The 144,179-nt window shown below is 35.0% G+C and overlaps 3 protein-coding genes and 1 long non-coding RNA gene across 4 annotated transcripts; 3 read left to right on the top strand and 1 right to left on the bottom strand.

Annotated features, from left to right (window-relative positions):
* Nucleotides 1-57,349: 57,349 nt before the first annotated feature.
* On the top strand, nt 57,350-60,316 carry LOC141693598 (BTB/POZ domain and ankyrin repeat-containing protein BOP-like). The gene is made up of 2 exons (XM_074498740.1): nt 57,350-58,111; nt 59,135-60,316. The coding sequence occupies exons 1-2, from the start codon at nt 57,611-57,613 to the stop codon at nt 60,128-60,130; spliced, it is 1,497 nt and encodes a 498-aa protein (XP_074354841.1). The 5' UTR covers nt 57,350-57,610; the 3' UTR covers nt 60,131-60,316.
* A 7,232-nt stretch (nt 60,317-67,548) lies between these two features.
* On the top strand, nt 67,549-69,163 carry LOC141691888 (homeobox-leucine zipper protein HAT4-like). Its single transcript, XM_074496639.1, has 4 exons — nt 67,549-67,710; nt 68,435-68,623; nt 68,725-68,832; nt 69,024-69,163. The coding sequence occupies exons 1-3, from the start codon at nt 67,549-67,551 to the stop codon at nt 68,806-68,808; spliced, it is 435 nt and encodes a 144-aa protein (XP_074352740.1). The 3' UTR covers nt 68,809-68,832; nt 69,024-69,163.
* Nucleotides 69,164-89,367: 20,204 nt separating this feature from the next.
* LOC141688955 (uncharacterized) lies at nt 89,368-89,949 on the top strand. The gene is made up of 3 exons (XR_012562198.1): nt 89,368-89,441; nt 89,564-89,648; nt 89,746-89,949. It is a non-coding gene; the product is annotated as an uncharacterized LOC141688955 (long non-coding RNA).
* A 270-nt stretch (nt 89,950-90,219) lies between these two features.
* Nucleotides 90,220-96,506, bottom strand: LOC141688954 (L-galactono-1,4-lactone dehydrogenase, mitochondrial). Its single transcript, XM_074493105.1, has 6 exons — nt 95,662-96,506; nt 94,156-94,406; nt 93,264-93,449; nt 92,243-92,663; nt 91,663-91,803; nt 90,220-90,559 (listed from the first exon to the last, which is right to left on the bottom strand). Exons 1-6 carry the CDS (start codon nt 96,340-96,342, stop codon nt 90,401-90,403), a joined length of 1,839 nt encoding a protein of 612 aa, XP_074349206.1. The 5' UTR covers nt 96,343-96,506; the 3' UTR covers nt 90,220-90,400.
* Between the last annotated feature and the right edge of the window lie 47,673 nt (nt 96,507-144,179).

Here is a 144,179-nt window from a genome sequence, read left to right as displayed (position 1 = left end):
GAAATAAGGCCCTGCTATCAGACTTTGTGGAGAAAGCTGGCCCAAGTGTTTCTTATGGAGATGGCAACATTGGAAAAACTTTGGGATATGGCAATATCAATCTTGGGAATGTCATCATTAAAGATGTAGCTCTGGTCTCAGGACTTAAACACAACTTACTGAGTATAAGTCAAATCTGTGACAGAGGTTATCATGTTGATTTCTTTGCAGAACATTGTGAAATAGTTAGTAAATCTAAAGGAAAAGTTGTTCTGAAGGGATTCAGGCGTGGTAACATTTATGAAGCTAAGATTTCAACAAGTTCTGATGGTTCTGCAATCTGTTTAGTGAGTAGAGCCTCAATTGAAGAAAGCTGGAATTGGCACAAGAAACTCTCTCATTTAAACTTCAACAAGATAAATGAACTGATCAAGAAAGATCTTGTGAGAGGACTGCCAAAATCAGTGTTTGCTCCTGATGGTCTTTGTGACTCATGTCAGAAGGCCAAACAAAGAAAATCTTCATTCAAGAGCAAGACTGAATCATCAATTCTTGAGCCTTATTATCTACTTCATGTTGATCTATTTGGTCCAGTGAATGTCATGTCTATTGCAAAGAAGAAATATGCGTTGGTCATAGTAGATGAGTTCACCAGATACACATGGGTGTATTTCTTGCACACAAAAAGTGAAACTGCATCTATCCTGATTGATCATGTCAAACATCTGGATAAATTGATCAAAGATTCTGTGAAAATTTTGAGGAGTGATAATGGCACTGAATTCAAGAATCTGATAATGGAAGAGTTCTGCAAAAATCATGGAATAAAGCAGGAATTTTCTGCTCCTGGAACTCCACAGTAAAATGGAGTTGTTGAAAGGATGAATAGAACTCTCATTGAAGCTGCACGAATAATGCTTGAAGAAGCAAAGCTTCCAACCTATTTCTGGGCTGAAGCTGTGCAGACTGCTTGTTTTACTCAAAATGCAACACTCATTAACAAGCATCGAAAAACACCATATGAGATGGTGAAGAACAAGAAGCCAAATCTGAAATACTTTCATGTATTTGGATGTAAGTGTTTTGTTCTCAAGACTCATCCTGAACAACTATCCAAGTTTGATCTAAAAGCTGATGAGGGAATCTTTGTTGGATATCCACTTTCCACAAAAGCCTTCAGAGTCTATAATTTGAGAACAAAAGTGGTCATGGAATCTATCAATGTCTCTTTTGATGACAAGAAGATCACTGGACTTGAAGATTGCATTGATCATGATCAGCTGAGATTTGAAAATGAAGATTCATATTCTGATACCTTAAGTCCTGACAGTCTAAGTCCTGATACTGTAAACTCTGATGGATTAAACTCTGATGTTATTGAAACTGTGGTGACTACGTCAAAGGAAGATGCACCAATGCAGGGGGAGCATACTCAAGATATTATCACATCTCAAGAAGCATCAGAACATACATCTGGCTCTTCAAGTTCTGATTCGTCAAGTTCTGATAAGCCAAGTACTGACAGTGCTGAAAATCTAAATGATGAAGGATCCAACTCAGAGAGCATAGTTTCAGGGGGAGCATCAGAAAATGAAAACGAAGACAGCATGAATCATGGGGGAGCATCCAGTTCTAGAGAAAACCTTCCATCTTCAAGGAAGTGGACAAAATCACATACACCTGATTTGATAATTGGAAATCCTGATGCAGGTGTTAGAACTAGAACAGGTACTTCGAATGAATGTCTTTACAATTCTTTTCTCTCTCAGTCTGAGCCAAAGAAAGTGGAAGAAGCTCTTCAAGATGCTGATTGGGTGCAAGCAATGCAGGAAGAGTTGAATGAATTTGAAAGAAACAAAGTCTGGACCTTAGTGCCAAGACCTAAGAATAGATCTGTTGTTGGTACAAAATGGGTATTCAGAAACAAAACTGACAGTGATGGCATAATTGTAAGGAACAAGGCAAGGCTGGTTGCAAAAGGATATTCTCAACAGGAGGGAATTGACTATGATGAAACATTTGCGCCAGTTGCTAGGTTAGAAGCCATAAGGATATTCATGGCTTATGTTGCTCACAAAAAGTTTACTGTCTTTCAAATGGATGTGAAAAGTGCTTTTCTCAATGGAGAATTGGAGGAGGAAGTATATGTTGAACAACCTCCAGGCTTTGTAGATTCCAAACATCCAGATTATGTCTACAGGCTTGATAAAGCACTTTATGGACTTAAGCAAGCTCCTAGAGCATGGTATGAGACTTTAGCTCAGTTTCTTCTGGAAAGTGAATTCAACAGAGGAACTATTGACAAAACACTGTTCTATCTCAACCATGGCAAGGACTTACTTTTGGTCCAGATTTATGTTGATGATATCATTTTTGGGTCTCCAAATGACAAACTTTGCAAAAAGTTTGCCAAACTAATGCAGTCAAGATATCAGATGAGTATGATGGGAGAACTTAGTTATTTTCTGGGCCTTCAAGTCAAGCAGAGTGAAGAAGGCACTTTTATTTGTCAATCTAAGTACACCAGAAACTTGCTAAAGAAATTTGGAATGCAAGACTGTTCAAGTGCATCCACTCCCATGGCCACTGCAACAAAACTGGATAAGGATACTGGTAATTCAGTAGATATTACTGATTACAGAGGTATGATTGGCTCACTTCTCTATCTAACTGCTAGTAGACCAGATATCATGTTTGCTACCTGTCTTTGTGCAAGATTTCAAGCAGATCCAAGAGAACCTCACTTAACAGCTGTAAAAAGAATCTTTAAGTATCTTAAAGGAACAGCTGATCTAGGATTATGGTATCCTAGAGAATCAGATTTTAAATTAATAGGTTACTCAGATGCAGATTTTGCAGGTTGCAAAATTGACAGGAAAAGCACAAGTGGAAGCTGCCAATTTCTTGGAGGCAGATTGGTTTCTTGGTATAGCAAGAAACAAAAGTCAATTTCCACATCAACTGCAGAAGCAGAGTATATTGCTGCAGGAAGCTGCTGTGCACATATTCTTTGGATGAAGAATCAGTTACTGGATTATGGGTTAACATATTTCAAAATCCCTATTTACTGTGATAATCAAAGTGCTATTGCTATGATAGGTAATCCAGTTCAACACTCTATGACAAAGCACATCAGCATCAGGTACCATTTCATCAGGGAACATGTGGATGAAGGTACAGTGGAATTGCATTTTGTTCCCACAGATCAACAAGTAGCAGATATCTTCACAAAACCACTGTGTGAAGCTACCTTTACAAGATTGGTAAATGAACTTGGAATGATTTCAGGTTCTTTCTCTAAATCTGCTTAAACTTGTTCTATGTTATCAGACTTTATGATCAGTATTTACAGAATTAATCTCTTTGTGTATTCTGTGCTTAATTGATAAATGTTTTTAAGTACTGACTATTGTCTGATATATATCTCTTAACTCTAATAAGTGATATATCTGTTTAAGTAATCATTCAATCCTATGAGGATAATTGTGCTAGATACTGACCTACTAGTCTTCAATAAACAAATGATCCCATGAAAGAAGTAATTATTTCTGTGGAAATCTTATGACACAAGCAAATTCTGATACTTGAGCTTAGTTTAGTTTACTTTATTCATCTTATTACTAAGTCCCAAATTAGAATAATGCTACTCATCTGTTTAAGTTCTGATTCTAGTAAAACTGCTGAATGTACTAAGTGCTGATAAACCTCACTTATCAAAAGAAGAAGAAAAAGAATCAAAGAATAATATCAGGTACTCCTTTGAGATCTAGAGTAAAAATGTGAATGGGACGACCCATGTGCATAGCTGGTATTAAGTAAATATGCATTAGAAAAGCAAAATATTTTCTTGGTGACTTTTCACACTCTATGATTACTGGAGAAATACTCTGATAATAGCATAAATTCTGATAAGCAGACGTAACTCACTTACACTGAGAAGCCACTGTAAAATAGAATTTAAAAAGATGCATAAAATTAGCACAAAAACAGTTGAGGTGGACTCATGCATGAACTCATTTATCAGTAGGTTTCAAGATAATGACAGCTCTTTAGCAAAATTTTAATTATGACTTATTTCTAAGATGTACTGAAGTAAATCAGACTTTACTCTTTATTAGTTATTTAGCTTAATGCACACACAAATCACTCCATATGAATGATGAAATTTTTGTGGTGGTCTATGTTCTTTTAGACAAACAGTCACTGTGTCACCTTGCACAAATTCTGAGGACACGTTCTAGTTATATGTTCTGATGATTAAGTTCTGAAGACTATAACTCAGAACTTGTATGAAAACTTACTAAGATAGATATTCCTTGTTCGAGTTAAGACATTATGTTCTGATGACTGTTAAGTTCTGGTATAGGTCTAAGTTCTGATTTTTCAGTCTAACCCTTTACTTGACTTATCTGTGAGTAAAATTTGGTAACAGTCTCAGATTAATTTAGAATATGTTGAAGTGGAAGATTAATAGTCTATGGGTAGGACAAATGGCACTCGTCCTTGAACAGTTCACTCTTGTTACATGTGCACATTTCTTTTCAAATGACTGTTATTCTTTTTCAAGTCTAGGGAGACGAGGTAGACTTAACTCTATCTGTCAGCATTAAATATCTTCGCGTCTCCTGGCATTCTCTTGCCTATATAAACAGCCACTTCACATTAGCCTTTCCATCAATTTTTCTCACAATCTTAACTTCATATTCTTTTTCAAAAACATCATGGTCCGATTCAACATGTTTTTGAATTACCAAAATTTTCATATGGAGCTAAGCTGCGCCGACTGGCAGCAGGAGTGGCATGTAACTGCCATTCCTGAAGAGATATGGGGCTCTGTCCCACAGGCGGTGCTGAACTGACTTCTGTTCTTCGAGATGGACTACCAGCTTCATCTTGATCGATCGGAGGAGGAAAGGCGGGAAGCTATCCGTCAGCAAGAGCGAATCATTCGACTCGCTATCTTGTTTGTCGAAGATAGGAAGAGGAAGATGACTTAATCTCGTCTTCTTCCTGTTCTTCTTCATCCTCAGCTTTGTCAGGCTTCTTAGCTAGGACTAAGGCTGTTGATGTTAGATTTAGAAGCTTAGGACAAGATTGTAAAAGTTCTGATGTAATTTCAATTTCATCAATGTATTATTTTGATATATTAATGGAATTTGTTTTTGTCTTATGATCTTGTCTCTGAGAAATTTTGATACGCATTGATAAATCCTGATAAATATTCTGATGATCGTATAAATTGTGTCTGACTTTAAGTTCTGATAATGTTTTATCAGTACTTACTTAACTGATTGATTTTACTCATTCTCACTCACAGTTTTTTTTCAGAATATTGATATTGCAGAGTAAAATATTTGAATTAGTGGGAACAGATTTCAATTTTAAATTAAAACTGATTCACCTTGATTAATGGAATCTAGGTAAGTGGAACGGTTTTTCCTTGAAAAACTGCAAGTGGGTGGTAATTATTCCTTATTTACCGTGCCCATTACTTTTTGCCTTCTCTATGTATAACAGGTGTCAAGGTATTTACCACTACTTTTAAATGCATGTCTGCCATGTGTCCTCAACGGTTACTTTTTGTGTATAAGTAAAAGAGAGCAAAGATTGTCAAATCTTTTATTTACCTTTATATTTTATCTCTCTCTTTACTTTTCAACTCTCTCATCTACTGACGATTTTCTTTTAAGAGGCATTTTCTCAAACACATTACAGGTTACCGATTTCTTTCCAAACATAATGGCACCCAAGGACATTCTCTTTGATGGAGCAAAGTTTGTTCCTAATAACTTCTCTGCGATACTAAACACTACAGAGGCACCCTCTGAACTTCATTTCATTCAGGACTTTCTCACTAGTTCTGATATTGGGTTTGCTCTAACTGAGCCTACATCCATTTCTGGAGTTCAAGTACTGGAGTTTTGGAGGAGTGGAGTATATGACAATGGTGGTGCTCAAGGGTCCCCAAGTATAATATTTTCATCAGGGGAAGATGAGTATGTTGTGACTTTGTCTACAGTTAGACAGACATTACAGCTACCTGAGGACTGTGTTTATTCTACTGTTGATGACTCAGTTCTTCAAAACATGATGGTTAGTCTGGGATATGAAGGAACATTGACCAAGCTTGGACAGTTGAAGAGATCTTTCATAAGGAGGGAATGGAGTTTCTTCTTTGATTGCATTACCAAAGCTTTCGCCAACAAATGTTCAAATTTTGATGCAATTCCCATATTCAGCCAACAAATCGGGTATGCACTTCTAAATCACACTGATTTTGATTATGCACGAGCAGTCTTAGGTTTTATTGGGGATAGGATGACAGAAGATCGCAATACTGTATATTTTGCAAGATTTTGTCAGCTTATTTATAGTTTTTGTTGTAATCCGCCCCAAAATTTTGGTGATCTAATTCCATCTTTCAGAATAGCTAAGAGAGCTTTTACTGACTTATTATCTTCTGATACTAAAAAGGCTGTGTTAAGACCCCTCTTAATACCTTTATCTGTCAAACAAGCCTTAATCACCTATGATCCTGTTAAGTACACTGCACTTTATCCTGATGTTCAAACATCAGAACCTGGTTTATCAGCACCTACCACCTCTACTCAGCCACCTCAAACCTCTCAACCATCTCTCAGAACATATCTCAAGTCCTATGTGAAGCCTACATCTTCTAAGTCAAAGAGAACAAAGACTGTTTCTCAAACACCTCAGAAGAAGAGGAGGATTACTTTGAGAGATGAATCAGATTCTGAGGAACAGATTCTTTCTTTAGAACCTGTGGTAACTGCAGCTGAGAAAAAAGATTTCTCGGAAGGATTCTGAACTTGGAGGATCTAAGCTTCTCAAGAGGCTTAGAAAAATGACAATTCCTAAAACTTCCAAGGACTCTAAATTACCAAGGAAATACAAGAAACAAAGGGCAAAAAGGCCAGTTTCAGATGATGAGGAGGAAGCAGCTAAGGAAGGGGATCAGGAATCTCTGATCTCACAAGAAAAAGAATTTGATCCAGTTACTTCTTCTCTATCTACTCCATCTCAGGAAACTGTATCTGACAAGGCTAATTTCCCATCTGTGTCTCCTGGTAATCAAGGCACAAGTGCTGATAATGTTGATCAACACTTAGTTGTGCCTGGAGTAATTTTCTTAGAAGCTCCAACAGCAACAAATCTTTTGCCAACACCTGTTTCTGATGCTATTCAAACTCCGGAATTATCTAAGTCACCTTCTCTGCATCTAGACACTGATGATCAGACTTTAGGTGAGCATCAGGATATGGCTGTTGATCAGAACTTAGCATCAGATCAGCAATTAGAGGATGCTGACACTTCCATTGCTACTCACACTGCTATTATATCAGATGATACTGATTCTATAAGTTCTGATGCTGCACATGCTGGAGATACTGGTGATGCTGCTCCAACTGCAAATACTGATGCAGCAGGTCCTTCAGGACACATTCCTCTTTCTAAGTCTGAACTAGTAAAGAAGTTTGTTACAGAGGAACCACCAGTGCCTTGGAGTGAAACTCCTGCAGGACAGGAGTGGACTAAGGAATGGAACTCAGTCTCATGTATTCCATCTGCGTTACATCTTACTGAGCACTTGACTAAAGCTGATAAAATGTTAAATTCTGATGATTTCAAAACTCAGCTTCGTGTCACTGCATTGAGTACTAAACATCTACAAGGTCTTCATTCAACTACTCATGCAGAAATACACAAGATTCAGGAGAACTTTATCAAACAATAACAAGTTTGGAAACTTGATAAGAAAAAGTTCTTTCAACCATCTATGGACAGGATTGCTTATATTGAGAAGACTCAAGATCGTCAACAAGCACAGATTGATAAAATTCTGCAAAATCAAGCTTCTCACCAATCACAACTGACTGAAATCCAATCTTCAGTGGAATTGCTTATCTCTCTTCTACTTCCTGCTGATGCCAAAAAGGGGGAGAAAGTGATTAAGTCCAAATGCAAGGATGACAAGACACTGCAAGGAAAGGATGATGAAAAAGATGACCAAGGAAACTCTGGAATGGGTGGAGGTCATAGTCAAGGTAAAAGATTCTCATCAAGAAATGCTGAAATTGCAAGTCACAGGATAAGTTCTGATACTGGGAAGAGAATAAGTTCTGATACTGGTAAAAGAATAAATTCTGATGAACTTCTAGATCTTGATGAAGAAATGTCAAGACAGTTATTTCTTCAAGAAAATCCAGGAATGGACTTGGAAAGTTTAAAGGAAGAAGAAGCTAGACTTAAATCAAAGAAAGCCACATCTAAATCTGAAGCTTCTGGTAAAAAGTCACTTCCAAAACTGAAAGGTATTGTGATTAAAGAAAAGGCACAAACTGAAGCAACATTTGCTAAATCACAACCAAAGATAGATCCAAGATCCAAGGGTAAAGAAAAGGTTGGTGAACCTGTTAAAGTTTATGTACCTCCTGAAGATGAAGAAATTACTGATGACAAAAATAATCTTGCTCTGACTTCAAGAAAAGTTCTTAAAACAACCTCTGACATGGCTCAAGTTGTTCAGAGTCAAGAAATTAAAAGTTCTGATATTCAAAAGAAGCAAGTAACCTCTGACACAGCTCAAGTTAACTCGATATCAGAAGGAAGATCAAAAACACTCCTACCAGGATTCACTAAGGCAAAACAAACTCAATCTTTGAAGACTACTGCAAGTCGTTTTGAAGCTAGAGTAGTTACTGGAAAGGAAGCAAGAGATAAAACTGGATTGGGAAGTGCTGATGAAAGAAGAGTACACAACACTACCAATGATCCAACTTCCTTGAGTGAACCAGGTATTGGAGCAACTCCTGAAAGATTGAATCAATTGGAATCTGTACAAATGGTTTACCATACCTACTTGAAGGAACACATCTTGTTGTATTTCATGACAGATGGTAGGGTTTATCATATAAGACAAAATGCCATTCCATTGAAGTATTTTGAAGAATTGGAGCATGTATTATTCTTACTTCAAGTGGATGACAGATTGACAGGGACTGCTGCAAACTATTTGAAAGAACAGATTCAGAGACAGAAAAGACTTTATTCTGTTAATTCTGACAGCATATATGTTCCAAAGTACAGAAATCACAATGGTGATATTGTTGATATGAAGCCTAATACTGCACAGATCAGAACATATCTTGGTATTAAGGGGCTTGAATTCAATCTAGAGTCTGACAAAGCTTATGTCATAAGACTAGATCAGGAGTTGAGAAAAGCAAAGATTAATGATCTCAGAGCTGCAATATTTCAAACTGGTGAAGATACTGCAGAGCTTAAAGATGTCAAACGGAGAATGATTGATGAACTCAGATATGCTGAGAAATGTTTGTTGAAGAATTATCTCAGAATAACTCCTGACATCAGAGAGATCAGAAAATGATGAAGCCAAGTCGAAGATCTACAACTGCTTAAATTCTGATGTGTATACAGACTAAAGTTGTTATCAGAAGTTGAATTGGTAAAAGCTTTAAGGACTGTAAGTTGTAGTTATCTTGTCTAATTCTCATGCATTTGTACTTAATGTTTTTGACATCATCAAATATCTGTTAAACTTGTATATTTTGCTAATTTACAAGTTGGGGGAGATTGTTAGATATATTTGATAATGGCATGGCTAATATGTTTTATGTTTAGATTTCAGATCTTATTTGAACAGGACAAATCAGTACTTAACTGGAGATCAGTACTTATACTGGACGTCAGGACTTAAGGGATATCAGTACTTATGTTATCAGGAGATAAGCATCAGGAGATAGATATCAGAACTTAAGTGCTGAAGGACGATCAGATAAGGACAGTAGCTGATTAAAGTTAAGAAGATCAAGATAAATATAAGAAGAGATATGCATGAAGAAGGAATTCCGTAAAGAATGGAATACTTGGAAGAAAAGATATCTGATTGATATATATTAGGAAGCAGAATTATATTCCATATCAATTAGCGATTATCTTGTAACTGTGTAATATATAAACACAGACATAGGGTTTACACTAGAAGTGTTATCATTATCGAGAATATTATTTACTGTAACCCTAGCAGCTCTCGTGATATTTTGTTCATCACTGAGAGATAACAGTTCCAGATTGTAACAGAGTTTATTGTTTCAATAAAGTTTGTTTTCTGTTACATAAGTTCTTGAAGTTTGATTTGATTGTAATAAACACTGTATTCACCCCCTCTACAGTGAAAGTGTGACCTAACATAGCAAGATATGCAAAATAGGTGGGCTAATTGTATATAGAAAATACCTTATAATTTGTATAAGTGAAAGAGTATCAACTGCTATGAAACAACTTCAACTGCTAATCTACAAAGCTTCAACGGATAACCCTACAAAGCTCAATGGATAATTCAGCATACTTTCAATGGATGAGCTAGTCAAATTTCAACGGATGATAAATGAAGCTTAACTGAAAACACCTATGAAGCCTCAACGGATAATCAATTCAAATAGCAGTTGAAAGGGACTTGAAAGTGACTTGACAGTCATATGGGTTGATTGTATATAAAAGAAATGTGGCAGCCTGAAGTCAGGATTTAGAAAAAAATGAAGCATTTCCATTTTCATGCAAAACAGGGACGTTTAAAGATACTGTGTCTAACTGGATTGCATTGGATAGAGTAATGAAGAAACATGTGATTGGACCTAGTTGATAGGTTTTAAATTTTGTCTTATTTTCACAAATGACTTGGTAATATATAAAGAGAGAGTAGCCAGTAACAAAAATACTAAGAAAAATGGACGGTATTCAAGCACATCAACTAGAGAGTCTTTGTAAGTTGTATTCTTAGCACTTTCAAGTTCTTAGTTGTGTTACTTGTAAGCAGTTACGAACAACTTTGTATCACAGAGATTTATTCACATATATATCTTTGGTGGAAAGATTAATCCAGCAGAAAGTTTTTGAACATATTTTTATTTACTTTGTGCTCTTGAATACTATTATTGTTAATCCGCACTCAAGCATATTCAAGCACAGTTATAACTTTTATAAGAAGTTTTCAGAATTTCAAATAGTAACTAGAATTCAATTCAACCCCCCTTCTGTAATTTGGTTGATAGATTGTTAGGGAATAAAAGATTATTTATAGACATAAATATGTTCAACTTTTTCACATCATGTGTAAAGAACTATTAATAATCAAACTGTATAGTCAATGTTTAACTAACTAGTATTGTTGAGGTTATGATCTGTACGATAAATTGTATTGCTACTAGATAAATCTTAGTTTTTTTAGCCTGAAATTGTCTTTATGGAGACTACTAATGAACCTCCTTTTGTTGAAATCTTCAGCTTTTTAGTCAAGTTTCCGGCTATGAAAAATTAAACTACAATTTATAAATTCATAGCCTGAGCCAAGTCAATTAACTAATGTGATATATTTACAACTCATGACATTAGCTATTAGCGTATTGCTGTAGATAGAAAAAGAATGATGAATCAATGAGATTCGTGATTCACTACTCAATATCTTACAATCACAGGCCGAGCACAAACTTTTAGCAGCCAGTCTGTTGTTCTACTTAGAAATGTTGGTAAACACAATTAATTCATGCTTGTTACACTCAGTAACAGATATAACACCCACCTTTATTCTTTCACATAACTAATTACAAGGTACATTATCTTTCTTGTAATTTATTCTAGCAAAAAATTTGAAACTCTAATGCAAGTTAGGTGATAATAATTTACAGGAAGATTCATCTAGCACAAGTAAATATAGCAAAGAGGATGGAAATCACTATTATCAATTTATTGAGCACGATCCATCTATTATTAGATGCTTCATTTATCAAGGATCTCTTGAATACAGTGAACCTAAATCCGTTGTTTTGATTAGCCAAAGGCTTACCAAGTTAATGTTTGCAATACTTGAATCTTACGCATTTGATGATCGACAACATCTATTAATATGTGTTTAGTAAAATTTGTCTAGTTTGAATTATATGTTATTATTGCTTTGTTAATATGTGTTTACGACTTAATAACATTTGCTGCAGTTTTTTGTTGGCGTTTTGGATTCTAGCGTGTCTGAGGAATATCTCACAGAAATGTTCATCACATGTTGGTGGTTTGAAGTGTTGTGTAGATAAGTCTTAGTAGTACTTATTGTATAGTTAAATTAGCTATTTAGTTTTTGTAGTAGATTCTTGGTGGATGTTGTATTAGACGGCTTGGACCTTGTATATCTAGATAGCTTGAACCTTGGATTTATGTTTATGTAATGACTTATAAGATTTTTAATGGGAAATATTACTTTTAAAAGTCATTCGTTAATTTATTATATAAAATATTGGTGGATATGCATGCAAATTATAGCTATTAATTTTAAAAATATATATATAATTCAGAAATATATTCATTGATTAAAAAAATAGTGGTAACACCAATTTTGATGTAACAAAAACTATAGTGGTGTGACTATAGGTCTATGGTTATACTATTACTGGTGTTACCAAAAATGGGAAAATGTAGTCATAGACCGTCTATGGTCACAATTTTTTCAGTGTAACCTAAAAATTAAAAGTGTAACCATAAACCCCTAAGATGACGCCTACATTGGTGACAGACTGATTTTTTGAAAAAGTGTGACCATAACCCTTTTTTTACTTACAACCACACTTTTTGGCCTTCAACAACACTTTTTTTACCGTTACAACTGGCCATATATGGCGTAGTGTAACAATATCCCCTTCACACATCGGACTCGACACCTGTCAAATCTACCACCTGGTTGTGTCATCTGGCTCCCCCTTGACCCATACTGGAATCCTTCTGGCTTTCCGGTTTCCCCTATGCCCATACTAGAAGGTCCACTTGCCTCCCCCTTAAGCCCATCATGGGGCATTCCCATCTAACTCTTTCTAGGTCCATTCTGGCATCTCATCTGAGATTGTTATCGACCGTTACAACCTAAATATCTGATACCACTTGTTGGGCCGCGAGCAAGTAGTAACTCCACATTAGTATAATATTATCCTCTTTGCGCTGATCCCGCACAAATTTATCTTTGGCATATCCAAAAATTTCTCATACTAATGGAGTTATCTGGATGCATATATACTACCAATCTGCCCTGTTAGGTCACACACACACTGTAGAGGGGGTGAATACAGTGTATAGTACACTCAAATCGAACTTAAAGAACTTAAGTAACAGAAAACAAACTTTATTGAAACAATAAACTCTGTTACAATATGGAACTGTTACCTCTCAGTGATGAACAAATATCACGAGAGCTGCTAGGGTTATATAGAATAATAACTTCGATAATGATAACACTTATAGTGTAAACCCTATGCCTGTGTTTATATACTACACAGTTACAAGATAATCGCTAATTGATATGGAATATAATTTTGCTTCCTAAAATATATCAATCAGATATCTTCTATTCCAAGTATTCCATTCTTCACGGAATTCCTTCTTCATGCATATCTCTTCTTATGTTTATCTCGATCTTCTTTCCTTTAATCAACTACTGTCCTTATCTAATTGTCCTTCAGCACTTAAGTTCTGATATCTATCTTCTGATGATTATCTCCTTATAATACAAGTACTGATATCCTTAAGTCCCGACTTCCAGTATAAGTACTGATCAATAATTAAGTACTGATCTATCCTGTTCACACAAGATCTGAAAGCTAAACATAAAACATATTAGCCATGACATTATCAAATATATCTAACAAACTCCCCCAACTTGTAAATTAACAAAATATACAAGTTAAACAGATATTTGATGATGTCAAAAACATTAAGTACAAATGCATGAGAAATAGACTAGATAACTACAACTTACAGTCCTTAAAGTTTTTCCAATTTCAACTTCTGATAACAACTTCAATCTGTATAAATATCAGAATTTAAGCAGTTGTAGATCTTCGACTTGGCTTCATCATCTTCTGATCTCTCTGATGTCAGGAGTTGTTCTGAGATAGTTCTTCAACAAACATTTCTCAGCATATCTTAGTTCATCAATCATTCTCCTTTTAACACCTTTAAGCTCTGCAGTATCTTCACCAGTTTGAAAGATTGCAGCTCTGAGATCATTAATCTTTGCTTTCCTTAACTCCTGATCTAGTCTTATAACATAAGCTTTGTCAGATTCAAGATTGAATTCAAGTCCCTTAATACCACGATACGTTCTGATCTGTGCAGTATTAGGCTTCATATCAACAATATCACCATTGTGATCTCTGTACTTTGGAACATATCTGCTGTCAGACTTAACAGAATAAAGCCTTTTCTGTCTCTGAATCTGTTCTTTTAAGTAGTTTGCAGCAGTCTCTGTTATTCTGTCATCCACTTGAAGTAAGAAAAGTACATGCTCCAATTCTTCAAAATACTTCAAAGGAATGGCATTTTGTCTTATATGATAAACCCTACCATCTGTCATGAAATACAACATGATGTATTCTTTCAAGTAGGTATGGTAAACCATCTGTACAGATTCCAGTTGATTCAATCTCTCAGGAGTTGCTCCAATACCTGGTTCACTCAAGGAAGTTGGATCATCGGTAGTGTTGTGTACTCTTCTTTCATCAGCACTTCCCAATCCAGTTTTATCTCTAGCTTCCTTTCCAGTAACTACTCTTGCTTCAAAACCACTTGGAGTAGTCTTCAAAGATTGAGTCTGTTTTGCTTTAGTGAATCTTGGTAGGAGTGTTTTAGATCTATTTTCTGATATCAAGTTAACTTGAGCACTGTCAGAGGTTACTTGCTTCTTCTGAATATCAGAACTTACAATTTCTTGACTCTGAACAACTTGAGCCATGTCAGAGGTTGTTTTAAGAACTTTTCTTGAAGTCAGAGCAAGATCATCTTTTCCATCAGTAATTTCTTCTTCCTCAGGAGGTACATAAGGCTTGATAGGTTCACCAACCTTTTCTTTACCCTTGGATCTTGGATCTATCTGTGGTTGTGATCTAGCCAAAGTTTCTTCAGTATGTATCCTTTCTTTGATCACAATGCCTTTAGGTTTTGGAAGTAACTTTTTACCAGAAGCTTCAGATTTAGATGTGACTTTCTCTGATTTAAGTCTGGCTTCTTCTTCCTTTAAACTTTCCAAGTCCATCCCTGGATTTTCTTGAAGGAATAACTGTCTTGACATTTCCTCATCAAGATCTAGAAGTTCATCAGAACTTATCCTTTTACCAGCAGCAGAACTTATTCTTTTCCCAGTATCAGAACTTGTTCTGTGACTAGCTTGTCTTGATGTAAACCTTCTACCTTGACTATGACCTCTACCCATTCCAGAGTTTCCTTGGTCATCTTTTCCATCATCCTTTCCTTGCAGTGTCTTGTTGGTTTTGCATTTGGACTTAATTACCTTCTCCCCCTTTTTGGCATCAGCAGGTAATAAAAGAGAGATAAGTAGTTCCACTGAGGTCTGGATTTCAGTAAGTTGCGATTGCTGAGAAGCTTGATTTGTCAGAATTTGATCAATCTGAGCTTGTTGCTTCTCTTGACTTACCCATTTGCCGAGTTTCAAGGAAAAACTGTTCCATTTATCAAGGGAAACAATTCAAATTTTAACCCGTTATCACTGATTGAATTATTTGTCACTGCAACATTAATATTCTGAAAATAAATCATGTTAAAAATGACCGAGATAATGTCGATGAATAAGTGCTGACAGAGAATCAGAACTTAACTAAAAGTACAATTTAAATGGTCATCAGAATATCAATCAGGATTTATCAACTCAAGATAAAATAACTCAGAGACACAATCTTGAAGTAAAAACAGTTTTCATTAATATATCAAATCAATACATTTATGAAATGGAAATTATATCAATACTTATACAAGATTTTCCCTAAGCTTCTAATCCTAACATCAACAGCTTTAGTCCTGGCTAAGAAGCCTGACAAAGCTGAGGATGAAGAAGAACAGGAAGAAGACAAGATTAAGTCATCTTCCTCTTCCTATCTTCGACGAACAAGATGGCGAGTCGTATGATTCGCTCTTGCTGACGGATAGCTTCCCGCCTTTCCTCCTCCAGGCGCTCCAGATGGCGATGGTAATCCATCTCGAAGAATAGAAGGTGAGCCAGCACCTCCTGTGGGACAGAGTCCCAGATCTCCTCAGGAATGGCTGTTATATGCCACTCCTGCTGCCACTCGGCACAACTGAGCTCCATTGTGAAGGTTTGTGTGTTCAAAAACATGTTGTATCGAACTATTGTGTTTTTGACAGAAGAAGGAGGATAAGTATGTGAGAAGAATGTGATGGAAAGACTGATGTGAAGTGGTTGCTTATATAGGCAAGAGAATGCCAAGAGACGCAAAGATATTTAATGCTGACAGGTAGAATTAATTCTACCTCGTCTCCCTAGACTTTAAAAAAGAATAACAGTCATTGGAAAGAGGAATCATGGTCTAGACCGCACAAGACACAAGAAACAGTGGACTGTTCAAGTATAAAACCATTAATCCTAATCATAGTGACTATTAATCTTCCACTTCAACATATTTGAGTACAAACTGAGACTGTTATCAAATTTTATTCAAAGATAAGCCAAGTAAAGGATTAGACTGAGAAATCAGAACTTAGACCTATACCAGAACTTAATAGTCATCAGAACATAATTTCTTAACTCGAAAAAGGAATGCCCATCTTAGTAAATCCTCATACAAGTTCTGAGTTATGGATGTCAGAACTTAATCATCAAAACGTGTAACTTAGAACTTGTCCTCAGAATTTGTGCAATAAGGGCACACTGACTGTTTATCGAAAATAACATAGACCACCACAGAAATTTTCATCATTCAGATGGAGTGATTAGTGTGTGCATTAAGCTAAAAACAGACAAAGAGTAAAGTCTGATTCACTGCAGTACATCTTAGAAATAAGGCATAACTAAAATTTTGCTAAAGATCTGTCATTGTCCTGAAACCGACTAAAGAATGAGTTTATGCTTGAGTCCACCTCAACTATTTTGTGCTAATTTTATGCATCTTTTGAAATTCTATTTTACAGTGGCTTCTCAGTGTAAGTGAGTCATGATTGTTTATCAGAATTTATGCTATTTTCAGAGTATTTCTCCAGTAATCATAGAGTGTGAAAAGTCACCAAGAAAATATTTTGCTTTTCTGATGCATATTTACTTAATACCAGCAATGCACTTGGGTCGTCCCTTCCACATTTTTACTCTAGATCTCAAAGGAGTACCTGATTTTATTCTTTGATCTTTTTGCTTTTTCTTTTGATAAGGGAGGTTTATCAGCACTTAGTACATTCAGCTGTTTTACTAGTATCAGAACTTAACAGATGAGTAGCATTATTCTAATTTGTGACTTAGTAATAAGATATACAAAGTGAACTTAACTAAGCTCAATTATCAGAATTTGCTAGTGTCATAAGATTTCCACTGAAATAATTACTTCTTCCATGGAATCATTTGTTTATTGAAGACTACTAGGTCAGTATCTAGCACAGTTATCCTCATAGGATTGAATAATTACTGAAACAGACATATCACTTATCAGAGTTGAGAAATATATATCAGACAACAGTCAGTACTTAAAAATATTTAGCAATTAAGCATAGAATACACAATGAGATTAATTCTGTAAATACTGAGCATAAAGTCTGATAACACAGAACAAGTCTAAGCAGATTTAGAGAAGGAACCTGAAACCATTCCAAGTTCATTTACCAATCTTGTAAAAGTAGCTTCACATAATGGTTTTGTGAAGATATCTGCCAAATGTTGATCTGTGGGAACAAAATGCAATTCCACTGTACCTTCATCCACATGTTCCCTGATGAAGTGGTACCTGATGCTGATGTGCTTTGTCATAGAGTGTTGAACTGGATTACCTGTCATAGCAATAGCACTTTGATTATCACAGTAAATAGGGATTTTGAAATATGTTAACCCATAATCCAGTAACTGATTCTTCATCCAAAGAATCTGTGCACAACAGCTTCCTGCAGCAATATACTTTGCTTCTGTAGTTGATGTGGAAATTGACTTTTGTTTCTTGCTGTACCAAGAAACCAATCTACCTCCAAGAAATTGGCAGCTTCCACTTGTGCTTTTCCTGTCAATTTTGCAACCTGCAAAATCTGCATCTGAGTAACCTATTAGTTTAAAATCTGATTCTCTAGGATACCATAATCCCAGAGCAGCTGTTCCTTTAAGATACTTAAAGATTCTTTTTACAGCTGTTAAGTGAGGTTCTCTTGGATCTGCTTGAAATCTTGCACAAAGACAGGTAGCATACATGATATCAGGTCTACTAGCAGTTAGATAGAGTAGAGAGCCAATCATACCTCTGTAGTCAGTAATATCTACTGATTTACCGGTATCCTTATCCAGTTTTGTTGCAGTGGCCATTGGAGTGGATGCACTTGAACAATCTTGCATTCCAAATTTCTTTAGCAAGTTTCTGGTGTACTTGGTTTGACAAATAAAAGTGCCTTCCTCATTCTGCTTGACTTGAAGGCCCAGAAAATAGCTAAGTTCCCCCATCATACTCATCTGATATCTTGACTGAATTAGTTTGGCAAACTTCTTGCAAAGTTTGTCATTTGTAGAGCCAAAAATGATATCATCAACATAAATCTGGACCAGAAGTAAGTCCTTTCCATGGTTGAGGTAGAACAGTGTTTTGTCTATTGTCCCTCTGTTGAATTCACTTTCCAGAAGAAACTGAGCTAAAGTCTCATACCATGCTCTAGGAGCTTGCTTAAGTCCATAAAGTGCTTTATCAAGCCTGTAGACATAATCTGGATGTTTGGTATCTATAAAACCTGGAGGTTGTTCAACATATACCTCTTCCTCCAATTCTCCATTGAGAAAAGCACTTTTCACATCCATTTGAAAGACAGTAAACTTTTTGTGAGCAGCATAAGCCAAAAATATCCTTATGGCTTCTAACCTAGCAAGTGGTGCAAATGTTTCATCATAATCAATTCCCTCCTGTTGAGAATATCCTTTTGCAATCAGCCTAGCCTTATTCCTTGTAATTATGCCATCACTGTCAGTTTTGTTTCTGAATACCAACTTTGTACCAACAACAGATCTATTCTTTGGTCTTGGCACTAGGGTCCAGACTTTGTTTCTTTCAAATTCATTCAACTCTTCCTGCATTGCTTGCACCCAATCAGCATCTTGAAGAGCTTCTTCTACTTTCTTTGGCTCAGTCTGAGAGAGAAAAGAATTGTATAGACACTCATTTGAAGTACCTGTTCTAGTTCTGACACCTGCATCAGGATTTCTAATTATCAAATCAGGTGTATGTGATTTTGTCCACTTCCTTGCAGATGGAATGTTTTCTCTAGAACTGGATGCTCCCCCATGATCCATGCTATCTTCATTTTCATTTTCTGATGCTCCCCCTGAAACTATGCTCTCTGAGTTGGATTCTTCAGAATTAAGATTTTCAGCATTATCAGAACTTGGCTTATCAGAACTTGACGAATCAGAACTTGAAGAGCCAGATGCATGTTCTGATGTTTCTTGAGATGTGGTAGGATCTTGAGTATGCTCCCCCTGCATAGGTGCATCTTCCTTTAACGTAGTCACCACAGTTTCAATAACATCAGAGTTTAATCCGTCAGAGTTTGTAGTATCAGGACTTAGACTGTCAGGATTTTCAGTATCAGAATATGAGTCTTCATTTTCAAATCTCAGCTGATCATGGTCAACGAAATCTTTAAGACCAGTGATCTTCTTGTCATCAAAAGAGACATTGGTAGATTCCATGACCACTTTTGTTCTCAAATTATAGACTCTGAAGGCTTTTGTGGAAAGTGGATATACAACAAAGATTCCTTCATCAGCTTTTAGATCAAACTTTGATAGTTGTTCACGATGAGTCTTGAGAACAAAACACTTGCATCCAAATACATGAAAATATTTCAGATTTGGCTTCTTTTTCTTCACCATCTCATATGGTGTTTTTCCATGCTTGTTAATGAGTGTTGCATTTTGAGTAAAATAAGCAGTCTGCAAAGCTTCAGCCCAGAAATAGGTTGGAAGCTTTGCTTCTTCAAGCATTGTACGTGCAGCTTCAATGAGAGTTCTATTCTTCCTTTCAACAACTCCATTTTGCTGTGGAGTTCCAGGAGCAGAAAATTCCTGCTTTATTCCATGGCTTTTGCAGAACTCTTCCATTATCAAATTCTTGAACTCAGTGCCATTATCACTCCTTAAAATTTTCACAGAATCTTTGACCATTTTATCCAGCTGTTTGACATGATCAATCAAGATAGATGCAGTTTCACTTTTTGTGTGCAAGAAATACACCCATGTGTATCTGGTGAACTCATCCACTATGACCAACGCATACTTCTTCTTTGCAATAGTCATGACATTTACTGGACCAAATAGATCAACATGTATAAGATGATAAGGCTCAAGAATTGATGATTCAGTCTTGCTCTTGAATGAAGATTTTCTTTGTTTGGCTTTCTGACATGAATCACAAAGACCATCAGGAGCAAATACTGTGTTTGGCAATCCTCTCACAAGATCTTTCTTGACCAGTTCATTTATATTGTTAAAATTTAAATGAGAGAGTTTCTTATGCCAATTCCAGCTTTCTTCAATTGATGCTCTACTTAACAGACAGATTGCAGAGCCATCAGTACTTGTTGAAAGCTTAGCTTCATAAATGTTACCACGTCTATATCCTTTCAGAACAACTTTGCCTTTAGATTTACTCACAATTTCACAGTGTTCTTCAAAGAAATCAACATGATAACCTCTGTCACAGATTTGACTTATACTCAGAAGGTTGTGTTTAAGTCCTGAGACCAGAGCTACTTCTTTAATGATGACATTCCCAAGATTGATATTGCCATATCCCAATGTTTTTCCAATGTTGCCATCTCCATAAGAAACACTTGGGCCAGCTTTCTCCACAAAGTCTGATAGCAGGGCCTTATTTCCAGTCATATGACCTGAACATCCACTGTCCAGAACTAGAATATTTTTCCTGTTGCCCTGCAATCATAAAGACCACTAATTATTAGTTTTAAGGACCCAGTCTTGCTTGGATCCTTTGGCCTTATTAAGTTTGTTAACATTTGCAGCGGATTTAGCATCAGAGTTTATGTTAACATTTTTCTTATCAGAATTTACATTATCAGACTTTGAATCAGAATTTATACTAGAAGGAACAATGGAAACTTTCTTCAAAGAAGGTTTTATTTGATAATAATCATAGTACAAACTATGATATTCCTTACAAGTATAAATGGAATGCCATAAACTACCATAATGAAAACAAGGATTTTGTGGTTTGTATCTAACTGACTGACTCTTAACTCCTGATTTTGAAGGTAAGGAGTTAAAATTCTTATTTTTCCTGCAAAAAGAAGCCAGATGGTTAGAACTTCCACAGTTATGACATGTTTTCCTAGGAGCATCAGGAACAGGTTTATAATCATTGCTTTTATTCACACCTTCCTTTCCATTCCTATTTTTCCTAGGTGATTTTACCTTGTTTGCATTCTTGACATCTTTCAGCTTATGCTTAAGCTGCTTCTTTGTCATTAAGCCTATGTTTACTTCAGCTGTCTTCACCTGTTTTAGTTTGTCAGAAGTTAATTCCTCTTTAACTTCTGATTTCTCATTATCAGACTTTACAGTTACAAACTTAACAGGTTTTAACTTTGGCTTTTACTTAACAACAGGCTTAATTTCTTCAGTTCCTTTATCATTCTTATTTTCTCCATAACCTAAGCCCTCTTTCCAATTTTCACTACTTAGCAAATTTTGAGTTGTTCTGCCAGAGTTAGTCCAAGTCCTGATTATCTCTCTTTCCTTTTCTAACTCAGTTTTTAGAGATTCATTCATTTTTAGCACTTCATCCCTAACATAAAAAGCATCATCTCTATCCTTCTGAGTTTGATGGAATATAACTAACTCTTTTTCTAAGAAATCATTTCTTTTCTTAAAAACAAGATTTTCAGAAGTTAATCTTTCACATGTTAAGGTTTGATCTCTATAACTAACAAACATGATTTTAAGATATCTTCTCAACTCATTAATATCATCAGTATGAAAAGCATAAGTAGTCTGAGGTACCTTTGTTTCAACAGCTTCAGAACTGCTCTCAGCACTTTCTTTATCAGCATTTGCCATCAATGCATAGTTCTCCTCACTTTCAGAGTCTGAAGTGTCTGTCCAGCTTTTCTGCTTTGTGACAAGAGCCTTGCCTCTGTCACCCTTTACCTTCTTGCAGTCAGGAGATATGTGGCCTTTCTCACCACAGTTATAGCATTTAACATTGGTGTAATCTCCTCTGTCAGACTTTCCTCCTCTGTCTTCAGATCTTCTGAAATTCTTCTTATCAGAACTTATGCTTTTCCTGGAAAACTTCTTTCCCTTCCTGAACTTTCTCTATGCAATCTTTGTGATTTCTTTCACCATAAGAGCACACAGTTTCATCATCTCCTCATCAGCATCAGTCTCAGGCAAGCTTTCAGAATCTGAGTCATCATCACTCTCAGAACTTGATGACTCAGTATCAGACTTTATGAAAAGAGCTTTACCCTTGTCTTTCTTTGAGGAAGCTGCTTTGGGGAATTCTTCTTCAGTCTTAAGAGCAACTGTCCTTGACTTTCCTCCTTTCCTCTTGCTTCTTTGTTCCATCTCCAGCTCGTGTGTCTTGAGCATTCCATAGATTTCGTCAAGAGTTGTTTCATCAAGATTGTAGTTGTCTCTTATTGTCGTTGCCTTCAAATCCCAGCATTCAGGAAGAGCTAACAGGAACTTAAGGTTTGAATCTTCAAGATCATACTCTTTATCAACCAATGACAAATCATTCAAAAGTTTGACAAATCTATCATATAAATCATTCAATGACTCATTAGTCTTTGAGTCAAAGTGTTCATACTCTTGAGTGAGTATTGTCTTCCTGTTCTTCTTAATTGTGTCAGTTCCCTGACATCTTGTTTCCAGAGCATCCCATATCTCCTTAGCAGTCTTGCAGTTGATTACCCTGTTTGACATTACATTATCAATGGCACTATGCAGTAAGTGTCGTACCTTAGCATCCTTAGCAATTGATGCTATGTCCTCAGCAGTATAATCACTCTTCTCCTTTGGTACGGTCATTGCTGCTTCACCTGCAACTGCAACTGCGAGTTTGGTTGGTTTGTGAGGACCTTCCTTGATTCTATCAAGGTATTCTGGATCTGTTGCTTCCAGGAACATGGTCATCCTTACCTTCCATATGGGATATTCAGATGGTCTCGGTATGGGGACTCTGATGGTCTTATACCGACTCTGAATTTGTGTCTTCGGTGGTTCCTCAGTTTTAGTAGGCTTAGTTGGAGTTTCTGTGTCCGACATGATTGTGTTTGGATCTTTAACTGTATGTATGTTAACAGATAGGCTCTGATACCAATTGTTAGGTCACACACACACTGTAGAGGGGGTGAATACAGTGTATAGTACACTCAAATCGAACTTAAAGAACTTAAGTAACAGAAAACAAACTTTATTGAAACAATAAACTCTGTTACAATATGGAACTGTTACCTCTCAGTGATGAACAAATATCACGAAAGTTGCTAGGGTTATATAGAATAATAACTTCGATAATGATAACACTTATAGTGTAAACCCTATGCATGTGTTTATATACTACACAGTTACAAGATAATCACTAATTGATATGGAATATAATTCTGCTTCCTAAAATATATCAATCAGATATCTTCTATTCCAAGTATTCCATTCTTCACGGAATTCCTTCTTCATGCATATCTCTTCTTATGTTTATCTCGATCTTCTTTCCTTTAATCAGCTACTGTCCTAATCTGATTGTCCTTCAGCACTTAAGTTCTGATATCTATCTTCTGATGATTATCTCCTGATAATACAAGTACTGATATCCTTAAGTCCTGACTTCCAGTATAAGTACTGATCAACAATTAAGTACTGATCTATCCTGTTCACACAAGATCTGAAAGCTAAACATAAAACATATTAGCCATGACATTATCAAATATATCTAACATGCCCCTCCCACAAATGATGTGGGACAACTCCTGAAAACTCCCCCTTCATACATCGGACTAGCAATATGCCTTTACCACAAATTATGTGGGATAACTTCTAATAATTTCCCATTTCACACATCGGGTTCGACAACTTCCGAATATGCCTCATGTTCGTGTGATCTGCCCCCCGACCCATACTAAAATTCCATCTGGCTATCTACCCCTAGGCTCATACTAGAAGGTCACGTGCCTTTTTCTAGGCCCATATGGAACTCCTAACATTTTTTTTTCAATTGCAAATTAACACATCAGCCTTCTTTAAAGTGGATATGACTTCGTCTATTGGAGTAGGAAAGTTAAGAGGTGTCTCATTTTTATGCGCAATCCCAGCTCTTAATAAGACATCATATAACAAATCTTTTTTCATGTCATGTCGATATTTGAAATCTGGTTATTTCTAAAAATAAAATGATGTGCTCTCAACATGAATCAATTTGACTCGTGCTCAAGGGACATTGTGCTCAATTTGAAAATAAGGGAATCATAAGCATATACCACAAAAGCATCTAATACTCCTTTGGTATAGCATACTATCATCATCCCTCTATGGGAGTTATCGATAAGAAGTCCTAAATATGCGTGAAGTACGAGAAACTGTTATTTTTTTCCCTGAAAAATTAAATTTATTAGGTAGTTTCTCACAAATACCCACTAAAGTAAAAGACTGCCAAGTAGTATATTATTTATGGGACAAACCCTTTAGTGGATAATTTTTCCAAATCACACATGAGATCGAGTACAACTTGCAACAATTTATGTCCTGAAATAAAGTGATATCCAATAGGAACCACATCACATCCTCGTAAAATATGATCCTGCAAGTTAATAGATTAGATTGAAGAAGTCACAAATACTAATATTCTAACGTTACCTCTGAAATACCTATTTCATCAAATCTGGGCCATAACATAAAAATATTATTGTCTAGTATCTTACTAAGTACAAATCAAAATGGGTAGAAACATGTCTAAAAGACTACGGTGGGCATTTGCATAAAGTATAAAATATTTTGTTAAATCGTATGTAAACCTTTATTTTAATAATCAATTACACACGCACACAATAGTAGTCAATCTATTGAACTCCCATGAGGGAAGACAAGTGCCCAACCATTCCATCAACCCCTTAATGAATAGTCTTATACAAACCTTAACCAACACAAAGTCATATCGAGGATCATTAAATTACTCTAATGCACTCAAAATTCTACATACTTTACCACTTGACTTTTAAAAAAAATCTTAAACAAAGTCTGCATCCATGGTTATAAAACTACCAAGAAGTTTGACCTACTTGAGACTTACTTTTATCAAGGAGAAAAGTCTATCTCGAGAAAGATGCGAGTCATTTTCAAAAAAATCTCAACTTATGTATTTCTATTTTCAGGACTACTCTAATTGACTAGCAATCAATACCTCAGGGCATCTCTAATAAAGTCTTGCCAAAAAAGTTGTCAATCTTAACAAATTATCATATATATATATATATATTATTTTTTATTTTCGCTCAATTTCATATTAATTTGGCAACATTTTACTCCGATAATTAGCACATTTAAAAGTTGCTTATTTGGTTCCTGAATTGAATTATAAATGACACATAAATTAAAAAAAGTATTGTTAATTTACATCCTTTACACTTATATATATATATATATATATATATATATTAACCAATTAGGGAAATTGCAAAATTTTCACAACCTTAAATCTCCATTGAGGATGCAAAGATGTTGCATGACGTGATTTGATATTCTTGTTAACACTCCCAATGAAGTTGTGAGATACAAGTGGGGTGCCAAGTGAGTTGACATGGGGTGTCAAAAGCTGGCATCACACAAAGTACAATCTCAATTAATGTTACATAAAATATTATATTTTCTATTATACTTATATTTTTCATTTCTTTTAATTATTGAAGTTAACATCTTGGGAAGTCAACTAGTGGAGTGTTTTTTGAAAGGCCGATGCTAAAAATGACGTGTAAGGGAGAGAAGATTGAAAATAATATTTTTAATTAACCGGAAAAATTAAAACACCTTAAGAATGTCAATCATTCAAAATGCTCTTAGGACAACTCCAGACCATCATACAATTTTAATAAATCTGACAATTAGAATTTTCATTCCACCGAAGTTTTGACAATTCCTCACAACAACTATTGAAGATGTACAAACTTCAAAATTTTCAATCATAGATCCAGATCCAAATATCAAGCTGCGAGGCAACTTCCTGCTCATTTACGTTGTGCACACACTTATTCAAACTTTTACGATGAAAGATTTTGAATAAATAAGCACCGAAATTTTTCTTGAAAAAAACAATAATAAAAATATATATATCATACACTAATTTCTCCTTAGTTATATTATTAGCCGGCAAAAGTAATGCAAGTTACTTAGCACCATGAGGGGACAAAATGGAGTTTAGTTGTACTGCAATGACAATGAACAATTGAAAGTGTCCTCTCCATTTCATTTAATAACTAATTATAAATTTGTATACTTTGCACTTTATAAATCTGGCGTCCATATTCTTTTTAGAATTGATTATATATATATATATATTCAAATTTTATCTTGTCACATAGACTATAAGTACTCTTTTTTCCCCAAAAGTAGTTAATGAGTACATCATAACATTAGTTTTTATCTTAAATAATATATATAGAAAGAGAGTTAAGTTTCATGGGAAAATCTTTGAAATCACTTATGTTCCGTAAGTAAAATATTTCATAAAAATATTGTAAAATTTATTATTTTACGAATCATATTCTGCAAAAATCATTATTTTTTTCAAAATCTTGAATAGTACTGCATATAGAATATAACAAAGTATTTGATTCTACAAAATATGTTTAGTTTGAGCACATTATTTCAACTTACAAAATATACACATTCTACTTATTAAACTTAAAAGATCTTTAACAATTTTAATGAATTAGGCATATTCGTATAACATACTTTACAAAATAATATATTATATAGTATTTTGAATACAGAATATAGGTAGTTTCCGAAATCCCCACAAAATAGTGATCTGCATAAAATTATATATATTGTAATTATTTGAGTGAAAATGGTGGAACATCAACCAAAATAGCACTAAAAAATTTCCTCTAAAGAAATGAATATAAGGCATTACAATGAATGGGGCAATTGGTTTCTCCAATATTTCACCAAATGACCACAAATAAATGGAAACCCTGATGGAAGCAAAATTTGACTACAACATATCCACAAAATATAACTATCATTCCCTCCGGCACTTAATTTCCATGCATGGGATTCTCATCCTTCCCCAATAACTCACAAAAACTTGCTCAGTTCATTAAGGTCTAGTCCGAGTTGACGTGGTGAAGGCTAACCAAAATTCACAAGTCAACGTCCCAACCATGTGCCAGTTTAAGAATTTTTAAATTAAATAATTTATAACTTAAAATAAATATGTGATTTAAAAGTGATAACTACATAAATATTTATAAGTTATATAAGTGTTTGGATATTTTTATTTATAAATTAATTTTTTTTTACATAAATGAACTAAAATAAATAATTTTTAAATTAATTCTTATATTTTAAGTTAGATTAACATTTAAAAATATATATCTTAAAATTAAAACTAGTAAAAAATTAAAAATTTAAAATAAGTTGAGAAAAAGTACGTCATTACTAACATTCAACTTATCGGCTTATATAATTATAAACTCAACTTATAAATTGGGTCAAAAAACACTCATCGATAAACTGTTGCTGACTTATAAGTCATTAAGCTGACTTATAAGTCATTAAGTTAACTTATAAGATTTGTCAAATAAGGTACTCTCTCTGTCCCTTTTTAGTTGTCACGTTTCTTTTTATAGAAGTCAAATTGACCAATTGTTGCCCAAATATTAAATATTACTCTCATATTATTTGAAAAAAGGGTCAATTATCAAGTGACTCACTTAGTACGCACTAATGTATCAAGTGGGTCGCCAGGTTTCGTTTGGTATCATTTAAACCACTCAACGGGCAACACGTGACACTCCGTTAACTCTGAAAAACTCAAACGTTAAATTAAATAATTTCTGTTAGTTTGATATACGTGGACTTGCTTTGACCCCATATTGGATGATGCGTGGACTGCTGACATGTTATCAGACAAATTAAAAAGAAATAAAAATAAAAACGAAATGACTATGAGCTAAAATGACTACGGGACATCTAAAAGTTAACTCAATCGACACAAATAAACCCTAAGCCCCCATTTTTGGCGATCAATAACAGCAATCGAAGATCATCGGCAGGAAAGGTACGATCGAAGAACCCTAAACCCCATTTTTACTGTTCATATTGTTATATTTAGGTGACTACATGTATATTTAAGGGTTTGTGTTCATATATGTATATTTAAGTGTTTGTGTTTGTATATGTATATTTAATTGTTTGTGTTCATATATGTTTAAATTTCTGAATTTTTGTATGTTATGTACATTATGGTTCGGATTGATGTTTATGTTCATCATCGGGGGTATTTCGCAAATCCACCTAAAGGAAATATATAGTATGCAGGAGGAGTGGTGGATTTGGTATATGAGGATATTGATAATATGCGTTTAATGATTTGGAAGATTATTTAGTTGCTTTTGATTACGACAGACAAAACTCGTTAGTATATTTTCAGTGTGATGGTCATAGTTTTGAAAAAAAAATATTAGGGTGTTTTATAATGATGATTTCATGAAAGGGATGATTGAGATATGTAAGCCTTTCGGTAGCATTCACCTATTTGCAGTGTTATGAAAAGCGCATTAAGCGGCCGTTTAAATGGAATCGGAACATTAAGCGCTTCGATTTTATACTAATCGGAGAATTAAGCGTTTTTAAAGATTAAGCGGCCTTATAAACGGATTAAGCGGTAATTAAGCGGATTAAACGGTCATTAAGCGGTCAAACCGATTTTAACTTGTCAAATTTTTAATTTTTAATATTAGTTTTTATTTTAATAAAACAATGATCTTGATTAAAAAATAACATTTTATAAGTTTTTAAGAAAAAATTATATTTATATTCTTGATAATTTATTTATTTTCATTATTTTAGTATTACACATATTATTATTATATATAAATTTTTAGATAAATATTATTTATCCGCTTATAGACCCGCTTAAAATTCCGCTTAAGTGCTAGAAGGTTTTCTCGCCACTTAGGACCGATTTGCGCTTTTCAGAACACTGCCAAATATTTAAGAAAACGTCGTCCGGGATTTTTTTGTGTCCAGCTTGTTCGCAACCGTACTCGTTCTCCACAGAAACAATGATGATGTAACTCCGAGAGAAAATTCACGCTGCTACTCATATTGGAGAACAAAGAACCCTAAAACCCAACTTGAATATGTACATATAGGTGGGTGTATCTGTACATATAGGTGGGTCGAGGCTTATGTGGATAGCTACGTTGCAGAACTAGTCGTTAGCATTCCACGTTAGTTTTTTCCGTCTGCAGTTTTTAAACAAATTAACGGAGTGTCACGTGTTGCTAGTTGAGTGGTTTAAATGATACCAAACGAAACCTGGTGACCCGCTTGATACATTAGTGTGTACTAAGTGAGTCACTTGATAATTAACCCTTTTAAAAAACTAAAAATTATATATTAAAGTAGATTAAATATATTTTTTAGTGATGTAATTTTTTTATTTTGTTCAATTATAAAATATTAATAAACTTCGGTCAAATTTTAGTTAATTTGACTGGATCAAAGTCAAACGTGACAACTAAAAAGGGACGGAGTGAGTATTAGTTTAGCTTCACAATAGTCAATTAATGATATAATAAAAGTATTCAACAATTATCTAATTAGCAGTAAATATTTGAAATTTTTCAGCATCAAGTAGTCATATCTATATATATTATAATGTGAGAAGAATGTCGGATTCAGTTAACATGTTGTGGGTTCTTCGAGCTCTGTTTCAAATTTATTTTATTAATTCAATTTTAATATTTTATATTAATTATTACACATTAAATTTGTATTTAAAACAATTTTAATACACATTTAATTTTAAATACTTTTAATAACATTAATTGTATTCATTTGAATCACTTTTAATACATATTAATTATGTATTTTTTTAAAAAAATCACATTCAATAATAAATACAGTTTAATTTCGATTAAGTAATAATTGATAATCTCGATAAGATAATATTATTCTCCGGTTCCAACATAATAGATACAGTGTATTTTCACTTCTGATAAAGTAATAAACTCGTTAAAGTAATATTATTTTTATAAACCCGACCATATTACTTTAAAGATGTGTAACAATATCAACCACATAAAAATATTTAAATTAATTTTTTAAAATATTAATTTATATTCTAAAATCAGACGACAAGTGACTTGACAGTGTATATTATGTCCTAAGTTTATATTATGTCATAATTATGAATTTTTTGTATCATTGATAAACCAAACCGATTTTAATGCAGTTTCAGACACACGAGGTCGATCAAATTAAAATCCCCGAAACTTTATTGCACACAAATAAAAAAAGTTGTTTTTATATTATTATATCTCTTACATTTCATGTTATATTATAAAAATGTTGTTTTCTATATATTAATTAATTATTATGATTTAGTCTTACATATGCACTTACGAACAAATTACACACTAGTGTGATTTAATCAATCAAATTGAATCAACCAACCATTTTCTAAGTTGATTAAATTGATAAAATAAAATTTTAAATTTGTTATTCCTGTAATATAGAAAAATTAATTAATATTTTAATTAAACAATTCCTACAATATTTTTGAACGTACAATATTAGTAGAGTGTCGACTTTTAAAAACGATATGTGATTACAATTAATATTTCTTTAATATTATAATTCGCACTTTTTGTGTTTTTATTTTTTTGACATTATTAAAAAATATATATAATAAGAGTATTCTCCAACAAATAATTATGAATCAATATTTTTCAAGATAATTTACAAAATATTATTTATGAATATTATATGTCAATTTTCTTGAAAAATAATAATAATAGATCACAAAATAAAATTATGATGATGACTCTGTTAGGTCACACACACTGTAGAAGGGGGTTGAATACAGTGTTTATCACAATCAATTCGAATATAAGAACACAAGTAACAGAAAACAGATTTTATTCAACACAATAAACTCTGTTACAATATGGAACTGTCCTCTCTCAGTGATGAACAACTTATCACGAGAGCTGCTAGGGTTACAATAAATAATAACTTCGATTATGATAACACATATAGTGTAAACCCTATGTCTGTGTTTATATACTACACAGTTACAAGATAATCTCTAATTGATATTGAATATGATTCTATATCCTAAAATATATCAATTAGATATCTTCTTTTCCAAGTCTTCTATTTTTCATAGAAATCTTCTCCATGCATATCTCTTCTTTATTTAGTCTTGATCTTCTTTCCTTTCAATCAGCCTTTCCTTAACTGTTTGTCCTCCCGCACTTAAGTTCTGATATCTATCTTCTGATAATTATCTCCTGGTAATTTAAATACTGATATCCTTAAGTTCTGACTTCCAGTAAGTGCTGATTTAAGTAAGTACTGATATTTCCTGTTTGTTAAGATCTGAAAACTAAACATAAAACACATTAGACATGACATCTCAAATATATCTAACAATCTCCTCCAACTTGTAAATTAGCATAATATACAAGTTTAATATATATTTGATGATGTCAAAAACATTAAGTACAAATGCACATGAGAATTTGACTAAGAAACTACAACTTATAGTACTTGTAGCTTTTACCATCCTTAAAGTCTGATATCAGCTTTAGCCTGTATGTTCTTCAGAATTTAGCAGTTGCAGTCCCTGACTTGGCTTCATTATGTGATCTCTTTAATATCAGGAGTTTTCCTGAGATAATTCTTTAAAAGACATTTCTCAGAATATGTAAGTTCATTCAACATCCTCCTTTTGGCTTCTTTTAGATCAGTTGTATCTTCACTTATCTGAAAGATAGCAGCTCTGAGATCATTGATCTTCACCTTTTTTATATCCTCATTAAGTCTGATATAATAGGTTTTGTCTGATTCTATGTTGAATTCAACAGCCCTATAACCCAGAAAGGTAGTAACAATCTTTGCAGTGTTAGGCTTCATTTCAACAATTTTTCCATCACGAGCTCTGTACTTAGGATAGTATGAGCTGTCAGACTTTAACCTGTAAAGTTTCTTCTGTCTCTCAATATTAGACCTTAAGAATTTTGCAGCATCATCTGTAGACTTGTTCTTTACTTGAAGCAAATATAGCACATGTTCCAATTCTTCATAGTACTTCAAGTTAATAGCATCCTGCCTAATCTGGAATACCCTCCCATCTGTCATGAAATATAAAAAAAATCTGTTCTTTCAGTGCAGAGTAGTAAACCATCTGTACAGACTCCAATTGGTCCAATCTTTCAGGAGTTGTGCCTATTCCTGGTTCAGACAGAGATGTAGGATCTAGAGTTGTGTTGCTTACTCTTCTTTCATCAGCATTTCCCAAACCAATTTTATCTCTTGCCTCCTTTCCTAGAAGCAATCTACTCTGAAAACCTCTTGATGTACTCTTCAGAGTTTGAGCAGATTGTTTAGCTTGGGTGAATCCTGGTAGAGTAGTTAAAGGTTTAACATGAGCAATGTCGGAGGTTATTCCCTTATCTCCTGATGTCAAGCTAACTTGAGCTGTGTCAGAGGTTGCTTGCTTCCTTGTAGCATCTGAATTTACTAACTCATGACTTTGAACAACTTGAGCTCTGTCAGAGGTTGTTTGAGAATCTTTCTTGTTCTTCAAAATCAGATCAGTATCTTCATCAGTATCTATTTGTTCATCCATAGTTGGCATGTAAACCCTTACAGGTTCATCAACTTTACCTTTGCCCTTAAACTTTGGATCATACTCTACTTGTGATTTGGCTTTAGATGCCTCAACACTTGTTCTTTCTTTAATCATAATGCCTTTAGCCTATGGGGGTTTCTTTGCTGAGTGTTGACCTTGAAGGTGCCTTGTACTCAGTGTTGTAACTCTAAGATGTGTCTTGAAATCATCATTGGCAAACATCTCACCAGCCTTTGTCAGATGTTCAGAAAGAACAGCTGCATTAGGGACAAATTCAACATTATTCCAGTCTTTGATCCACTCTTGCCCTCTTTGAGTCTCACTCCAAGGAACTGGAGGAGCCCTTTCTACAAACTTCTCGATAAAAGCAACCTTAGAAGCTGGTGGTAGAGGAGCATGTCCAGATGGACCAGCTGCATCAGCATCTACATTAACATAAGCTTCATCAGAGTTTGCAGCAGGCAGTACAACAGAAGTGGCAGAATCTTCACTATCATCATCTTCTGATAAAATGACTGTATGAGAAGCAATTGGAGATCCATCTCCAAGATCATCAGAATTTAGCACTGGAGTGGCTGGAGGAGTGTGCTGAGAAAGTTGTGTAGTTGGTGGAGCTTCCAGATGCAAAACCTGAGGCACTTCCAAGTTATGGATGTCAATTTCATCACTTGGCCCCTGGTTATCAGCATGTACTGGAGATACTGGAGGTGTGGGAATATGAGTTGTTTCTGGCTCATGAAGTGGAGAGTGATGAGTTGCACGAAAGTCTGGATCAGCACTTGGAGAATTGTGAGCTTCAACAGGGTCTTGTGAGATCAGAGATTCCTGACCCTCTTCCTTAGTTGTTGCTTCCATTCCTTTACCAGAATCTGCAGGCCTTTTGGCTAATGTTTTAAATCTTTTTGCTTTTGAAGACTCTGTAGGAGCTGCATCATCAGAATGAATTGTTCTAGGCCTTTTCAGGGACCTAGAACTCCCAGTCTCTGTATCTTTCTGAGAAGAGACTTTCGCAGCTGCAGGAACAACAGGTTCTGTAGGTTGAACTTGTGCCTCACCATCTGATTCATCTCTCAAGATGATCCTCCTTTTTTTCTGCTGTGAAACTTTCTTAGATCTTGATGTTGTTGCTCTAGCAGAAGAAGGCTGCACTGTAGTATGTGCTGATGGGTAATGATCATATTCTGATGTTTGTGTTTGAGGAGGGATAGAAGTAGGTTCTGATGGTTGTGGTTGATGTTGTGGTTGTGGCACATCAGGATAAATTACAGAGTATTTGGCAGCATCAGCATTTACCAGGGCTTGTTTGACAACTAAGGGAATTCTAAGAGGTCTCAAAATTGCCTTTTTGTTATCAGCATTTAGTAAATCAGTAAAAGCCCTTTTGGCTATCTTAAAGGATTCTAACAGGTCACTGGCTAAGATAGGTTCATCTTCTGTACAGTGACTATAAATTAATTGACAGAATCTAGCAAAATAGAAAATATTCCAATCCTCTTTCATTCTGTCACCAATAAAGCATAGCACAGTTCTAGCAAAATCAAAATGAGACTGATGGAGAAGAGCATACCCAATTTGTTGAGACAAGATTGGAATGGCATCAAAATTTGTACATTTGTTACCAAATGTCTTTGTGATGCAGTCAAAGAAAAAGCTCCATTCTCGGCGCATGTGTGCACATTTGAGTTGACCCATTTTTGCTAAACTTTCTTCATAGCCCAAATCAGCCATCATTTCCTGAAGCAGTGGTTCCTCAACAGCAGCACTAAATTGAACATTTTTTGGTAAATGTAGAGCCCTGCGAACCACTGTCGGAGTAACAACATAATCCTCCTCATTTGTTGTAAACACAATACTAGGAGATCCATGCTTACCACCATCATCATAAACCCCTGTTCTCCAGAATGTCAGCACTTGTGATCCAGAAAAACTTGATGGTTGAGTCAAAGCGTATCCGATTTCACTATTAGCTAAGAAGTCCTGAACAAAGTGAAGTTCTGACGAAGCTTCTTGCGTGGTAAGAATGGAAGCATAGTTATTAGGAACAAACTTTTCTCCATTGAAGATAATATCTTTAGGTGCCATTGAGAAATCAGTGAAAAATTTTACAATAGTGTCTGAAAGGTGTTCGAGAAAATGCCTGTGTGATAAATCGTCAGAAAATAGTGAGAGTATAAGTGTAAAAAGAGAGAGATAGAGTATAAAAGTGAATAAAATATTTTACAATCTTTTCTCTCTTTTACTTATACATGGTAAAAGATAACCGTTGAGACGAATATGAAAGGTCTTTGGACACCTGTCAGGCATGCAGCAGTAAAAAATAATTAATGGGCACGGGTATTCAGTAATCATTACTTATCGCATGCAGTTTTTCAAGGAGAAAAACCGTCCCACTAACCAAGTAATCCCATTAATCAAGTAATCCCATTTAAACATTTATTCTGATAAAATAATCCCATTTAAGAATAACCAAAAATAAACCAAGCAAATAAACACTATCACGTGAGCAGCACAACTTGATTATTATCAGAATATAAAGGGTCATCAGAATAAGAAATGACTCAGAGATAAAATCTTGTAATAAAGTAAAATTTCATTAATATATCAAACGAATACATTTCATGAAATTTAAATTACATGCAGAAAATTACAAGATTGCCCTAGTCTAGTATCTCTAACATCAACAGCCTAAGTCCTAGTCTAAAAGACTGACAAAGCTGACAGTGAAGAGAAACAGGAGGATAGCAATTAATTCTTCTTCCTATCTTCAATAAAAAGAATAGCAAGACGAATGATTCTCTCCTGCTGACGAAGAGAACGGAGATGAAGATCTCTTTGAACAGTCAACAAATCATTTTTAATGATTTCTGGAAATTGAATCCAGAGATTAGAAGGAATGTTGTTGATAGGATAATGAGTTGAAACTCCATTATTCCAAATAGTCACCTTGTCTGAGTCATAGCAGTAAAACCAACCAAACTGAGTCATTGTTTGAGAGAAGAAAGAATTGGTTTTTACTGAAGGATTATCGGTCAGTTATATAGACAATGGAAGACCAAGGAATGCAGGGAATGTGAAATGAAAAGAAGTAAAGCCTCGTCGCCCTAGACCGATGAGTAATTATGACAGTCATTAGAAGCTTAAAACAGGAGTTAATGAGCACACGAAACAAGTAAAAATTAATGTGCATATACGAGTACCACTAACCCAAATTATTTTGACTGTTTATATCTCACCCAAACATATTCTGATTTTAAATATGACTGTTTCAAATTAAACCACAAATAAGTCAAGTAAAGAATCAGGATTTAATATCAGAACTTAACAGTCATCAGAACATGGCTCCTTAACTCGGAAAGTGAATGTCTATTTCTCACACAAATACTGATTTCGTTTCATCATAACTTAATCATCAGAACTTGTCCTCAGAATTTATGCAACTGACACTTAAACTGTTCATCTAAAATAACATGTATCACCACAATAATTGTCATCATTTATATGGAGTGTATGTGTGTACAGTAAGCTAAATATCAGATAAGATTAAAGTCTGATTCACTTCAGTACATCTTAGAAATAAGGCATAACTAAGAACTTTGCTCAAAATCTGTCATTATTCTGAAGTCTACTATAGAATGAGTTCATGCATGAGTCCACCTCAACTGTTTTGTGCTCATTTTATGCATCTTTTGAAATTCCATTTTACAGTGGCTTCTCAGTGTAAGTGAGTCATGACTGCTTATCAGAATTTATGCTATTATCAGTGTATTTCTCCAGTAATCAGAGAATGTGAAAAGTCACCAAGAAAATTTTATTTTGCTTTTCTAATACATATAACTTAATTCCAGCAATGCACTTGGGTCTTCCCTTCCACATTTTTACTCTAGATCTCAAAGGAGTACCTGATTTTTATTTCTTTTCTTTTCTTTTTCTTTTGATAAGTGAGGCTTATCAGCACTTAGTACATCCATCAGATTTACCAACATCAGAATTTAACAGATAAGAAGCACTATTCTAGTTTTTGACTTAGTAACAAGATACACAAAGTAAACTTTAACTAAGCTCAATATCAGAATTTGCTTGTGTTAAAAGATTTCCATATAAACAATTACTTCAAACATGGGATCTTTAGTATATTAAAGACTACTAGGTCAGCATCTAGCACAGTTATCCTCATTGGATTGAATAGTCACAGAAACAGTCATATCACTATCAGAGTTAAGAAATTCACATCAGACAACAATCAGTACTTAGGAAATTTCTAATTAAGCACAGAATATACAAAGATAGTAATATCTGTAAATATTGATCATAAAGTCTGATGTATCAGAACATAAACTAAGCAGATTTAGAGAAAGAACCTGAAATCATTCCAAGTTCATTTACCAATCTTGTAAAAGTAGCTTCACACAGTGGTTTTGTGAAGATATCTTCTAGTTGTTGATCTGTTGGAACAAAATGCAATTCCACTGTACCTTCATCCACATGTTCCTTTATGAAGTGGTACCTAATGCTGATGTGCTTTGTCATTGAGTGTTGAACTGGATTACCTATCATAACAATAGCACTTTGATTATTACAGTAAATAGGAATTTTGGAAAATTCTAACCCATAATCCAGTAACTGATTCTTCATCCAAAGAATATGTGCACAACAGCTTCCTGCAGCAATATATTCTGCTTCTGCAGTTGATGTGGAAATTGACTTATATTTCTTGCTAAACCAAGAAACTAATCTGCCACCAAGAAATTGGCAGCTTCCACTTGTGCTTTTTCTGTCAATTTTGCATCCTGCAAAATCTGCATCTGAGTAACCTATTAGCTTAAATTCTGATTCTCTAGGATACCACAATCCCAGGTCAGCTGTACCCTTAAGGTACTTAAAAATTCTTTTCACAACTGTTAAGTGAGGTTCTCTTGGATCTGCTTGAAATCTTGTACAAAGACAGGTAGCATACATGATATCAGGTCTACTTGCAGTTAGATAGAGTAATGAGCCAATCATACCTCTGTAATCAGTAATATCTACTGATGTACCAGTATCCTTGTCCAATTTTATTGCAGTGGCCATAGAAATGGATGCACTTGAACAATCTTGCATTCCAAATTTCTTCAACAAATTTCTGGTGTACTTAGATTGAAAAATAAAAGTTCCTTCTTCATTCTGCTTGACTTGAAGGCCCAGAAAGTAGCTAAGTTCTCCCATTATACTCATTTGATATCTTGACTGCATCAACTTGGCAATCTTTTTACAAAGTCTGTCATTTGTAGAACCAAAAATGATATCATCAACATATATCTACACCAAAAGTAAGTCCTTTCCATGGTTGAGATAAAACAATGTTTTGTCAATAGTCCCTCTGTTAAATCCACTTTCCAGAAGAAACTGTGCTAGCGTCTCATACCATGCTCTTGGAGCTTGCTTAAGGCCATAAAGTGTTTTGTCAAGTTTGTAGGCATGATTAAGAAATTTTGAATCTACAAAACCTGGAGGTTGTTCAACATATACTTCCTCTTCCAGTTCTCCATTGAGAAAAGCACTTTTCACATCCATTTGAAAGACTGTAAACTTTTAGTGAGCAGCATAAGCCAAAAATATCCTTATGGCTTCCAATCTAGCAACTGGTGCAAATGTTTTATCATAATCAATTCCCTCATGTTGAGAATATCATTTTGCAACCAGCCTTGCTTTGTTCCTTATAATTATGCCATCAGTATCAGTTTTGTTTCTGAACACCCACTTTGTACCAACAACAGATATGTTCTTTGGTCTTGGCACTAGGGTCCAGATTTTATTTCTTTCAAATTTATTTAACTCTTCCTGCATTGCTTGCATCCAATCAACATCTTGAAGAGCTTCTTCCACTTTCTTTGATTCAGTCTGAGAGAAAAGAGTGATAAAGATATTCATTTGATGTAGCTGTTCTAGTTCTGACACCGCATCAGGATTTCCAATAATTAAGTCAGGTGTATGTGCTTTAGTCCACTTCCTTGCAGATGGAAGATTTTCTCTAGAACTGGATGCTCCCCCATGATCCATGGTGTCTTCATCAACATTTTCTAATGCTCCCCCTGAAATTATGCTCTCTGAGTTGGATCCTTCAGAATTTGAGTTTCCAGAATTATCAACACTTGAGTTTCCAGAATTATCAGAACTTGGCCCATCAAAACTTGAAGAATCAGAACTTGAAGAGCCTGTTGTAGGTTCTGATGCTTCTTGAGATATGGTTGTATCTTCAGTATGCTCCCTCTGTACAGGTGCATCTTCCTTTGGCGTAGTCACCACAGTTTCAATAACATCAGAGTTTAATCCATCAGAGTTTGCAGTATCAGGATTTAGACTATCAGGATTTAGACTGTCAGGATTTACAGTATCAGAATTTAAAACTTCATTATCAAATCTCAACTGATCATGATCATTGAAATCTTCAAGTTCTGTAATCTTCTTATCATCAAATGAGACATTGATAGAATCCATGACAGCCCTTGTTCTTAAATTGTAGACTCTGAAGGCTTTTGTGGAAAGTGGATATCCAACAAAAATTCCTTCATCAGCTTTTAGATCAAATTTGGATAGCTGTTCAGGATGAGTCTTAAGAACAAAACACTTGCATCCAAATACATGAAAATACTTCATATTTGGCTTCTTTTTCTTCACCATCTCATATGGTGTTTTTCCATGCTTGTTAATGAGTGATGCATTCTGAGTAAAACAAGCAGTCTGCACAGCTTCAGCTCAAAAGTAGGTTGACAACTTTGCTTCATCAAGCATAGTTCGTGCAACTTCAATAAGAGTTCTATTCTTTCTTTGAACGACTTCATTTTGTTGTGGAGTTCCAAGAGCAGAAAATTCCTGCTTTATTCCATGGTCTTTGCAGAACTCTTCCATGATCAAATTCTTGAACTCAGTGCCATTATCATTTCTTATAATCTTCACAGAATCTTTGACCAATTTATCCAGTTGCCTGACATGATCAATCAAGATAGATGCAGTTTCACTTTTTGTGTGCAAGAAATACACCCATGTGTATCTGGTGAACTCATCCACTATGACCGTAGCATATTTCTTCTTTGCAATAGACATGACATTTACTGGACCAAATAGATCAACATGTAGTAGGTGATAAGGCTCAAGAATTGAAGATTCAGTCTTACTCTTGAATGAAGATTTTCTTTGTTTTACCTTTTGACAGGAATCACAAAGGCCATCAGGAGCAAATACTGATTTTGGCAAACCTCTCACAAGATCTTTCTTGACTAGTTCATTTATATTGTTGAAATTTAAATGAGAGAGTTTCTTGTGCCAATTCCAGCTTTCTTCAATTGATGCTCTACTTAACAGACAGATTGCAGAACCATCAGTACTTGTTGAAAGCTTGGCTTCATAAATGTTACCATGCCTGTATCCTTTCAGAACAACTTTGCCTATAGATTTGCTTATAACTTCACAGTGTTCTTCAAAGAAATCCACATGATAACCTCTGTCACAGATTTGACTAACACTAAGCAGATTGTGTTTAAGTCCTGAGACCAGAGCTACTTTTTCAATGATGACATTCCCCAGATTGATATTGCCATATCCCAAAGTTTTTCCCATGTTGTCATCTCCATAAGAAAAACTTGGGCCAGCTTTCTCCACAAAGTCTGATAGCAGGGCTTTATTTCTAGTCATATATCCTGAACATCCACAGTCCAGAACTAGGATATTTTTCCTGTTGCCCTGCAATCACAAAGACCACTAATGATTAGTTTTAAGGACCCAGGCTTGCTTGGATCTTTTGGCCTTATTAAGTTTGTTAACATTTGCAGCGGATTTAACATCAGAGTTTATGTTAACATTTTTCTTATCAGCATTTACACTATCAGACTTTACATCAGAACTTACACTAGAAGGAACAATGCTAACTTTCTTTAAAGAAGGTTTTATTTGATAATAATCATAGTACAAACTATGATATTCCTTACAAGTATAAATGGAATGCCATAAACTACCACAATGAAAACAAGGATTTTGTGGCCTATATCTAACAGACTGACTCTTAACTCCTGACTTTGATGGTAAGGAGTTTATGTTCTTATTTTTCCTGCAAAAAGAAGCCAGATGGTTAGAATTTCCACAGTTATGATATGTTTTTCTAGGAGCATTAGGAACAGACTTATAATTGTTACTTTTGTTCACACCTTCCTTTCCATTCCTATTTTTCCTAGGTGGCTTTACCTTGTTTACATTCTTAACATCTTTCAGCTTATGCTTAAGCTACTTCTCTGTCATTAAGCCTATGTTTACTTCAGTTGGCTTACCCTATTTTGGTTTGTCAGAAGTTAATTTCTCTTTAACTTCTGATTTATCAATATCAGACTTTACAGCTATAAACTTAACAGGATTTACCTTTGGCTTTTGTTTAACAACTATAGGCTCAATCTCTACACTTCCCTTATCATTCTTATCATCTCCATAACCTAAGCCCTCTTTCCAGTTTCCACTACTAAGAATATCCTGAGTTGCTTTACCAGAGTTAGTCCAAGTCCTGATAATCTCTCTTTCCTTTTCTAACTCAGTTTTTAGAGATTCATTCATTTTAAGTACTTCATCCCTAACAGAGAAAGCATCATCTCTTTCTTTCTGAGTTTGATGGAACATGACTAACTCTTTTTCTAAATAATCATTCCTCTTTTTATAAGCAAGATTTTCAGAAGTTAATCTTTCACATGTTAAAGTTTGATCTCTATAACTAATGAGCATGGTTTTAAGATATCTTCTCAACTCATTAATATCATCAGTATGAAAGGCATAAGTAGTTTGAGGTACCTTTAACTCAGCAGCATCAAAACTGCTATCAGCATTTGCCATCAAGGCATAGTTCACCTCACTTTCAGAATCTGAAGTGTCTGTCCAGCTTTTCTTATTTGTGACAAGAGCCTTGCATTTGTCACTCCTCACTTTCTTGCAATCAGTAGATATGTGGCCTTTCTCACCACAATTATAGCATTTGACATTTGTGTAATCTCCTCTGTCAGACTTTCCTCCTTTGCCTTCAGATTTTTTGAAACTCTTCTTATTAGAACTTGCACCTTTCCTGAAAAACTTCTTTCCCTTTCTGAATTTCCTGTATGCAATCATTGTGATTCCTTTCACCATAAGAGCACTCAGCTTCATCATCTCTTCATCGAGATCCATCTCAGGTAAGCTTTCAGTTTCTGAGTCATCATCAGTATCAGAACTTGATGATTCAGTATCATACTTTGTGATGAGAGCTTTTCCCTTGCCTTTCCTTGATGCAGCTGCTTTGGGGGATTCCTCCTCAGCCTTAAGAGCAACAGTCCTTGACTTTCTTCCATTCCTATTGCTTCTTTATTACATCTCAAGTTCATGAGTCTTGAGCATCCCATAAATTTCATCAAGAGTTGTTTCTTCAAGAGCATAGTTGTCTCTTATAGTGGTGGCCTTCAAATCCCAACATTCAGGAAGAGCTAATAGGAATTTAAGATTTGAATCTTCCAGATCATATTCCTTGTCAAATAGTGATAAATCATTCAAGAGTTTGATAAATCTGTCATACAAACCAGTTAATGACTCATCAGGCTTTGAGTCAAAGTGTTCATACTCTTGAGTAAGTATAGTCTTCATGTTCTTCTTAATTGAATCAGTTCCCTGGCATCTTGTCTCTAAGGCATTCCATATCTCTTTTGCAGTCTTGCAGTTAATTACCCCGTTTGACATTACATTATCAATGACACTATTCAGCAAGTGTCGTACCTTAGCATCCTTAGCAATTGATGAGATATCTTCAGCAGTGTAATCACTCTTCTCCTTTGGTACAGACTTTGATGGTTCACCTGCAACTAAAACAGAGAGTTTGGTTGGCTTGTGTGGTTCTTCATTGATTCTGTCAAGGTATTCTGGATCAGTAGCTTCCAGAAACATAGACATCCTCACCTTCCATATGGGATATCCAGATGGTTTCAGTATGGGAACTCTAATAGTCTCATATCGACTATGGATTTGAGTCTTTGGAGGTTCTTCAGTTTTGGTGGGCTTGGTTGGAGTTTGTTCTTCTTCAGACATGATTGTTTTTGGATCTTAAACTGTTTGTGTGTTAACAGATTGCTCTGATACCACTTGTTAGGTCACACACACTGTAGAAGGGGGTTGAATACAGTGTTTATCACAAATAAATCGAATATAAGAACACAAGTAACAGAAAACAGATTTTATTCAACACAATAAACTCTGTTATAATATGGAACTGTCCTCTCTCAGTGATGAACAACTTATCACGAGAGCTGCTAGGGTTACAATAAATAATAACTTCGATTATGATAACACATATAGTGTAAACCTTATGTCTATGTTTATATACTACACAGTTACAAGATAATCTCTAATTGATATTGAATATGATTATGTATCCTAAAATATATCAATTAGATATCTTCTTTTCCAAGTCTTCTATTTTCCATAGAAATCTTCTCCATGCATATCTCTTCTTTATTTAGTCTTGATCTTCTTTCCTTTCAATCAGCCTTTTCTTAACTGTTCGTCCTCCCGCACTTAAGTTCTGATATCCATCTTCTGATAATTATCTCGTGGTAATTTAAATACTGATATCCTTAAGTTCTGACTTCCTGTAAGTGTTGATTTCAGTAAGTACTGATATTTCCTGTTTGTTAAGATCTGAAAACTAAACATAAAACACATTAGACATGACATCTCAAATATATCTAACAGACCCAGTACAATATTTTTTTAATTAATTTATTTTCAACATATAATCAACTTTACCAACAACTTCAGCAAAATAATTAATAGATTTTACGACTCTCATTCTAACACCTCAAAAACATCAACAAATGTTAGATACTGAATACAACACAGAATGGGGTTAATGTATTTTAGATATTTATAAAGCTTTTTACAACTATTTGGAATGGTGAACAAAGTTGTCTAATATTTAGAGATAATGTATTTAACATAATAAACAAAGCATGCACAATAAATACAGTATTTTCAAAACTCACTTAACTTTGTATTAAAATTAAATATGTCTTGCTACGATCCTGGGTTCTTTGTAAGTAAAGAACTCAGCTTTTTCTTGAAAGAGTTACAAGAAAAATTAGATATATTTGTTACATCTAAAAATAAAGGACCAGTATTTACTTTATATATTAGTAAATACAGGGTTACACGGCATGCAATAAGACGTATTAAACCCTACTTTAAGTTATCTCTAAAGCTTTCCATTTCTAGCTTAGTGGATCTTTGCAAATCGTGTAGGTCTGTGACTTTCCTTTGTCAGTTAATCTTGACTTTTGATCTTGCACTCTTCAAGCTGCTTTTGTAGATTTTCAATCTAAGTGATTAGATCATTTTTTGATTGATAATCTTGAATATTTAACTTGTCTGCATTCTGTACTTGAGGTTCATATCAATATCTCAAGTTTTTTGTATAGAGAACTGACATCTCGATAAGTATAATGACTTATCGAGATCTCTTAGTTCTCTACAAATGTCTTTGACTTGTCGAGGTCTCTAAATTCTCTATAAGTGAATTTGGCTTGTCGAGGTCTCCAGAATTCTGCATATAAATATGACTTGTCGATATCTCTGAGATCTCTAATGAGAAAATTGACTTATCGATATCTCCAATCTTCATATCTTCATTTTGACTTGTCGATATCTATGAGTTCTCTATATGCAAAATGATTTGTCGATATCTCAGAGATCTCTATATACATTTTGACTTATAGATATCTCTGAGATCTCTAATGTGAAATTGACTTGTCGATATCTCCAATCTTCATATCTTCATTTGACTTTTCGATATCTCTAGGACTTCTCTATAAACCAATTTGGATTTCTCGATAAATCATTCTAGAGTTCTCGAATGACTTCTCTATATGACTTGATCTGTGACTTGTAGATATCTTGACTTAGAATATTTTTCCTAAAACAGATTTATTCAACTCTAGATTTCTTCACCTTTTCTATGAGGCATGATCTTGTTGATCTTCTTCCAGAATTTATTCTTAGGCTCGAGACTGTTTACAGAAAAATACTCCAGTCTGATCTTTAACATTTTTACAGACTCAAGTAATACAATACAAAATACAGATTTAGACTATCACACAACTAAATCTTAGGGTTGTCAATATGACTTAGTCTTGTTATTGTACATACATGTGTTGCACAACAATAGACATAGAAATTTGTTGTACTATAAAAACTTCTATCAAACAAAAAGCACAAATTATAATTTATGTAACATATAATGCGCAATTTTCAATTTACCATATCAATTATTATATTATTAATCTTGACGGACAATGATACCAAATACATAATTTTTGAAATGATTATGTGCCCCGCGTATCGCTGCTTTATATCCTAGTTTCTATAAAATAAAGAGACGAGAGATAAAAATGAGGTTTTATTATAATTATTTTCTCGATTATACTAGAAAACAATATTAAAAGATTTATTACAACAAAAAAATTTACAATAATTAATTCAGGTTGTTCCGACAAAAAGAAATATTATATAAGGTACCAATTTTATCTTAAGGTAATTCATAGGAAAAACAACAAGATTACCATAAATTGACAAAAAATATGTCCAATTTTTCATCAAAAGGGCGTCCCTTTTGAAGGAATGGTGCAAAAAAAGTTAAATAAAAGAAGGTTGCACGTCATTTATACGGAATCCGATTAATATAATGATCATACATGTTAAAATATGTAATACAAGAAAATAAGATAAAAAAAAATATTAGCAAAACACTCGGGGATGTAAGAAAATAAGCAGTTAAACACAACAAACTCCTAACAAATTGTGAATTGAATCGAAATTTATGAAATTAAGATCCGATCCGAGGTTCGAATTATATGATCGGATAATTATTTAAAAATTAAATTAAATTGATCCAAAAATTATCTGGACCAAAAATGATCCGAAATATTAGATCCGATCAAAATTTTAAACCGATCTAAACCGAATAATATATATTCTGAACCAAATATGACCCAAAATAAGCAAAATTTATACTTAAAATAATTTTATGATTATGATAACATAACTTTTCAATCATATTTTTTGTAAAGGTATATTATATTAAATTAAAATTATTAAATTTAAGAAAAATATATCGTTTAAGTTTCACAAATTAATAAAATAAATAAGTTATCATCCGAAAATATTTGAACCGAATTTAATCTGAACTGTCAACCGGTTTTAATTCGAATTTCATCTGATTTTAATCCAAATTTTTATCCGATTTTAATCCAAATTTGATCTGAATCGAATTACGTGTGGCCTGAATTATCTCCAAATATATTATAATTCGAAAGTTAAATCCAAAATTAATCCGATTCGAAATTAATCGGGTTATCCGGATTATCACGTCTTAATGATAATAATAAGCTAGCAGAAGATTATAAAGGATGCACATCAAGAATAAATGTATGGTAGGGTTTGGGTGAGAGGGAATGGAAATGACAAGTCAAACGTCAAATCGACTTCAAATCATGAGACAGGGAGTGACGTATTGTCAATCCGTCGGATTTTCTTTTTATTTTAGTGCATGTCCAAAGGGAGGAAACCAACTGCAGCAGCGAGAGAGAGAGCGAGGAACACAACTACCCTTTGCACTCTCCTTATCATGCAGTATGTATTTAATCAACGACACTATTTGTAGTTTCATACTCACCCCTTAATCTAATGGTCTCTGTTAGTTTAATCTTGTTAGCACGTGTTCTGTCTCCTCCAACTCACGTGCTTTCCCCACTTAACCTCAATCATTAAACATGATTAGTCTTCTTAAGCTTGACATGCATAATTACGTAGCTAATTACACTATTAAGAACCAAAGAACCAAGTACCGGTCCTCGCCCTTTGCCCCGGCCGACACCTTCTCCTATCCTCCAATTTTATGTTAGCTCATGTGGGTGCGACAAATTTGGACTTATAATTGCTTGATTATTTGAGCCTTAAGGGGTTAAATATTTGGGAATTTTTGTCCTTTTAAGTTGGAAGAAAATGATCGGACAAAAAAAATTGAAAGAAAATGAGTTGATTTTAAACATGAAAAGGAGCTCCGCCTAGCCATGATTTTGGTTAGTTCAGTTGGACTCGACTCGTTTAACTTGAAATCGGCTTGCACTTACGTTAAAACTGGCTAACTTTAATCAGATCACATAAGGTTTATGTATATTATAAATAATAAATTATTACTAATCAATTAAATATTTTTATTATTACATTTTTCTCGATATTTTTATTATAATTTAATTATTGTAGATTTTTTATTTACATTTTTAAATTGAACACTTTTTCGTAAGAAAATTATTGAAAAAAAATTGTTATCACGAGTTATTTGTCTCTAAGTCTTCAAAAATTTATAAAACCATTAAATAACTTGTAAAAACCAAATTTAAGTAAATTATCAAAACATAACGACATCGAAATAAAAATTATTATATGATTTCTAAAGTTGTGAATGTATCAATAACTTAAAATAAAATTTGACACGTTCTTAAATCTGTCACTGAAAAATAAATAATATAGATTTAAAAACAAGTATAGAGTGTGAACATGTATATCATGATAAGATAAACACTAGATTTTGCTCTCAATGTAATTTGTAAAATTATAAATTATACTCTAATATTACTTGAATAAATATCATATGCGAACTATTAGCGTACAACTTGATTGTGTTCGAACATAGCCTGATCGTTCATGAGCAAACTTCTATTCGCCTCGGGTTCGACTCGTTTATTAACGAGCTGATCTTAAACATTACTTTATATTTAGTTATAACGCAGCTCGACTTCTTTTAAAAATAATTATGTTCGGCTCGATTTTATTTATTTGCAGCTCTATTTAGCAATATCGTAACCTCAAATTAATAACATAAATACTACACTTTTTCTAAGAAATTTAAATTATAAAGTAAATATATTAATTTTAAAAATAATTTGAGAGGTATAAAATGGTGGAATGGGGATTGAATTTTAGTTTCTATGCCTCGTTAATTTTATATTATGGTGTCCTCCTATGCCTCGTTAATTAAATAACAAACTAATCCAAAATCTTAGTATTTCAAAATATAAAATTTTCAGTAAGAAAAGAAAATCTGATAATAAGATTTCCAATTTTTCATTATTACTTATATCTATTATTATCCATATTTTTATATACATGTCATAATTATCATATAAACTGATATCCAGTATATCATATAAACTGACAAACTGCAATTTACTGTGACAATATTATCACTATAAATATTTCTAAAATTCAGTCAATTAATCAAGGATAAAGCATATTGGTGTTATACATCATTAGACATAATATTACAAAAGGTCATACCAAGGTGATATTTGAAGCTTTGATGATTAGCTACAAGACCTTTAGCCGAAGAGCCTTTCGTGCATACACTATACAGCAAACTGACAAGCTCCAAACTTGTATTAATTGTCATCTTATTGTTAATTTTTATAAATATTTTATCATTTTTGCATGCAGGTGTATTTGTGTGATTTATTTAAGTTTTACAGTCTTAATTATTTATTTGTCGCCTGATTTGTTTGCTTTAATATTTTTGGACAATATGCAGTCTATGTGCAGAGTTTCTAGATATATTGATGATCAATGATAAATTTTAAATTTAAATTTTTTATGATAAGTAATTAGTGATAGATACTGAGCAAGATTGAAACTACTAGCTGTAGAACGTCATATGGAATGAGTACTTGCAAATAATCTATGTTTTATTTGAATCAGTACAGAAAGAAAATTAGGTATATGCACATATGATTCTGAGAATTGCTGTAAAGAAGTCGTCACGAAAAAATCAGGTGAAATTCACTAATATGTTCATGCAACGCAGTAATAAGGTTAATTTCGAAACAGTTCTTACGGTTAGTGTAAATACCTGAAGGATTGAAGTGAAATTGATTGAAGACAGTAAAAGACTTAACAACGAAATATAATGATTATAGTACGAAGGTCTGAGAGTGGAACTGTGACGCCCTCAAAATCTGGGGTCAAGATTTGGGAGTCACTAACTGCTAATCAATATAATAATATACACAGCGGAATAAAATACTATATATGACCCCTGCATGCATAAGGATCGAGGAAATATTATAATATGAAACAGACACTATAACAAAATATGAGTTATTACAAACTACAAAACTGATTAGGATAACCTCTACAGGAAGTTGTACTAATTCTTAAAAGTCTAGTTAAGTTTTAAACAATAGTTCCCTTTTGTTAATACATTACAAACTAATATATAAACTAGATGGTCCTATGCTTCCTACCCTAGCTGGAAGGTGGAATCTAGAGATCTGGGGATTCTCAATGGGCACCCTCTTCCTTGCCGTGTGCAAAATACGGGGCATCGCTAGCCGCACTGAATGATCAGCATAATAAAATAAGTATAAGCTATGAAACGCTCAACAAAAAGTGTATTATATGTGTTTGAAATGATAACAATAGTATTATGCGGATAACTGAAGAAAAAGAGATAAATAATAATATTTGATCAATAATAAATGCTAACATGAACTATAAACAGTAAACGATAAGTTGTTAGATTGGAATCCTTAACTGACGGACGTACTATCACAGCTAATCAGTTCGTGTGATAACACTAGATCATGATTTGTAGAAACATGCCCCACAACACGGGTACTCAAATAACAACGCAGCTTATCGGCCCGTGGAAAAAGTTGTATCATAATTATAAATAATACATAGCTCTTCACTGGACCGCCGTCATGACCTCTTATGCTTTCATCTAATCATTAAAATAATTTTCATAAAGGAATCGAACCAATCGATTTTCTTAAATAATTAACTCCTCATTTCACATGGTCTGGAGTAACTGCAACAATTGATGGCGAGATAACTAGAATGATTAGTTATTCGCTAAATATAAAAATCAAGTTCCACTGTATAGAGTATATCTGTATAGAATAGTTATTCGCAATCTATCATAAATAGGAAACAATATCTTAGTAGAACAATTAATAGAATAGCCTGAACTCAATAAATTCATGAGTATCCATAAATAGTGTATCACAAGAATATGCATAATAGTAATATCAATTCTAAGTATACAAATATTCATTTATCCTGAAATTAGAATAGGAAAGGGGTACTTACCTGAAAGTAAAACTGAGACTGACTCTGTCTACTACCTGACTGCCCTCATGTCCTTCATCCTATAAATCAAACGCACTTATTTAATTAACCAGACAAAACTCAAATGACTTCTATACGTCTCAACGTCTACCCGATCAATCTAAACATGGCATTTAAAGCGGTAAATAGAAAACATGCATATTACATAGCACGTAATCATGTTATTCATATAACACGTAATTCTGATCGTCAAAAGATAGGTCTCGGTATTTTTAATACTCAAATCGGGTCAAAAATATGAAGTTTCAATGATTATCCGACTCAGAACGACTTGCAAAACAAACGATCTCTTGATACAAAAGAATTTATATCTCGAAAGTATTTTTAATGGAAGCGGAATATTTTTATGAGTCTAGACGCGTTCGTTTTGTACTAAACGGATGAACGGTCTATTTATTATGAATAAAATAAGAATAAGTCAATTAATAATAATATTAATTAATTATTGAGTACCTTTATATATTTTCAAAAGCTCAAAATATTTTTTTAAAAATAATTTAGCTTAATCGTAAATAATTATATTCCATTTAACTATTTATAAATACAATTAATTGATTAAACGAATTAATCAATTGATTAAAAAATAAATAATTAATCAAAATAAATTATAAATATTTAAATCAAATTATGATTTTTGAAAATAATAAAAATATATTTTTCTATAATTAAATTAATTCTAGTTAATTATTTAATTAAATTAATTATGGTTAATTATTTAAAAATAATTAACTAAATTATTTTTAAATTAAAATCAATTTTAGATTTAAATTTAGAAATTTTAAATTATTTTTAAAATAAAATTTTGCAATAACATATTAAAATTGGGGTTAGAGGTTTTTTTAAGGATTAAAACCGGGTTAGAACAAAATAAAACTGGTCGAGTAAGAACAGGACAGGTCTGTTTTGATGGTGGCCGGAATTTCCACTGGTTTCTGGGAATTCCCAGATTTTGGTCGACGTGGCAAAATACGGCGACTGCAATTCTCAGTCAAAAACAAACGGTTGAATCGGGTTTTTTAGTTTAACTCGTCCAAAATCAACTTAGCAACACTACCAGACCAACAACCACAACCAACAATTAACGAATAACATTTTCCGATCAAAATTCAGCATTAAAATTGGTGAAACTCAAAGAATTCCGTCAAAAACCCTATTTTAGCAATTCCTCAACCAAAATCAAAGATTTATATATCAAAATCATGCTGATAATCTCCAGAATCAACTCATGCCTTTATAATTATCAATCCATCATCATAAAATCCAAAAGTTCGAAGTTTAAAAAACAAAAAATAATTAAAACTCGAATTAATAGTTCACGTAATCGGTTTGTACAACTAAATACATGAAATTACTCAAACTCATCTCATGAATCATAATCAATCATCAAAACAATACAATAATCATAGAATAAGGAATTCACAAATTTGTCCATTCTCACGAACAAGGTTCGAACAGAATACTCGACCTTAGGTCGCGTTCTTGATGCCAAAATGATCGGGGAATCACCAGCTTTGATATGGTATCAAGATCAAAATAAAGGATGGCGGGATCACTCGAAAATTGGAATTCTTTGAAACGAGTTTTGCAAGGTGTTTATCGAATAACCGAGAAGAAAATTGTATTATCTGTTTAGATTTTGATTTTTTTAAAACAAACAAATAATAACGAGGCTTATTTATACCTACATACACGACCCCGATAAATAACAAAGCGGTACTTTTTGTTCATATAATTTGAATCGAAACTCGAAAATAATAATTTACGGGGAAATACTATTCAAATATTATTGATAAATAAATATAATATCTATATCAAAATTTCCCGAAAATTATGTACATTTCAAAAATACAAAAAAACATGAAATATTTTAGGGATCTTTGATTTTATAAAAATATAAACATAAATGTTGTGGGCTTTTACGTCCTGGTCAGGTCCCGGTCCGATAATTTTTACGAAACCAAAATACTTTTTAAATTTAGAATAAATCCTGAAAATGAATGTAATATATACAATTGCACACAAAACAAGATTTAACACGTAACACTGAATAAATGTAATGAGGCACGCGTCCAAATTGCGTATCATTTCATACGATTGCATTTTAAACGCATAACATATATTCGAAAAATAATTTGGTCCTTGTGGGACCGCACATAGTAGTTAACACTTGTTAAATCATGGCAATAAACATTTTAATTTAATTAAAGATATTATATATTTTTTATATCTCACAAAATATTTACAGAATTTTCCCGGATATTACATTTTTCCCCATCTAACAAGATTCCGTCCTCGGAATCAACTTAAGAAAATAACTGAGGATATTTGTCTAGCATTTTGCTTTCCAATTCCCAGGTCGACTCTTCAATCTTAGGATTCCTCCACAAAACTCGCACTAAGGACACAGACTTATTCCTAAGCACTTTTTTCTGCTAGTCTAAAATTTGCACCGGTCGCTCTACAAAAGACAAATCTGGGTGGATCTCAATTGGCTCATACTCTATCACATGATTGGAATCAGACAAATAACGCTTTAACATTGACACATGGAACACATTATGGATATGCTGCATGTGTGGTTGTAAGGCTAACTCGTAAGCGACCTTTCCCACACGCCTCAAAATCTCAAAAGGGCCAACATAATGTGGACTCAGCTTTCCTTTCTTTTCAAATCTAGACCCCGGATTTGGAGGCGTCAGTGGAACTAGTCGCTAGTAAACCAAATCATTGCGCTAGGTGTCCGTGGTCCGTGCAAGAAAACTGAGTATTATCTCTCGAAATATTGTTAATTAAGGATTCATATCGAAGCAGAATGTCATATGATTTTGTACGAAGACTTGAAGATAACAAAGAAGCTTAGAAGATTACACAGATCAAGGTTAAAGATTCAAATACAAGAAGGCATGGGCATATCTTTATTGCAAGAACATTTCTAATGTTTCTTGTTGGCTCCAAGACTTAAAATGCCAAGTAAACTCTAGTTTATAGATTTTTATACCTCAGTCGCTATCAAGAACTTTGGGATTGCTAAAGTTTTTAAGGGATAATGCCATGTCTCCATGGTTCTCGCTTCATGTCATCTCCCAGCATCAACATGTGATGCATGTTGCCTTCTACAAGGAATAAAACATAAAAAATGGTTAAGGCAATGTTGTGTCGCCTTCTCGAGCTTCACCATGTCACCTTGTAGCCTCCTAGAGTGGTCCCGACCATATGCTCATTTTGTAGTTTGAAAACAAGTGGATGTAACAAGGCAAAGAGGCACTAGTCGACACCAACCATGGCTTTGGTCGAATTCTGACATTCCAGCAAGATTACTGTCGACTTATTCCATGTGTCTAGTCGACTTCTGATCTTGACAAGAGTTTGAAGTCGACTTGTGGCTTGATCAAGGTCGATTAGTGGGCTTGGTCGCGCTCTAGATTATACCATGGTCCAAGTCACCTTCTAAGGCCTCCAAGTTTGATGCCGACATTTATAAAAGCAAATAAAATACTACTAAGGAAAAAAATAAAGCATGTCGCCTTCTAGGGTGAAGAAGAAAGCATGATTGACTTCTAATACACCTTGTGGTCGACTTCTTCCCTTGAATGTCCCAGTTGAATTCAAAACAATTCACTAATACGTAGCCACATATGTTTTCTCTTCCTTAAGTCACCTAGCAGCCTATCAATCAAATTAACATAGACTAAAATAATCATTCATATGTATGGGGTCATGTTCCTCATAAAACCCGTACATAAAGAACTCATAGAACCTGTACATCTTAGGAAAGGGTTCAAATGTAGAATTTTGCCTTATTTGTTAGGTTCTGCAACAGAATTACGCATTTATATTGTGAAAATATTTTGAAAATATTTTTTAAGCATACACAACGATGCAAAAACATGTATATAGGTTTAGATCATGACAGTATATTTAAAGTTTAGGGTTCTGCACAAGAATTTGCCTTATATTCTAATGGTTCTAAGGTTCCATTTTAATGACTGATTCTCTCTTGAGCGCAACCCAATATATATATAGGGGAATGATCAAATACAAACTAAAATTAAAATAGAATTTAGGAACCAATCTAAACCATTAGATCTACCTAATCTAATTAATGCCCCCCCTAAATCACCCCACCCAACTACTATGCACCCTCCCACACCCAATTTCAGCTTTTCCCCTCCATTTTTAATTTGATTTTTCCCGTCAAACCGTAAGTTTTTTTTAAAATCCGATTTCACTATATTTTTACATCTCTCAACGATCGATTTGCATACCATATGTGTTATATTTTGAATTAATTTTAAAAAAAAATTATTTGGTTTCTAGTTTCTATTCTAAATTACTTTCTATTGGAGTAGCCCTATATATATATATATAAAGTTAAGTTCTATGGAGACCGCCTTTTTGTTAGAGACCTTGGAGACCATTTATGTTAAGCAAGTAAAATCTTGCATAAAAACATTGTAAACGTATTATTTTACGGATCTTGTTCTGCAAAAATCATTATTTTATTCAAAATCTTTAATATCATATACATATTGCATGTAGAACATTACAAAATATTTTAATCTCCGAAACATGTTTAGTTTGCAGATCATTTCTTGATCAACTTGCAGAACATACACATTCTACTTATTAAACCTAAAGGATCTTCATTAATTTTAATGAATTAGAGATATTCATACAACATACTTCACAAAATAATATTTTTTAAAGTGTTTCGATTGCAGAACATAGGCGGTCTCCAAGGTCTCCGCTGAAATAGCGGTCTCCATGGAATTTTGCTTATATATATATATATATATATATATATATATATATTTAAGTTCTATGGAATCTCATATTTTTGAGTACTGGAGTCCATTTATGTTCTGAAACTAAAAATACTACTTCGAATATTGCAAAACATATTAATTATATGAATCATATTTTATAAACATCGATATTTTAATAAAAATCTTCCAAATTCCGTATATTTTAAAAGTAGGATTTCGCAAAATAAAATTGTTTAGCAAAACATTCTTAGTTTGTAGAACATACAAATTAACATTGTAGAAGATACATTATCTACTTGTTAAATATAAGATTTTAAAGATTTTTATCAAAATAGCTATACTTATATAACATGATTCGCAAAATAATTTGTTCTAAAATATTTTACGTAAAATTTTAATTGCAAAACGTATATAAATTTTGGGACTCCATAAAAAATAAGAACTTCGTAGAATTTTCTTAGATAGATAGATATAAACTAGAATTAAGCACTATCAAAAATAAAAAAAAATAAAGTTTAAACTAGTGAGTATAATGACAATAAATTGAACCTTGAAAGGTAACATGATTAGTTAAATTACAAACAAGAGGTGCTAATTGAAATATTCTTCCAACTTGGGAACTTGTTTTTATTTGAAATTTTAAATTTAAACAAATGTTCGAATAAATTAAATGATTTGTAGTATTAATCTATATTATATTATAATAAACGAAACATTAAAAGTTTGTTAGTCGGTCGGTCGGTACTTGCTGAAATTACTTAATTATCCTTAAATAATTATTATATTTTTAATTATTGAGTCGATCAATTCTAATGCTAATTAATATTGAAGTCAACTTCCTCTTTTACTTTATCAATTTCATTTCTATTTTATATTGAACTCTATATCATTATAATTTACATTAAATTCAACTTCTTATATAAATTTAAATTTTAATTCATATCAAGTTCTATATTACTTTAATTTGTTACTTCGGGCTATATTAAATTTAATCAAACTAAATATAATTATTTAGATTTAGTTGATATAATGTGACTCGGGTTAAGATAAAATAATAATACTATCAGTTCTTTTGAAAAAATTACACTAATGAACTTGGATAAACAAAATAATATATTTTATTTATCCAGAAAAAAAATATTATACAATTGATTTAGACTAAAACAAAACTAAAATAAAAATACAATTCGACCAACAAAAACAAATTCATATATATTAATTATTCAGTCTAAAACAAAACTATCTTATTGATCTAGACTTTAAAAAAAATAAAATTAAACTAAAAATAATTAGTTTGATTTGATCGGTGCAGTCGGCATCGGGTTAAAATAAAATTATGTAAACCATTTATATGATATTAATCAAATTAATATTAGACTAGGTATAATTCGTATCCTATTGATGTGAACTAAAAAGTCAAATTTTGATTAAAACATAAATATTTTTTTTAAATACACATATACTACCTCCGTCCTTCTCATTTCTTTACAGTTTTTTTCACATGTTTGACACGCATTTTAATGCAACTATAAAATATATTTATGTAATTTATTTTTAAAATTTTCTTTTTTTGTATTAAAATTTGAATAGCAAATTTTTATTTAGAAGAAAAAAATTAAAAAAAAAATAAAAAAAATTATGCAACTACGTTTAATAAGAGCATTAAAATGCGTGTCGAGCCCCGTCCCCAAATGTAAAGAATTGAGAGAGACGGAGGGAGTAATTATCAATAAAACTATATCGTTCAATTAGTAATATTGTCTTTTTCAAAAATCTTTTACAGAGTTATAGTTAATCGATTAAGTAATTACCATGCTAAAATAATACTTCTTAAGGTGCCAATATAACAGAGACGTTATATTTTTACCTTAAATAAAATAATAATCGTGGACCACATGGGTTGGCTCAGTTGGTTAAAGAGGTGATAACTATCCTCTTTGTCACAAGTTCGAATCCAATGGGAGGAGAATTTATGATTATGCTTTCTGGATGTGAACCTGTAGTTTAAGTGCGGTTTACGTGAGCCCATGGGGTTTATCTCGGGCGCACCCGAATGTAGCGGTTGCGGGTTTTCAATGATAAAAAAAATGATAATAATAATTTTGTTTTAATAATATTTCCCCCTTACCAATGCTACAACTTTAAATAAGTTTAAATATTCTAAAAAGTTATGAACATATACGTCTACTAATATAATTATCATGAAGGCATATCATTTAAAGTTTTTAAATAAATAAAATTAAGAATTGAATTCATTTTTTTTTAATATATAATATTAAAAAAAATTGTGCGATCCGTGCATGACACGGGTTTTAAGCTAGTTTTATTTAAAATTCAAAATATTAAAACATTAGTATATTAATATAAAATTCCAAATAATAATTGAAATATTATAAGTACAATAAAAAAAATATAAAGGACGTAGTGGTGCTTTTTAAATAGTTGAGCCGCCCAGAACAGCCACCCATATTACACATAATATCTTGTACCACACACCCCATCATAGAATAGAGAAACTACTATCACAATATTATTGGAGTACCAGAAGAAAGAAAGATGGAGACACAAATCTTTTCTCCACGTATATCTCCATCTTAATCTTTCTTTCTTTCCCCCACAAACACACACCAAAACCCTAGTTATTGTATCCCCTCTCTGTCTTTTGAGCCATCGATCATATTATAGTATAAGTAACAGTCTCTCTCTCTCTCTGGATATAGGATGTCTTCCCTTGAGGACTATTTAAGATCTCTATCTCTAGATTATCTTTACCTTTTGATTAACGGACAAGCCTTCAGTGATGTAACCTTCAGTGTTGAGGGTCGTCTGGTCCACGCACACAGGTGCATCTTGGCAGCAAGGAGCCTTTTCTTCAGGAAATTCTTTTGTGGGCCAGAGACCCCGGCAGGTCTCGACGCGTCCTCCGTGGGGAGTGGGTCGAGGTCTGGCGGGGGTGGTGGCGCGTTGGCATCATCGCCTAGAGGTGGCCCAAATTCGCAAGTCATACCAGTGAATTCAGTAGGTTATGAAGTGTTTTTGTTGATGTTGCAATTCTTGTACAGTGGTCAAGTCTCAATTGTGCCTCAAAAGCATGAGCCTAGGCCTAATTGTGGGGAGAGGGGTTGTTGGCATACACATTGCACTGCAGCCGTTGATCTTGCTCTTGAAACCCTTGCAGCCGCTAGATCTTTTGGTATTGAACAGCTCGCATTGCTCACTCAGGTAATTTTAGTCACACTTATAATATTTAATATACTCCTTGTGCGTGTGCAAATATTATGTCTAAAATAATAAAATATTATTACACCTCTTTGGGATCTCGTCTCTTTCTCCCGCCTAGATTTGTTATAGGATTTTGAGTATGAACAGATTGTTTTTATTACATTTAATCAAATGGGTTAATTTCTGAACAAATGTAAAATTTGTTGAACGTAAACTATTTCTTGAATGAAACTAATCTAGTACTAAATCTACTTTTCTCTGCTACATCTTTAGAATTTCTCCTTATGATTACCACTTTTTCTAGCTTTTGCAGCGTTTGATTCAACTATTTTCCAGTTTTGTTAGCCAGCTATATCTATAAATTTCAGCAGCTTTAACAGCTATACGTATATATGGTAGAGTGTGACACAAATTAAAAAATTATTCTTATGATTATTAGGGATGTATATGTCTTCTAAATAAACAAAACAATTGGATGAGAAATTGTCATAAGTTGTGACATTTATTATGAATATACATATATATGTCAATCTTGACTAGAGTGTAGATATATAGACAGAAGGGAGTTATGATAATAATGATTACCTTCATTTCATGTAAATGTAAACAAGGGGTGTGGGTATACAGAATCTATAGTTGTATATTGATATTTCTGGAATTGGGTTCCTCACATTTATAAGTTCTACTCCCAATAGTTTCTAAATATAGTTCTTGATTTATCCATGTCTTGATGTCTTGTCTTTCCACAGTGATATCCCCCTTCAAATAAGATCTACTACCATTAGCTTTGCTTTCCCAACCAAACCCCACTTTCCTCATTTGGTTTACAGTTTTCTCAATAAAACCAAACTACTAATTGCCAAAACACTACATGACCTTCCTCTTCCCTCTCTCACTATATTTGTGTCACACACGTGCATTGGTGTATTCACATGATGATTATGTATTATTAGTGGAAAGTCTTATAAATAGTACTACTACCTAAATGTGCATGATGTGTTTTTGATATTGTTGCACTTGCAGAAGCAATTGGAAACCATAGTAGACAAAGCATCAATTGAAGATGTAATGAAGGTTTTAATAGCATCAAGAAAACAAGACATGCATCAACTATGGACCACTTGTTCCCATTTGGTTGCCAAATCGGGCCTTCCACCTGAAATCTTAGCCAAGCATCTCCCAATAGATGTTGTAGCCAAAATCGAAGAGCTTCGTTTTAAATCCACCCTTGCTCGTCGATCTCTCATGTCAGACCAACATCACCACCATCATCAACACGACCTCGCTTTAGACCTGGAAGATCAGAAAATTCGAAGAATGAGACGAGCATTAGACTCTTCTGACGTGGAACTTGTCAAGCTCATGGTTATGGGAGAAGGTCTAAACTTGGACGAGGCACTAGCCCTACACTATGCGGTGGAGAATTGTAGCCGAGAGGTTGTCAAGGCATTGCTAGAACTTGGTGCAGCTGAAGTGAACTACCCGGCTGGACCCGCAGGTAAAACGCCACTCCACATAGCAGCTGAGATGGTGTCGCCAGATATGGTGGCAGTTCTTCTTGACCACCATGCAGACCCTAATGTCCGTACAATGGAAGGCATTACTCCCCTGGATGTGTTACGAACCCTAACTTCTGATTTTCTATTCAAAGGGGCTATTCCAGGCCTAACTCACATTGAACCAAACAAGCTTAGGTTATGCCTGGAGCTTGTTCAGTCGGCAGCATTGGTTATTTCAAGGGAGGAAGTTGGTGGAGGCGATGGCAGTGGCAGCGGGGGAGCTAACACATCAACAACCATATATCCACCGCCAATGGGAAACGAAGATCATCATCATAGTAGCGGAGGAGGGCGTGGAGGTAATGTAGGTAACTTGAACCTTGATTCAAGATTGGTGTATCTCAACCTGGGAGCTACAACGCATATTAATGAAGGAGATACCCAAAGCAGCGACGCTATGAATCGAGGTGGTGGTTGTGACCCTTCATCCATGTATCATCATCCGCATCATAATTATTAGTGGTGCTATATTAAGAGCCCAACTTTTTAAATATCCTATATAACTAGACACTATATATAGTACTCTCCTAATCGTCCATTCAAACTTGATTTTTCAAGTTGGAAATCGGCTGGATGATGATGAAGACAAGAAAACGGATATTAATTACCTATTATGAATTTATTTATGATAATTTATTAATCTACACTTCATGCTGTGAATGTTCCTAAATTTTGATCTTGCCACAGCAGAAACGCTCAAAATCGATTATTTATGTATCTTTCTTCTTTCTTATTAATTATGCCACATGCCCATGAATACATAATAAAAAAAACCTTAAATTATAAAGCATGAGAATATCCATTTTACGAAATGTTTAGCCGGCGAGTAGAATTGGTCTTTTCTCAAGTAGAACATAGCAATTTGGTTGGCCTTCAATGTACATTATCAACGACAAAAACTGGCGATTTTCAGCTTGACATGAATCGTGAATTTTAGTCTAAAACACAATCAAAATATATAAATGCATAAAATCCTGAAACTGATTAGTGGAGCTGTGCGTGAACTAAACACCTAATTAATTATAAAGAAAATGAAATCCTGAAGGTTGAAGGTGGTTCTCTACCTCTTGAAATTAGCAAAAAAATGAAGGTGTACCTCTGCAAAATTTTGGACTAAATTTAGAATGTTTGTCCAAACTATAATAAGCTCGAGTAGATATATGGTTGGTCTTTAAAAATTTTAGTTTTGACCGAGGGGTCTTATTTAACCTCTTCACAATCCAATTTTTGCATCTAGTCTACATGTTCAGTTCACGTCTCTTGATATGCAATCTGGTAAATTTGCAAAACAAATGTTTAGAAGACATGTGAAAAAGAAGTCATAAAAAGTGCTTTTAGAATTACTTGTTATCTTCAAGTTCGTGTTAGTTAGTTAATTAGTTTCGGTCAAAAAAAATATTTAATTAGTTTGTTAATTTGAAGTTATATGTGTGTGTGTTTAGCCGGGACCAATAGTGTGTTTCGGCTGCTCGAAAAAAGACCCACATACACGAGATATTTTCAAAAATTAAATATTGAAAAACAGTCATACACACATGGGTCCTTTTTAGCAATCTTTTGTGATAAATAAGAAGTGTAAAAAGAGCATAGTTGTCTCATAGCACTAATAACATCTCTAATGAAGTGTCAGTGGCAGGAAGTTAATTGACATTATAGAGCATCTTTAACCCTATTCTTTAAAATTATTCTCTAAAATATTATATATAATAATTATTTGTATTTAACCTTATTTTTTATAGTGCATTTTCTAAATACACACAGAATTAAAAAGGTATTAATATTACATTTTAATGCTATTCTCTATATCGATTATATATAATTAAAAATTAATAATTAGTCTAGGTGGAGAACCAGTACATAATGATATAACATAAATTACAAATGCAAAAAAAGTGGCACTATTGTGAGTAAAAAATCCTGGTGTAGAATTATATAGAAAGCTTCTCACTAGGAAACATGGAGAAGCCATATGCAATTTTCTAAAATTATAGATAATGGGTGAGTGTCCTTGGAGATGAATTCCTGTCTCCTATTGTGTACATTTGATATTTCAAGTGTCATATCAATTGTAGATAATGTGAAGTGTGGGTTGGAAATGCTTTTAAAGTTCTTGGTGTGTCTTTGGATATCAAGTGAGTTAATATTAAAATTATACAAATTGATATCATTTAAAGTAGGATACCAAGTTCAACTGGGGTCGTACTGTATAAAATATTATTTGTTTGATAATTTATGGTTTACATTTATTTGTTAAAATAATGAAGTTGATATTTTGAACGTATTTTGTAAAATAAGGGTGCTAAAAATGATGTGAAAGAGAGATAATATAAAATATAATATTTTTAATTATGTGTAAAAAAATGAAGCAATTTGAAAATGTTCTAAACATCTATATATCTATATATATATAGATATATATATAAAAGAATGATGAATAAAAAATTACAGTTAAATATTAAGTAGATAATTGATTACGTCTAAAAAATTAAGTAGATCACTAATTACAAAATTCACTCAAAGTGATCATCAATTAACTTAATTTGATCATTCTCCTAAAGAAGAAAACTAAAATCAGCCAAAATCGAAAATATTAACAAGGAAGGGTATGACTCGTTTTGGACTTTAATATGATTATTAAAATTTGTAATTTGACTCACGGAATCATGATTGAAATCTCGTTTTTAATCTTCATATTTAATTCATAAATAACTCAAATAGGAGAATTAAAATCAGATTTCATCGATGATTCTTTACGCCAAATAGAAAATTTTAGTAATCATATTGAAACCAAAATTGAGTTCTATCATTCTATGTTACAATTTTTCAATTTTACCATATTTTTCAATTTTTGGTAATTTCAAGTTTCGACTTTGTCGGAATATTAAGTTAATTGATAATAATTTTAAATCAAAATTGCAATGAGTAATCTGATTGAATTTTTTAGACGCATTCATTACCTACTTTATATTTAACAAAATAAAATTATCACCCACATTACTAATAGTTTTTGATATTAAACGCATCCAGAGTTCCAGTCTACAGTTTACAAAATATATTACTTCAATTTAGAATAATTTTAATCCATCACGAGCTTCACATTAAAACTTAACAAAATACTGGACATATAACTTGATGACTGATGAGGTCAAAATATAAAGAACCTAATATGTGACTATATTGGGTGCACTATTCTTCCTTTCATATAAGCGTTTTTAGCATTTTTCTGGTAAAAATCGTCGGTGGATATAGCAAGACCAGTAAGCCATAAGAAACATCTCCATATATGGAATGGGACAAGGGAGAATCTATGGAACTTTGCTGTTAACGAGACGAAGCGGATTCAGTTCAATCTTTTCATCCTTTCTTGTCAACTTATCGTAATATAGCGAACAAATCAAATTATGAACGCGTAAATCTAATATTATGTCCTATTATTATTATTATTAGTGTGCCCTACTGTTATTTTCATGTCCCATCACCAAGCACCTGTCTATCAATCTAATATTTTTCATATCTATGCGTACTTAATCATTCTATATAAATGTTCATGTACCTGAACAAAATTTGAGGAGGAATATAAAAATAAATATACTAATAAAATGGCATCACATTCTCACGAGCTGTCATCTTGGGGATTCATATAAGAAGACTTTAATATTCCAATGCGGAGGACGAGACGTCTCATCACTGCCCTACTTGGGTTTAATGGGGTACTTGTTAGACAAAATTGATTGGGCTTTTAACGGTGCTAATTATTTAAAGGGGGGGATTAGTAGACAAATTGATTAGTTGTCAAGCATGAATGCAACATTGAGTGTGACCACACGATGATTACCCAATTTCTGCAAACGTACACCTACGTTTTATTCATAAATTCAATAACTTTATCTTTTATTGAATAAATAAATGTACACTATATATACGTACATTATACATAACTGTAGATTCAGATAATCCGTAATTGACTGTTTTTGAAATATTTTAATTTCTGTTTGGACTATGGTCAGTGCGTAGACTCCCGCTCTTGCCTACCACATTGTCATGTTCCATACAGTTTGGCAGTGGGAAATGTACAGAATTTTGTACAAAATATTTATACATAATGATATGATATTATATGGGGTGTTTTAATTGATTTTGTTGATTTATACGAGGAAGTCATTCAAATTAAAATACATTACATGTCATTATATACAAAATTTTGTACATCATTCTGTACAACAAGTATTAACCGATTTTTATATACTTTTCTATCTTTATATCATATTTTTGTGTTACTCATGAAATCATATTGTTTGTGATCAGGTTTGTTCAGCTTTAAGAATAAGTTATTACCGTAATCTGATACCATGTGTGTATAAGTTTTGCTCCAAATACAAGGATAGGTCAGGTCACATCAATTTCAACAAGAATTTCTTTTACCTAAAAGAAGATTACACTACACACGAAGGTCAATTGTCCATCTTTTATCAGGTCCCAACACTTCTCTTTTTGGCTCCCCATACTTGGTGACAGGCTGCAGAAGATGAAACTGTATACTCCTATCTAGCTCGCCTTTTTTTTACTCCTTCAGTTTTGGTCTTTCTTTTACTAGATTCTAATTGTCAATCAGATTACATTGCATCTTTGATCGAGCTCATGTGGTCTTACTTCAAAAAGAGTAATCCCGGGTGCACAGGATTTGACTTGAAAAATTACAATCCTATTCTAGATTAGAACTTCAACTTAATATCATCCCTGCATATGTTGTTTAATTAACACTATATGACAACTCCTGAAGTAGGGGTAGAATAAAAAATTATTTAAATTAATTAATAATAAAATCATTATTTTTTGATTTTATTTATTATCATACCATAATTAAACAATGTCATGTCCATTATTATGTGCACGTGCAGCTCAATAGTGTTATATATAATAAAAACATTGTTAAAATAAGATTTCAACAAATATATAATTGACTAAATAACAGTGTAAAATTGTATAAGATACATAAACCACTACAACAAAACTGGCTATTTACGACGGTTAACTTACGACGGAAAAAAGTGTGCGCCTTTCTTACGACGGAAATTTAGATTCCGTCGTAAATTTTTACGACGATAGAACTAATTTGTCGTAAGTATATTATTTTATTATTAAACTTACGGTCAAATGTGGCAATCAGTCAACTATGAGATATACTTTACAACGGAATTTATATCTCGTCATAAGTTGAAATATTTCATTATTATTCTATTATTAAATTTATTTACAAAAAAGGATAATAAAATTTTAATTATAATAAAGACGTCGTTTAATTATAAATTATGACGGAAATCCTGTCGTCGTAAGTAGTATTTACGACGGAACTGTTTCCGTCGTAAGTTTCCCACCTTCCACATTAAATGCCACATGTTAGCCGTACAAAAATAATATTTTTTTTATTAAAACTTACGACGGTATATAAATTCCGTCGTAAATTAATACCAATTCAAACTAGTCAAACCGATGTTTGACTGTTAAAACGGCAAATCAAATAAATTTATTTTAATATGAAATTTTGGTTATATCACTAATATATATATCTATTGACATCCATATAGTTGGATCGTTGAGAAATACTTTTAAAATAATCGAAACACCTATTCATGATTATACATTAGTCAAACTGATTCTTGAATGTTAAAACGACAAACCAAATAAATTTATTTTGATATGAAATTTTGATTATATCACTAATATATATTTATTGACATTCGTACGGTTGGATCGTTGAGAAATATTTTTAAAATAATCGAAACACCTATTCATGATTAAACATTAGTTACATGTACTAGTCAAACTGATTCTTGACTGTTAAAACGACAAACCAAATAAATTTATTTTGATATGAAATTCTGGTTATATCACTTATATATATATCTATTGACATCCATACGGTTGGATCGTTAAGAAATATTTTTAAAATAATCGAAACACTAATTCACGATTAAACACTAGTTACGTGTACTAGTCAAACTAATGCTTGACCGTTAAAACGGCAAACCAAATAAATTTATTTTAATATACAATTTTGGTGATATCACTCATATATATATCTATTAGCATCCATACGGTTGGATCGTTGAGAATTTTTTTTTAAACAATCGAAACACTTATCCAAGATTAAACAGTAGTTACATGTACTATTCAAACTGATGCTTGACTGTTAAAACGGCAAACCAAATAAATTTATTTTGATATGAAATTTTGGTTATATCACTAATATATATCTATTGACATCCGTACGGTTGGATCGTTGAGAAATATTTTTAAAATAATCGAAACATCAATTCACGATTAAACACTAGTTACGTGTACCAGTCAAACCGATGCTTGACTGTTAAAACGGAAAACCAAATAAATTTATTTTGATATGAAATTTTGGTTATATCACTAATATATATATCTGTTGACATCCATACGGTTGGATCGTTGAGGAATATTTTTAAAATAATCGAAACACCTATTCATGATTAAACATTAGTTACATGTACTAGTCAAACTGATTCTTGACTGTTAAAACGACAAACCAAATAAATTTATTTTGATATGAAATTTTGGTTATATCACTAATATATATATTTATTGACATTCATACGGTTGGATCGTTGAGAAATATTTTTAAAATAATCGAAACACCTATTCATGATTAAACATTAGTTACATGTACTTGTCAAACTGATTCTTGACTGTTAAAACGACAAACCAAATAAATTTATTTTGATATACAATTTTGGTTATATCACTAATATATATATCTAGTAACATCCATACGGTTGGATCGTTGAGAAATATTTTTTAAATAATCAAAACACATATTCAAGATTAAACACTAGTTACGTGTACTCTTCAAACTGATGTTTGACTGTTAAAAGGGCAGACCAAATAAATTTATTTTGATATAAAATTTTGGTTATATCACTAATATATATATATATCTATTGACATCCGTACGGTTGGATCGTTGAGAAATATTTTTAAAATAATCGAAACACCAATTCACGATTAAACACTAGTTACGTGTACTAGTCAAACCGATGCTTGACTGTTAAAACGGCAAACCAAATAAATTTATTTTGATATGAAATTTTGGTTATATCACTAATATATATATATATCTATTGACATCCATACGGTTGGATCGTTGAGGAATATTTTTAAAATAATCGAAACACTAATTCACGATTCAACACTAGTTACGTGTACTAGTCAAACTGATGTTTGACTGTTAAAACGGAAAACCAAATAAATTTATTTTGATATGAAATTTTGGTTACATCACTAATATATATATCTATTGACATCCATACGGTTGAATCGTTGAGATGTATTTTTAAAATAATCGAAACACCAATTCACGATTAAACACTAATTACGTGTACTAGTCAAACTGATGCTTGACTGTTAAAACGACAAACCAAATAAATTTATTTTGATATAAAATTTTGGTTATATCTATTGACATCCATACGGTTGGATCGTTGAGAAATATTTTTAAAATAAATTTTAGGAAATAAATAATTTTAATTAATATACAATCTAATTAGTATAATTTTTTCATCCAAATCACTCCCCCATTTATCCCCTTTTAATTTCACTTCCGTCTTCCCTCTTCAATAAAACACAAACCTAAATGGCCCGTTCTTCCTTCATCCGCCGCACAAAATCACTCATCACTCATCTCAAACAAAGTCTAGGGTTTTTACTACTCACTTATACACACAAACACAATCCTCATGGGCCGTCGGATAGAGAGACTGAAAGAGAGATTGAAAGAGAGATATATAGAGAGAGCTTGAGAGAGACTGAAAGAGAGATTGAAAGAGAGACATATATATATATAGAGAGAGAGAGATGGATCGGGTAAGGAACGGGAGTCCAGCGCACTCACGGCAGTGTAGTGGAGGTTTAGGAAGCACCGAATCATTATCTCCGGCGAGATCGCCGGCGTATCCTCAATCTCGCCTCTCTCCGGCAGTCAGAATGTCTAGTATTAAGAGAACTCAGAGTTTCGCAGTAATTTGAAGCCTGGTAATGGCTCTAGTAATGGTAGTTGTGCTGCTAGTTTTTCGCTTTTTAAGCCTAATCGAGCTCCCTCACATGCGGTATTGTTGCGCAAATCTTTTATTCATCTGTTTAGTTTCGATTTAATTATGTCTCTTGATCCAATTATCGATAGAAATGATGTCATTGCAATAATGTAGTTTCTTATTGCTTATGTATATTACACTATGCTTTCTTTTGATCCAATTATAATTGATATGATGTTATATAGTTGTGTTGCTTCTTATCTGTTTATCTTCCAAAAATGACCGGTCATCATATAGGCCAATTGCTTAAGTGGTATTAATACTATATGAAATGTTCACAACAGAATAATTCTACGTGAAATGATAAATTTAATAAAATTTGACCCAATCGGGTCCCTTTTAACCCATGGGCTGTCGTGCATGCTGGTCACCGTAGATCGTGATCGTCAAAGGTATGACGTTAGTTCAAAACTTGTGGAATATGCAACAAAGAATTGAAGAAAATTTAGTAGGAGATAAAATATCATATGTTTTTGTGAATTATGTATGAGTTGTAGGATTTAGTGGTTGTAATGTGATATGGTAGGCCTTAGTATGTCTGAGTAACGGAGGATGTAGTTTTTACTACTGATAAGTGATAACTTATAATGTTGCAGAAGCTATATACAAACTAGACAGGGTTGTTTGGCATCAAAATTTGGTGATCCAAAAATCCAAACAACACAATATCAAGTGTGAGTGGAAAACGAAGTAATGTTGAGAGATCTAAGAGCGATGATGTTATAGATTGTGAAGATGAAGATGGTGATAATTCAAGAAAAAAGTTGAGGCTTTCTAAAGATCAGGCTGCTATTCTTGAAGATAGCTTTAAAGAACATAACACACTTAATCCAGTAAATGTATATAAGTATGTTTTGAGTGGGATGTTCGTGTTTATGCTTGTAAATGGAGTGAGGGTATTTTGGGTAATTTACTCAAAAGGATATGGTTTATTTTGCAGAAACAGAAGCTGGCTTTGGCAAAAAAACCAGGTTTGAGACCTCGTCAAGTGGAGGTCTGGTTCCAGGAAAGAAGGGCCATATGAGAGACTTGTCTTAGTCAGTTATTCGTAAGGGTTTTTTTTGGTATTTCAGTTTCAATATTCTTACATGGCATACTGATACGAAATGTAGATGCTAATGATTTTAATGATTCAGAGCTACACTAGTACTATAATTTATATCCGGGTTCACTTTTCTTTTTTACCAGTGCTTAAATTTCTGTATTGACCAAAAAAAATTAATTTTACTATTTATGCAGATTCAATTCGGGCTGGAATGAGATAGAAGAAGCTGAGAAGGAGCGTTTAGAGAAGTGCATACAAGCTCGCTTTGGTGCCAAGAGCATCTTCAACCGTTTCGCATTATTTAGTAGAATTGTTTAGTAAAATGCCGGAGAGGAATGTGATTACTTGGATGTATGCTAACTTTTGGATCACGGGTACATTAATCATAGTTCGAGGTATGCAACATTTAGCTTTAAGAATCCTAAGTTTTTTTGTTGTTTATTGTTTGTCTTATATTTGAGAGACTGTAGAGTAGAAACTGTGACAAGCTTAGACCTTTACCTAAATAGTGATTGCTAAACTGGTCTATATAGTTCATACCATCTTATATGTGTTGTAATTTCCCTTGTTACTATTATTTGTTCGCAGGTAGTTTGATTTCCCTGAACCATCTATTTATGCTACCTATTCTGTTAAGGTTCGAGTGGGATGGCTTGGTGTTGTTGTTCAGTCTTCTAAGGTGTCTATGTAGAGTCCTTCAAATTGCTGCAGATTGCTACTATTGTGATTTCCCTTCTTTTGCACAATGACACCTTTCCTGTGCTTCTGTGTGTGTCTGTGTGTTAAGCTTATTATAAAAATGTGGTGATTTCAGAGCAAATTTTTATATACTTATGGTTTATAAATTTATAACCACTTTTAACGAACTCCTTGAAAGAATTCTTTGAGTCTTCCTCTGCAAATTCAGTTTTTATTGAAAAATTGTCGGGGGTTTCATTTTGTCTTGGAATTCATGCCTCGAAGAAAAAGTGGTACAAAGATGCCACAATTTGTAAGAAATGATGGGTGAACTACTTAAAATCGGACTGAAAATTGCGTCCTGGGTCGAATTGGGGTTGCCGGAAAGTGACTGGAATCCGACCAATTTTTTTTTTAAATCTGGAAATACAAACTTACGACGGTTGTTCATCATATATTCCGTCGTAAGTTCTTCGTAAATTGATTTATTATTTTATTAAAAATGTGGGCCATGCTTGCTAACTTGCGACGCAATTTGAACTTACGAAGCAATTTTATTTTATGACGCAAATCTGAACTTACTACTCGAGCAAAAACGACGAATTTTTTTCGTCGTAAATGGCTCAATTACGACGATTTCAGTCCAAAAAACCCGTCGTAAATGGCCAAATTTGTTGTAGTGAACTTAGAGGTGAAATAAAAATGAGGTGAAATTAAATTAGATATTGACATTTTATTAAAAAGTGATTCTCTCATTCATAGTGATTGAATTTATTTATTCAAGTTTATTTCAAAAAATGTAAGAAAATACATGATTTTGATAAGTATATTATTTAATACAATTCTAAATTTTTTTAGGAAAAATAGAAATATGCAGGTAAAACCAAATTTGATATTAAAATGCCATTAAGAAGAAATTTTGCTCGTTAATAGATGTTATATCTTTTGAATTTGATGTGAAGTATATGTTTTGTATTTAAAGAAATTTTTATTCAATATATTTTTACCTACTTTCTATTTAAAAAAAGTAGAAGTCAATATTAAGTTATTGCATATTATTTATTGAAATTTGTTAATGTATCTATCTATTTCTACTAGTCCATAACTCGTGCCGAGTCCAAGTTAATATTTGCGGTGAATTAAAATTGAAAATTTATAATATAAAATGATATTAAATTATGTAATTAAAGGAAATTCAAGCCGAGTATATATATGAAATTTCACTATACCTAGTATTTGTTTTACTTATTATATAAATTTAACATATTAATTTTGTTACCGGAGTTATATCTATACTATACTATAATAGCCGGTGTTATAGCCAAAATTTGGTATTGGATCATCTCGGGTCAAATACGGGTCAATTGGAATTGAATTGGGGCAAGAAGATGAATAATTAGGTTTTGGTCTACATTGTATGAAGCGAAGACGCGCCCTGTATATGTAGGATGCGTCCATGATTGTGTAGGCTGTATTTTGGGTTGTCATGTAAAGATATGAGGAGGAAGATATTGAAAGGAGGAGGACGCGCCCAAGGCGCAGGACGCGCCCTGATAAGTAAAAATAATGGGATGAGCTGTACAGGTAATAAGGTTGCCATGCAAGGAGAATATGTGTATTTTACAAGGGGAGGACGCGTCCTGCCTCCTGTAGATGCACACTTTGGGATGGTTGAGCTTGTTCTCATTCAAGAAAAAGCAAATAGAGATACTTGGAAGATATAGCAATATGTGGAGTTCGTAGCGTCAGGACGCGCCCAATAGTTCAGGACGCGTCCTATCTGTGAAGAATGCATGATCAAGAGTAAGTTTAAAGCAAGACAAGCGTGGAAGGAGCAATGGAGGATTATTTTCACTAACATATTTGTTGCAGGTACTCTTTGAAAAATTTCATCCTTGAGACGGTCAAGGAGGGGGATGTCCATGAAAAGCTTGAAGGCCTCCAGGGGTATGCCTGATGATTGAAGGCCTCCTCCTGTATTCAATGGGTGTCCTCGTTGGGGATGCGGGGTTAAATTTGGTGTGTACTTTGGGAACTCTGTTCTTGTATTCAACGGGTGTCCTCGTTGGAGAACTTTGGAGTCATCCTGCACTTTGCACCCAAGAGCTTGGGATCACCTGTCCTGCTATCTGGTGGGTTATCCTCATTCGGGGGACAGGGACGCGTCTGGCATTTGGGGTGAACCGTGGTTATACCTGCGTTCGTAATTCAAGGGAGATAGCTGTAGCGGAATGTTATCCTTGCGCAGGGAGATGCATTATCCGTGAAGTCCTGCGATTACAAACGAGCCTTGGGCCTTCGCGGTTGGGCCTCATAGTTGGACATTTCTAAAGCTAGCGGAAGATGGATTCTGGACCGGGCCTGGGAATAAGAAGTCTAAACCCATTAGATTTCTTGTTCCCTAAGAACTACGTGGGCTTGATTCCCTATAAATAGGGATACGTAGGCAAATTGTGAGGGGTCGGAAGCGAGAGCCATAAGGAGCCACCACCAACCCTAAGCAATCTCAGCCCCCAATTTATCACAACTACCACACTCCGCTCACTTTTCAGGCGAAGAACCACCATTGTAGATCTTGATTCCGGCGACGAACCTCAAACTTTGTTGATACCAAATTCCTCCGTTAACAAATTGGGTCTAGAAGGAGGGGTGCTTATCAAGATCATAATCTCAGGAGGAAGAGATGTCTCATCACGATGAAGGTTCTTTGACGCAAGAATTGAAGCATAGCCACGGAGGAGTTGCATACAACGGCCACGAAGGAGATCCGTAAAATAAATATTTTTGGCCAGGGGGGTCGAAGGAGATTTGAATGTAGTATCCACGGCCACGAGGGAGATCCATGGATGATGATTTCCAGCCATGAGGGTTGAAGTTTACAACCATGGCCACAAAGGAGTAAAGTTGGATGAAAAATTCGGATTTGGTGGGTTAAGCGATTTGCTTACACTGTTTGGGCCGTATCTCGAGTTCCGTAAGTCAGATTTGAACGATCTTACAGCCTACGTGAAGCTTATTGAATTCTCTTTAATTCAGATATGATATGGATAGGACAATCCAAGTTGAGCAGCCCGGAAACAGAGGAAAACAGCAGCTACGAATTTTTACCAAAAAATCCTATTTGGCTTAGAACATTGCAAGAAACTCATTCCATTAAGAAGATTGGGAGAAATCTATTTGGTATAGAAGATTGAAGAATCCTATTCTAATTAGAAGATTGAAGAATTCTATTCTATCTAGAAGATGGGAGAATCATGTTCTAATTAGAAGATTGGAAAATCCTATTCCATTTAGAAGATTGGAGAATCATATTCCAACGAGAAGACTGAATAATTCTATTTGATTTAGAAGATTTGAGAACACTATTCAGTTCAGAAGACTTAATCAGGCGCAAATCTGAGGACGATCGGGAGGAGAACACTCCAAGAAGAAGGCATTACTATCATGAGCTAGTCATCGCCTTTAACAAGATCCCTCAAGGTAACACTCAACTAGTTTCGTTGTATTTTCCATTACTTGTTTTTGGGACTTGTGCAGGAAGAGGATTGGGAAAGAGATTTGGCATGGAGAAAATCCCCACAAACTCTTAGGACGCGTCTTGATTAAAAAGTTTGGGGCCCAGATGACTTTCAGCAAATTCCAGGAAAATTCACTGACTGGACACGTCCGTCCCTCTAGGACGCGTCCTCCTGGTAACATTCCAAGCTCCATATTAATTGTGTTTATTGTAGGTAGGAAATCTTATCAGGAAAAAATCTAATGAGTTACCAAGTGATGCATCACAATATATTAAGGCGCGCCCTCTGCATGTGAAACATTCAGTGGAGAATTGCCCTCACAGGGTGCGCCCTCAGAAGAAAAAGTCTATGGAAGTTTTCAATGAAGATGTCATGATAATTAGATGAGTTATAGTCACTACTTGAAGAATGGCTCGACTGGAACTAATTCCTCATCTTTCAAGACGCGCCCTTTCTTTAAGGCGCGCCCTCGAAAAAAAAATATTGATGGTGAGGTGAACTTTATTGACCACAAGGAGAATCTTAATATTGGAACTTCAAGAGAAAAGAATCTATCAGATTAGAGGTACCATGAATCCTAGGACGCGCCCCTTGATTGTCAAGGTGAGGCCCCAGGACATGAATGAGCTCCTCCATCTAAGGATATAATGTTATATCCTCAACAGTTTTAAGTAACCTCTCCAAGGCTATCTCTCTCAAGGCGTGCCTTCATTGAAATACCCATGTGATCTTCCTCGACATTACATACATGATTTATAAAGAAGCGAATGAAGTACAATGATCTTCCTAGTATGTCGAGAGTTTAGTTTCAGCGAACGCGCCCTCACATCCTCAATAATTTGAGTGAGTTTTCAGGACGCGCCCTGAGCATATCTGGCTCATATGTTAAGGCTTCTTCTTTCGATATGATTACCAAGGTCATCTGGTTGTCTTTAGCAAAAAGGGAATGTGGGAGTTGCATTAATTCAGATGAGGAAGATGGGTTACAAAGTACTTTTGACAAGGTGCACGCTAGGGGGGTAGGTTACCTCTCATTAGTTCTGTGGTGTTACATATTGCCACATGAGTAAGGTACATGGCTTTTCCTAAAAAGAAGAGAGATGCTTAAGGTCGGAAAAATACTCATGTTTAAGGAAACGCTCAACTTAAAGAAAATATCTCTGAGAGTGAGATGCCCTTTATCAGATGCCACTTCGTGAGATGCCTCGTTGGGAGATGTTTCAACAAGAGATAGTTTCTGTATCGCTTGAGCTTTGTTGAATATAAAAGCTTTCTAAAAATATTGATCTTTGATTTAGTTTTGTTACATGGAGATTTTGTAGAAGACCCTTGTCGAGGTAGATGCTCCTCTTACAGAGGACGCGCCCTCCAAGGATGTTAGCTTGTCGAGGTAGACGCGCCTCTTACAGAGGTAGCTCCCTCCATGGATGATTTCCCTTGTCGAGGTGGATGCGTCTCTGACAGAGGACGCGCCCTACAAGGATGAATACCCTTGTCGAGATAAGACGCTCCTCTTAGAGAGGACGCGCCCTCCAAGGATGAAGACCTTGTCGAGATAAGACGCTCCTCTTGGAGAGGACGCGCCCTCCAAGGATGAAGACCTTATCGAGATAAGCCGCTCCTCTTAGAGAGGACGCGCCCTCCAAGGATGTTAGCTTGTCGAGGTAGACGCGCCTCTTACAGAGGTAGCTCCCTAAAGGAATGATTTCCCTTGTCGAGGTGGATGCGTCTCTGACAAAGGGCGCGCCCTCCAAGGATGATTTCCCTTGTCAAGGTGGATGTGTCTCTGACAGAGGGCATGCCCTCCAAGGATGAATACCCTTGTCGAGGAGGATGCGTATCTGACAGATGACGCGCCCTCCAAGGATGAAGACCTTGTCGAGATAAGCCGCTCCTCTTACAGAGGACGCGCCCTCCAAGGATGAAGACCTTGTCGAGATAAGCCGCTCCTCTTAGAGAGGACGCGCCCTCCAAGGATGTTAGCTTATCGAAGTAGACGCTCCTCTTAGAGAAGACGCGCCTTCCAAGGGTGATTCCCCTTGTGGAGGTGGATGCTCCTCTCATAGAGGACGCGCCCTCCAAGAATGATACCCTTGTCGACGTGGACGCTCCTCTCATCGAGCAAGACGCTCCTCGTAAACAGGACGCGCCCTCTAATGATGTTAATTATTTGAGGAAGACGTCACCTCTTTAAAGGGTGCGCCCTCTAAAAATAGATGATTGAAGAAGATTGTAAAAGTTTTGACTTTGATTTGAATAAATGAATCACGCTATTTGTGGAAAAGATGAGATCAGCGGTTTGGAGTCATGATTTGGAAAGAAGCAGGAAATCAAATATAGAATGGTATTGTGTCATCGGTGGAAAGATCACTATCACCAACAAGGCACGTCCTCCTTGCGTCAAAGATTATTTATTACTTGAAGATCAGAGAGCTAGTGTTTTATTCTGGTCACGCTTTCCTTAGAGTGCGCCCTCATATGATGACCTTTTCAGTTTAAGGCGCGCTCATGGGAGACCAATATTGGGATGAAAAAGTTAGAGAATCCTCAAACCTTTGTTAATGGATTGTGCTTTTCCAAGGTATGTGAGGTGCACACTTTTGTACAAATTCTCTTGTTTCTTACGCAGAGTTAGCTCATGTAAGCTTAGATATATGGTACATAAGTGGTAAACCTGTCTAGACAAACCAAGGTTAAAGTTATCAAGAAGAGAAGGGGTATTCATAGGTGAAGGAACGAAGAAATGTGAATGACAATTGTGAACGCGGCAAAGAGTGAGAGCGCGCCGTCATGGTCAATAAGGAGGATAAGATTCCGAAGACGCGGCCTTAATTAAGAATGCGCCTTCATAGAGGAAGATGCAGAAGACGCATACTCGTACGAGTGGAGGATGACACAAATTTTTGCTTGGATGTAGATATTAGAATTCCAATTTTATTTCCAACTTCATATGGAATTTCGGGGGTAGTTGTTATAGCCAAAATTTGGTATTGGATCATCTCGGGTCAAATACGGGTCAATTGGAATTGAATTGGGGCAAGAAGATGAATAATTAGGTTTTGGTCTACATTGTATGAAGCGAAGACGCGCCCTGTATATGTAGGATGCGTCCATGATTGTGTAGGCTGTATTTTGGGTTGTCATGTAAAGATATGAGGAGGAAGATATTGAAAGGAGGAGGACGCGCCCAAGGCGCATGACGCGCCCTGATAAGTAAAAATAATGGGATGAGCTGTACAGGTAATAAGGTTGCCATGCAAGGAGAATATGTGTATTTTACAAGGGGAGGACGCGTCCTGCCTCCTGGAGATGCACACTTTGGGATGGTTGAGCTTGTTCTCATTCAAGACAAAGCAAATAGAGATACTTGGAAGATATAGCAATATGTGGAGTTCGTAGCGCCAGGACGCGCCCAATCGTTCAGGACGCGTCCTATGTGTGAAGAATGCATGATCAAGAGTAAGTTTAAAGCAAGACAAGCGTGGAAGGAGAAATAGAGGATTATTTTCACTAACATATTTGTTGCAGGTACTCTTTGAAGAATTCCCTCCTTAAGACGGTCAAGGAGGGGGATGTCCGTGAAAAACTTGAAGGCCTCCAGGGGTATGCCTGACGATTGAAGGCCTCCTCCTGTATTCAACGGGTGTCTTCGTTGGGGATACGGGGTTAACTTTGGTGTGTGCTTTGGGAACTCTGTTCTTGTATTCAACGGGTGTCCTCGTTGGAGAACTTTGGAGTCATCCTGTACTTTGCACCCAAGAGCTTGGGATCACCTGTCCTGCTATCTGGTGGGTTATCCTCATTCGGGGGACAGGGACGCGTCTGGCATTTGGGGTGAACCGTGGCTATACCTGCGTTCGTAATTCAAGGGAGATAGTTGTAGCGGAAAGTTATCCTTGCGCAGGGAGATGCATTATCCGTGAAGTCCTGCGATTACAAACGAGCCTTGGGCCTTCGCGGTTGGGCCTCATAGTTGGACATTTCTAAAGCTAGCGGAAGATGGATTCTGGACCGGGCCTGGGAATAAGAAGTCTAAACCCATTAGATTTCTTGTTCCCTAAGAACTACGTGGGCTTGATTCCCTATAAATAGGGATACGTAGGCAAATTGTGAGGGGTCGGAAGCGAGAGCCATAAGGAGCCACCACCAACCCTAAGCAATCTCAGCCCCCAATTTATCACAACCACCACACTCCGCTCACTTTTCAGGCGAAGAACCACCATTGTAGATCTTGGTTCCGGCGACGAACCTCAAACTTTGTTGATACCAAATTCCTCCGTCAACAAATTGGCGCTAGAAGGAGGGGTGCTCATCAAGATCATAATCTCAGGAGGAAGAGATGTATCATCAGGATGAAGGTTCTTTGACGCAAGAATTGAAGGATAGCCACGGAGGAGTTGCATACAACGGCCACGAAGGAGATCCGTAAAATAAATATTTTTGGCCAGCGGGGTCGAAGGAGATTTGAATGTAGTATCCACGGCCACGAGGGAGATCCATGGATGATGATTTCCAGCCATGAGGGTTGAAGTTTACAACCATGGCCACAAAGGAGCAAAGTTGGATGAAAAATTCGGATTTGGTGGGTTAAGCGATTTGCTTACACTGTTTGGGCCGTATCTCGAGTTCCGTAAGTCAGATTTGAACGATCTTACAGCCTACGCGAAGCTTATTGAATTCTATTTAATTCAGAGATGATATGGATAGGACAATCCAAGTTGAGCAGCCCGGAAACAGAGGAAAACAGCAGCTACCAATTTTTACCAAAAAATCCTATTTGGCTTACAAGATTGCAAGAAACCCATTTCATTAAGAAGATTGGGAGAAATCTATTTGGCATAGAAGATTGAAGAATCCTATTCTAATTAGAAGATTGAAGAATTCTATTCTATCTAGAAGATGGGAGAATCATGTTCTAATTAGAAGATTGGAGAATCCTATTCCATTTAGAAGATTGGAGAATCATATTCCAACGAGAAGACTGAATAATTCTATTTAATTTAGAAGATTTGAGAACACTATTCAGTTCAGAAGACTTAATCAGGCGCAAATCTGAGGACGATCGGGAGGAGAACACTCCAAGAAGAAGACATTACTATCATGAGCTAGTCATCGCCTTTAACAAGATCCCTCAAGGTAACACTCAAATAGTTTCGTTGTATTTTCCATTACTTGTTTTTGGGACTTGTGCAGGAAGAGGATTGGGAAAGAGATTTGGCATGGAGAAAATCCCCACAAACTCTTAGGACGCGTCTTGATTAAAAAGTTTGGGGCCCAGATGACTTTCAGCAAATTCCAGGAAAATTCACCGACTGGACACGTCCGTCCCTCTAGGACGCGTCCTCCTGGTAACATTCCAAGCTCCATATTAATTGTGTTTATTGTAGGTAGGAAACCTTATCAGGAAAAAATCTCATGAGTTACCAAGTGCTGCGTCACAATATATTAAGGCGCGCCCTCTGCATGTGAAACATTCAGTGGAGAATTGCCCTCACAGGGCGCGCCCTCAGAAGAAAAAGTCTATGGAAGTTTTCAATGAAGATGTCATGATAATCAGATGAGTTATATTCACTACTTGAAGAATGGCTCGACTGGAACTAATTCCTCATCTTTCAAGACGCGCCCTTTCTTTAAGGCGCGCCCTCGAAAAAAAAATATTGATGGTGAGGTGAACTTTATTGACCACAAGGAGAATCTTAATATTGGAACTTCAAGAGAAAAGAATCTATCAGATTAGAGGTACCATGAATCCTAGGACGCGCCCCTTGATTGTCAAGGTGAGGCCCCAGGACATGAATGAGCTCCTCCATCTAAGGATATAATGTTATATCCTCAACAGTTATAAGTAACCTCTCCAAGGCTATCTCTCTCAAGGCGCGCCTTCATTGAAATACCCATGTGATCTTCCTCGACATTACATACATGATTTATAAAGAAGCGAATGAGGTACAATGATCTTCCTAGTATGTCGAGAGTTTAGTTTCAGCGAACGCGCCCTCACATCCTCAATAATCTGAGTGAGTTTTCAGGACGCGCCCTGAGCATATCTGGCTCATATGTTAAGGCTTCTTCTTTCGATATGATTACCAAGGTCATCTGGTTGTCTTTAGCAAAAAGGGAATGTGGGAGTTGCATTAGTTCAGATGAGGAAGATGAGGCTACAAAGTAGTTTTGACAAGGTGCACGCTCGGGGGGTAGGTTACCTCTCATTAGTTCTGTGGTGTTACATATTGCCACATGAGTAAGGTACATGGCTTTTCCTAAAAAGAAGAGAGATGCTTAAGGTCGAAAAAATACTCATGTTTAAGGAAACGCTCAACTTCAAGAAAATATCTCTGAGAGTGAGATGCCCTTTATCAGATGCCACTTCGTGAGATGCCTCGTTGGGAGATGTTTCAACAAGAGATAGTTTCTGCATCGCTTGAGCTTTGTTGAAGATAAAAGCCTTCTAAAAATATTGATCTTTGATTTAGTTTTGTTACATGGAGATTTTGTAGAAGACCCTTGTCGAGGTAGATGCTCCTCTTACAGAGGATGCGCCCTCCAAGGATGTTAGCTTGTCGAGGTAGACGCGCCTCTTACAGAGGTAGCTCCCTCCATGGATGATTTCCCTTGTCGAGGTGGATGCGTCTCTGACAGAGGACGCGCCCTACAAGGATGAATACCCTTGTCGAGATAAGACGCTCCTCTTAGAGAGGACGTGCCCTCCAAGGATGAAGACCTTGTCGAGATAAGACGCTCCTCTTGGAGAGGACGCGCCCTCCAAGGATGAAGACCTTGTCGAGATAAGCCGCTCCTCTTAGAGAGGACGCGCCCTCCAAGGATGTTAGCTTGTCGAGGTAGACGCGCCTCTTATAGAGGTAGCTCCCTTAAGGAATGATTTCCCTTGTCGAGGTGGATGCGTCTCTGACAAAGGACGCGCCCTCCAAGGATGATTTCCCTTATCGAGGTGGATGTGTCTCTGACAGAGGGCACGCCCTCCAAGGATGAATACCCTTGTCGAGGAGGATGCGTCTCTGACAGAGGACGCGCCCTCCAAGGATGAAGACCTTGTCGAGATAAGCCGCTCCTCTTAGAGAGGACGTGCCCTCCAAGGATGAAGACCTTGTCGAGATAAGCCGCTCCTCTTAGAGAGGACGCGCCCTCCAAGGATGTTAGCTTATCGAAGTAGACGCTCCTCTTAGAGAAGACGCGCCTTCCAAGGGTGATTCCCCTTGTGGAGGTGGATGCTCCTCTCATAGAGGACGCGCCCTCCAAGAATGATACCCTTGTCGACGTGGACGCTCCTCTCATCGAGCAAGACGCTCCTCGTAAAGAGGACGCGCCCTCTAATGATGTTAATTATTTGAGGAAGACGTCACCTCTTTAAAGGGTGCGCCCTCTAAAAATAGATGATTGAAGAAGATTGTAAAAGTTTTGACTTTGATTTGAATAAATGAATCACGCTATTTGTGGAAAAGATGAGATCAGCGGTTTGGAGTCATGATTTGGAAAGAAGCAGGAAATCAAATATAGAATGGTATTGTGTCATCGGTGGAAGGATCACTATCACCAACAAGGCACGTCCTCCTTGCGTCAAAGATTAGTTATTACTTGAAGATCAGAGAGCTAGTGTTTTATTCTGGTCGCGATTTCCTTAGAGTGCGCCCTCATATGATGACCCTTTCAGTTTAAGGCGCGCTCATGGGAGACCAATATTGGGATGAAAAAGTTAGAGAATCCTCAAACCTTTGTTAATGGATTGTGCTTTTCCAAGGTATGTGAGGTGCACACTTTTGTACAAATTCTCTTGTTTTTTACGCAGAATTAGCTCATGTAAGCTTAGATATATGGTACATAAGTGGTAAACCTGTCTAGACAAACCAAGGTTAAAGTTATCAAGAAAAGAAGGGGTATTCATAGGTGAAGGCAGGAAGAAATATGAATTATAATTGTGAACGCGGCAAAGAGTGAGAGCGCGCCGTCATGGTCAATAAGGAGGATAAGATTCCGAAGACGCAGCCTTAATTAAGAATGCGCCTTCATAGAGGAAGATGCAGAAGACGCATACTCATACGAGTGGAGGATGACACAAATTTTTGTTTGGATGTAGATATTAGAATTCCAATTTTGTTTCCAACTTCATATGGAATTCGGAGGGTAGTTGTTATAGCCAAAATTTGGTATTGGAACATCTCGGGTCAAATACGGGTCAATTGGAATTTAATTGGGGCAAAAAGATGAATAATTAGGTTTTGGTCTACATTGTATGAAGCGAAGACGCGCCCTGTATATATAGGATGCATCCATGATTGTGTAGGCTGTATTTTGGGTTGTCATGTAAAGATATGAGGAGGAAGATATTGAAAGGAGGAGGACGCGCCCAAGGCGCAGGACGCGCCCTGATAAGTAAAAATAATGGGATGAGCTGTACAGGTAATAAGGTTGCCATGCAAGGAGAATATGTGTATTTTACAAGGGGAGGACGCGTCTTGCCTCCTGGAGATGCATACTTTGGGATGGTTGAGCTTGTTCTCATTCAAGACAAAGCAAATAGAGATACTTGGAAGATATAGCAATATTTGGAGTTCGTAGCGTCAGGACGCGCCCAATCGTTCAGGACGCGTCCTATGTGTGAAGAATGCATGATCAAGAGTAAGTTTAAAGCAAGACAAGCGTGGAAGGAGCAATAGAGGATTATTTTCACTAACATATTTGTTGCAGGTACTCTTTGAAGAATTCCCTCCTTGAGACGGTCAAGGAGGGGGATGTCCGTGAAAAGCTTGAAGGCCTCCAGGGGTATGCCTGATGATTGAAGGCCTCCTCCTGTATTCAACGGGTGTCCTCGTTGGGGATGCGGGGTTAAATTTGGTGTGTGCTTTGGGAACTCTTTTCTTGTATTCAACGGGTGTCCTCGTTGGAGAACTTTGGAGTCATCCTGCACTTTGCACCCAAGAGCTTGGGATCACCTGTCCTGCTATCTGGTGGGTTATCCTCATTCGGGGGACAGGGACGCGTCTGGCATTTGGGGTGAACCGTGGCTATACCTGCGTTCGTAATTCAAGGGAGATAGCTGTAGCGAAATGTTATCCTTGCGCAGGGAGATGCATTATCCGTGAAGTCCTGCGATTACAAACGAGTCTTGGGCCTTCGCGGTTGGGCCTCATAGTTGGACATTTCTAAAGCTAGCGGAAGATGGATTCTGGACCGGGCCTGGGAATAAGAAGTCTAAACCCATTAGATTTCTTGTTCCCTAAGAACTACGTGGGCTTGATTCCCTATAAATAGGGATACGTAGGCAAATTGTGAGGGGTCGGAAGCGAGAGCCATAAGGAGCCACCACCAACCCTAAGCAATCTCAGCCCCCAATTTATCACAACCACCACACTCCGCTCACTTTTCAGGCGAAGAACCACCATTGTAGATCTTGATTCCGGCGACGAACCTCAAACTTTGTTGATACCAAATTCCTCCGTCAACAGCCGGAATAGAGATAATTTGGTTCAACGGTTTGGTTCAACGATAATTCCCTAATTTTGATTATTACAAAAATAGATAAATAGTGTTATATATATAATAAACTCCTAAATTATTAAACTACTACTAAATATAGTATACTTATCCTACTAAACTACGAATACAACTTATCCTATTATTAAAATATATAAATAATAGTATTATATATCTGCTAAACTACTAAATTGTTAAACTACTAGAAATAGTCTATTTATTTTACTAAATTACGACCACATGTTATTCTATTATTTTTATTATAAATTTATAATTATTATATATTTATATAAATATTTTAAAAATATAGTATAACTGGATAAATAAAAAATTAAAAATATTAATGAAAACCTGTGCATCGCATGGATCCATGCTAGTATTTATATAAATGCCGATCCGATATCGTATCCTTTGACAGAACATCTTGCTTAGTTTTTTGCTACATCTTACTTTGAGTTGCAAAAATCCCCGTAAATACAATTCTGTGTCAGTCTACTATTTACGCCTTGTGATCAAAATATTATATATCTCGTTCAATCCACCAATTCTAAGCTAGGGGTGTACAGATGAACCGCTCAACCGCTCGCAACTGAATCATATTTTACGGATAATCGTGAAACGCGGATTGGTTGTGAATTTAAATTTTAAAAACCGATCATTCGCGGTTTGGATGCGGTTTTAAAAACCGTTCATTCGCGGATTGGTTGTGAATTTAAATTTTAAAAACCGCTCACAAAATCGCAACCGCAATCGTAACTCGCAACATATGTCTATAATAAAATATATTTCCAAAAATGTAGTTAATATCATATAAATTAATAAGTATACACATTTATTAACTAATCTTAGATTAATGTTAAGACTTGGTTAATAAGATTCACAATCATTATAAGATATATAACAAAAATAAATAAAAAATATAATTAACATGTAATTTTATTTTTATCCATTTCTTTTTTCTTTTCTCTCACCTCCATATTTTTGTATGTTTTTAATATTTTTGCTCCACACGGAGCATTAGTTTGTATTTTATTTTTGAATGTAAATTTATCACGTAACTTTAACTTGAATTTATTAATATTCCGAATTTATTTTTTTGCAAATTATTAATTATTTTAAAATAAGTGGTTGAACCGCAAATCAATCCGTAATAACCGCAAATTTGTAACCGCAATTGACACGGTTAACCGCAACCGCATTTGCGGTTACGGATGACAATTTTCTAAAACCGCTCTTCGCGGTTTGGTTCGACTTTTACCCCAAAACCGATCCGATCCGAACCGCATACACACCTACTAGCTACCACCACCTTCAAAGAGCGTAGCTAGGGTTTTCCCCCTTTCGATGTAAAACATAATATGGCTTTAATTAAAATCATATATTATATTATAATTATCATGCTTTAATGGAACCACCCCTTTCATATCAATTAAAAGAACAGTATTTTGGAGTCCAATTCTGCAAGAGTTATCTGGTTTTACCATTGTACATATTATCATATTAAAGTTAGGATCTTTAAACATAAACACACGCACCACTTCGGTGGTTGGTTACTGTCACCAGTTTACTGAACGTAGTATTACCTGATAATAAAGCTAGCGCCATGTACTAGGTTATGTGAATTAACACGAGATAGTTTACAATTCAAACAGATGAAAACTCAGAAACTGGAAGTCTAATTACAGGCTAGCTATCATCTTTTGCGGAAAGTGTCGTTGGCAGTACTACTGTAAAAAAATTTGTAAAGGTTTTCGAAAGAATTAATTAATAGGTAAACTTATACATATTGCATGTATATACTTTGTTAAGCTGTGCAGGTTGATAAGACTTTTAGATATTTAAACATTTTTTGTATTTAACTTTCCCAGCATTTGCCGACAAGGCAGTACCGATTTAATATTGGAAACCAGGATGCATTCGGCAAATACACGCGTATATATCTATTATAAACACAAACAAACACCAGTAGACATTTCAATAATCAACTAATATCTACTTTATCTTTACTTACTTTTTTATGCCTGTCGTTGTCTCTTCACTTTAGAGGTAAAAGGGTAAATATAAAGCAAAAGATGAAGGTAAAAAATAAAATAAATATGTTGCCGTATAGACAAATTGGTATTGTGAATAGTAATTGATTTGGAATTAATGATCTTACAGTTAAAAAAACTGAAATGACAGAATATAAAAATTAAACTATACAAACTATGTTTTATAGATTGTGAATTTGGTCTGATAAATAAATGCAGGTCAGATCATGGTTTCGTTTAGATCTTATGTCGATTTGGATCTTATCACTCCCAAGTCAAATAGATATGCACATTGAGTTACCGATAATTTTCATTTGGATCTTATTTCTGTTGATATAAAATTGAGTATATTTCAGCTAACCTAACCTGAAACAAGAAGGGAGGGAACCGAGTATATATCAGCAAATATAGCACTGCTGTGGGGGAACGTAACGGTGGGCACAAATCATGCAGTGTATGTACTTGTCCTGGGGGGTAACTGGGGGCATTGTTAGGAAGCCATGCATGAAGTCATAAACTGTTTCTGTGGCGTGCAGCGTGCAGGGACAAATGGACAATACGAAAATATGGAGAATACATAAAAGAAAATAGTTTCAGTACTAATTTGATAAAGATAATAATCTGAGTACAGATTTGACAACTCCTCCTGTGGGTCTATTCCAAAAACTTGCTGTTCCTCAGAGGGACCTTCTAAACTGTTTAATGTTCATTTCTTTTCTTCAAAGTGTTTGTACCCAACCAAAAAAACAAACACTCAAATAAATAATTCTGCTTCACAGAATTTTTCTTCTGGTCGTCCTCTATATACAAAAAATTCATGTGTAAACAGAACATAGCAACATGCTATAAAATGTAGCAATTTTGCAGAATACTTATTCTGTGTTTTTTACAACTGCAGCACTCTCGTATGAAAAGTTGTGATCCGCAGAGAATGAAATAAAATAATCCCTCACTTCTTTTGAAACAAATTTTAAAAGAATTATTGACTCACTTGACAGTTTAAATGAAATTTCAGATCTTTTTAAAACTATAATTTAGTTAATTTTGTGTAAGATTAAATCCATTGCAGTGTTTATATACCTGCTTTTATTTTATATGTAAACCAGATTTAGAACTGTGAGTTCAGGATACACTCAAATATTATAAACGATGTTCATAGACAACAGAAGATAATTGTTGTTGTTATTACATGTTAAAATAATTGTTGCTATAGTAATAGGAAAATAGGGTCTAAATTCTAATAAAGCAACATAAATAGATAGTATCTACACTCATTTTATGAGTGTATAGCATAGTTTCATAAATTTTTATAAAATTTTATATTTTTCTAAATAAAAACTTAAATATCTGAACTTCTATTTCAATAATTAAATTAAAAATAAGTTATGTAACTCTAATAATTTATATACACCTGTATAGGTAAAAAAAAACCTCTTTAAAGAATGGGGGGTCGGAGGAGTATTATGTTCAAAGGGTCTCAAATTGTACAAAGACTTTACAAAACGGCCTTTTGGTGATCCCATTTTACAACTGTAGCACAAGACATGCAATCTCAGGAAATTACAAAATACAAATTCAAAACCAATTGACGGAGTTGCGTTTTTTGCATTTGCTTTCTTGTACCACACAGTACGGGTCCAGAACTAATACTTCTGGTTGATTTTTGAGTAGGCACTTTTCTTGAAAAAGGTCCGGAAAATATGTTCCTGATGACTACATCGGATTCCCCATTAGTAATATTTTAAGCCAATCAATTAAATCTAATCCAAAGCATTACTTATCACACCAAGAAGACACTAAATCATGCATATTATTTGGAGATCTCGGTCCTACTTGTATACTCAAAAGAAGAAACTCTGTGCTGCTGCATATTCATGTGTTATAGAGTTGTAGCAACACACGAATTCCTTATGTAAGGATTGAACTAGGTAGTCAGGTTGAGTTGTTTACTCCCTCAACGTCTTTTAGTACAATCAACGTAAATACCATACCATAATTTTGATTCATAATAGGGAGACAGGGACACTAGCTAACATGAATTCACTTTCCAATTTTTAGGCTTTTTTTTAAAAAATACTCATGTTGTAGAATTTAATTTTAAATTACGGCAAAACCTTAAATGTAACCTAAAATACAACTACTTTCAACACGCTGGACAACCTCATAACCAATTTTTGGCAGTAGAGAAAAGATACTAGGTTGCAATTTCGAAATTTAATTTGGTAAAATTAAATGAAGTTTGCAATTTTTGAGAGAAATGTTTTGGTAAAAAATAGCTAAAGTACGCAAATTTAAAATTGATCAGAATTCATCCATGGTGTCGTCATAAGAACTTGACAAGGACCGAACATGTTTAACACCTAAATCACAATTTTCAAGTGTTGAAAAAGACCTATTTTGACAAATTGAGAACAAGTTTGGTAAGCAAAATATAAGGTACACATGTGATGTGCCCCATATGATGATGAATATAAACATAAATACAGAATGCAACGTAATCTGAATAGAATGGAACAGGGAACAGGTGAAATTAATACATATCAGGTACTGAACATAAACAAGGAGTGAGGTTAATGAACGGTTGATCGAACAAGGAGCTTAGCTGCTGCTTCCGCTGAAATTGCTGCAACTGATCAGCCTCAGCAGCTTATTGTACACAGATATCACAAGTCTTATCAATACTTTAATTTACTACTACCCCCATTCAGTATTTGCCCCCACCCCACCCAGCACACACATACATTTATACTAGCAGTACTTTTTACCTCGTTCGATTCTCAAATCTCAAAACCATTTGCATTGCTGTACCAGTACCACACTCTCGTATATTTCAGCATCCTTATTATGCAGACAACATGTGTTTGTAGTAGATGTTAGTATATCAAAAGTTGATAACTTTAAGAGCGCAGAGCAGTTGTCAGGCTCTATATGAGTTCAACTGTTTGGACTTATTTAATGTCAGCAGTTGGGGTTAGGTTTAAATTTGGAAACAACACAATCAGCTTCCCTCATTATATTTTGTGATGTTGTTAGTTATTTGAGCTTTGTCACTTCAACAGTTCAACCCAATCCCATGTCAAATCCACAAATCCTCTCTTTGTTCATTTGAAGATACAACCCCCTACACTACAGTGTAAATTTAGTGCGCAAGTTACCCAACCTCCTTTATCATATATAGGTTCGTACTAACAACTAGCTAGAGCCTAGAACAACAACTATGTAGTAGTAGTACAACCAAACCCGATTTTACATACCTTCATGGTCTATCTAGTCCCATTAAATTTTATATATTATTTTTTGGCACGGTCATTTAAAACATAATATCACAATTTTTTTTAAAAAAATTTCTTTCTGAATAAAAGTTTTATGTTCAAATTTTTATTCAAAAAAAAATTACAAAAAATATTATAAAACTATACTTTATAGAAGTTTCGAAATGCGTGCAAATAGTGCCCGTATACTACTAGTATTATTACTTGTCTGGTAAACAATATGCTTCATCGTTTTAATAATTTAATTAATTAAATATAAATGCAATTTTTAATTAATGTCAGGTTCGATTTAATCGATTGTTATTTTTTTAAAAAAAAAATAAATAAAATGAACGGAACCAATCAAGTGCGACTTTAAAATTGCAAATTCGTTTTGGAACCAATTAATAACCAAAGAAGTGGGTTTTTTAGTAATAAAATTTTTGGTTTGATTTTGATTTACAATTTTTGGTCGTTTCGGTGGCCGTAATAATAAACAAAATTTGGAAGCGACACTGTTCATTGGATACAAGTGGTATACATTGTTGTCCATGGCTGCCAAGTAACAGACCTAGGCATATGTTTGTGGAAAGGCCCAAACACTCCCCACACATTTGTTGTGGTCTTTTAAAGGGGAGATCAGCTGGATAACTCAGAAAACAGGCAAAAGGTAGCAAAACAACTAGTACAAGCTTATTTTGGGCTAACCGAAAGCAGATTTTCGGATTTGTGAGAATTGATATGTCGTCAGATTCTATGAACTTGTTTTCAGACTATTTATCACAAATGAGAATCACTCTCTAATTTCCCAGTCAAATTTTCACAAGAAGCCGAATTGGTTCATTCAAATTCCTACATTTTGCACCGTAACAACATTGTAATAAGAAGTACTAGATACTCCAAAAATCTTCTCCAAATCACATGACACATGACTGATTTTGGTTCACGGGTCGCATATAAATGTATGCAAAATCCCATGTTATTTTTAATAAAGTTGCTAATTATCACGTGAACATCATACTGGGGGGACTTTGTGGAAAAGAATTTGGCATCTCAAGATTGACGATTAACTATTGAAGATTAATTATTGGTCAGGGCCAGGGGACATGACCAACAAGTGAACGCCAGAACATTATCTTAGCGATAATAACTACTAGTGTTTAGGCTAATTTCCTCACCAATTAAAAGTTGAAGCATATATTCCATCATCTAATTAGACACCTCAGGTCCTATATGAAAGCATAAATTCCTTCGTCGAAAGTTAAAGTTAGACAGCTCGTGTTGTATTTGAACAATGGGGTTTATTCCCATAATCTTTTGCATTATAATTTCTTTTAATTGCCTTTATTCTCTTCTCCCTCCTCAAGAAAAGGATCATTAACTCACAAAGTAATGTGAACACTTGCACATTTTATAAGCAAAACTTATATCAAAAGTGGCTTTTGATAAGCTTGATTCGGCTTCTTGTCAACTCAATTGCTAAGATTCATAAAGATGTTTTGCTTGATTTTAAAAAGGTGTCCGAAATCTGCGCATATAAATACTAGACAATTATCCTTGCAAACAAGTAAAAACAACATAAGCTTTGTCTTCCTATTCCAAATCCACCATGAAGAATCAAGACAAACAGAACCAGCCACCTCCAGGTCTCTCTCTCCCCCTCCCTCTCCTCTACTCACACAATATTCATAGACATGTCTTAACAAAATTTAAGCAAAGCTTATCAAAGTGATGATACTGACTCCTTGTGCAACAATTTAATCAACAGGCTATCCAAGTGAGAACCTGCCAGCTGGGAACAAGTATTCCCCGGAAACCAAGAGGAAAGGAGATAGAGGCTTCATTGAAGGATGGTAATCTACAATAAATTTATACTTGTCGCTATATGCTCTATCACTGAATTTTTTCTTTTATAGCAAATCTCGTTTTTTTAACAGAATTTCTATTTAGCTTGCAGTCTTTTTGCCCTGTGTTGCTGTTGGCTCTGTGAAACTTGTTTCTGAGAAATGGCTACAACTGGAAAGACGAGAGATTTCACCTACAATGCTATTCTAGTTTTTGTGTGATTACTTAGTTGCGATCGTAAGACTGTTGTGAGGTTTTTATTATGGTTTTCACTGTACAATAATAATAATAAAGGCTTGCTTTCCTTTCCTTAACAAGGGATTCTACAGAATGTCTTCTCTTTTTACTCTATTATACTTGTTCAAATTTTCAGTACTTCAATATCTTCCGCCGTTTCCGTTTCCATTTTACCGAGGAAATATAGATCATCAAATCATTATTTTTTATTTCCACCATCAACTTGTCAATCCATTTAAATGCACAGATTAGAAAGCATCTTACGAAGCATGTTAAAAGTCTCACAAGTCCCAAAATGCAGACTCCAATTGACGAGTGAACCCTACTTTTGGAGAACAAATATACACCAAGGAATATTGAAGGAATCTATTATATATTATTAAGGCTGTGGTATGTGATTCCGAGTTTCTTATGCAACAAATTTCCAGATATTATCCAAAACCAATTTTATAGTTTCCAGAAGGAAAAATGTAATTCATCACTACAGTGATACAAAATGAGAAACTGGGCCAAGAGAACCTGATCAAACTGGATTCCCCAAGGGGAACAACTTCTCCAGCATGTTATTAGAAAGGACACAGTTGGGATCCAATTCCCTTCGAGCTTTATTATAAGCATCTACAGGAAATCGCTTCCTTAACCTTGATTGTAGAGCTGCAAGCTCATCTTTGTCCTTTGGTACCTGCAAATGGGGTGACCGGTAAGCCTAGACTTTGCAGGTAAATCTCAGAAATATAACATGCAGAGAAATATAAATTAGCTGGTCTGCATGACAACCTAGAGTATAATACAAATGAGACTGATACCATAATAGTATACGGACAAACTGTACAAGAGACAGATTAAGCTCAAGGAATTGACAGATAATCAAATATTATATATGCAGTTTGGCTCTCATAAGAACTATGCTCAAAATGAAAAACTGAAGAACCAAATGCTCTGCAACTTTTACTATGTCGCGAGCCCGTTTGGGCTCACTTAATATATTTTTTTCTGACCCACTAAAAGTGAAGCCGCATGTTTTGGTTCGTCTAACAATTTTCAGCTTTTAGTTCAAAAAATTTAACTACCCTTTCAACTTATTCTTTCTCACATCACACTCTACATATTTTAAGTGACTTTTTAACTCTATTTAATATTTTATATTAGTATTTTATACTTTTATTTTATATTTGAATCATATAAATTTTATTATTTTGCTCAAAATTTCTAAAATTAATTCAAGCAAAATCAGCCAAACATATACATCTACTGTTCACTTAAAGCTTTAAGTTATAAGTTCGTTTTTTAAAGTACCCCAAACGGATTCTAAGTATTGTTCAGCACTTTTATCCATGCTGCTAAGTACTGTCCTGCACTTTTTCTTCAAGTGCAAATCATTTGGTTCTTACAATTCTCCGGTTTACATTTGAACCTCATCTATCTATCTATCTATCTATATATATATAACACACTTAAATATATATATATATATATCACTTAAATCAAGGAAGTTGTCAGGACCGATAATAGGGCCATTTTATGATTTCTAAGTAAATATGTGTTAGTGCTACCCATTGTGGCATTCTTTAGAAAAATTGTGAAAGCTTTTTCATTTCGAAATAATAGTAAAGACATCTATCAAAAATTATCTTTTTGGGTAAAGAAAATATAGAAGAATTTTGAGGGTGCTTATTGGCTTCCTGGAGCTTCCAAAACAAGAACCTATTTGTTCCTCAAACCTTGTTCGAAAATTCCACCAAATTCCAAAATTCATAAAACAGAATATCAGGAATATATCAGTACCTCAATTTTAGCCCAATGTTCATACGCTGAATACTTATCCCATAACTGGGTTTGGGTCATATGCCTGTAGTGGAAAAATTCCTCTGTTATCTCCTTTCTCTGTCGTGAATCCGTTGTAGGAAGATACATGATTATGCCAACCTGCACAAGGAATTGAGAGAAGTACATATCTTCTTACAAGATATAAGAAGCTCCTATTTTTAAACCAAACACACTCATCGCCTCAAACTAAATTTAAACTGATAAAAGCACTATTATATGCACAAGGGAATAAAGACTTGATGTTAATTGTGCACAATGGAAGCCTATCTCAGCCCTCTTTCCCTCCACTTTCTGTCATTGATTAAAATTTAATAATATATGTTTCTATTGGCAGATCCATTTTATAAAATTGAACTGCGCAGCCAATAGATGAGCTTAAAAGCTAGCCAAGGAATTTGTTCAGGGTTATGAAATATCTTCACCCTGTGAAGGCTTTGCACATCTACAAGTAGCATTAATATCTCTCAATTTTAGTCATATACTTTGTAAAAGAGTGAAAGTATTTTTTTTTGGCTAAATATAAAAGAGTGAAAGTTACCCATGAGAAGATATCATCCTCTGCTGAGCTGTAAGCTGGACTCATGGGGCTCTTACTAGAAGTTGTCCATCGCTGCTCTATTGGTGCTGGTGCAGGCACCTGTTCCTTTTCAATGAGCTGCATCACTTCTTCTATGTATTGGATATCCTTCATGTTTGGTTTAGCCAGGGTTCCAGCTGGAAAACAGGTCTCTGAGACCCATTGCTGGCCACCACAATCGAAGCCCAGAATTTCATCACTCCAGCCTACTCTATAACCCTCTGACCGCCTCCAGAATTCTGCCTCAGCTTGATTGACCTTTATGACATGGTCTTTGTTCAAAGGATCAAGTGCAAGTAATTTATCTCTCAACTCTGTAAATGTAAACTCACTGATTTCTGGTTCAGTTTCCTCTGATGATTTAGAAACAGGTTCTTCACCTCTGAAATGATAATTTAACCAATAAAAGATAATCATAATTCAACTTAATCACTTTGCATGGCCTATTTTAAAAAACAGGCTACATATTATAGACAGAAAAACTATTTGCAATTGAACATCACGTTAAAACTGTTAACATAGATATATACAAAAGATATATGTACACAACAGCATAGTTATAGTCACAACTTTTCTGTAACAGACACATACGTAAACAAAGAACAAATTTACTCGGACTCTTCATCTTACCTCGGAGTAACTGTGTGGGACACTCAACACTCGGAGATGGACACTTGACTTAGTCACTTATTTTATTAAAATGTTGCCGAGCCCGACACTTGGACACATATCCATGTCGGACACTTTTAGCCGAGTTCGAGCAACATAGATGAATAAAAATACACACTACAAATAAAAAATTTCAAGCAAAGCTCATATGGACAACATAGATATAGCTATTTATTAGGAAAAATAAGGGAAATGACATAGTGCTCGATGATGAATACTATATCCTCTCATTTCATATCAACCAGACACTCCTGTGGCCATATATTGATCTGTAAGATGTAAGAACAACGATAGATATAATATATAGATGTACCTGTACTTCTTCAGAGACTCATGGTAAAGATCACGAATTTGCTTCATAGCTTCATCCTTGCTATATTTTGGTTTAAAATTAGGTACGCCTTTCCACTTTGACACGGGATTACACGTCACAACCACAACTGTGTCAGTATATGGAAAATAAAGGTACTTAACATGTTTGTTTTCAGAGAGCAACTTCCTGCAGGAAGAAATGAAACAGTTTAGTCTCAGGTAATTGAAAGAGAAATAAACATACACAGGTAAGTGAAAAGCTGATAAACAAATGCTGCAGTGGAAGGGCAAGTAAATCACAACTGTAAAAAGCAAGATAGAGAAAGGATTAAGATAACACAATTGCTAATCTCTTAATAAGTCCATGTAAAAGAATGATAGGTTCCTTCCATATTTTGCAAAATGTAAAGATGATAATGATATACAAAAATTTATAGTAGAAGCTTGTAAATTTTATGTGAAGTGTACAATTAGACGCAATGAGCATCATGCACTATAGATTACAAAATTGAGGCCTTTTGAGGTGAAATTTGATCACATCAATCACTTTGCTATTAGAAAGCAAATCTTGGAGTTGTGCTAATTCATTTTGGAGATTGGTATATAAACACTGTTCAGTGAAGAACAATTTACAGAAATAATTATAATAATAAAACAGTGGGAGTAGGAGTAGGGGCAGGGGAGAGGGAGGTTAAAATTGTTCAAGTATTCAAGTAGAGTCACTCTTTGAATACAACTGCACATCCTACATGGTTCACGAATACTAGAAATTCACTTTCCAGTAGTATTAAGATCAGCCTCGTCATATAAAGAATGAGATGATGTGCCTTGTGCTACATGCACATTATGATGGAAGAGATTTTTAAAGGACAAAAAAAGAGAAATGCATATACTTGTGGTTTTTCTTGATATCTTTAACATTTGAGACATAAGTGTGCTCGACAAGTTCCTGCCTCTCGACACACAGAAGAGTAACTTCCGAAACGACACCAAGGCCCCCAAGTCCACATCGAGCTAGATAAAAAAGTTCTGGATCTTTCTCTCTTGAAACATCAATAGTTCCTTTACCAGGAGTAACCAACTTCATGCTAATAACCTGCTCATCAATGGGAGGCAACCTCGCTCCAGTACCGTGTGCACCAACCTAAATATGTTTAATGCAACAGAGGAGCTGTAATATGGGCACAATCTTTCAGAATAAATGTATTGAAACTGAAAAGCTATGCTTACTATATTACAAAATTTGTTTCAAAGTTTAAATTCACACTGAGTAAGACTGTTGACAGTTACTTGATGTCCCCCTGAAACAGAATAAATTAATGAAAGACACACACGCATCTAATACGTGAATGAACGTAAATTCAGGCACTTTTTTCTTTATGTCGAATAGAACAGAGCTGGTAATATAGAAAGAATACCCTTTTTTTATTGCCAACTATACCCGAGTTTTTTTGTTCTAATATTAAGCGTTCATAATAAATTACAAGCTCAAAAGTTGACTTGCTATTTTGAAGGGGATTTTAAATAATGCATACATGTGTCCTGCTGTCAACCGTTGGGAGTAATAACCAAAGATTGTCTTTAAACCTTTTCTCCCAAAATCATATAGCTCTACCAATTCCTAAATTCTAAAAGAGAAGTACACATCTTACGTGAAAGGGTATATAAATCATAAATTTTGTATCTTCAACAGGAAAGTACATGCTCTATCAAGCAAAAGGGGAGTAGTACACTACTTATTACTTTATCTTGATTTTTAACCGCTTTAGTTGACACTCAAGGACCTTATATCACTTAAACATGGTTCTTATTAACCATCATATTTCTAAATAGAATTTAGTATCATTACAGAACTATTTTATTAAAAAATGCTATTCTTATACCGTGCAGTATGGAAAGGCGCCAATTTTATGTAGTTGGGTTATGCTGACAGGATGAACATTTCTAAAAGCTAATTTTCTACGAAAAATTTATAATTAAAACAGTGGCATGCTGCATGCCTGAACACAGTTATAGATGTTCCATACTAAATATAAATATAACCTGATAACTCTCAAATAAGGATTGTCATCCAGATCCGACCCGATTGTCATCCCTACTTTTATAACATCAACTATGAGCTACTCTCTTTGAAGGCAAGGTAAATACTGATATTCCAAGTTTTCGATGATGCAGGTCAAAGGCAGGATATCTTTGGGAAGGTAATCGAATAGAGACAACACTAGACATCTTATTTTTCAACACATTACACAAATATATATCATATACACACATATAAAGGGGCAATTGTATTTCAGTAATTCAAACTGAACCTTCCCTACATTAAAATGATACATGTACAGTAACTTCAAACAATCAGAACCATAAATTAAAAAGACATTTCGGAAACTTCAACGAACCTGAACAATACCACCAATCTGTTGTTCCCTAATAGACGCGAAATTCTGCAACGTAATCCCAAACTCCTTAATCCCATCAACAAGCTCCTGAACCCGAATCCCGGCCTGAACTCTCACAATCTTCCTCTCCTTATCCACCTCCAAAACCTTATCCAACAAAGCCAAATTCACCATTCCAGCTCTAGTCAATCCAATTCCATTCGGAGACAACCCCGACCCGACCGGCCTAATCTTCTGCTTCTTCTCATTCGCCATTCTCACCACACTCTCCAACTCCTCCACAGACTCCGGCTGAATGAAATTCCGAGTATGCACTTCATGGGTCCCACTCCAATTAGACACAGTGTGCAAATCATCAGGCAAAGGAGCGTACTTAAACATCTGGGCTTTCTTGTGCTTAGCATTTTCGGGGAATGGGAAAGAATAGTAAGTAGCGGCGGCACAAAAGATTGTGAGGGCAGCGTAGCCTAAGTATTTACGAAGCTCGGCGTCGGAAATGGATGAAGAAGGAGAAGAGAGAGATGGGGTTGTAGAGAATTGACGAGAGAGAAAAGGGTTTTTAGGGTTTAAGAAATGAGGGGGGTTTGAGGTGGGGTTCAAAATTGGGGGTTTTGAAAGATGTGGAGTGGGGTTTAGAAGAAAGGGTTTAAGGGATCGCTTGAGTTGAGCAAGTCGGGACATTTTGGAATTGTGTGTATCTTGTATGTATATAGTTGTTATGTGTGTTTTTGAGAGTGTAGTACTAGAATTGAAAGAAAGGTGGAGAAATGGAGAATGATTTGATTTGATTTCAAGTGGAGTTGAATGTGTGAGGGAGAATTGAGAGATGTTTTAGATGTATTTTGCATATAATAATAACTCCTCCGCACACTCCCCATAGAGGAGTTACTGGTTGGTTGATTAAATTGTTTTTTTTGTGTGGTGTTGTGCTTGCCTACTTGTTTATATTTAAAACTAGCATAAAAGGTCTGTATATCGAAATATTATTTTGAATGATTTATATTTATATGAAATTAATTTTTAATACATTTTCTTTATTTTATATTTTTATAATAATTACATAATAATGAATCATATAATTTTTATATTAGATTACGTAAAATTTAAATAAATAATTATGCAATGGAAATGAATGTCATAGAGATCATCACTAAATTTTGTTATTTCTTTTACTTCTCCTACGTACTTCTAAAGCGGGATTATATTTAAGTGGTAGGAGCTTATTTTTTGTTTTAGAGTTCAATTTTCGCTTAATACCAGAATTTTAAAAATGGATACTTATCATAAACTATGTAAGCCTAATTACTATAAATCACAACTATAATATTATAACAAAAATATTTGAAGTTTGTTTGTAGGGAAATGCATTAGGTCATTTCGAGGTCATGTAATGTTATCCCTGCCCTCGATTCCCGAACTCACCCCGAACATGAATTTTTCATTTTCAATCCCCGTCCAAACCGGTATTTTCGCGGGATTAAAAAAATAAAAGTAATAAGTATTTTTTGATATATTTTTAATAAAAAATAATTGACTAATTCGTATTATATAAAAACATTGATAATATCGCATATTTCTAACATCATAGTATCATATTACAATTAATTTATAATATAAAAAATGACAAATTAAAAATTAAAAATAAATATAATATTACAATATAAAAAAATTAATCAACAAAATTATTGATTATTTTAAATTATATAATATATTTAAATTATATTTTTTAAAATAATTCATTTAATATAATATATAACCATGTTATATATATATATATATATAATCAGGGGCTCGGAACTAGGGCGGATAGGCAATAATTCTAGACTCGGCCGTGATCTCAAAATTTTTAGTAAACTTTGCTTGTTCCCTGAAATAAATCTATATATCAAAAACAAATATATCAAATTTGGTTAAGTTACATGTGAGGAATGCAGAAGCATATTTGTTGGACATAGAATAATATAATATTTTCTAGTCTAGGAATATGTAACTTGGTAATATATAAATAAAGTGTAGTAATATTAATATTTTTAAAAATAGAATTTTACACACATGTATTATAAGAGTATTGTAGAGAGAAATATGTTGAGAGCAAACACTATAAAAAAAGTTACGAAATCGTTATGTATATGTGTGGATAACTTTTAGATTTCTCACCTGTTAGATTTCTCACCTCTTAGATTTCTCACCCTTTCGTATACTCTGATTATTAGCCAACCTTTGGCTTTTCATTATACATATAACTTAGATTTATAACTCTATATATAGAGGAATTGTATAAGTTTGGATTACACATCAAAATGATAATGAAAGTCTCTCTTCTCCTTCTATATGCTCTAGTATTTTAGTTATTTTCTTAACACGTTATCAGCACGAAGAATTTAGCAAAGTGACTTTAGAGTTATTGAACACCAAAGAAAGGTGCAGCGGGTGGAAGCAAGAATAAGAAATAAGCAAAAGGTGACAGCAAAGTGTTTGGTATCGAAGCTTGTTACTCATGATTCACACAATAAACTAATAATATGCACCTTGTATATTACTCATAGATATAATTGTTACTGTTACGATAGGAGCCTAGTGTATCCATGAACCCACTTGTCACTGCACACTCTCTGTCTAAGGTACATAAACTTTCTGGCAGAAATTAAAAAAAACTCATAATCATGTTATTTTAACAAGCCTATATTTTAAAGTTATATTTGCTTATAATTGCTTTATGACTTGCGCTAATGTGTTTTCTTTATACTTTTTAATTATTTTTGACCATGTGTTTTGGTTGCATGTTTGCCTAATTAATAAATGGGTGCATGATTGAAACGGGAGGAACAATAAAAGTGTATATAAAAATAAGACCACCCTTCTGCCTTAGTTTCTTTTTCTATTTTTATTACACATAATCTTATCAACTTTTCTAAAGTAAGTAGGTATCATCATATGCTTATGTTAGTGTTGTCCTCGGTGTTAAAATAAAATTACTTTATTTACTTTGACCTAACTAAGTAGACTGTATGTAATTATCATGATCACCATTCAATAAATTATATGTTTCTTTTAATAAATTAGTATTTTTTAGGTTTTAAGGTACATATCATGTAAACTGTTAAGAGCGTCATATGACGTTGTTGATTGGTTAAATCATTGATCTCGTATAATACTGTAATTAGATTGCAGTCTTATCTTCTTTTATTAAGTATATAATCTTAATACAATAATTCAATTCAATGCCTACTTTTTGCTGGAACGAGAATAAATATGCTTGCATGTAGTATATAAAATCCACCATTGAGAGTGATTTGATGATTTAAGACTCTAGTGTTAGGGTGTATTTATGAATTAGTAGTTTCATAATTGTGTGATTGCTATTATGAAATTTTGTATCAATACATGTCAACTTGTTTTGTATCATCGGACTTTATCATACTTTAAATATATAGTTCAAATCATATTTGTAATAATAATATGGGCTATAGAGTTTACAATTTATTAATTTAATGTCTGATTTAAACTTCTATTTGGTTGTCATTATCTTACATTTTAGCAATTCAAAATGTTGAATCTCACGAAACTCGAGTTCAATGCCCTCAATATCATTGGAAACAATTATTTGACGTGGATTCTTAATGCTGAGATCCACCTTAATGCCATGGGTCTTGGAGACACCATAAAAGAGGGAAATACAAAATCCAAACAAGATAAAGCGAAAGCTATGATTTTCCTCCGTCATCATCTCCAAGAGGGTTTAAAAACCGAATACCTAACTGTTAAGGATCTCTCAACCCTTTGAAAAGATCTAAAATAAAGATATGACTACCAGAAAACAGTGATACTCCCCAAGGCTCGCTACGATTGGCTACACTTGCGTTTGCAAGACTTTAAAAGTGTAAACGAGTACAATTCGACAATGTTCAAGATCACTTCTCAACTCAAATTATGTGGTGAAAATGTCATAGATAAGGACATGTTGGAAAATAGCTATTCCACTTTCCACGTAAATAATATGCTCCTGCAGCAGCAATATTGTGAGCGGGGGTTCGCGAAGTACTATGAGCTAATTTCTGTCTTACTACTTGCGAAACAAAATAATGAACTATTAATGAAAAATCATCAAGCTCGTCCAACTGGTTCAACACAATTTCCTGAAGCAAATGTTGTGACTAGTGGTGATTATGGATGTGGACGTGGACGTGGACGTGGGCGTGGATTTGGCCATGGTCGTGGTCGTGGACGTGCCCGTGGACGTGGTTTCGAACATGGTTGTGATCAAAATTACCATAGTTTCTCAAACTTTAAATAGAAATCTCACCACCAGAAGTGGACAAAGAATGAGGAAAAACCTAAGGGAAGTATGATGGGTCAAAGGACTGAAAGTATTTGTCATCGTTGCGGAATGAAAGGACATTGGAGTCGTACCTCCAAGCACCTTGTTGATCTCTATCAAGCTTCTCTAAAAGGTGTTGAGACTAATTTTACTGAGCAAATTGATCATTTGGGTCTTTCCCAAATTGAAGCTCACCTTGGGGGAGAAAATCAAATTGATCCACTCAACTCTACTCACATGGAAGTGTCTGATTTCTTTGAAGATGGCAATATAGAGGTGGCCAAATTTGGTGTTGATGGTGCCAACTAAATAATAAGTCCTTATTTTAATTTATTAAGTGTTTATGTATTTATGGTTGAACTATAAACGTTTATGTTTGGACTTTTACTATGTTGCTTAATTGATGAAATATTTGAAATGTTTTATTTCTAATTTTTTTTTCTTTATTTTGGTGAAGAATATGGCTAGCAGCCTCACATCATATGTCATAAAAGATGAGAAATCACTTAGCTTAGCAGATAGTGTAACAACGCTCACAATTTTAAAAAATCAAAAATATTTTTCGCATATAAAGTTAGCTAAAACTAATGTGAACACCATATCTGGTGCATCAGATCTTATTGAGGGCTCCGAAAGAGCATATATAGTGTTACCTAATGGTACACGACTTATCTTTGATGATGCAATGTTTCCCACCAAATCAAAAAGAAACCTCTTGAGTTTCAAAGATATACGTAGAAATGGTTATCACATTGAGACAACAAATGAAAATGATGAAGACTTTTTATATATCACGTCGGTTGTGATATTCCCTAACAATACAACAAGAATTACATAAGCGAGGTTGAATGTAATTATGGCTACTTTTTCAAGATTTTAAAACTGTTCAAACTGAATATATATGAGTGTTTGATTTGCAGAGTGCAGAATGAAAGGATTATATAAATCAAAACACAAAGTAATAAAAACACAAGTTTTTAAAACTTTCTGGTGGATTTGAATGTATCCACCAGATATATATATATATATATATATATATATATGAGTTTGAGAACTCTGTGTAGCTTAAAATGGCTCACAGCTGCTTTACAAGTAGAACAAACAAACTACAGAGAAATTCTTTACAAGTACAGTTTTTTCTATCTCTCTTTGAAATGTGTTTGCTTAGTTGAATGTTCGAATAGCTACACTTGGTTTATATATCACCAAGTTTACATGACAATAAGACAAGATAATAAAACAAACATATCTAGTCTAACTCCATGCTGCTTCACTACTCTATTCCAGAATCTTTGAATCTCTTCACAATTGCATGGAAATGGTAATGCTTCTTTGTTCTCAAATTCCTGCTTAACAGGATGCCATATTCCTTTTGCAAACACCCAACGCATGTGACTGTGTTGTCACTGTCAACAGATATTTGAATTTAATCATCCGTCAGGTACATGTTTATCATCCGTCGGGTAGCTTTGTTGATCATCCGTTGGGTAGCTTTGTTGATCATCCGTCGGGTAGCTATTTGTCACTTGACTCCATTTCACTTATACAGAATTACAAGACATCTCATATTTACAACTAATCAACCTATTCTGCATATCCACTAGTAGTCAACATGACTCAAATACTCCTACAGAATCTACATAAAGTTGTTTGCAGAAATGTGCTACAATACTTAATATTACATAAGCTACTCACCCGGTGGATGTCAAATTATCATCCGTCAGAACTATATTGAATCATCCGTCGGGACTAAATTTAATCATTCGTCGAGTGCTACAAAATTTACTAAGTTAAATCTACTAAGGTGTTTTGTTTAATTTATCATCAAGTTCACAATATATTCCTAACAAGTTGTCTCAGGGATAAAGCAATTGATTGAAAAGCTCCCCTCATATAAATATGGATTGTATTACACCTTCATAAATCTAATTGAGTCATATATGGTGATGAACCAAAAAATAAAGGACCCGACTAATTTTATGATATGGCATGATCGTTTAGGCCATCTGGGTATAACAATGATGCGAAGGATTATAGAAAATACAAATGGACATCCTCTAAAGAACAAAATTGTTCCTTTACCTAAGGATGTTTCTTGTGTTGCTTGTTTTCAAGGAAAATTGATAACAAGACCATCTCCTGTAAAAATTACAATTAAATGTCCAAAATTTTTTAGAGCTGATTCAAGGAGATATATGTGGACCTATCACCCCCTCCAGCGGGATATTTCAGTATTTTATGGTACTTATTAATGCATCAACACGATAGTCACATGTTAGTTTGTTATCCACTCGCAATATTGCATTTGCACGACTCCTAGATCAAATAATTCGATTGAGATCACAATTCCCTGATCATAATATAAACACAATTAGATTGGACAATGTAGGAGAATTTACATCCCAATCTTTTAATGATTATAGTATGTCAGTTGGGATTAAAGTGGAACATTTTGTTCCTCACGCACACACTCAAAATGGTCTAGCCGAATCTTTCATTAAGAGACTACAAATGATTGTTAGACCTCTACTTATGAGAACAAACTTACCAAGTTATGCATGGGGACATGCGATATTACATGCGGCCTCTTTAGTTCGGTTAAGACCGACTTCTTATCATCAATATTCCCCTATACAACTTGTAAATGGTAAGGAACCAAATATCTCTCATTTAAGAGTTTTTGGTTGTGTAGTTTATTTTCCAATATCTCCTTCCCTACGTGAAAGGAATATGTCCTAAGTTCAATCATGAATTAGGATTTAGGAATAACTTCCTGTGTAATATGTTTTGATTTCATTGATATTAATAAAAGACTTGTTTTGTTTTTATTACGGGCTCTATCTATTTAAGTGTTTAAATAAGATATACCATAGTTTAGAGTAAAGCTTTTTATGGATTATGATGAGATCATAATAGTGAGACCTAAAAGATGATAACTCTAAACTTAAATAGTTCCTGGTCGTAGGATTACTAACTTGTAATTAATAATCCGCAGAGATTGGTACATACTATGTTTGTTTTATTATTATTTATTTCTACTACGGGCTTAATATTGAACCTACAGGGTCACACCATAAAAAGAGAATGATTTAATGGCGGAGTAAATAATTAATAATGGCTAATAATTATTTATTTATGAAATAAATAATTAATTGGCAAATTTAATAATTGATTAAATGAGATTTAATTGATTATAAATTAATTAAGAAAAGTTCTTAATATTATTAATTAAGGATTTATTTTTGGAAATTAAATCAAGAGAGAGAATTATTTCTAAAGTGTTTAGAAAAAGAATTAATAATTAAAAGGTGTTTTAATTATTAATGAGAATAATAAATGGGATAATAATAATAATATTTATGGGAAAATTTCAGCTGAAAATGTTGCCTATAAATATACTATTATAGACCCTATTTTTATTCTAACCCAAAAACCCAAAAGTTTTAGAAAAATAAATTCTCTCCACCTCCTCCTCCTCCTTAACGTCGTTTTCTTGGTGGATACCGGTGGAGTGCTTCACGTTTGAGGAGCAGCTGCTAAGGATATCCGATCGTTGCTTTTGGATCGCTATTAAAGGTTAGCAATCGATCCCTATGTTTTTACCACAATTTATATGCTTTTATTTTGGATTTTATATGTGTAAAAGTGTTTTACCATGTCTCCGGTGCGATTAAAATCCAACATTAGTATCAGAGCATAGGTTGTATGCATATAGATCTGTGGTAAAAATTTCAGAATTTTATGTGCTTGTATGAATTAATAATGTTTTTTACAAGTTATATCATGGATTAATTTTGTCTGATGAGAAATCGTTTCTCAGAATAATTTTGAATGTTGATCTGGGTTCTACAAGTGTTGTAGATCGTCTGGGTATTTTTTTCATAATTTTATGATGTACAGATTTTTTATTATGAATATTTGAAGTTGTTGCAATTAAATTCGTAATTAAATATATATGTATATAAAGTTGTATATGTATAAATATATCTGTGGCTGCCATACATCTACATGCTGTCTGTGATTGCACGGAAAGAAAGAACAGAGTTGTCAGGCGCGCTGTTCGAGAAGAAGCTGTCGGCGATCGAAAAAAAAAGGGTGTCGCGCATTCCGGGAATGCGTTACACCCTGTGGCGCATTCACGCAATGCGTTACACCTTTTAATTGGTTAAAAGGGTTGTAACGCATCACCGGAATGCGTTACAGGGCTTGTAACGCGTTCCTGTAATGCGTTACAGCCCGACTGTTTACATTAAAATTAATTTTCTGGGAGTTTCGTAACTCCGTTTTAGGCATGCAATATACCATTGGATTCGTTTTTCCGAGACGGATCTAATGGAGTGATCAATTTTAGTTTATATAAAAGTTTTGAACTGTTTATATTTCCGAAAGTGTTTTAAAGCTGTTTTAACTGTTTTAACTGCTTTTAAATGCTTCATGTGATAAAAGTATTTTACCATGCCTGCGGTGCGATTAAAATCCAACATTGGTATCAGAGCATAGGTTGTATGCATATAGATCTGTGGTAAAAATTTCAGAATTTTATGTGCTTGTATGAATTAATTATGTTTTTTACAAGTTATATCATGGATTAATTTTGTTTGATGAGAAATCGTTTCTCAGAATAATTTTGAATGTTGATCTGGGTTCTACAAGTGTTGTAGATCGTCTGGGTATTTTTTTCATAATTTTATGATGTACAGATTTTTTATTATGAATATTTGAAGTTGTTACAATTAAATTCGTAATTAAATATATATGTATATAAAGTTGTATATGTATAAATATATCTGTGGCTGCCATACATCTGCATGCTGTCTGTGATTGCACGGAAAGAAAGAACAGAGTTATCAGGCGCGCTGTTCGAGAAGAAGCTGTCGGCGATCGGAAAAAAAAGGGTGTCGCGCATTCATGCAATATACCATTGGATTCTTTTTTCCGAGACGGATCTAATGGAGTGATCAATTTTAGTTTATATAAAAGTTTTGAACTGTTTATATTTCCGAAAGTGTTTTAAAGTTGTTTTAACTATTTTAACTACTTTTAAATGCTTCATGTGATACATAGAGATGTATAATGCTTAGACTAATGTGCTAGATGATATAACATGCCTACCTTGATGTTTATTCATGTTTATATATGTGATATATGCTTAGTTTATCATGCGATGATAGATTTAGGTGAACTTGAATGAACATAAGGCGTTTGTTAGACAACCTAGTATAGTGAAATTGTTTCATAACCTTAAAAATAATATTATGAATACAATCATGAGATTCTTGTGTTTATGAAACACGTAATTGAATATGAATTTTCGATATGAGAGAAAGGATGATTCTGTCAACAACAGATTTCTATCTGTAAGAAAGGGTTATTAAGTGATGCCTCTTGACAATGCTCCACCCGATATGGGAATCATCTGATTATTGATTATTGATTTGAAATATTTAATTTAAAAGGAAGAATCTCTTTATAATATGATTATGATTATAACGTAATATAATCCCTCTAAAATTAAATAATATCAAGTAGTAATTGGTCAATGACACAACGGGCTTGTGTCGGTCATAGCCTTCCAACATGATAGAAAAGTAGTTCTTATTTTTGAATCATTGTCGTTTCGTGCCACAGCCGAGGGCTTTGATTTCGAAATAAGAAATACTTGTCTATTACATAGAGATGTGTACATTGAATAAGAATCTAAAGGTCGTTACGTGCCACAGCCGTAGGCCTTTGGGGACTGATTCAATTGTACGGAATGTTGGGTTAGACTTGACTTAGAATATTGAGTTTGTCATACCACAGTCGTGACTCAATTATTCAAGAGGCTAAAGTTTGATTAGGGAATAACATTAGATGTAATTGACAAGAGTTGTCTGCCTATTGAACATTACATGGCGTTTCGTGCCACAGCCGGGGTTGTGTAATGGAATGTAGGATCCCTATTCCCACTAGCATTATGAATGCTTAATTTTTCACGTAGGGGGTTGAATAAATTAGATAAACTAGTGGGAGCCACTTATGAATAAAGACCCGATTCATATAGTGTTTTGAAATGAAATCGAATATTTGCTAAGTGTTGTTATGTGTTTATCATTTACAGATTTACTTTGTACGTTATGTCTTCTGCACTATCACTCAGGAGCATACTAGATGCTCACAAATTGACTGGTCCTAATTATGCTGACTGGCTTCGAAACTTGAGAATTGTTCTCAGGATTGAGAAGCTGGAATACGTGATTGACTCACCTAAGCCTACTGAACCTGCTAGTGATGCACATAATGAGGAACATGTTGTGTATCGTAAGTGGATAGATGATGCAAATGTTGCTCAATGCATCATGCTAGCTTCCATGAACATTGAGCTACAGAAGCAACATGAGCATATGGATGCTCACACTATCCTAATGCATCTACAAGAGTTGTATGATGTGGCGGGGAGGACAGCTCGATATGAGATATCGAAGGAGCTGTTCGGTTGTAGGATGTCTGAGGGATCATCTGTGAATGACCATGTACTTAAGATGATCAATTTGATTGAACGTCTTGGACAACTTGGTTTTTCCATGGATGGGAGCTGAGCCAAGACTTGGTCTTGCAATCGCTTCCGAGTTCATTCTCGCAGTTTGTTGTGAACTTTCACATGAATAAGTTGGATGTCAGCCTGCCTGAACTCCACAACATGTTGAAGACTGCGGAATCGAATTTTGCCCCTAAGAAGAGTTCTGTTCTTCTAATTGGTGAAGGTTCCAATCCTAAGAAAAGGAAGAGGAACTCTTCCAAGAAGAAGAAGGTAGGTGAAGAAAAGCGAGTTCCACCAAAAGCTGAAGACCCCAAGAGTAAAGTTGTTTGCTTTCACTGTAATAAGGTGGGGCACTGGAAGTGGAACTGCAAGGTTTACCTTGCAGAATTGAAGAAGAAGAAGGGTAGTGAGACTACCGCTTCTGATTCAGGTATGTTCATGATAGAAGTGAATATGTCATTAAATCAAATTTCTACTTGGGTATTAGATACCGCCTGTGGCTCTCAAATCTGCAATTTATTGCAGGGACCAAGGAGAAGTAGGACTCTTGAGGAAGATGAGGTGATTCTACTGATGGGAAACGGAGCAAGAGTTGCAGCTGAAGATGTAGAATCATTTCATTTACATATGCCTACGGGCAAGACTATTGTTTTAAATAATTGTTATTTTGTTCCCTCGATTGTGAGGAATATTATTCCCATGTTAGACTTGGCTGGATTTTCATTTATTATTGAGAATAATGAATGTTCTATTCTTAGAGATAATATTCTTTATGGACGTGGTACTTTAAATAATGGTCTGTATAAATGTGACATAATTTACTTCAGATTGAACAAACTAATAAAAGAAAAGGGATGATGAAAATCTCACTTCATTGTGGCACTGCAGTCTCCATTTAGTAGACATGGAGAGAGGGCTGCAAATTTGCTAGGAATGGTACACACAGATGTATGTGGACCAATGTCTACGCAAGCCATGGGTGGATTTTCATACTCCATTACTTTCATAGATGATAGATCTGGATTCGGATATGTGTTTGATGAAACACAAGTCTGAGGCCTTTGAAAAGTTCAAAGAATATAAGTATGAAGTGGAGAAACAACCAAACATAGTATTATAACTCTTCGATCAGATCGAGGTGGTGAATACTTTAATGGAGTATTTCTAGATTATCTCAAAGAAAATGGTATAGTCTCCCAGTGGACTCCTCCAGATTGGTATCTGAAAGGAGAAATCGAACTTTGTTAGACATAGTTCGGTCCATGATGAGCTATGAGAATCTTCCAGTATTCCTATGGGGTTATGCATTGGAAACCTCAGCATATTTACTGAATAAGGTGCCTTCCAAATCTGTTCCTCAAACTCCGTATGAGATATGGAAAGAAAGGAAACCGAGTCTTAAACACGTTAAGATTTGGGGATGTCCAGCTTATGTCAAGTAAGTTGACCCAGATAAGCTGGAATCTCGATCCGTAAAATGTAGTTTTGTGGGATACCCTAAAGAGACTTTAGGGTATTACTTTTACACCGATCATCGAGTGTTTGTCTCCAGACATGCTACCTTCTTGGAAAAGGAGTTTATCCTTGAAGGAAACAGTGGGAGCAAAATTGAACTTGATGAAGTTCAAGAAGCACAAACTACTACGGTTCAAGTGGAAACACCTGTTCTGACTGAACAACCTTTTGTGGAACAGCCCATTCATAGGTCAAGGAGATTGTCTCGCCAACCTAAGAGGTAATATGGCCTTGTCATTGACAATGACAATGAGTTGTCGATCATTGATGATGACGACCCTGTGACCTATAATGAGGCTATGAGTAGTGTTGACTCAGAGAAATGGCAAAGTGCCATAAAATTCGGAATAGAATCTATGTATACGGTATACGTAAGAATGATTAGAGCAGATGGCCAGGTGGAGACCTTTAAGGCCAGGCTTTTGGAAAAAGGATTCAAACAAAGGCAATGGATTGACTTTAATGAAACCTTTTACCTGTAGCCCTGTTAAAATCAGTTCGGATTTTGCTTGCGATTGCTGCTTACTATGACTATGAGATCTGGCATATAGCCAGATGGTTTTCTTTCCGAGGGAAATGAAAACCTAGTGTGTAAGCTACTGCGAACCATATGTGGTTTAAAGCAAGCTTTTCGAAGATGGAATATCCGTTTTGATGAGACAATCAAAGAGTTTGATTTTATCAAAAACGTAGATGAACCATGCGTATACAAAAGGGTTAGTGGGAGCGCGGTAATATTTCTTATATTGTATTAAATTAGAGTTGACACACATAACAACATAACAGACCCACTCACAAAGCTACTTTATGAAAGTCACTTTGATCGTCATAAAGACAAGATGGGTATTAGATACCAGAGTGATTGGCTTTAGTACAAGTGGGAGATTGAAAGGAATATGTCCTAAGTCCAATCATGAATTAGGATTTAGGAATAACTTCTTGTGTAATCTGTTTTGATTTCATTGATATTAATAAAAGACTTGTTTTGTTTTTATTACGGGCTCTATCTGTTTAAGTGTTTAAATAAGATATACCATAGTTTAGAGTAAAGCTTTTTATGGATTATGATGAGATCATAATAGTGAGACCTAAAAGATGATAACTCTAAACTTAAATAGTTCTTGGTCGTAGGATTACTAACTGGTAATTAATAATCCGCAGAGATCGGTACATACTATGCTTGCTTCATTATGAAGGATGTATGTTCTCATAGACATTTGTTTGGTGACACTATAGCTAGTATGTAGGTGCTTATTATAGAATAAGTTCACTGAACATGACTCGCACAGCTGAACAAATGATGGAGTTCACTCACGTGTCAGCAGTTGTTCACATAGTGATAGTTGTACAAGTATCCTTAGACTTGAGGTCATCATAGTCATCTTGTGTACACTGAACTATGCTTTGGTTTAGTTCTTAGTCTCCAGGGACAATTATTAGGGCTCTACAGGGTATAGGAATTTGTACACGAAGATAGTGTATGATCAATATAGGATCTACCCCTTCCAGTGAAGGAAGCGAATGTTCAAGGCTGATCCACTTATGCTAGTTCAGGAATCTCTGGCCAGAGTGACTGAAATTAGAAAGGAGTTTCTAATTTGCATAGAACTAAGCATAGTAAATGGTAAGCAAATGATTGAATTAGATAGGCTTGACACGAGATCCATGCCTTGTATTTAATCGGGACATTGTAGGGTAGAAGGAGTTTATTGTACGGTAACTATTCACTGAATAGGTTCTTGGTATTTTAAGCAGTGAATTCATATTATCCGGATAGTCGCGATATGCTGAGAAGTATCCCTCACGATGTATAATAAATGTGATTAATTAATTAATCATATTTAATAAATTAGAGAATTTATATAAATAATGATAAAATAGTTTTATTATTATTTATTTCTACTACGGGCTTAATATTGAACCTACAGGGTCACACCATAAAAAGAGAATGATTTAATGGTGGAGTAAATAATTAATAATGGCTAATAATTATTTATTTATGAAATAAATAATTAATTGGCAAATTTAATAATTGATTAAATGAGATTTAATTGATTATAAATTAATTAAGAAAAGTTCTTAATATTATTAATTAATGATTTAATTTTTGGAAATTAAATCAAGAGAGAGAATTATTTCTAAAGTGTTTAGAAAAAGGATTAATAATTAAAAGGTGTTTTAATTATTAATGAGAATAATAAATGGGATAATAATAATAATATTTATGGGAAAATTTCAGCTGAAAATTTTGCCTATAAATATACTATTATAGACCCTATTTTTATTCTAACCCAAAATCCCCAAAAGTTTTAGAAAAACAAATTATCTCCACCTCCTCCTCCTCCTTAACGTCGTTTTCTTGGTGGATACCGGTGGAGTGCTTCACGTTTGAGGAGCAGCTGTTAAGGATCTTCGATCGTTGCTTTTGGATCGCTATTAAAGGTTAGTAATCGATCCCTATATTTTTATCACGATTTATATGCTTTTATTTTGGATTTTATATGTGTAAAAGTATTTTACCATGCCTCCGTTGCGATTAAAATCCAACATTGGTATCAGAGCATAGGTTGTATGCATATAGATCTGTGGTAAAAATTTCAGAATTTTATGTGGTTGTATGAATTAATTATGATTTTTACAAGTTATATCATGGATTAATTTTGTCTGATGAGAAATCATTTCTCAGAATAATTTTGAATGTTGATCTGGGTTCTACAAGTGTTGTAGATCGTCTGGGTATTTTTTTCATAATTTTATGATGTATAGATTTTTTATTATTAATTTTTGAAGTTGTTGTAATTAAATTCATAATTAAATATATATGTATATAAAGTTGTATATGTATAAATATATCTGTGGCTGCCATACATCTGCATGCTGTCTGTTATTGCACGGAAAGAAAGAACAGAGTTGTCAGGCGCGCTGTTCGAGAAGAAGCTGTCGGCGATCGGAAAAAAAGGGTGTCGCGCATTCCGGGAATGCGTTACACCCTGTGGCGCATTCACGGAATGCGTTACACCTTTTAATTGGTTAAAAGGGTTGTAACGCATCACCGGAATGCGTTACAGGGCTTGTAACGCGTTCCTGTAATGCGTTACAGCCCGACTGTTTACATTAAAATTGATTTTCTGGGAGTTTCGTAACTCCGTTTTAGGCGTGCAATATACCATTGGATTTGTTTTTCCAAGACGGATCTAATGGAGTGATCAATTTTAGTTTATATAAAAGTTTTTAACTGTTTATATTTCCGAAAGTGTTTTAAAGCTGTTTTTAACTGTTTTAACTGCTTTTAAATGCTTCATGTGATACATAGAGATGTATAATGCTTAGACTAATGTGCTAGATGATATAACATGCCTACCTTGATGTTTATTCATGTTTATATATGTGATATATGCTTAGTTTATCATGCGATGATAGATTTAGGTGAACTTGAATGAACATAAGGCGTTTGTTAGACAACCTAGTATAGTGAAATTGTTTCATAACCTTAATAATAATATTATGAATACAATCATAAGATTCTTGTGTTTATGAAACACATAATTGAATATGAATTTTCGATATGAGAGAAAGGATGATTCTGTCAACAACAGATTTCTATCTGTAAGAAAGGGTTATTAAGTGACGCCTCTTGACAATGCTCCACCCGATCTGGGAATCATCTGATTATTGATTATTGATTTGAAATATTTAATTGATCATTGAAGAGACGTCTTCAAAAGATGATCAAACACCTGAAAGTGACGATAATGAAGATATCTCGATAAATTATATCATTTCAGGAAAAAGGTGGAATAGGAAAGAAATTGTCATGGATGATATATTTGCATATGCAGCTGCTCTTGACATTTTTGAAGAAATTGAGGATCATGAGCCTAGATCGATCTATGAATGTAAAAGAAGAAGTGATTGGCCAAAATGGAAAGATGCTATTGAGGCAGAATTAAAATCATTGGAAAAATGTCAAGTTTTTGGATCCATTGTCCAAACACCTGCAGATATAAAACCCGTTGGATATAGATGGGTTTTTGTGCACAAAAGAAATGAGAAAAATAAAGTTGTGAGATACAAGGCACGTCTTGTTGTACAAGGTTTCTCACAAAGACCGGGAATTGATTAGGAAAAAATCTATTCACTGGTAATGGATGCGACAATATTCAGATTTTTACTAAGTTTATCAATTTTAGAAGGGCTTCGCATGAATTTAATGGTTGTTGTGACTGCTTACTTATATGGGTCACTTGATAATGGAATATACATGAAAATCCCCGACGGATTAAAAATGCCCGATGCATACAGTTCTAGACCCCGAGAGATCTACTCAATTAAATTACGAAGGTCATTGTATGGGCTGAAACAATCAGGTCGCATGTGGTATAATTGTCTTAGTGAGTCTCTTTTGAAAGATGGTTATACTAATAATATAATTTGTCCATGTGTTTTTATTAAAATGACATAAATGGGATCCACTATCATCGTTGTTTATCTTGATGATTTAAACATCATTGGGACCCCAAATGAACTTCATGAGATGATTGAATACTTGAAAAGAGAATTTGAAATGAAAGACTTGGGTAAAACGAAACTTTGTCTTGGTTTTTAAGTTGAACACTTGTCCAAAGGAATCTTTGTCCACCAGTCAGCTTATATTGAAAAGATCATTAAACGATTTATAATGGATAAAGCATATCCTGTGAGTACACCTATGGTTGTACGTTCATTAGACAAGAGTAAAGATCCATTTCGCTCAAGAGAAAAGGGAGAAGAACTTCTTGGTCCTGAAGTACCATATCTTAGTGCCATTGGAGCACTTATGTATCTCACCAACTGTACACGACCTGATATTACATTTTCTGTTAATTTGTTGGCAAGGCATAGTTCTGCTCTAACTCGAAGACATTTGACTGGTGTGAAATAAATTTTTAGGTATCTTTGAGGTACAATGGAAATGGGCTTGTTTTATGTTAGAGATTCAAAAGCCGAATTAGTAGGATATGTTGATGCGGGATATCGATCTGATCTTCATAAAGGAAGATCACAAATAGGTTATGTATTTACATATGGTGGTACTGCTATATCTTGGCGCTCTACAAAGCAGACTCTTGCAGCAACTTCTTCGAACCATGTTGAGCTATTGACGCTTCATGAAACCAGCCGAGAATGTTATGGCTAAGATCTTTTGTCCACCATATCCGAGAATCATGCGGTTTTACAGTAAATAAAGACATCCCAACTATCTTGTATGAAGACAATAAAGCTTGCATAACACAGACTAAAGAAGGCTACATTAAAGGTGACAGGACAAAACATATAGATCCAAAGTTTTTCTTTACTCATGAACTTCAACAAATGAGAGAAATATATGTTCGTCAAATTCGTTCATGTGAGAATCCAGTTGATTTGTTTATAAAGGCACTTTCTACCACTCCTTTCGAGAAATTGGTGTACATGATCGGGATGCCCGACTTCGAGATATTTTATAATAGTCATATTATAATAAGGGGGAGACATGTATTGATGTACTTGTGTACAAAGTCATGTACTCTTTTTCCTTCACTAGGGTTTTTCCCAAAGGGTTTTTCCTAGTAAGATTTTAACGAGGCATGATGTAAGTATGTGTCATCCAAGGGGGAGTGTTATGTATATGTGTGGATGTTGGGAATATGTTGTGAACTTGATGATTTCATTAACAAAACACCTTAGTAGATTCAACTTAGTGAAAAATGTAGCAATCGACGGATGATCAAATATAGTCCCGACGGATGACTCAGTACAGTCCCGACGGATGATGATTTGATATCCATCGAGTAAGTAGCTTATGTAACTATAAGTCATGTAGCACATTTCTGCAAAACACATTTGTATAGATTCTGTAGTAGCTTATGAATCATGTAGACTGCTAGTAGATGTGCAGAATAGGTTGATTAAATGTAAATAGATGATGTCTTGTAATTCTGCACAAATAAAATGGAGTCAAGTGATAAATGGCTAACCGACGGATGATCACCAAGGCTACCCAACGGATAACAAGCATGTACCCGACGGATGATCAATTCAAACATCTGTTGACAGTGACAACTCAGTCACATGCGTCGAGTGTTTGCAAAAGGAATGTGGCAGCCTATTCAACTGGGTTTTGAGAACAAAGAAACATTACCATTTCTATGCTATTATGAAGATATTCAAAGATGCTGGAATAGAGTAGTGAAGTAGCACAGTATTAGACTTGATAGGTTTTGTTTTATTTTTTTGTCTTATTACTATATAATCTTGGTGATATATAAACCAAGAGTAGCAAGTAGAACAACAACAAGACTAAGCAATACATTTTCTCAGAGAAACAATTGTAAGCTGTATCCTTTAGCATTTCTCTATAAGTTTAGTTGTTCTTATTTGTAAGCAGCTGTGAGCTATTCAAGCTTCACAGGGTTCTCTCGATATATATATATATATATATATGGTAGATACATTCAAATCCACTAGAAAGTTTTAAAGACTTGTGTTTTATTACTTTGTGTTTTGATTCATTTTAACTTATCATTCCGCACTTTGCAAATCAAAACACTCACATATATATTTTGAGTTAGAACATTTTAGAATTCAGAAAAAGTTTCAAGAATTCCATTCAACCCCCCTTCTGTAATTCTTGTTTCATTGTTAGGGACTAACAATTGGTATCAGAGCAAGCTCTTGAAGAACAAAGAGTTTAAAGATCACAACAAACAGCAAGATGAACAAGAAGGATGTTGGAGTCAAGATTCCTTTTCTGGACAAAGATAATTACCATCACTGGAAGGTGCATCTTCATTTACTTTCTCAAGATGAGGCCTATGTGGATTGCATAGAAAGAGGCCCTCATGTACCAATGAGAGCTGCAACTGGAAATAAGCCATCAGTTCCCAAGCCAAGGCATGAATGGTCAGATCCTGATATTGAACAAGTCAGGAAAGACAAGAAGGCCATGAATACTCTGTTCAATGGAGTTGATGGTGACATGTTTGACAACATCATCAATTACAAAACTGCCAAGGAAGTTTGGGATACAATTCAGATTATCTGTGATGGCACTGAACAAGTTAGAGAAAACAAGATGCAATTACTAATTCAGCAATATGAACATTTCCACTTTGAAAAAGGTGAAACTCTCACTGATATCTTTAGTAGATTTCAAAAGCTACTAAATGCTCTAAAGCTGCATGGAAGAGTCTACCAAACCAAAGATTCTAACCTCAAATTTTTGAGATCCCTACCAAAAGAATGGAAATCAATGACAGTCTCCTTGAGAAATTCACAAGAATACAATGAGTTTACACAAGAGAGACTGTATGGCATTCTAAATACTTATGAGCTTGAAATAGAGCAAGATGAAATAATGGAGAAACGAAGAAAGAAAGGAAAGTCTATTGCAATGGTTGCTGAGTTAGAGAAAGAGAAAGAGATGAAGATAGAAGTTGTTGAGTCTACTTCAAAGGTCTGTGAAAACAATGGCAAGGGGCTGGTAGCAGAAAATGAAGATTCTTTGAGCCAAGATGATATGGATAACATTGATGAACATCTAGCATTTCTTTCCAGAAGATTTTCCATGCTCAAGTTCAAAAAGAACTTTGGAGCAGCTAAGCCAAATAGAAACATGGTGGATAAATCAAAATTCAAATGTTTCCAATGTGGCTTGGCAGAGCACTTTTCCAGTGAGTGTAGAAAGTCAGATTCCAGCAAGAAGAAGTTTGAGCCTGTGGATTATAAACAGAAGTATTTTGAGTGCTCAAGCAAAAGGAAAGGGCTTTTATTACACAAGAAAATGACTGGGCAGCAGATGGTCTGGATGAGGATGATGATGTCAGCTATGTCAATCTAGCCCTAATGGCCAAGTCTGATGAAACAGAGACAAGTTCTTCAAGTAATCAGGTAATCACCACTAACCTAGCACATTTATCTAAAGCTGAGTGCAATGATGCTATCAATGACATGTCTACAGAATTATATCATTTGTGTGTTAAAATTAAGTCTCACTAAGGAAAATGCTAAAATTAAAGAAAACAATTTGTTTTTAAGTGAGAGGAATAATGTGCTAGAGTCTCAGTTTATTGAATTTGAAAAATTGAGAATTGAGTGTAAGATTGCTAAGGATGAATTAACTGAGTCCTTGAAGAAAGAAGAGATTTTGAAGAAGCAGCTTGAACGAGAACATGAGGTGATTAAGGCATGGAAAACATCTAGAGATGTTCATGCTCAAATCACCAAAGTTCAAGGTATTGAGTCCTTTTGTGATACAGCCTGGAAGAAGAATAAGGAGAAGCTGGAATCCAATTTGGTTGAAGGATTGCTAACAAATGTAGACTTGACGGATGATGAGAGTCATCCGTCGAATAACCAAAAGGATTATCCGTCGAGTGACATAAATCTTCATCCGTCGGCTGTGAGCAAACCTGTGAGTAAAGCCAAACTTGCCAAGTTAAATGAAAAATATGGATCAGTTTCCAAAAACTTCATTTCAGGAGAATCTAGTCAAGTGAAGAAGGAGAAGAAAGTGAATGTTGGTCATCTGTCTATCAAGCAATTGAATGACAGACTAGAAAAGATTGAGGTTAAAACAGAGGCTAAAAGGAAAAACAATAGGAATGGGAAAGTAGGGATTAACAAACATAGCAACTACACACCTGATAAATATGCTCCTAGAAAAATCCGTGTTAAGTGTGTTAGTGCTGATCATTTTTCTGTTAATTGCAAACTTGCCATGTATACTCCTATGTCTGTACCATCCCCTTTTCCCAACATGAATGTCATGCCTTCTATGCCTATGAATGCTATGTCTACACATAATATGAATGCACAATTTTCTAATATGCCATTTGCACCTAATCCTTATTATGCTGCATTTAGTATGCCTCAAATGCCATTTAGCATGCCCTACTGGAATAACATGTTTGCTAATAGCATGCCATTTCATGTTAATCAAAATATGCATGATAATTCTATTTTAATGAATGGTTTCAAAGGTCCAACTTAGATGAGTAAGGATGAATTTGATATTCCCAATGAGATCAAACCTAAGAAACAGAAGAAGAAAGCTAACAAGGCAGGACCCAAGGAAACTTGGGTACCAAAATCAACTTGATTTGATTTTAATGTGTGCAGGGAAACAGAAAGAATCTATGGTACTTGGATAGTGGTTGTTCAAGACACATGACTGGTGATTCTACCCTGCTCATAGAGTTCAAGGAGAGAGCTGGCCCAAGTATTACTTTTGGAGATAACAACAAGGGTTATACTGTGGAATATGGCTTGACTTCAAAAGACAATGTCATCATTGAGGAGGTTTCCTTAGTGGATGGTCTCAAACACAATTTGTTGAGTATCGGCCAGCTTTGTGATGAAGGCAATTCAATAACCTTCAACTCAGAAGCCTGTGTTGTGATAAACAAAAGGAGCAACAAAGTGGTTCTCACTGGAGTGAGAAAAGGAAATGTGTACCTAGATGACTTCAACTCATCAAATGCAGAATCTGTTACTTGTCTTCTCAGTAAAGCAAGTCAAGATGAAAGTTGGCTATGGCATAAGAAGCTATCCCATCTAAACTTCAACACCATGAATGAGCTTGTAAAGAAAGAACTGGTTAGAGGTATTCCTCAAGTGGAGTTTTCTAAGGATGGACTGTGTGATGCTTTCCAAAAGGGAAAACAAATCAAAGCATCATTCAGAAAGAAGCTTGATTCAACAATTGAAGAACCTTTGCAACTGCTACACATGGATTTGTTTGGACCAGTCAATGTGTTGTCCATCTCGAGGAAAAGATTTTGCCTAGTAATTGTAGATGATTTCTTAAAGTTCTCTTAGACATATTTCCTTAAGTCTAAAGATGAGGCTAGTAAAATCATCATCAATCACATAAGGCAAGTCAACAATCATCCTGATTTCAAAGTTAGAAGAATCAGGAGTGACTATGGAACTGAGTTCAAGAATTCTGTTATGAGAGTATTTTGTGAAGAGAATGGGATTATGTATGAGTTTTCAGCAGCAAGAACTCCATAACAAAATGGAGTAGTAGAAAGAAAGAATAGATCACTTATTGAAGCTGCAAGGACAATGCTTGAAGAATCTGTTATTTCTAGAGAACTAACAATGAGATTTACAGAAGGGAGGTTGAATGTAAATCTCAAAACTTTTTCAAGTTTTGAGCAGTTTATAAAGACTGTGTGTTCAAGATGAACAAGTGTGTGAATTGCTTTAAGCTGATACAGACAGATATATATTCAAACACAAATGTAAAGAACACAATAAACCTTTAAAAACTTTTCTGGTGGATTTGTTGTTCCACCAGAGATGGTATTTCAGAAATTCTGTGATCTAAGAATTTGATCACAGCTGCATCCTAGTACAAACTAGATAATTTTTCTCTCAAGATTTTTCTAAACAGCTCTGGAAAAATTCTTATCTAATTACTAGCTACTACTTGGTTTATATATTACCAAGTTTACAAGTGAAGACAGGGATATAATAAAATAATAAAGTAACATCTCCACTTGTTTCTTCTCCAGTTCACTCCAGTACTTTGTTGACTTAATGTCTCTTTATACTAGAGTAGAACGGCTGCTTTTTCTGATGTTCCTGAAATTAGGCTGCCACATTTCAGTTATCTCTGTTCACCCACGTGCCTCTGTTTGTAGGTACAACTACCACTTATCAACGGTTAATCAACAGAACATCCGTTGAAGCTTTCATCCGTTGATGCACTCATCCGTTGAAGGATGTTATCCGTTGAAGCTTTAGAGACATCCGTTGAAGCTTAGCTTCTCATCCGTTGAAGGTCTTTAAGTCATCCGTTGATACCACTTCATTTATACAAAATTACAAGGCATGAAATATTTACAATTGGCCTTCCTATCTGCATATCTTCTAGTAGTCAACATGACTCATAGTTTCTCTCAACTTCTAAGAATTACATCTTAAATACAGAGACTGAAATATGCTACAACACTAGACTTATTTCTAAGTAAAGCTACACCATCAACGGATAGCCAAAGTGGTCTTATCCGTTGAGGCTACAGATACTGAATTTCTACTTAAGTGTTTTGTTAAACATATCATCAAACTAATGCACATATATTCCTAACAATCTCCCCCTATTTATGTCTATAAGAATTGTAGGCATAAATTCAGGGTTAACTTGATGATAACAAAACACTTAACAGATATATGAATTGAAACTAAGTAGAAATTTGAAAATGCTGCAAAAATGTATGTACTAGGAGGAAATTGAAGATTTACAGTATTTCCAAGGATACTCCTTTAGCCTGAGCAAATCATCTTTTTCTTCTTTGTTCCCTGGTTTTCTTTCCTAGCCCTTTGTCATTTTCCTCAATTTGGAGTTGGAGTTGTCTGAAGAATTCAGCTTCATCTTCAACACTGATATCCAACTTAGATTGCATTTCCTTGAGAGTTTCATTGCTGGCAATCTTGAGTTGGTCTTCAAGTCTGAAAAATCTTCTGACTCCTTTATCATCTCTAAATTCCATCAACCAATGAGGTGATTTGTGAATTGTAATTCCCCTTTCTTGAATGAGTAAAGTCCTGGGTAAAGCATTGGGCTCCCTCCAAGTTTTCCTTATATTGGCAATCTTGTTGAGAATTTCAGTCTTGGCAGTTCTGGTAAAGCCAGAATCCTTTTGTATAGCTGAAAAGACTCTAATCAAGGTAGAGTAGCCTTCATTCAGAATCCTGTGGAGAGGCCATATTCTTTCCCCAGCTCCTTTGTATCTGAACACTAATCTCTCTGGTAGCTGTCTGTAAGCAGCTATTCCTCTTAAATCCTCCAGCTCATCCAGATAGAGTTCAATGTCTGAAATTTCTTTTATGTCATAGATGTGAACATAATCATCTTTAGAAATGGATGGCTTAGGCTTAGGCTTTTGTTTTTGAGTGAATTTCTTAGAGGTTATGGGAGGTGTAGATTTGGGTTTTCTTTTCTGTTTCTTTGGTAGTGGAAGAGTGGTTAGAAAGGTAGGCAATTTGATGGTGTCCCAATCAATAGGTTCCTCTTTTGGAATGATTGGTTCACCATGGATGTTTATAGTGGGATTAGCAACAAGAGGTTCAGGTATGGAAGGTAGTGGTTTAGATATAGATTTGGTTACTTCAGTATTATCTTCACTCCTTCTATGTGCCTTGGCCTTTCTTCTGTTTCCCTTCTGCCATTCCTCTCTTTCTTCCATACTCTCACCAAATATACTCCCAAAAACCTCATATAGGTTTGCAATCTTGTCTTCACCCCTGACTTCAATTCCTTTCTCTTCTTCAACTTGACTTGACTTTAGCTGTTGTTCAAGCTTTGCTTGTGCTCTTTTGTCAGCCTTTAGTTGCTTGACTTCTTCCTTCTTGGCTATTGAGAATTTGGGATGTCCTTGCATCACACATATGCTCTTTCCCTCTCTAGAGATAATAGCCCTATTTCTCCTTACAGCCTCATCCATGGTCTCTTTGAGATAAGCAATACTCCTACCTAAAAGCTTGTTCTCATCAGCTTTTGGAGGAGGAAAGTCCACTTCTTTTAAAGGATTCTTTGTAGAGTCCTTATTGGATCTTTTATTGGGCTTGAGAATTATAGCTTGTAGTTCTTTGGAAGAAGCTTCTCCATCCTTATGTCTCCCTACTGGCTTGAGCTCCATGTTGATTGGTTCAATCTTTGTGCTATATTTCACAGATGTTGATTTATCTTGTGTAGAGCCAAACAACAGTTGCAACCTTTCATCAATTCTCCTCCTTTGCTCTTTCACTTGAATTTCAGCTGCTGCTAGCTGAATCAAATCAATTCCATCAGGCTTTCCTTTGATTTGAATGATTGGAGAAGTAGTGATGGCAGGAACTAGCACTTTAGATATTTTGATTTTTGTAGATGGCTCTCCTTCCCCTTCCCTTTTACTCTCCCCCTTTTTGTTATCATCAAGGAGAGGGGTCAAGCCTTGTGCTTTTGCCAGCTGCATTAGGAGACTGGTTTGAGATTGTTGGTTGTGAAGAATGGTGGCCACAGAATCTTCAATAACTTGAACTCTGTCTTCCAACTTGGCCAGCCTTTTCTCAGTAACTGATTCCTTTTTCAATCTCAAAACCAAGTCCTGCAATGTACCATAGGGCATGACTGAATCCAATTTTTCAGAACTGTAGGATTTCAAGTCAGCAATATCCTTCCTGAGATCATCCATACTCAGATTCTGCTTTACTTGCTGCAACTTCATGAGATGCAGTGAGACCAGGTGAGCTTGAAGGATAGCCTTGATACTTGCATGTGAAGTGTTCTGAATGGCCTGTTGAATAGTGTGGATTTGTTTGACTAAGGAGACATTGAATTCCCCTGATCTATACTCCTTTGTCAAAGCCCATTCAGGTAGATTTGGAATTGAACTAGGGCCTTCATCTCCCCCTAAGTTCATGCTTCCATCAAAAGAAACAGAGTCATCATCATCAGAATTTACTCCAAATTCCTCAGATGGCTCACCAGCTGTAGAAGGCATCTTGTTAATAGCAGCTTTATCCATTTGAAGAGATTCTGTTGTGTGTACTAGATGTAGTGTCTTTTCTGCCTCCTCATTTCCCTGAGCAGCCAACATTTGATAGGCTGACACAGGATGAGTAAAAGTGTCAGCATCCAAGGAAATGTTATCAATTACAGCTTTATAATGTTGCTGAAATTGTCTTTCCTTTTCAGCATCATCCACAATCATTGACTCACTAACAATGGCTGGTTCCACCCTTATATCTACTGTACCTGCCTTTCTCTCTTTTTCTCTATTTTCTTGCATCAGGGGCTCCCCCTGGCTCACACAACTCACTCCCTCACCTTCACCTACTAAGGTGGTACTCCTCTCACTTACTTTTGCCATGCTGGAAGAAATATCATGCATTTTTGAGCTCTCAATCTCTCCTTTTACCTGGGAGCAACCCAGCCTCTCACTCAAATTTTCACTCCCTTCCCTCAATCCTAAGAGTGATTGCACAGTATTCATGTCTTCTATACTTGGAATTGATTCAGTTATGTGTGGAGAGACTATCAACGGATGTGGAATATCCGTTGAAGGTGAAACTGATGTTATCAACGGATAACTGCTGTTAAGCTTATCCGTTGAAGAGCAACCACTTGTCAACGGATGAGTGATATCCGTTGAAGAAGGAAAAGAAGTTGAAATTGAAAGTGATATAACTGTTGAATCTGTGTAGATTGATTTGAGATGTGGTGACACAGATCCTTCAATTATATCTGAAAGAATTTGCGGGTGATCCAACAAATCATCTAAGAGATGATGATCACCTGTATTTGAGTGGGGCTCCTCCCTGAGTTGTAAAGAGGGAGAATCAGGAATTGATGGGAATAACATATCCACATCCAGAGATGGTGATGAAGTGTTTGGTGATTGATGTGTGATTATTGTGAGAGAATGGGGCTGTGACTCCACATTTATTGGAGCCACATTGTAATAACCCCAATTTTTGAGAAATTTTGAAACTCTTATGAATAGTGTTTTTGCTGAACGAGAAAACTTTTCATGCCACGCTATGTAGGGGTTCTGTTATTGATCTTATGGGATATTATTAGTACTCTATGAAGTATATAAGTGTATGTAAAGATCGTCAGAATCCAATTCCGAACACTTTGGTTTTTCCCGGAAATCCACAAGATACGGAGAGAATTGAGTATAAGGTAACAGGATAAAAAGGATTTAAATTAAAGGATTATAATAGAGGATCATAAAAAGGAATATAATGTATTGAGAAAGGTTAAGGGAACCTAAGTAATAAGATCCCGGGTATGATCCTTCAAACGATAAACGAGAACGAAAGTTAAGCGAACCGTATAACAGATCAGCGGTCATTAGGCAAACGATTAGGAAGTTAATCAAAGGGATTAGTGGGAATGATGTCATCCAACCAATAGAAAGAGGACAAGGAAGTGAGGATGACATCATGAGGATGACATAAGCATGACATGGGAAGGAAGGAGGTGTGGTGGCTTTGTAACCACACAAATCCAAGGGCAAGAAGGTAATTGACTAAAGCAAGCACAAAAACCAATCAACCAAGCCAAGTAAAATCATTTTCATCAAAAATCAAAAGCAACCAAGGCTTTGTTCTTCATTGCTCACGGCTTTTCACTATTCAAAAGGCAAGAGAAATTCAAAATCCAAGATCCAAGCTTCCTAAATTGATCCAAGCATTCTTAAGACTTCTCAAAGCTTCTTAAGGCTTCCTAGCTCCACCCACCACTTCAAGGAAGGTATACCATCTCCAAACCCTAGATTCCTATATATTATAAGATGATTTTGATTAGTGGGTTGATATTGTAGCTTGTTGTTATGATTTAGAGTTTGGGATTTGGAATGGTAGTGAAATGGAATGGTAATTGTTGTGGTTTTGATTTAAAGGAACTTAAGTATGATTAAAGTTAAGTTTAGGCATAAGTATGAATGATTAAATTGAATTGGTTGGGGTTGTTATGATGTGATGAGGATGGATGTTGGTTGTATGTTGGATTTGAGGTTGGTTTGTGGTTGGTGTTGAATGGTTAAAATTGGGAAATCGCGTAAACATAGCCGTCGTAACGTCCGATTTTCTTTGGACTGTTTTTGTGCATAGCATTAGGACCCGAGAACCCCCTGCTAGATTATGACCACTGCCATGATTAGATAGCTCATGTTACGAGCTTCGTTTTGATATGTAGTTCGTTCGATTCCGATGCACGGTTTAGGAGAAACGACCGTTTCAAGTAACGGCGTTTCGCGAACAAAACTTTTTCCCTCGCCTTACTTTGAAACATAGATTAAAGACCAAAAAGGGTTAATTAATGTATGAAACATTTATGGTAAGTGTGTTAGGCAGTTGGTAAGACACTCGCGAAGGAATCGCTTTAAAACTCGTAAAGGTTAAATTATTAAAAATGGTGGAGCCGAGGGTACCCGAGTGGCTTAAGCGAATCAGTGAGCGCAAAACAAGCGTTAGAGTCTAAGTTAGTTAAAGTATAGATTTACAAGTGATTTTGGTTTAATTCCAACTTACTTGTTGTTTATAGGTTACCAGACTCGTCCCGAGCCATTCATAACCCCAGTCGCTCAGGCAAGTATTCTATCCGTTATACTGTTGTTGTGATGTATACACTTGTATATGCATTATCTTGCGATAGATGCATGATGTTTATATTAGCAAATGTTGCAATATATTGAAGCATGCTGCCATGGTATATATGCATGCCTGTTTCATATTCTTGAAATATATATCTGTTGGTTCAGTTGATAATACCTATGCTAGAGGATAGCGGTAACTTGCATATACCCTTAGTATAGGGACCCAAAGGTGAAAACATTTTCTAAAACCGGGAGTCGAGGATCCCGAGTAGATTTTGTATATATATGGATATGGATATATATATATATTTATATATATATACATATATATGGTCATAGTTTTCAAAACTATTAATCGAATAAGGTTTATTCGATAACTTTAACTTTATTTTATTATTGAATATTATTTCGAATATTATTCGAAGGCGTATGACTCCTTTATATTATTTATTGAATATTACTTTGATATTCATTTGAGGATGTATGACTCCTTTATTTATTTAATGAATATTATTTATAATATTCATTCGAGGACTTATGACTCAGCTTATTTATTTAATGAATATTATTTATAATATTCATTCGAGGTATTATGACTCAGCTTATTATTTAATGAATATTATTTCGAATATTCATTCGAGGGCTTATGACTCAGCTTATTTATTTATTGAATATTATTTCGAATATTCATTCGAGGGCTTATGACTCAGCTTATTTTATTTATTGAATATTATTTGAATATTCATTTGAGGATCTATGACTCCGATTATTTGCTGAAATATATTCTTTATTTTATTAAAGAATAAGGTGTTAATAATCAAACTTATTTTCGATTATTCAAATAAAGATAATACTTTCATATAAGTATATCTTTGGTTATTTAATACTCGTTTCAAGTATAAGTTTTAAAACTTCTACTTCAATTATTTTATAAAAGATTATTCTTTATGGGAATATTATTTAAATAATAATATTCAGTCATTTTCTAAATATTCCGGGGACTGATTTACTTCATTAAATCAGCTTTACTCCAAACACTCTTTAAAGTGTTTTCGAGTCTTCAAAATGATTTTTAAAAGTTAGAGCGGATCCCAAAACTCATTTTTATATTTAAGATCTTCCTTTTAAAGGGGATTTAAATACTCGTTCAAAACCTGGGGAATCCGGCTCTGTGGTGTATTTTATATTCGCAACAAGGTTGCAGTTTTGGTAAATGAATTGATTACTTACCCAACGTTCGGGAAGTAAGTCCATCTATTGAGTCGGCATAAGCAACATGGGCTCAGTGGGCGTCCATGATAGTGTAAGTGGCTCAGTGGGAGTCCATCAAATGCATAAGTGGCTGAGTGGCAGTCCAGCATAAGGTCCTAATTATGACCAGGGTGATGACCAGTGGGGAATTCGTCCATCTACTAGTAGAAAAGGTTACTAATGGGTATCTTTGCCTGATCAGCAAGATATCTGGTTTATGCCAAAGGTTTTCTTTTCCTTCCAAATTCATTGGATATTGCAACTCTGTTCATACTTTACATAACAGAGGTTCCAGGAAATGTTTTAGAGATATATATATGTGGATATATATATATCGGGACTAAATAAAGTATCTCATAACTTTTTCATTCAATAATATTTCAAAGATTGAATCTATTCAAGTCTTAACTTGTGGTCTCATCTATGGGATGTTTTTCTTAAAACTAATTATAACTTGAATGGTGGTAGTTCAAGTAGTATTTGGAAAAGATATAAGTATATTGGAGTATTTTGTAACTTCATCTTTTAAACTTATATCTAGTAAATGATTATCTTATGCATGACAAAGATTTTCAGAAAAACGTTGAGACAAGGTTAGATATATGAGATCACCTTGCAACGATATTTTTATACAGTTATACACTGGAATTCTGTGTGTATTATGCTTGGAAGAGGACTTCCAATATTTTGAAAAGTATATATGTATATATACTGAATATTTTGCGACTTTATCGCATTAAGATATCAAACTTGGTTCATTTCTTTTGACCAAGACTTTCATGAGTATTATGAGTAGGCTCATATATTGTAAATCATTATACATATTATTTTGGTGGGCTTGCTGCTCACCCTTGCTTTATTTCTTCATCACACAACAACAGTTAGGAAAGATGGCCAGACTCCAGCAGACCCAGCGCAAGCGCGTGGGAAGCGTCCTGTGTCTTCCCGTTGATGTTGTAGCTGCTATAGCTGCAGAGGTAGATCTATTGTAGATCAGACCATCTACTTTTAAGAATCAATTATGTATAATTATAACTTGTGGCAGATAATGGCAATTAACTGTAAATTTATCAAGTAATCATTTTGGGTTGTAACAACTTTTAAATTGTGGATTCAAAGACTTGTACTTATTTAAATTTCATCTCTGAGACTATAACGGGTTGTGGTGTGCGTTAGTGTGGGGTCACAGCATAAGGTTATTTATTATTAATTAAGTGAAGTGATATTGTGGAAAGAAAGACCGTGACGACCCGGATCCCCGACCCCGGATCTGGGGGTGTTACAGAAATGGTATCAGAGCTAAGCGTTATAAACCTCAGAGATGATGGGACGTTAAGATAATAAGTTAACTAAGATAATAAGAACTCTTGCCAAGTTCATAGTCGGACTACCTAACGTAGTACTGACAGTTAAAACCCTTATGGGGACCCTTATAAATATCGTGATAGTAGCGTAGTTCGTTATCGTATATGGTAGCGGGATTCCGAACCCTGAGGTTGAGGAGCAACAACGCGATGATGTATTATTACTTATTGGAGATCAGATTATGGATCCGATAGAGTGTCCTAACGCAAGACCGGATGATGTTGATATTGAGGATGTAACGGTTGAGGATGTTATCCTAAAAGGGATTGTTGCTGAGGAGGATTCCGTGAAGGATCCTGACAAGAATGAATAAAGGACCACTGAGGAATTGATGACCATGGTTAGGGCAACTCCCAGAGGTAGGATTGGCCAGCTACTATCGTAGATTGGTACAGGACTTTGCGAAGATCGCAGCCCCTTTGACGCGGCTTACTCATAAGAATGAGAAGTTTGAATAGACAGAGAAATGCGAGAACAGCTGTTAAGAACTGAAGCAAAGGTTGGTGACGACCCCTATGTTAGCGTTGCCGGATGGAAAAGGAGATTTTGTGATTTGGAAGAGACGCTTCGCATAAGGAATTAGGGTGCTTCTTATACAGCACAGCAAGATAATCGCGTACATGTCAAGACAATTAAGGTAATATGAAATTCGATATCCCCGCCCATGAGCTTAGGCTCGTGGCAATAGTTTTACCCTAAAGATTGGAGGCACTACTTGTATGGAGAGAAGTGCGAGAATTACCTAAGCCATAAGTGCTCTAGTACATTTTCACGTAGAAAGAGCTCAACATATGCCAGAGGAGGCAGTTAGAGCTAATCAAGAATAATGATTGGGAGATTCTTTATCATTCGGGGAAAGCCAATGTGGTGGCTGATGCCCTTAGTAAAAAGGAGAGACTCAAGATGATAATGTCTTTGGGAGAGTTTATAAGAGATTTTGGAAATAGTAGTGAAGGTAACCGGAGCCGGTACCGAAAAGCTGTTTGAGATTGCAATAGAGACCGAATTATTGGAAAAGAGCATACGGTGCCAGAGAAAGGTGATGAATGAAGGCAGAGAGCCAACAAATAAATATGAGATTAATACCGAGAAAGATGATAAGGGAATAATGAGGTATTCCTATAGAATTTGGATTCCAAATGTTCAAGTGCTTAAAGATGAGATCTTAGATGAAAGTCATAGTTCAAGGAATAATATTAAGGGCAAACCCTGAATGTGATAGTCAGGGAGGACGCCATCAAGATAGAAGGAACCCATGGCATAATGGAGTGGAAAATGAGGATTTTAAATTAAAAGATGACCCCAATTATGGGGAGTAGGATGAAACATTTCATACTAAGGAAACAGAAAGTCGAGTAAGGAAAGGAGACCCGAGACGGTACTCCTATACGGCAATTCATGGACCTATCTAGAAAGAACTTAGACTATTATCCCCAACCACCACCCTGAGGAGACAGTGCGGTGAGAAATTCTTTCAGGACCTTTAAATCGCTAAGCTCTCAGAGTTCCAAGGAACAAGCTGACCCAGTCGAGGCAAGAGCCTGGCTAAAGGAAATATAGGAATCATTTGAGATTCTAAATGATTGACGAATCACAAAAAGACTGTTTTTATCACTTACCCTCCTAAGAGAGAGACCACCCGTCGGTAAAAGGCCAAGGAAGGCACGGAGCAAGAGATTATAATAAACTGATTTAAGTTCAGTCAATTGTTTTCGGGAAAGTAATTCCCAAAGATAAGGAGATAGTGTAAAAGCTTTAGAGCCAGAACAAAGGCAGACGAGTATGATAAATTATGAATCTAAGTTGTAAAAGTTATCAAGATTCGTTCTGAGGACACGAATCCAGAATGACGGGATGTTTGAAATCAATGCTTATGTTGTGTTGGTTCATGAAATAATGATAAGAGAAAGGAAAATAAAAAGAAATTGAAGTGGAAAGGAATATAACGGCAATAGAGTTTGAGGTATGATAAGGGAGTTGGGTATGAGGAAACCCTAACGACTCGTAGCAATAGAAATAGAAAAGTATGCATTCGTCATGATGAGGGTGATTCAACATAAGTTAAAATTGATGGTTGAGGGCATAAGAGATACATATAGTTTATCCCCTGTAAGTTGGGAGGATTCGAGGAAACCTTGAGATAATTCGAAGGATAAATAATGAGACGCGGATAGACTAAGGGGATAAGAAAGTAAGAAATTAGGAAAAATTGGATGAAGGAAGTGACCTTCAAGAAGGAAATGTAAGACCGGTGGCTTGATACCCAGAAAGGGAGACGCCAGGTATGAAAGATATCCCAACATTGAGATGACTGTTGAGATAAACAACAAAAGTAAATAAGGAATTATTAAGAAGAAGTTCACGTTGAACACGACCAATATCTTCCAGAACATCCTTGTTATCGTTACCAAATTAGGCAAGACTAGCGGATAACCGTTGTTATCTTTTGGAGGCCATATGGATTGACCTCAATTTGAATAAGGATGCTATTATGAAGTTAGGTATAGACTATCGAGGTGGGAATGATGAATATGATAATCTATCAAGGATATATGACTTGATTTATTCGTGGAAGGATGCAGGTACCTTTTAAAGGTGGAATTAAGAATAGAACATTGGTAACTTAAAATGAATCCTAGGGGACTGCATAAAGGTTGGCATGTCACCCTTAATAGGGACAGTATGAGTTTTGACAGTATGATTGGGAAAGGGTTAAGGTAACAACAACCTTTAAGAATCAGTGGAGAAATTTTGCAGAAGTATATAGACAATGATTCTGGTATTAATAAATGGTATCTTGATATGCCCTGTATCTAGGGAATATAGGAGGAACGATTGAAGGATAACCTTAGAGGTTTTACAAGGAGAAAGGTAATATTCAAAATTCTCAAGAATAGAAATGTGGATAAAGGAAATATGACGTAATTATAATGATGCCAAGTGAGGCACGTGTTAAACCACGAGAAGGTATGGATCGAACCAATAATGGTCGAAATTGTTCAGGGCAATTAGGACTTAAGAAAAAAAAATGTTCTAAGTATGATTGAGAGTCAGTCTTGACAGTGATTAGCCTCTAAAGACTGAGGCAATAACTTATGGAAAAATGGTGATATTTTTTTTCCCATCTGATTTCAAGGAAAACATCTTCACTCAAGCAGTGATCGGAAATAAGGTAGAAAATTTATTTGGAGGTGGTTAAAATGACATTGACTGTAAGGAAATTTTACTATCAGGAAAGGCCAAAGAGGTGGCCGACACTTTAAGGGTAAGAGGATAATTATAGGCGCGTGTGCCAAAAGAATACAGTGATGATGGTTAAAAATGTGAAGGTTAAATTATGGTTTGGAAGATTGACATTCCTTCTGATGACTGTGCAATACCCAACCGTAATAGTAGTTGGTAAAGGTTTAATTCGTGTAATCGCCATGAACGGGCTATCTATCTTAGAAGGTCCTATCTTGAGATAAGCCAGAACCATGTTTCAAAAAGGACTAGATGAACCCTTGAGTTAATTCTTCTATTTAGGGCGTATGATTAAGAATGGTATTAACCTGCTATCGTTGCTTCGATTGAAACTCTTCTGCAAATTTTATCTGCTTCATGTCATGAAAGTACGTCAGAGTTTGGAGTGTTCTTCATGAATTGTGATTGGTGGTTATGTTAACTCCTTAGGAGAATTAGATACGAGATGTATGGACTCCGTATGGTTAGCTATTAAGACTTCATGGAAAATGAATGAGTACAGTAGGTCAGTGGTGGACCATAGTAAGGTAGCAATGATTCTGCGAGTAATGAGCTGTTTACAACCGTGAGAGTTGTATTGGAATGGGTGTTGAGATTGAATACCACTAATCGGGTAGTGGTAGTGTATAAGTTATCATTGATAGACTAATTAAGTAAAGTATCTACCTATTGAATATTTATTCTTTCTTATCAATAGAGAGCCGTATTATTATACGAGGAAGGTTGCGGTGCAAGCATAGAATTCAAGTAACGAAGATGTATAGAATGAGATCCCAGATTCGATTTTCGATGTCGAGGGAGTTTCAAAGGTGATTATGTATAAGTTCGAGGAAGAGCATGGGTCCATAGAATGATGGACGGGATAGCGAAAATATTTAGGCACGTGAAATGCGATGCTATAATACTTGATGTTGATATAAATACATATATGTTTTGTTCTTCTATGACAAACCTCTATAGTTCAGAGGTAGATTCCAAGCCAGATATTTTATGGCAATAAACATTTTTTTTATGAATATACAATTCTCTTCAATTCGTTCTTTTCTCTTCTTTTCATTTCATGTAAGCTGAGAAGAACAACCCTTCCAGAAGGGGAGGTATTGCCGAATGACTATCTATCTGTGTGATAGAAGCCGAGTAGGATACCAGCTATTGTTTAATTGCTTGTCAAGTACTAAAGGCTGGCCACCTTCTGTACTAACTATGCGATATAACAAGTGTTCATGATCATAGTGATCTCTCAACAAATTCCTTTACTTCTATTTGATTGATCAAATTTTGGAAAATAGAAACAACTGAAAAAGGAGTAATAAAGTGGTGGTAGTATGCGGAATGGGAACACATTCGTGATACTAAGGTTGACGTGGTTATTAAAAGGTTATAGAACGCTAACGAGCAAAAGTATAACCAGTATAATAATAGGAACGAAAGGTAGTAGCGATTACGAACTGGAAAAGAATGGGTATTGAGAAGCAGAAGCTCTAATGCTAAAAGCAATAACGAGAGTCTGTGCAATAGACTTGAAAGAATTTGGAATGATCACTTAATTCAGATTGAGTTATCTTACGACAATAGATCATATGTCATTATCGAGATGTCGCCTTATGAGATCCTTGAGGGAAGACAATGTCGATCTCCCTTATGTTAGGATGAAGTTGTAGAGCGCAAGATGCTCGGACCCGCAGTAGTCCAAAGGACCAAGGATATGATAGATCTAATCAGAGGACGGCTGGTAGTAGCCCAAGATGGACATGATAAGTATGTTGATTTGACATGAAAGGATAAAGAGTATGAAATAGGGGACCTGTTGATTTGACACGAAAGGATAAAGAGTATGAAATAGGGGACCTAGTAATGTTATAGGTATCCCTTGGAACGGATTGATGAGGTTCGGAAAGAAAGGAAAGCTAAGTCTACAATTTGTTGGACCCTTGGATATATTAAGACGTTTGGGAAGTTAGCATATGAGCTAGCCCTAACCCAGAACATGTAGCTAGTCATAACGCATTTCACGTATCAATGTTAAGGAAGTGTAATTCAGATGCCAGATAAATAGGGGCATATGAGCGCATAGATATGCAACCCGACGTAACCTATATGGAGCAACCAGGAAGGGTTATAGAGTGAAAAGGAACGAGTGCTTAGGAGAAGGGTTATCAAACTAGTAAGAGTTTGATGGTAGAACCACAATGTGGGAAAATTGACTTGAGAGTTAGAAAGTGCAATACTAAGAAAGTATCCTCATTTGTTTTCTATCTGATTCCGGGACGGAATCCTTTTAAGGAGGGGAGACTGTAATAACCCCAATTTTTGAGAAATTTTGAAACTCTTATGAATAGTGTTTTTGCTGAACGAGAAAACTTTTCATGCCACGCTATGTAGGGGTTCTGTTATTGATCTTATGGGATATTATTAGTACTCTATGAAGTATATAAGTGTATGTAAAGATCGTCAGAATCCAATTCCGAACACTTTGGTTTTTCCCGGAAATCCACAAGATACGGAGAGAATTGAGTATAAGGTAACAGGATAAAAAGGATTTAAATTAAAGGATTATAATAGAGGATCATAAAAAGGAATATAATGTATTGAGAAAGGTTAAGGGAACCTAAGTAATAAGATCCCGGGTATGATCCTTCAAACGATAAACGAGAACGAAAGTTAAGCGAACCGTATAACAGATCAGCGGTCATTAGGAAAACGATTAGGAAGTTAATCAAAGGGATTAGTGGGAATGATGTCATCCAACCAATAGAAAGAGGACAAGGAAGTGAGGATGACATCATGAGGATGACATAAGCATGACATGGGAAGGAAGGAGGTGTGGTGGCTTTGTAACCACACAAATCCAAGGGCAAGAAGGTAATTGACTAAAGCAAGCACAAAAAACCAATCAACCAAGCCAAGTAAAATCATTTTCATCAAAAATCAAAAGCAACCAAGGCTTTGTTCTTCATTGCTCACGGCTTTTCACAATTCAAAAGGCAAGAGAAATTCAAAATCCAAGATCCAAGCTTCCTAAATTGATCCAAGCATTCTTAAGACTTCTCAAAGCTTCTTAAGGCTTCCTAGCTCCACCCACCACTTCAAGGAAGGTATACCATCTCCAAACCCTAGATTCCTATATATTATAAGATGATTTTGATTAGTGGGTTGATATTGTAGCTTGTTGTTATGATTTAGAGTTTGGGATTTGGAATGGTAGTGAAATGGAATGGTAATTGTTGTGGTTTTGATTTAAAGGAACTTAAGTATGATTAAAGTTAAGTTTAGGCATAAGTATGAATGATTAAATTGAATTGGTTGGGGTTGTTATGATGTGATGAGGATGGATGTTGGTTGTATGTTGGATTTGAGGTTGGTTTGTGGTTGGTGTTGAATGGTTAAAATTGGGAAATCGCGTAAACATAGTCGTCGTAACGTCCGATTTTCTTTGGACTGTTTTTGTGCATAGCATTAGGACCCGAGAACCCCATGCTAGATTATGACCACTGCCATGATTAGATAGCTCATGTTACGAGCTTCGTTTTGATATGTAGTTCGTTCGATTCCGATGCACGGTTTAGGAGAAACGACCGTTTCAAGTAACGGCGTTTCGCGAACGAAACTTTTTCCCTCGCCTTACTTTGAAACATAGATTAAAGACCAAAAAGGGTTAATTAATGTATGAAACATTTATGGTAAGTGTGTTAGGCAGTTGGTAAGACACTCGCGAAGGAATCGCTTTAAAACTCGTAAAGGTTAAATTATTAAAAATGGTGGAGCCGAGGGTACCCGAGTGGCTTAAGCGAATCAGTGAGCGCAAAACAAGCGTTAGAGTCTAAGTTAGTTAAAGTATAGATTTACAAGTGATTTTGGTTTAATTCCAACTTACTTGTTGTTTATAGGTTACCAGACTCGTCCCGAGCCATTCGTAACCCCAGTCGCTCAGGCAAGTATTCTATCCGTTATACTGTTGTTGTGATGTATACACTTGTATATGCATTATCTTGCGATAGATGCATGATGTTTATATTAGCAAATGTTGCAATATATTGAAGCATGCTGCTATGGTATATATGCATGCCTGTTTCATATTCTTGAAATATATATCTGTTGGTTCAGTTGATAATACCTATGCTAGAGGATAGCGGTAACTTGCATATACCCTTAGTATAGGGACCCAAAGGTGAAAACATTTTCTAAAACCGGGAGTCGAGGATCCCGAGTAGATTTTGTATATATATGGATATGGATATATATATATATATATTTATATATATATACATATATATGGTCATAGTTTTCAAAACTATTAATCGAATAAGGTTTATTCGATAACTTTAACTTTATTTTATTATTGAATATTATTTCGAATATTATTCGAAGGCGTATGACTCCTTTATATTATTTATTGAATATTACTTGGATATTCATTTGAGGATGTATGACTCCTTTATTTATTTAATGAATATTATTTATAATATTCATTCGAGGACTTATGACTCAGCTTATTTATTTAATGAATATTATTTATAATATTCATTCGAGGTATTATGACTCAGCTTATTATTTAATGAATATTATTTCGAATATTCATTCGAGGGCTTATGACTCAGCTTATTTATTTATTGAATATTATTTCGAATATTCATTCGAGGGCTTATGACTCAGCTTATTTTATTTATTGAATATTATTTGAATATTCATTTGAGGATCTATGACTCCGATTATTTGCTGAAATATATTCTTTATTTTATTAAAGAATAAGGTGTTAATAATCAAACTTATTTTCGATTATTCAAATAAAGATAATACTTTCATATAAGTATATCTTTGGTTATTTAATACTCGTTTCAAGTATAAGTTTTAAAACTTCTACTTCAATTATTTTATAAAAGATTATTCTTTATGGGAATATTATTTAAATAATAATATTCAGTCATTTTCTAAATATTCCGGGGACTGATTTACTTCATTAAATCAGCTTTACTCCAAACACTCTTTAAAGTGTTTTCGAGTCTTCAAAATGATTTTTAAAAGTTAGAGCGGATCCCAAAACTCATTTTTATATTTAAGATCTTCCTTTTAAAGGGGATTTAAATACTCGTTCAAAACCTGGGGAATCCGGCTCTGTGGTGTATTTTATATTCGCAACAAGGTTGCAGTTTTGGTAAATGAATTGATTACTTACCCAACGTTCGGGAAGTAAGTCCATCTATTGAGTCGGCATAAGCAACATGGGCTCAGTGGGCGTCCATGATAGTGTAAGTGGCTCAGTGGGAGTCCATCAAATGCATAAGTGGCTGAGTGGCAGTCCAGCATAAGGTCCTAATTATGACCAGGGTGATGACCAGTGGGGAATTCGTCCATCTACTAGTAGAAAAGGTTACTAATGGGTATCTTTGCCTGATCAGCAAGATATCTGGTTTATGCCAAAGGTTTTCTTTTCCTTCCAAATTCATTGGATATTGCAACCCTGTTCATACTTTACATAACAGAGGTTCCAGGAAATGTTTTAGAGAGATATATATGTGGATATATATATATCGGGACTAAATAAAGTATCTCATAACTTTTTCATTCAATAATATTTCAAAGATTGAATCTATTCAAGTCTTAACTTGTGGTCTCATCTATGGGATGTTTTTCTTAAAACTAATTATAACTTGAATGGTGGTAGTTCAAGTAGTATTTGGAAAAGATATAAGTATATTGGAGTATTTTGTAACTTCATCTTTTAAACTTATATCTAGTAAATGATTATCTTATGCATGACAAAGATTTTCAGAAAAACGTTGAGACAAGGTTAGATATATGAGATCACCTTGCAACGATATTTTTATACAGTTATACACTGGAATTCTGTGTGTATTATGCTTGGAAGAGGACTTCCAATATTTTGAAAAGTATATATGTATATATACTGAATATTTTGCGACTTTATCGCATTAAGATATCAAACTTGGTTCATTTCTTTTGACCAAGACTTTCATGAGTATTATGAGTAGGCTCATATATTGTAAATCATTATACATATTATTTTGGTGGGCTTGCTGCTCACCCTTGCTTTATTTCTTCATCACACAACAACAGTTAGGAAAGATGGCCAGACTCCAGCAGACCCAGCGCAAGCGCGTGGGAAGCGTCCTGTGTCTTCCCGTTGATGTTGTAGCTGCTATAGCTGTAGAGGTAGATCTATTGTAGATCAGACCATCTACTTTTGAGAATCAATTATGTATAATTATAACTTGTGGCAGATAATGGCAATTAACTGTAAATTTATCAAGTAATCATTTTGGGTTGTAACAACTTTTAAATTGTGGATTCAAAGACTTGTACTTATTTAAATTTCATCTCTGAGACTATAACGGGTTGTGGTGTGCGTTAGTGTGGGGTCACAGCATAAGGTTATTTATTATTAATTAAGTGAAGTGATATTGTGGAAAGAAAGACCGTGACGACCCGGATCCCCGACCCCGGATCTGGGGGTGTTACACACATCAAACTGAGTTTGAGAAGGCATAGATACAAATGGATGTATCTGTGCAGTGTGTGCACCCTGTGTAGAAGATTGGGTTCTTGCCTTCTTTCTTCTAATAAAAGCTTTTGTTGGTGAGTGTTTGGCTTCAGTGTCCCTCCCTCGTTTGTTCTGTGTTCCTGGTTGGGAACTATTTTCAATAGTAACATCCTTTTGGGAGGATGCAACTAGGGATGTGCTAGATACCTTTTCAACCACCACAGCTTTTTGAGAAACTGTGGTTTGGCTAGCTTGGGAAGCACTTAACTCTCCTTCCTTATCCTGGGGGTTTCTTTGATGTTCACCCCTCCCCTCACCACTCACACCCTGTTCACTCCCCTCAGGGTTAATGGTTGGTGTTACAACTGTTGTCTTTTGAGAAACAACAGAGGTGGTTTTCTTTGTCTTTGATTTTGAAAGTTTAGTTTTGGTGACCTTGGTAGAAATCTGTTGGGGCATTGTCACAGATTTCATGGCCACACTAGAAGATAAAGAAATAGAGGGGTTGGAAGAAGTAGGAGTTGTAGAAGCAATTACCTCACCTACCTGAGGTGCATTCATGATTGGTAAATATACCAATGGCACACTGCTGTTGAGATCCATTCTCAATAAATCTGCAAGAACTCTTTTCTCTTGTGCCCAGCACTTGAGTTTATTATTCTCATTGATTATGACCAAACCTTCAGCAACATGGTTAGCCAATAACATAAAGAATCTAGCATAATAGATGTTATTAGGTCTATTAGCTTTGTTACCTAATCTAGTACCCAATTCTAGCATCACATAGTTGCTAAGGTTAAAATACCTATCAGAAACAAGCATATAGAGCATATTAACAAGAGATGAAGTTATGGCATCAAAATTACTAATTTTCCCAGAGAAAACCTTTATAAAGGCATCCCCAAGAAAACTCCATTCTTTCCTAAGGCCTTTTCTTCTAATACTCCCTAAACTAGCAGAGTTAAGAGAATAACCTATGGAATCTAACATGCTGGGTACATCATTATCAGTGTGTGGTGTCATGGCATTGTTCTCAGGTAATTTAAAACATGCTTGTAAATCATCACAGTTGATACAGTGATTTTTACCTTTGAGAGTGAAGGAGATAGTCATATCTATGGAGTTGAACTCAGCAGTTGTCCAAATCTCCTCAACTACTTCACAGTAAATCATTGGGGCTTCCAGCATTGCATAGCTAAGTTTACAGTTTTTGATGAAGTCCATCATTTTGTGATAGTCTGAATGGGCTTCATTCTTTTCTTCCAAAGCTATGAAATTGTTCTTCTCATAGATGAACCCAGATTGAGACATAATTTTCACGACTGGTGCCACTGTTGTGAGTAGAAATTGCAGAGAATAACTTGAAGGTTTTGCAGAGAGAAAATGGTAAATGCTTGAAATTTTAAGAAAGCGTAAAGTAAAAATGAAAAATCAGAAGGGCTTATATGCTTTCAAAAAAAAATTAGTAAAAGATTAATCAATAAGTATATGTTAGTGAATTTCAGCCGTTTAAGAATAAACTGTAAGTATTCTAACAACTACCTTTAAAACCAATACATACAGATGTATGTATGAGTATCAACGGTTAAGAAAATAGAATCAACGGCTGTGAAACACCTGAATCGACTGATGTGACATTTCAACGGATAAGGCAAATTGTCATCCGTTGAAAGGTACTTCAGTTTTATCCGTTGACGGATAAAAATTCCAGAAATGTATTTGTCTTTCAACGGATAATGAATATCCGTTGATGGAGCAATTTTGACTTTCAACGGATAGGAAACATCCGTTGATGGTATAAACTTTGTTAAAAGTCAAATTTGTTCTAGCAACTAATATATTTCAGGCTTCAATTCAAATTGCAATAAGGACATGAATTTTAAGAGTAATTAAGCATACCTAGCTCACTTACTAATCTTGTGAATGTTGATTCATCAAGTGGCTTGGTAAATATGTCTGCAATTTGTTGTTCACTTGGAACAAAATGTAGTTCCACTGTATCATTCATGACATGCTCCCTAATGAAGTGGTACTTGATATCAATGTGCTTGGTTCTTGAGTGCTGTACAGGATTCTCTGTTATGGCTATGGCACTTGTGTTGTCACAAAAGATAGGAATTCTATCAACATGAAGTCCATAGTCAAGGAGTTGATTTCTCATCCATAACACTTGAGAGCAGCAACTTCCAGCAGCAATGTATTCAGCCTCAGCTGTAGAAGTAGAGACTGAATTTTGCTTTTTGCTAAACCATGATACAAGCTTGTTTCCCAGGAATTGGCAGGAGCCTGTTGTACTTTTCCTGTCTATTTTGCAACCTGCATAGTCTGCATCTGAATAACCAATTAGATCAAAGCCAGATTCTCTAGGATACCAAATACCTAAATTTGGTGTACCCTTGAGATATCTGAAAATCCTTTTGATAGCTATTAAGTGAGACTCCCTAGGATCAGCTTGAAATCTAGCACACAGACATGTAGCAAACATTATATCTGGTCTGCTAGCAGTTAAATATAAAAGTGAACCAACCATGCCTCTATAACTTGTAATGTCCACAGACCTTTCAGTCTTATTTAATTCAAGTTTGGTGGCAGTGGCCATGGGAGTTTTTGCAGATGAACATTCCATTAAGTCAAACTTCTTTAAAAGATCATGAATATATTTAGTTTGACTAATGAAAATTCCATTACTAACTTGTTTAATTTGTAAACCAAGAAAATAGGTTAGTTCTCCCATAAGGCTCATTTCATAATTACTTTGCATTAGCTTAGCAAACTTTTTACAAAGTTTATCATTTTTAGAACCAAATATTATGTCGTCTACATAAATTTGAACAAGTATACTAGAGCCATTAACATTCCTAAAGAAGAGAGTTTTATCAACAGTACCTCTAGTGAAGTGATTCTCCAAAAGAAATTTTGATAAGGTTTCATACCAGGCTCTAGGTGCTTGCTTCAGTCCATAGAGTGCTTTCAACAGATAATATACATAGTCTGGAAAATTTGGATTTTCAAATCCTGGAGGTTGACTTACATAGACTTCTTCCTCTAATTTCCCATTTAGAAATGCACTCTTGACATCCATTTGATAGACTTTGAAATTGGCATGAGCTGCATAGGCTAGAAAAATTCTGATGGCTTCAAGTCTTGCAACAGGAGCATATGTCTCATCAAAATCTATTCCCTCTTGCTGAGAATAGCCTTTAGCAACCAATCTGGCTTTATTCCTTATGATAATGCCATTTTCATCCATCTTGTTTCTGAATACCCATTTTGTGTCAATAGGACTCTTGTTCTTTGGTTTGGGTACCAGCTTCCAAACTTGGTTTCTCTCAAATTGGTTTAGCTCTTCCTGCATAGCTAATATCCAATCTGGATCCAATAAGGCTTCTTCCACTTTCTTAGGTTCCTCCTGAGATAGAAAACTACTATACAGACATTCATCTTGAGTAGCTCTTCTTGTTTGCACTTTAGATGATGCATCACCAATGATCAGTTCAAAGGGATGATTCTTGGTCCATTTCCTTTGAAGTGGAAGATGTGCTCTAGATGAGGTGGCCTCAGTATTGTCATGATGTGAGACAGAGTGTTGACTAGTTGAAACTCCCCCTGAGTTGTTGGTCCTTTGCAGGGAACTTGGAATTCTATCAACTGATGATGTAAATCGATTATCCGTTGATAAACTATGATCAACGGATGCTTCATTTAGTACTTCAACGGATGATACACCATGTCTTTCAATGGATACTGCATTGCCTCTATCAACGGATGCAGAATTCTGACTTTCAACGGATGCAGTATTTTGTGCATTATCCAAGGGCATGTTTTGAATCCCTTTTGAAGTGTTATCTCCATCAGTCTCCTCTTCACTATCATCACAATATATCTCAATGTTGTCAAATTTGAGTCTCTCATATTGTCCCTCATCTGTTAGTCTATCAATCTTTTTATCATCAAACACAACATGCACAGATTCCATAACAATGTTGGTTCTTAGATTGTAGACCCTATAAGATTTTCCAGCTGAATAACCAACAAATATCCCTTCATCAGCCTTTGCATCAAACTTCCCTTTATGGTCAGATTGATTCCTTAGTATAAAGCATTTACATCCAAAGACATGAAGAAAGTTTAGAGTTGGTTTTCTTCTCTTGAACAACTGATAAGGAGTCATGCCTTTAGCTTGATTGATCAAAGAGATATTTTGAGTGAAACAGGCACAATTAACAGCTTCAGCCCAGAAATATGTTGGTAACTTTGATTCTTCAAACATTGTTCTGGCAGCCTCAATTAAAGATCTGTTCTTTCTTTCAACTACCCCATTTTGCTGAGGTGTTCTTGGAGCTGAGAACTCATGCATGATTCCATTTTCTTCACAGAACAGCCTCATTGATAAATTCTTGAACTCAGTTCCATTGTCACTCCTGATATTCCTAACCTTCAGGTCAGGATGATTATTGACTTGCCTGATGTGATTGATAATGATTTCACTTACTTCATTCTATGATCCAAGAAAATAGACCCATGAAAACTTTGAGAAATCATCTACAATCACTAAGCAATATATTTTTCTTGCAATTGACAATACATTGACTGGTCCAAACAAATCCATATGTAGCAGCTGTAATGGTTCATCAATTGTTGTTTCAAGCTTCTTTTTGAATGATGCTTTCCTTTGTTTGCCTTTCTGACAAGCATCACACAAACCATCCCTTGAGAATTCAACAAGAGGAATTCCTCTTACTAGGTCCTTTTTGACTAGATCATTCATTGTCTTGAAATTCAAATGGGATAGCTTCTTGTGCCATAGCCAACTCTCAACTGAACTTGCTTTGCTGAAGAGACAAGTAATAGATTCTGCATTTGCAGAGTTGAAGTCAGCTAAGTACACATTTCCTTTTCTAACTCCAGTTAGAACCACTTTGTTGTCTTTCTTACTAGTGACAACACAGGCTTCAGAATTGAAGGAAACTGTATTCCCTTTATCACATAGTTGACTGATGCTCAGTAAGTTATGTTTGAGACCATCAACTAATGCAACTACATCAATGATGACATTCCTTGTTGAAATCAAGCCATATCCCATAGTAAACCCTTTGCTGTCATCTCCAAAGGTTATGCTAGGGCCAGCTCTTTCCTTAAACTCTGTGAGCAGGGAGAAATCTCCTGTCATGTGTCTTGAACAGCCACTGTCCAAGTACCATAGATTTCTTCTATTTCCCTGCACACCATAAAATCAATCAATTTGATTTTGGTACCCAAGTTTCCTTGGGTCCATTCTTGTTAGCCTTTCTCCTAGACTTCATTCCTCCTGCATCTCTAGACTTAGGTAACTTTGAGTCAACCTTGGTCTTGGATGTAGTTGGTTGAGGTGTAGGGTTAGTCACAGAATCATTTAGCATATTTGGAATATGATAAGGCATGGATTGTGCATACATGTTATTCTACATAGGCATATTGTATGGCATTTGAGGCATACTAAATGCAGCAAGATAAGGATTGTTAAAATATGGCATGTTTGCAAAATGTGCATAAGGATTCTGTTGAGACATAGTAGGCATAGCATGTAGAGATGATGCAGACATGTTAGGCATGGAAGAGGGTACAGTTATGGGGGTTTTCTTAATAGATTTGCAATTAGCAGATAGATGATTAACACTACTACAATGCACACAGCTTTTTCTAGGAGCATACCTATCAGGTGTGTAATTGTTATGTTTGTCAACACCTACCTTCCCATTTCTGTTAGATTTTCTTTTAGTTTCCTTTTTATCCTCAACCATCTTGAGCCTATTATTTAACTGTTCTAAGGTCATGTGCCCTATATTCACCTTACTGACATCTTTGGATGTGCTTGCTTCTTCTTTAACAAAGTTCTTGGAAGTTGAACCAAACTTTTTGTTGAGTTTCTTTAGATTTTCACTATTAGAAACATCTGCCTGTTTTAATTGAGGAACCTTCAACGGATGCTCATTTTCTTCCTTCAACGGATAACCTTCATCATCCGTTGATTCCACATCCGTTGACAGCCCATCAATTAATTCCAGTTTCTTTTTGTTTTTATCCCAGGCAGTTTCACAGAATGATTCAATTCCCTGGACCTTGGCAATTTGAGCACTAACATCCCTAGATGTTTTCCAGGCTTTAATCACCTCTTGCTCTCTCTTTAATTGATTAAAAAGTATTTCTACTTTCTTAATAGATTCAACTAGTTCATTCTCAACAGATATACAATGCAGCTTGGTTTTCTCTAGGTCAATCAACTTATCTTCTAACATAGCATTTCTATTACTTAAAAACAGATTGTTCTCTTTAATCCTACTATTTTCTTTAGCAAGAGATTTAAGAGACACACGCAAATGATACAATTCAGTAGACATGTCATTAAAAGCATCATTGCACTCTTCTTTAGTAAGTTGTGTTACATCAGTAGTGATTACCTGAGTTGTTACCTGATTGCTTGATGAACTAACTTCATTTTCCTCAGAATCAGCCATGAGAGCTAAGTTGACATACTCCACATCTTCATTCTCTTCCTCTCCATCAGCTGCCCAATCTTTTTCTTGAGTAATGAAAGCCCTTTCCTTTTGCTTGAGCAGATCAAAATATTTCTTCTTGTAATCTACTTGGTCAAATTTCTTCTTTTCAGAAGTTGGCTTTCTGCACTCACTTGCAAAGTGTCCACTTATACCACAATTGAAACACTTGAACTTTGATTTGTCCACCATGTTCTTATGAGGTTTAGTGGCTCTAGTGTTTTTCTTAAACTTCATCTTTGCAAATCTCCTGGACAGAAATGCAAGATGCTCATCAACACTATCAGAGTCATCTTGACTGGAGTTGTCTTCATTCTCAGCAACTTGCTCTTTTCCTTTGCTTGATTCCTGATATCTTGTACCATCTTTGGAGTTTGATGTAGATCTCACAGTTTCTTGTCTGCATTCCCTCTCATTTTCAGCTACCAATGCAACTGAACTTCCTTTCTTTCTCCCCTTCTCCAATACCTCATCCTGTTCCAACTCTAGTTCATAAGTCTTCAAGATTCCATATAATCTTTCAAGAGTGAAGTCCTTATAATCCTGAGAGTTTCTTAAGGAGACAGTCATGGGTTTCCATTCCTTTGGCAAGGATCTTAAGAATTTAAGATTTGAATCCTTCACCTGGTACACTCTACCATACAGCTTCAATCCATTCAACAGCTTTTGGAATCTGTTAAATGTGTCATTTAAAGATTCATTTTCTTCAAAATGAAAATACTCATACTGTTGAATGAGAAGCTGCATCTTGTTCTCTTTTACTTGTTCTGTACCTTCACACAGCAGCTGAACTGTGTCCCAAACCTCTTTGGCAGTTGAGCAATTTATCACATTATCAAACATATCCTTGTCAAGACCATTAAACAAAATGTTCATAGCCTTCTTATCCTTGTGGACTTCTTCTGTGTCTTCCATTGTCCATTCTGCTCTAGGTTTTGGAATGGATTGACCAACAGCAATTGTGGCCGTAGCAACTGTGGCTACTTTGTGGGGAATGTGAGGACCATTCTCAATACAGTTTACATAACCTTCATCTTGGGAGAGTAGATGAAGGTGCATTTTCACCTTCCAGTGGTGATAACTGTCTCTGTCAAGAACTGGGATTTTTACTCCAATATCCTTCTTACTCATCTTTGTTAGATTCCAAGATCTTTAAACTCTTTGT

Source organism: Apium graveolens, chromosome 10 (genome assembly GCF_009905375.1).
Source record: "Apium graveolens cultivar Ventura chromosome 10, ASM990537v1, whole genome shotgun sequence".
NCBI lineage: Eukaryota > Viridiplantae > Streptophyta > Magnoliopsida > Apiales > Apiaceae > Apium > Apium graveolens.
Note: the sequence above shows the minus strand (reverse complement) of the source record. Positions and strands in the feature narration are given on the sequence as shown.

Excerpts from the sequence above, each read along its gene's own strand:
- LOC141691888 (XM_074496639.1), top strand. The coding sequence starts at position 67,549 with ATGGATCGGGTAAGGAACGGGAGTCCAGCGCACTCACGGCAGTGTAGT. Across the intron at positions 67,711-68,434 it reads AGAGAACTCAGAGTTTCGCA|AATCCAAACAACACAATATC; the intron begins GTAATTTGAAGC and ends TGGTGATCCAAA. Across the intron at positions 68,624-68,724 it reads ACACACTTAATCCAGTAAAT|AAACAGAAGCTGGCTTTGGC; the intron begins GTATATAAGTAT and ends TTTATTTTGCAG.
- LOC141688954 (XM_074493105.1), bottom strand. The coding sequence starts at position 96,342 with ATGTCCCGACTTGCTCAACTCAAGCGATCCCTTAAACCCTTTCTTCTA. Across the intron at positions 93,450-94,155 it reads GATATCAAGAAAAACCACAA|GAAGTTGCTCTCTGAAAACA; the intron begins GTATATGCATTT and ends TTCTTCCTGCAG. Across the intron at positions 90,560-91,662 it reads AACATTGGGCTAAAATTGAG|GTACCAAAGGACAAAGATGA; the intron begins GTACTGATATAT and ends CCCCATTTGCAG.
- LOC141693598 (XM_074498740.1), top strand. The coding sequence starts at position 57,611 with ATGTCTTCCCTTGAGGACTATTTAAGATCTCTATCTCTAGATTATCTT. Across the intron at positions 58,112-59,134 it reads AGCTCGCATTGCTCACTCAG|AAGCAATTGGAAACCATAGT; the intron begins GTAATTTTAGTC and ends TTGCACTTGCAG.